The sequence below is a fragment of the Saccopteryx bilineata genome, chromosome 9 (genome assembly GCF_036850765.1).
Source record: "Saccopteryx bilineata isolate mSacBil1 chromosome 9, mSacBil1_pri_phased_curated, whole genome shotgun sequence".
Lineage (NCBI taxonomy): Eukaryota > Metazoa > Chordata > Mammalia > Chiroptera > Emballonuridae > Saccopteryx > Saccopteryx bilineata.
The window spans coordinates 33,657,153-33,799,753 of NC_089498.1; the positions used below are offsets into that span (position 1 = coordinate 33,657,153).

Consider the following 142,601-nt stretch of genomic DNA (forward strand, 5'->3'; position numbering starts at 1 on the left):
TTTTATGTGTCTGTGGAAGGTAGGAAATGGGACATCTAGGAAGGAGGAAGGGAACATTTGTAAAGCTTGCTGTTCGGTCTTAGTATGGCTATGAGGCTGGGCCTGGGTGTTGCCATGTTGGTACTCTGAGACCCGCCTCCTTGGTCACAGCTGATTGGTTCAGAAACAGGACACTGACTCAAGCTAGACCAATCCCTTCACTCCCCTAAGAAAACATACTCCTGAATCTTTTTGGTGTGAGAAGGTAATGTGGCAGACGCCTAGGAGCCTGGCTCAGGAATGTGAGACCCGTCAAATCCCAGCTCTGACTCTTGTCTCAAATGTGCGGTTCTAGGAAACTTCTTGAACCTCAGTGCTTCAGCTTCCTTTTTTGGAAGCCAGAATGACGAAAACAGCACTCTTCTGCATGGCTACTGTGGGATCACATGAAATCCCGGTGGTGAAGTGTTTTGCCTAAGGCCTGGCACACAGAAAATGCTGGGCAAACGTTAGTGGGCTCTGCTGGTTGAATGAACAGAGGTGATGGTCTTAAAACAGTGTGGAGTCCCCTCCTTACTGTGAATATTAGAGAGAGGACAACATGGGAGAAAGAGCCAGAGCGACAAGGTGGGGGTGGGGAGAGAAACCACTGGGTTCTTGACAACCTTCCAGGACTTGCTTCCAATTGATAAGGACTTGGCTGCCCTCCTTATGCTAAAGTTCAAGGAAATAACTTCACGGTCCCCAGTCATTAGCCGCCCCAACTCTGGCTCAGGCAAACAGAAATCAGTTTCTGTTAACTGCAACGAAAACCAAGCCAAAACAAAACACCAACCTAAACAACCCAAAAACACCTTCACGAGGACAGTTTGGCAACCACCTTTGAACTGGGTGCCAGGGTTTCTGCCCCAGACTTGGTGACCACGTAAAGAGACTCCCAGCAGGCCCAAGGCACATGGTGGGGCAGCCACCGAAGCTTCCAAGCAGCTGTCCTGCCCGTGACTGCCGGGGACGCACGTGCAACCTATGGGCTCCGCTCCACGTTCCACACTCAACCCTCCTGCTCCCACGGGCAGGCCCCTGGCCAGTTCCACGCTCAACCCGGGAACGCGTGGAACAGGTGCCGTGCCATGAGCGAGTCCCTGTGCATTGGGCGCTGCCCTGGCCAGGCCTGGGCTGGAGAACATGTGAGAGTGGGATAAACGGGGATGACGGTCACTTCATGAGTTATGTGCCAAGATGAGTGCTCCAGGTCTAACATCCTTCGTCTCCTCAACTCCGATATTGCAAGTTTCTGGCCCAAGTTCATATAGTAACTAGGTGGAAGAGTCAGAGCTTTTTATCTACAGAAAATCAACAAGGTTGAGTATTAACACTTTCAAATACAAACGAAGCATAGAAAGTGGTATAACCTTTTTGGACTCATTAGTCAGCTACCATTGTCTCATTTATACCCTCAACTTTTTGCAAGGGGAGAGGCTGGAGTATTTTACAATAAATCCCAGACATTACACATATCACCTGTAACTGCTTCAGAATGCATCTCTAATAGAGGAGGACTTACTGTGTGTTTTTATTTTAAACATAACCATAAGGTCAGTATAACAGGACCACCTGGATGAGAATAATCCCATTGGAACTGCCACACTGTGTGTCCTGGGAGGGAGCAGACAGCCAAGTCCTATTCTTCCATGGGGGGGCAAGTTCACTACAGCAGTGGTTCCCACAGTGGGGTCCCGGACCAGCAGCATCAGCATCACCACTAACTCATTTGAAATGCAGATTCTCAGGCCCACCCCAGCTCTACTGAGTCAGAAACGCTGGGTTTGGGCCCAGCAATCCGTGTTTTAACACACCCTCCTGGGGATTCTGATGCTAACTCGAGCTTGAGAACTACTGTTCTAGAGAAAGACAGCACAGGAGGTGATTCAGTTCTCACATTAAGTCAATTTACTTATGCAGATTCTGGCTCCTTCCCCAAAGGCTGCGAAGGGCTGGTCTTAAGTGGTACTGTAGTGTCTTCCGGCTGGAGGTGCCAAGTCTAGAGCCCCACGGTCAGTGGGTGGGAACTGGCTTCTTCTCTCACATCCTAGATGACCCTGAACCAAAGTCTCCTCACCCATGAAATGTGCACCTGCCTCCTAAGCTGGTCTTAAGGTGGAAAGTAGTTAAGGTATACAAAGTGAATAGAATACTTCCTGCTACGTAGCAAAGATTACGGAAGGACCAGCTGTTCTTACCAAAAACAGGGATGGCAGGGCCAAGGTAGGTAGTTTAACCCACTTGCCACCACAGCACACTTAGGAATAAGGTCCCAGGATGTCACCAGGGACCTGATTCTGAGGAGTGGGACTCTTGAGACAGAGTGGGAAGATTTGAGGACTGCTGAAAAGAATAAGGAGTCACCCCCCCCCCCAGACCATGTAAGGAGGTTGCAAAGCAGTGTGGCCTGGCAAGAGACGGTGTAGGAGGAGCCTGTGGTAGCCCAGGGCTCCCCAGTGTCCCAGGGAGAAGACTAGAGGGGCCTTCAGCGCTGCAGGAGCTGTGATGCCTCTGGGAGCCTCCCGAAAGTTCTCCCACTGGCGCTGGTCACTAGATGGCTGGGAGGGTAGGGCTGGGCTCTGAGCTAATTTGTCCCCGAGGCTTGGGAAACATGAGAAATCTAACCGAGCGATAGAAATCTTGTGTCACTGACCTCCATGCACATGAGAGAAGCCTCATAGGATTTACACCTTTGAGAGGATCGAGATGCCAGTCAAATAGCAGATCAGGCCAACAAGCTTTGAAATGGGACAACCAACCATCCACATGCAGACATTGTAGAGATTCATTATGTGAACTCACAATTTCATTTTTGAAATCTACTCTTACATTAGCTAGCCCTGACCCCCCCAATCCCGAAAGGGCCTAGATTCTAGGCCCTAGAAAAATAGCCTAACACACAGGTGTGGTCTTAAAATGCGATTTCTCTTCTTTAAAAAAATTTAAAAGCAATGTTTCTTAGAGAAATAGCTGACTCCAAGGTTGAAAATGTATAAGATGAGGCTGGGATATTTTGTTTTTTCCAAATGGCAAGGGCACTGTCAAAGAAGGACACCTAGGTTTATGCCCAAAGGACTCAGAGCCACAGGAGGAAACTCCCCTGGCCAAAAACATGACAGCAGAGCTTCAGTAAGGATAATAGTGTGACAAATTGAAACCCATCTATGTTTAAATGCATGAGTTTACAGAAATGTTTTTAAAAGTAGTGGCTCAGCCCTGGCTGGTTGGCTCAGTGGTAGAGTGTCGGCCCAGCGTGTGGAAGTCTCGGGTTCAATTCCCAGTCAGGGTACAGAGGAGAAGCGCCCATCTGCTTCTCCACCCTTCCCCCTCTCCTTCCTCTCTATCTCTCTCTTCCCTTCCCGCAGCCAAAGCTCCATTGGAATAAAGTTGGCCCCAGGCGCTGAGGACAGCTCCATGGCCTCCGCCTCAGATGCTAGAATGGCTCCAGTCACAATGGAGCGACACCCCAGATGGGCAGAGCATTGCCCCTTGGTGGGCATGCCGGGTGGATCCCAGTCGGGTGCATGCGCGAGTCTGACTGCCTCCCACTTCTAACTTCAGAAAAGTAAAAAAATAAAAATAAAATAAAATAAAATAAAAGTAGTGGCTCAGAGGATGAGAAGGAACCAGTTCATTATCTTGAAAAGGGGCAAAGGGAACGCTCCAGCAGCAAGTCCGTCTTTCCTGTACCAACTGGTAACAAATTGCAGATGAGGAAATGTATCTCTGTATGAAAGTATGCCGACTAATAAATTATAAGGGAATGGTAGAATTAGAAGACCACAGCTTTGCCAGCCCCCATGAATCAGTGTCTCTGGACACTAAGTATCAATGAGTACTAAGGTCACAAAAAGAAACCAGCAGTCATTAAAAGTCATCCAATGAAAGAACACAGAGGCAAGAAGATGGGGCCAGAGCCCATGCAGTCTCTGGTCCCACTACCAGTTTGCAGGAAGTTCCGAGGACAGAGGGACATGCAGAACTGCACCTGGAGGTCAGAGGGCCTGGGTTTTCCAACAGATAAACTGTAAGGGAGTGGTCAGCAGAATGATGGCCCAGAACTATTCCCATTCTCATCCCCAGAATCTGCAAATATGTGACCTGATGTGGCAAAAAGGGACTTTGTAGATATGACTGAGTTAAGGATCTTGAGATGGGGAGTTGAGCCTGGATTATCCAGGTGGGTCCAATGTTATCAGAAGATTTTGAAGAGGGAGAAAGAGTCATGACCTGAGGAATGCGGGTGGCTTCTAGAAGCTGGGGATGGATTCTCCCCTAGAGCCCCTAGAAGGAATAAAGCCTGCCAATCCCTGGACTCTCATCCAGTAAGACTGTCTCACGACCTGACCTTCAGAACTGTAGGAGAATCAACGTGTGTTGTTTAAAGCCAGTACATTTGCGATCACCTGTTAGAGCAGCCCTAGGGAAATAATACAGATGAGAAACTTGTAGCTCAGAGAAATTTAAAGAACATATCAAGTTAACAAAACAGGCATGACTCAACCAGAGTGGTATGGATGGAGGTGGTGAACAGAGAAATGTAAAACGCAGGAGAACGGGGACATTTGGAGGGAGGGTGAGTGGTGGAGCTCCAGGAGGTGACCAAGTCTTACTCTTTGTCCAAGCTGGTTTCAAGGGGTTCACACCTGATAATAATTCATTAACCTGTACCTTTGTTTTGTGTGGTTCTCTGAGATTGATTTATGTTATATTGAACAAGGAAAAGAAATGAACAATTGCAAGAACAGTCTCATGGTGTAGACAGAGTCTCATGCTCTGCCGCTGTAGAAGATGGAACATTTTTCTCCTAACCTTGCTGGGGTTTGTTTCACCAGCAGCACAGGAAATGGCAGAAAGAGAAAAGAAAATCAGGTCTGCAATTTCTAGCTTACATTATGCAAAAGAGTGCGGCAGAGTGGACTTATCAACAAATGGAACAGGGCGTGAAAGTTTTTTGCATGTGCAATAAAAACCTCGGTGTGTGGTAAATGGTCGGTGTCCCTGCCCCTGACCTCAGCATTCTCCTCTGCTGTGAAAAGCTGCTTCCTGACGACACCTGGTCCCCCCGCCAGAGCCTCTTTCCAGCTGCAGGAGCAAGCTCAGCCCAGACAGGGTAGACCATAAGCGGAAGTGCTGCAGAGCTAATGCCTCAAGAGCAGCCCTCATCCAGAGACAGGTGGAGGTTGGTGGGTCAATACCCCCTTCCCGGCTTCAGGTAGTCACCCATGAAAACCACTTGCATTCAAATCTTTTTCTCAAGATTTGCTTCTGGAGGACCCCAAAGCAAGACATTAAGAAAAAGTATAATAAGGTATATTAATTTAAACACCTGTTGCATACATAGGGTGCCTATGGTAGTTTACCGGGCAGCTTCCACCACCACCATCGCCCCATCCCTTGCTCCTCACACAATCTCTGGCACATAAAAGGTACTGGATAACTGTTGGATGGATAGGTAACTGGATGGGGACCAGTATCTCACCTCTCGTTAGGGAAGTTGAGAAGGACAGATCTCCCTCCCTTCCCTGGCTGAGTCTTGATGAACCTGATATCCTTTCACTAAATTCCCTTTTTGCTTAAAATAACTATAATATAACTACAGTCAGTGCCTGCTGCTCACAGCTGCCTGATTTCCAACTGATACAGGTGGAGCTTAGCATTAACTGAAGGGCTAAGCAGAGCACTGAGTGCTCTGATAGCTAGGACAAAAAGTTGGACACTGAGATTAAAAAAAAAAAAAAAAAAGCTTTCTTTTTTTATTTGTAAAAATTCATCAGATCCCATAATGCTGGGAATAAAGAATAAATAGCATCATGGTGTTTTATTTTATTTTGTTTTTTCATTAGAAGAAATGTATAGAACATTTAAAATGAGCAAAATAGAGACCAATACAATAATAATAATACATGGGATTTTCACAGGTGCAGTGATGTTGGGCATTAAGTTCAAAGTCATGAGCAAACGTTGAACTGGGTGCTTTAGCCTCACCTCATTTAAGCTCATTTCAGTCTCTCCTTAACAGCCCTGGTGGTGGGAACTCTTTTTCTTCTGTTCTCACTTGTAAGAAGTGGGGCTCAGAAAGTGGGTCGATTTGTGGAGGACTCTCAGAAGTCAGTGGTAGAGTGAGAACTGGCTCAGAATAGATTTTTGTCCCCTAAGTGTCTACTCCAACCCTTCTGTTGACTGGAATCTTTCCCAGTTTCCCTCCATGCTCTCTCCGCTGCCTGACTTGACCCAGGGACCCGTGGGAATGTGTGAGGTTCCACGCTCTTAGGTATGGGGCTCACATGGGGTTACCAAAGGCATCCTTCCCCCAGCAGGTCTCAGCAACAACAGCTCCCATAAGCAGTACTGCTGCTAGTCCATCTGACAGCTTTGTAGGGGTTCAGAAAGAGTGCCCAGCCTCTGCATGAGCATCTGCAGATGTGTGATTGGTGTCCCTGGACCTCTGCCTGACGTGCTCAAGCCTACCTTGAGCCCTGCCGTATTCTACACAGGGCTTACTCAGGGCTAGGTCGTCCTCGCATAACCTTCATGGCCACCGAAGGTGTGTGTAATTGTCCCCCTCTTAGAGATGAGAGGCCAGGCTGAAAAGGTGAGATACATGGTTCCAGGTCCCAAAGAAGTGGAGAAGCTGTCAAACTGCAGCCTGGGTGCTGGCCCCACATAAAGGTGTCCCATTGGAGGGCTGATGCACGGGCCACCTCTGTGGGTGTTACCTCCAGAGCGCGGACAACAGCGTGCTTGCTGTGATTACATGTCTTCCTTTCAGCCCCAACATCCAAAACCCTGAACCAAGGGCTTCAGATGTTGTGCAACTGCCCCTCCCCCAGATGGTGGTTTCCACCCCTCTCCCTGGCAGGCTGCTCTGTACTGTTTAGATGCAGATGATATCAGCTGCCCGCAGACTGACACGTGCGCTCCTTTGTGCCCTGACTGGGTCCTGCGTGCAGTGACGTTGTGACACACATCACATGAGTGCTCCTTCTCCACTGGACCCATAGCTCTTGCAGGGTGGGGACCACATGTTAGTCCTTTCCTTCTCAACATCTAGCATGGTGCAGGCACATAACAGGTCCTCAACACTAGATTATTGAATTGGGAGTGATTAAAGGGACGGGGCTGAGTCTGTCTTCCTAAATAGGCTGGGAGGTTCTGAGGAGGGGCCTGAGAATCCCCGTGGCCGTCACCGGCTCTGAGCCTGGCAGCAGGGGATGGTCGCAACAGGTGTGTGAGCGAATGAATGAGCCTCTCCGTGGAGGCAGTGCCCCATGATAGGTAAGCGGGCAGGTTCTGGAATCTGACTCCAGGGACACAACTTCTGGCTTTTCCTCTTCTCTTAGCTGTGTGGCTGTGGTCCAGTCACTCAGCCACTCTGTGCCTCCAATTCTGTCCCAGGTCTGGTTCCCCAGAAGCCAATCCTGAGATAAGACTCAAGGGCAAGTGATCTATCTGTTAAGAACGTCCCTTCAGCAGCAACTGGTAAGGAAGCGAAGGGAATAGGAGAGGTAAAGGAGTGGTTTCAGGCCAGGTGCCCCGGCCCGGCCTGGCCAGCCGGGAGCTCTGGAGGGTGAGCTTCACCTTAGTTGTCCTTCCTGGGGGAAAGGAGCTGGGCTTTTGCCTTGGGCTCACTAGTCATGGTCAAGGGAAGTCCTGGGGGTAAGAACATTTCCAGGCACTCTAGTCGTGGGCACTTCTGGGTCTGGCTTTCAAAGAGCCACATGTACTGGATTTAGAAGGGGGAGTTCCCCCAGGAAGGGTCCCAGGGGATCTGGGTGGAGGACTACATCTGCTCTATTCCCTCTTCTGTGAAACAGGTGCTGACAGCAAACATGACACGAGCTATGAAGCTTTGGTGAGAGCAGACATCCAAGCGCAGCGCCTGCTGCCGAGTCAACAATATTGTGTGCTAGCATTGTTATTACCAGCAGCAAGCAACCTCTCCCCTCTCCGCAGGCTCTCAACAAATATTTATTGAATGAATAAACCAGCTTTCCTGCTAGTTAGATTGGGTTCACAGTTGCCGCCCAAACTGGTTATCAGAAGTCTCTTTGTATCCAGGCTAATTGGCACAAATGGTAGAGAGCCAAAGCCGGGAGGAAGCTACCCCAGATGCAGCTGTAGCATGTAGTCTTGTCCCCTGAGAGCACGTGTCTTCCCCGAGGGGCCTTGTGTGCTTCAAGATAGCCATTGTCCCTGGTCTTGCGTCTCCTCAGTGTCGCTGTGGCTAATTCACTCAGTTGCCTCTGGCTATGGCTCTCCTATTTGCTTACCCATTTGGTACCTACCATGTGCCAGGCGCTCTTCTAGGTGTTGGGAAGGAAAGATACAGACAAATTCTCTACTTGATTTCATGAGGGTGACAGTTGAGTGTGTGTGTGGGGGGGTTGATGTTACCCATACACAAATCGATGATGTCAGTGAATAAAAGCTATGGAGGAAAATTAATCAGGATAGGGGAATGTAAGAGGACAGAGGGATACTATCTCTTTTATTTTTTAAACTTTTTATTTTGAAATAATTATAGATTCAGAGAAAGCAACAAAGATTGTACAGACTACCCTTCACTTGGGTTCTCCAGTGGTGGCATCTTGCATTACCACCGTGCCTTGTCAGAGCCAGGGAAATTGACAGGCTGCAAAGTGGGTGTGTGGTTTCTGTCATTTGATCACCTCCATCAGGATACAGAACTGTCCCATCGCCACAGAGATCTCTACCTTCGAAGTCACACCCGTCTCCTCCCCACACCATTCCTAACCCCTGCCAACCAAGAGTCTGCTCTCAAGCTCCATAATTGTGTCACGTCAGGAATGTTCAACAGTGGAATCATACAATATGTGACCTTTCAGCTTCACATATATTCTTCATCAGATTCTCAAAGTCTGTGTATAGCTGCACGCTCTCTCTCCCCACACCTCTCTTTTCTAACCCCCCAAAACTTTAGGGTGCATTTTCAGAAAGGACATTCCCTTACATAACTGGAGTATAATGATCAACATCAGAAAATTCACAGTAATACAGGGATGGGAAAAAGTAGGCTGACAGTTGCAAGGATGCAAAACACAGTTTATTTTTATGTTATTTTCCATAGGAACAACTGTACACCTACTTTTGCCCATTCCTGTATAATACTATCGTCTACAGACCTTACTCAAATTCTCCAATTGTCCCACAATGGTCTTTTATAGCGAAGATAAAGATAATGTTTTCTGGGTTCAGGATCACAAGTTGCATTTAATTGTTATAAATCTTTAGTCTCTTTTTATCTGGAATGTTCCATGGCCTTTCCTTGATTTTCCTAATGTTGACATTTTGGAAGAGCACATGCCATTTATTTTCTAGAATGCTTCTCAGGGTGGATATGGTGTTTCCTCACGAGATTTGTTAAGCACTTTGCCAGGAAAGCCCCAGAAGTGCTGTTGTGTTCCCCTTGGTACAGAGAGTCAGGAGCCACACACATGCCATTTGTCGCATCCCTGATCGTGTAACAGTCTTCTTGCTTAATGTGAGGTCTGCCGTGTTTCTCCATGGAAAGGGTCTGTTTTCCCTTTGTGATGAATAAGGATCTTGCGGGACATATTGTAAGACTCTGTTAATATTTGATTCTCATTAAACTTTTATCTGTTTTATAAAAAAAAAAAGTTGGCGCTCTCCCTGCAGGGGACACAACCATGCCTTTCCCGGCCCCTCTGCGGAACCCCAGGCGCATTAGTGGCACCCTCCTCTCTTTCCAGGTCCATGGCCCTTGCTTGCTTCTGTGACATCTTTCCTGATCCCACGCCCAACTGGCTAAGTTTTCCTACCTCTGTAACTTTCTAAATAAACATTCTCTTATGTAAAAAAAAAAAAAATTAACAGAATTTGAAGCAAAATTTACCTACAGAAAAGTACAGAGAGTACAAGTTCCACCCAAGGAGTTATTACAAAGTGAACATCCCGCAGCACAGCAGCTGAGCATGGTCAGTGTCAACGGAGGGTTTCCCTGGGGGAGGGGGGGACAGTAAGTCTAGGCCTGAAGGGATGAGGGTTGGGCCCTGTGAGTTGATGGGGGTGAACAGTCTGTTGAAGGGGCCTGTGTAGTTCAAAGGCCAGGAAGCTGGACCAAGCTGAGCTGTTTGACAAACAGCCTAGAGACTGGTGGGGGTGGAGCTTGGGCTGGAGAATGCGATTGACAGATGGGGCCAGATAACAAGGGACCTTGGAGGCCAATATGAGGAGTCTGATTTTACTACATGGGCTCCAGATCCCAGGTTGAGATCCTAGAAACAGAAGTAGGAGCAGGGGAAGTGAGACACAGAAAAGAAAGGGTGTGTTCTCCCAATAATTGCCCCTGGATCCTGATCCTTTGAAAGGGTCCTGGGACACAGCGTAGACCATGCCTCAGGCTATTAACTCCATATTTCTGGCCCAGGTGCCAAAAAAAAAAAAAAATCCTTCAAGCAAAAAGCCACAGTAAGCACCCTTCACTTCAAGTTGAGTGTGGACGGATATGTCCAATGGCATCTACTATGGGAAGCCATGGAGGGCTTTGAGCTTGCTCTATGTCACCTTTGCAGAGTCACTCAGACAGTCACACGGAGAATTGACAGCAAGGGGAGCTGGGGTGGGGGATCCGCCACCTCTCTGCTTCCTTGCTTGAAGGGATTCCAAGCCCCTTCTGAATTTCTCAGCCTCGGGAGTTGAGAGTGGGGCAGGCTTCACCAAACCCTAGAGAAGAAAGTCACACCCATTCCAGCAGCTTCCTCACAGAGGACTAACACCACCCCTCCAGGCCAACCGAACCGGGAGCCTTTGGGCTCCAGCTACTTTCAAAGGGAGTAACTAGGGACTTTGAACTCTTTTTAGGATATTAAAAAGCCAACAGAAATCATACATTTAACTTTGGATCAGGCTTCCTGGTTTAACTAAAATATTAATTCATTCATCCTCCATTCAACAAATATGTATTCAGCGCCTCCTTTTAAAATATATCTCTGTAGAGATCAAATTCACCATTCTGATTGTTTTTGCAGTGTGCAATTCAGTGGGTTTTACTATGTTCACGAGGTCCTGCAACCACCCCCTCTTAATCCAGGACATTGTCATCATTCCAAAGAACAACTCCAGACTTGCAATTTCCCCTCCCCCAGGTCCCGGCAACCACTCAGCTGCTCTCTGTCTTTCTGGATGTGTCTAGTCTGGACATTTCATATGAATGAGATAATAAAATATGTGGCCTTTTGTGGCTAGTATTTTAGCATGACGCTTTCAAGGTTCATCCATGTTGTAGCATGATCGGTACTCCACTTTTGATGGCTGAGTAATATTTCACCACATGGACAGACCGTGTCCCTGTTTACCTAGTCACCGCTGATAGACATTTGAGCTGTTTGCCTTCAGCACCTTTGTTCAAACTTGTGAATATAATAAAGTGCCACAGCTTTGTGGCAACCACAGGGGTGGTAGGTATCCCTTTGAGGGATGCCTCACTTGGTGCAGTGGTTGGGAGGGCCACAACCTGAAGGGTGAGCAGAAGTTATCAGGGAGAGAGTCTGGGTGAGGGGCCCTGGGGAACAATGCAGGCAGAAGGAACAGCCCAAGCAAAGGGGGAGGAGAGAGAGCTTGCACCTGGGGCCTTTGGGAAATGAAGGGTTTGGGGATGGCTAGAGCAAGGAGGGGCCAGGGCTCGTGGCTCTGCTGCGGCATGTAAGAGTCTGGACTTGAACTATTCTGTGTAACACAGTAATTAATGGTGGATACATGGCCTCAGGCATTTGTCAAAATCCACAGACTGTACAACACCAGGAGTAAATTCTCATGTAAATAATGGACTTTATATATGGAGATCTTCTCCTTCAGCCATACCACCACCTTCTAGAAGGTTCTATAACTTCCCCCCCACCCAAAGGAATTTCTTCCTTTTCTGAAACTTTTTGGTAAAATAGATTTATTGCTGTACCAGGGCCACACAATTGTTGGTAGCTAGTTCAAGTGTGATATGGAGAAGGATGTCCAGGCCTGTGCCAGCCAAAGGGGAAACATCACCCCTGAATAAATGATAATGTCTGCCATGGCTATAAGGTAAGGAAGTGGTTGCATCTGTGCAAGTTATTTACCTCTTGAAATTGAGCAAGTCCCAAAGCACATTCATTTGGCACCTGGTGTCATGTTCCACAGGGCTGTGCCTTTCTCTCCCGGTGGAATTAAGTCTCTTAGAAGCCCAGAAATGCCCACAGCTGTAGGAAGGGCTCAGCCAATGACTCCCCCTTATTTAGCACACGACTATGGCAGAAGTGACAAAGAGAGTATGACATGAAGAGTGCCTGGAACAGCAGTGTGTATGTGTGACCATAGTTTGGGTGCAAATGTGTGCATTATGCACATACGTGGTAGTTCTCACTATGGTGACACAAGCTAAGGGCCTTGGCTCTTTTCCTTCTCTTTGATTGTAACGCTGTCCCCCCAGATATCCACAAGGGTCAAGGGTCCTGCTTGCTTTTCCTCGTAGCATTGTTCTCTCATTAGTGTCCTGGGGCTGTAGCAATTGTGACCACATGGTGGCTGGCTAAAATCTATTCTCTCCCAGTTCTGGAGGCCAAAAGTATGTAACCAAGGTGTCAGCAGGGCCACACCCCTCTGAAGAGTCTAGGGCAGGATCCTTCCTTCTCTCTCCCAGCTCCTGGTGGTCTCAGCTGCTCTTTAGCTTGTATCCTCATCACTCCAATCTCAGCCTCTGTCATCAAGTGGCTTTCTCCCTGTGTCTGTTTGTGTCTCTTCTCCTGCCTCTTATTAGGACACCAGTCATTGGATTTAGGGCCCACCATGTTAATTTAGGATGATCATCTCAAGACCCTTAATTATATCTTCAAAGATTATTTTATTCAAATAAGGTTACCTTCCCAATTTCTTGGGATTAGGACATGTGCATATGCTTTCGGGGGGCCATCACTCAGTCCTGCCGGGCACTGCATTACACACTGACTTGTTTGCAGTCTGTGGCACCCACTAGAAGATAAGACACAGTGTGCAGAATGGAGTCTGTTGTGTTCAGGGGTCTATCTCAGTGCCACATAGCAGGTGCTTAAATATATTTGCTGAATGAATGTGAGTGGCTTACCTCCCTACACTGCAATTTTTCGTTTATAAAATGATTTTATTATTGCCTGTGTGCACAGCCATTTAAAAACAAACATAACTGAGGATCTATATAGAGCCATAACTTCATACTAAGTCCTAAAATTAAAAATACATACGTAGGCAAAATATGTCCTTTGTACCATACCCTTCTCAAAAGGACGCCTTCAAATGCCAACCTTGTTATTTGTGAGGTTTATTACCAAATAAATTTCAGGTACCTTGGGGTTGCATTGAGGCTTCCCATCAGGATGTATTGTTGAGAGATAATTTATGAGAAATGAAATGACACCACTTTCCTACAGAGAGTGAATGGGAGTTGAAGAGCATGACCTCATTGCTCAAGGTGCCCAGGGCAGATATTCTAGAAAGGCTGGATGCTTTCAGCTGAGTCCCGCCCTTGACTCTGTACTGGCCAAGGCATCAGGATCACTCAGTTGCAAACCTCAGAAAGTTTCTCAGCAACCTGTCTTATCTGAACTGGTTCTTTGAGCATAGATTCTAGAATTCAGCAGTTTGAAGGCAGGGGAAAAAAAAAAACTTGAAGAAAAAACATCTTGAAGTCAGTGGTGATGACCATGGGATTCAAACAAAGTGACAGCTAAGAAAGAATGTTGAGAACAACTGTAAATAGCAGGGTGTAATTATGGGGAAAAAGTAGAGAACACAGAAAAAATACTCAAAAAATAATCATTTGGATAGTCAGATTAAATTACTAAGAATAGAAAAAGAAACAAAAGTTAGAAAAAGAAAGAAGAAAATCACAAACAAAATTCCTTTGCATCTATATGAGGAAATCACACAAGATGCTATAAATATTTGCCTCTATTACTGACATACTTTCAGATAGTTCCCGGTAGCATTTTCAATGGGATATTTATTCAGAAATCAAGAAAAAGATGGCAGAAAATAGAATCAAATATCTCAAAAAGCGTAGAAATAAAATGTGAATGAGGATGAAAGAAGTCAGGTTAATGGTAACAGTTATAACAATATAGACACAATACATTTCCCTGTTATAAGCAAATGACCTCAAAAATGTTTTTCAAGCCCTGGCCGGTTGGCTCAGTGGTGGAGCGTCGGCCTGGTGTGCAGGGGTCCTGGGTTCAATTCCCGGCCAGGGCACACAGGAGAGGCGCCCACTGCTTCTCCACCCTTCCCCCTCTCCTTCCTCTCTGTCTCTCTCTTCCCCTCCCGCAGCCGAGGCTCCACTGGAGCGAGGATGGCCTGGGCGCTGGGGATGGCTCCTCGGCCTCTGCCCCAGGCACTGGAGTGGCTCTGGTCGTGACAGATCCATGCCCGGAGGGGCAGAGCATCGCCCCCTGGTGGGCGTGCCGGGTGGATCCCGGTCAGGCACATGCGGGAGTCTGTTTGACTGTCTCTCCCCATTTCCGGGTTCGGGAAGAATTTTTAAAAAAAAATTTAAAAAAATGTTTTTCAATGATCTTCTGTTTATGTCCAATAAATATTCTGTGTTACCATGCCAGACACTGAGTGGACACACAACTATAAAGAGTGGCTGCTCTGACAGAGCTCACAGTCTGGCGGAAAATGAAACAGAACAGACAGAAATAAGATCAATATAGATCACACAGATTTCAGCCATGGGGAAGAAAGAGTGATGATATTAACTCTACAAAATAATGCATTTTAATAAATTGCAGTTGGCATTAAACAGAGGAGTTATAATAGGTAAAGCATATGCACTAACCAACAAAGAAGCATAGTACAAAAAGCAAAAAATCAAACATACAAAGAAAAAAAGTGGACAGGAAAACAATTAGACTGGGAAGTGTTAAACTCTTCATTATATTCCTGTGTCAAATCAAGTAGTCAAAAATAAAGGTATAACTATATGCCACCAAATTCAACAATCTAGAAGAAATGGATAAATTCCTAGAACAATACAATCCTCCTAGACTGAGTCATGAAGAAGTAGAAAGCCTAAACAGACCCATACACAGGGAGGAAATAGAAACAACTATCAAAAACCTCCCCCAAAATAAAAGCCCAAGGCCAGACGGTTATATTAATGAATTCTACCAAACATCCAAAGAAGATTTGGTTTTTGTCCTTCTCAAAATCTTCCAAAAAATTGAAAAAGAAGCAATACTTCCAAACATAGTTTATGAAGCCAACATAACCCTCATACCAAAACGTGGCAAGGACAACACAAAAAAAGAAAACTACAGACCAGTATCTCTAATGAATACAGATGGAAAAATACTAACAAAATACTAACAAATCAAATACAACAACACATTAAAAAAAAAATACATAATGACCAAGTGGGATTCATCCCAGAAGCACAAGGATGGTTCAACATATGTAAAACAATTAACTTAATACACCATATCAACAAAACAAAGAACAAAAATCATATAATCCTATCAATAGATGCAGAAAAGGTATTTGATAAAATACAACACTGTTTTATGTAAGACACTTAACAAAATGGATATAGAAGGAAAATATCGCAACATAATAAAGGCCATTTATGATAAACCATCAGTTAACATCATACTAAATGATAAAAAACAGAAAACTTTTCCTCTAAGATCAGGAACCAGACAAGGCAGGCTGCCTACTCTCTCCACTTCTATTCAACATAGTGCTGGAAGTTCTAGCTAGAGCAATCAGACAAGAGAAAGAAACAAAAGGCATTCATATTGGGAAAGAAATAAAGGTTTCACTTTTTGCAGATGACATGATCCTGTATATAGAAAACCCCAAAGACTTCACAGAAAGGCTATTAGAAACAATAAACCGCCTGACCAGGTGGTGGTGCAGTGGATAGAGTGTCAGAACCTAGGACATGGAGGACCCAGGTTCAAGACCTCGAGGTCACTAGCTTGAGCGTGGGCTGATTGGGTTTGAGCAAGACTCACCAGCTTGAGCCCAAGGTCACTGGCTCGAGCAAGGGGTCATTCAATCTGCTGTAGCCCCCTCAGTCAAGGAACATATGAGAAATCAATCAATGAACAACTAAGGAACTGCAATGAAGAATTGATGTTTCTCATCTCTCCCTTCCTGTCTGTCTGTCCCTATCTGTCCCTCTCTCTGTCTCTGCCACAAAAAAAAAGAAACAATAAACCAATTCAGTAAGGTTGCAGGACACAAAATTAATATACAGAAGTCTATTCTTATATGACAACAACGAAACTTCGAAAAATGAACTAAAAAAAATATCCCTTTTACAGTTGCAACAAAAAGAATATACCTAGGAATAAAAATAACAGAGAATGTAAAGGACCTATATACTGAAAACTACAAAGCATTATTAAAGGAAATTGAAAAAGACACAATGAAATGGAAAAATATTTTTTATTCTTGGATAGGAAGAATAATTATAGTTAAAATGGCTATATTACCCAAAGTAATATACAAATTTAATGCAATTTCCGTCAAAATTCCAATGTCATTTTTTAAAGAAATAGAACAAAAATCATCAGGTTTATATGGAACCATAAAAAACTCTGAATAACCAAAGTAATCCTAAGGGGAAAAAAAAACAAAGCTGGAAGCATTACAATACTTAACTTCAAATTATACTACAGAGCCATGATAATCAAAACAGCCTGATATGGCAGAAAAATAGACACACATACCAATGGAACAGAATAGAGAGCCCAGAAATAAAACCACATATATATGATCAAACCATCTTTGATAAAGGAGCCAAAAACACACAATGAAGAAAAGAAAGCCTCTTCAGTAAATAGTGCTGGGAAAATTGGAAAGCCACATGCAAAAGAATGAAATGACTACAGTTTGTCTCCTTGCATAAAAATTAATTCAAAATGGATCGAAGACCTAAATATAAGATTAAAACAATAAATTACATAGAAGAAAACATAGGTACTAAACTCATGGACCTTGGCTGTAGCAAACAGGAGGAGAAGTGAGAGAATGGGGGAGGAGGAGGGACATAAAGAGAAATAAATATAAGGTGACTGGATGATTTGACTTTGGGTGATGGGTATACAACATAATCGACTGTCCAAATGATGTGAAGATGTTTTCTCTAAATCTATGTACTCTAGTTGACCAACGTCACCCTGTTAAATTTAATTGTCTAAATAAAAATAAGTAAATTTTAAAAATAAATAAAGGCATAAACAATATAACTAAAAAGAATGCATATCTACAGAACTAATTTTCAAAGATGAGTAGAGCTTACCAATACCCTTATTAGAATATATCAACTTTTCTAGTGCCATAAATATTTACAAAAATGCATAGAAACCAGACACAAAGTCCCAATAAATTAAGAAATTTTAGCAGCCTGGCCTGTGGTGGCGCAGTGGATATAAAGCATTGACCTGGAACACTGAGGTCCCAGCTTCAAAACCCTGGGCTTGCGGGCCAAGGCACATAGGATAAGCAAGCAGTGAACAACTGAAGTGAAGCAACTATGAGTTGATACTTCTTGCTCCCATCCCACCCCCTATCCATAAAATCAATAAGTAAAAATTTTTTTTAATTTAGTAGACATGTGTGAAGGCTACATTTTCTGATCACAATGCAACAAAAACAATAATTAAATATACTTAAGCCTAAAGGGACCCGTTCAGCTGCTTCCATTCACATAGCTTATCTCTTTAACTGCTTTCTCTGTGGTCTACCCCATTTTTTTCTTCATCCCAGCAGGTCCAGGTGTTTCACAATATCCACTACCCAGAGTTTTCTTCCTGAATATCCTGGGAGTTTGCAAACCACGAATTCCAGTCTTGACATGTCTGAATTGGAGCAGAGGCCACGGTGATCAATCCAAGGGGCTGGGCTTTAAGAAGAAAGGCGTTTGACCAACACATCACTCCCTGACAGTGTTTTACCACCTGAAGAAAGATACTTCATTGATATTCTTGGGAAAGCATGAAGTTTTATGCCAACAAGGCATTTTCACCCTAGATTCAACACTATCTTAACAATAACAGAATCCAATTGGAAAGAACCTGAGAAATAACTGAGCCAACTTCCCATGTATTCTTTTATATTAATAGTGGAATTTCCCCAGGAATTACTAATGTCAGCACTACTAGCTATTCTACCTATGCAAACATTAGCTCAGATCCATATACAACTGGACCGTGAGGTCGGTTCCGGGTATCTCCCCTTCACTCCTGCAGACCCATTCCCCACTCTCCTCCCTCTTCTTTGGATTTTTGGTCTGGGAGCCTGCATCCATGGCTTCCTTTCAGAGCTATTTTCCTCTAAGTCCTCAGCTCCACACAGCTACCTCCTCCAAGTAACTGCTTTCTCCTCTTGACTTGCAGGCCTTGGATGGTAGCATTTTTTCACTGTGGCTAATCTTGGGAAATTACCCAATCCCTCTGGTTTCTCTACACCCTGCTGACACCTTGTAAATAGCCTGTTTCTCAAATGCTCCCCGAATCACTCAGTTTGAGGGTATCATCTGCTTTCTCCTGGGATTGTGACCGGGTAATGTCATCCCTATTTCATGGATAAGTAAAGCAAGGTGGAGAGAAATGAAAAAAGTTGCCCAAGGTCACACATCTGCTTATTATTATTACTTTTTTATTCATTTTAGAGAGGAGAGGGAGAGACAGAGAGAGAGAGAGAGAGAGAGAGAGAGAGAGAAGAGAGACAGAGAGAGAGAAGGGGAGGAGGAGCTGGAAGCATCAATTCCCATATGTGCCTTGACCAGGCAAGCCCAGGATTTCGAACCGGAGACCTCAGCATTTCCAGGTCGACGCTTTATCCACTGTGCCACCACAGGTCAGGCCAAGGTCACACATCTGAAAGGAGCAGGCCTGAGATTCAAATCTGGACTGACTGCAGAGTTTTTCTTTTTCCATTCTGCTTGGGCCTTTATTGAAATTGGTGGGGCTGGACAGGACAGTCCTGGTAGACTCTTGTTTCTGTAAAGGGGAAGAGGCAAGGTAAACAAGAAGGGCCACCAGAACCTCCCATCAGGTTGAATGGGGCTGAGGTGGCCACTCCTTGCAGTTAAAGTATATGGCAAATATTTGCTCAAAAGGAGTAGCACTGTTTTTTAAATTTTTTTTAAATTTTATTTATTGATTTTAGAGAGAGAGATGAAGGGAAGGAGAGAGAGAGAGAGAGAGAAAAAGAGAGAAAGAGAGAGAAAGAGAAAGAAAGCAAAACATCTGTCTGGTCCTATATGTGCCCTAACCAGGGATTGACCCTTAACCTTTGTGTATGGGAATGACATTATAACCAATTGAGCTATCCGGCCAGGACAGGGCAGCACAATTTAATGGACAAAGTACACATGCCATGTCCGATAGTTTTTAAGTAACCCCACTTTATAGATGAAAAAACAGAGACATAGAAGAGTGGCAGTCTTCCACAAAGCCACCTCCCTACTAAGTGGTGCCTCTTGTCATGGTTTCTGGTCCCCTATGAAGCCAAGGCACTTACACTTTTCAATACATCCCCTTGGAGGCTGGGCACCGGCTACACTTAGACATTCACTCACATACTTTGGGAGACATTTGAGCCCAGCAACTTCCCTGTGATGATGATGATACCACCAAAATACCCCTTGCCCTGGTCCTGAGCCCTTCTTATGCAACACTATCCATTAAATCCTCTTCGTTTTACTATGATTAGTAACCTAGGGCTCTGAGGTCCCATGATTGGCAAGTGAAAATAAAGGGCTCAGAGATCACCCAAGACTACACAGAGCACAAAGGCTGTGGGGGGCCTCAAACTGGCCCCCCACTCCTGGGTTTCACTCCCAAGGCCCTCCCTGGCAGTGAGGTCAGGTCTTGGTCACATCTTGTCCTTCTTCCATTAAAAACTAGAAAGCCTCTGCTCAGAGATCCAGGTGGCTCTCTCAGGGGCCGCAACAGTGGTAGGAGTCTGATTCCGCTCCTGTCCACCATGCTCCCTGCGCCTTGAGGTTAACCCCTTGGCTCCTCGGGAGAATCACCTGCAAGTTTGTTAAAGCTCAGCTTTCTGCCAGCTCCAGTCCCAATAACTCAGGGCAGTGAAGGGAATTCGCATTTTATTTGACTTATTTTTAAGGCTTGATTTTAGAGACAGAGAAAGGGAGAGAAACAAACAGAGACATTGTTTTTTTGTTCCACTTATTTATACATTCATATATGATTGACTCTTTCCTGCATGTGCCCTGCAAGGGAGATCGAACCCGTAACCCCGGCGTGCCAGGACGATGTTCTAACCAACTGAGTACCCGGCCAGGGCCGAGAACCCACATTTTACACAAGCGTTTGCTTGTCCTCCTCCTCCCCAGCCCCGGCTCCAGGTGACTCTCACGATGTGGCAAATTCGAGGGGAAAAGTCCGAGTTCTGAGGCGCAGCTGAGACTCTCAGACCTCTTCAAGGTTTTGGTCGTCCGAGTCCCGGGCCAGCTCAAGGAGTGGGAGGGGCCAGGTGCGCCGGATGCTGGGTGCGCAGCCCCGCCCCGGGGCGGGGCCTCACCTGCGGCGGGCAGGTAGGCGGTGCCCTGGTAACTTGGTCCTGGCCCAGGAGACTTGGGCGCGCGCAGCTACCCGGGTCTCGCCAGGGATCGAGACGTGCAGCAGGGGCAGCCGGGAGGCTGGGCAAGGGGCCTCCGCCCGCTCACCATGGTTGAGACACGCTTCTCCAAGTTCTTGCAGAAACTCGGCTTCTCGGGCGCGGGCCATCAGTACGAGCCGTTAGAGCGGGGCGAGTTGGAAACCTTGGTGAGTCTGGCCGACCGGGCGCGGGGCGCGGGGACGCGGGGCAAAGGGCACAGGGCCGGACCCTCCACCCAACTGCACCCTATCCCAAGATCCCGTTGCTCACTGCACGCTGCGCTCCTCCAACTCACCTTCCTCCCCCTGGTTCTAGAGAGAAGCCGTCATCATAGCAACGCCAGCTTGTGTTTCTGCTCTCAGCTGGCGCTCAGACCACTTAACCCTCCTCCGCCAGCCCATTTTGCGGCAGCGAAACTGAGGGCGAGACACGTTAAATACGTTCCTCAAAGGGCACACAGCTAGCCAACGACCTTGCTAGGAACTTAACCTAGGTTTCTCCGACTCCGGAGAATTGAAATTCCCGGGTCTCCACACCTAGGTTGCTGTATGGATTTTCAAAAGCTACTTGAATTGTGCGGGGTGGAGGGGTGGAGGGGGTGGGAGCGAGCGGTTAAGAAAAAACAACAACAACAACAACAACAGCAAGAGCACGTGTTTTAGCAATAATAGCAAAAGGATGAAAATCAAGGGTAACAGTAGCCAGGCCTACCAGCTTCGCTTCCCATGTCTCCAGAGCCCTTTTTAAAAACTACTCAGATTTGTATGTTGACTTTGCAACCTTCAGGTGACCCGCTAGGATAAACCAATAGGGTTCTCAGGGAAGGGAGTGTTTCCAGTTGACAAACTATATGACAAAGCTGTCCTAATAAAGCCCTTCCACTTGGAGAAGCCAGAGGTGGTAGTGGAGACTGGTGACCCTACCACCTTCTTATCTTAGAAGAACTCACAGCATAGTACAAGAGCAGAGGGTGCTGAATTTCTGCAAAAGCAACTCTGGAACATTGCAGTTTCTTTCTTTTTAAACTTAATAGTCAGTCAAAAATAAAATTCTGAAATGGTCCCCTGGAGGTGCTCATGAGAATACAACCCTGCCTTTTGACTGGTGAAGGGAAACCTCAGAGTGAAATTTACTTTTTAATGAAAAAGATCAGCTGGAAAAGCTTTATTTAAAACATCTAACCCCCCCCACACACACACACACGCAAAGAATGACAATAGTCAAAACATTTTGGTTGTAGGATTCCCAAATAATTGTGCATTTTAAAAAATAGTATTTTATAAATGGGTATTAGAATGTAAATTCTGGCCCTAGGGTAGTAGACCACAGGGCTGTGTGACTAGCAGTTCTCAAACCTCTATATTTTTCTGAAGCGAAGTGTTTGTTGAACATAGATTGGACATAGAGTTCCGTTATTTTGCCAACATCCATTTCTCTACTTATATAAGACGTGCAATGCATTTGTTAAAGGAGTTTGAAGTTAGTTTGCCAACACGATTGCTTTTTCTATAGTCTTTTTCTATTATTTTCTTTACATTGTTTGATTTTTTGCATTAAGCTGGATATTTTTGCAAGCACCCCTGATGTGTAGTTGGTTATGATCAGATTTTATGAGATGTCCAGGCGTCCCAGGTATCATCCAGGTGTGCCAGGTGTGGGTATAAATGAACGTGAACAGAGATGTTGCACCAAAGCTTATAGGAGGGGCCCTCAAGGGTGGGACAGGTCTTCAACCTGTCTAGGTATGGAGGGGGCAGAGGCTCACCCACCTGGTTGTGGACCCGTGTTCTCAACTGCACCCTGGAGGGGTGTGTGATGACTTGGCAGTGTAGCGTGACGGGCATACTGGTGACCCAAGCAGCCAGCAGCAAAGGTAAGCTGAGAAACAAAGTATCCTGTCTCTACAGGTGGCCTTGTGCAAACCCAGGAAAATACAGTAAAGGTAAATGAGGAGTGAGATGAGGGAGGGAGGCTGGCCAGGTGAGTCGACCTGTTTACTGCCAGCTCAGCTCAGAGCCCAAACACCTCCTTTGCTCCCACACTTCCACCCTCCAATGTGAACTCATTCTCTCAAAAAAATTTGAAAAAGAAGCAAAGTTTGTTGCAGCAACTGTTTCTGCAATTGTCCTCACTCTTTTATGAGCACACGTTGTATGCGGCATCCCACGTGGTCCCTGAACCTTCCAACCACTTTGCCCTGACACCCCAGCATTAATAGTAGTTATTACTGAGAACTTGCTGTACCTTCTCTGGTTCTCTTCGGTTCGAGAGAAGTTTTATTGTAATTGTGAGGGATAAGAATGTCAAGGCTCACAGTGGGGCCTGGCGCTAAGGATACAGCTGTGTACAAAGTTCCTGGGGGGAGGCTGACAGTCACCAGAGAAACCAAGAGATGTTTAGGATCCAGCAGTCTCGGGTCTGATGGTGAATAAAGAGCAGAATGACTAGGCAAGGGACCGGTAGTTGAGATGGGGACTAGAGTTAGAAGCTTTGGAGGCTGGAACTAAGCACAGTTCTCATGGCTCTGAAGACACCTCATTCTGAGTTCATTTCCAGTGTAATAAAAAGAAAGGTGTAAGAGAAACCCCTTTAATTATTGGAAGAAGAGCTGCTCTCTGCTGACTTGATTGTTGGGTAAGAAGAACGTTGGACCAGAAATTCCTGCTTCCAGGATGACTCTGTGGAAGTTATCTTGAACCTTCAGGGCTCCCATCTCTTGACTGAGACTGCCATGGTTCCACCCTGCTCTAACTTCCTGGTTAGTGAACTGATTCATCTTCCTGGGGCTCTGCAGAGTGAAGACTGCCAGCAGACTCGTTTTATGGGAGGGAGAAGGATCGGCTCACAAGCTCACTCCTGGGGTTGTTTGCAGGTCTCCAGCCCTGGCTGTATGGTTCTCTGTACAGGGCTGCCTCCAGGATGCTTCCCCAAGGGGAGAGGGGGACAAGGGTGCAAATACGGGGAGGCAGGGATAATTGGAGGAAGTCTTAGAGGATGCCTACCACAGTGCTCAAATGAAATAGTTTCTTAAACAAGACCATTCACATAAAAACCAGAATGACACCTGGTATACAGTCTGCTCCAGAGTTAACTGTTTTTGTTAGTATTTTTATTAGTCTTGAGTTCTAGTCTTTATTTAGACTCGTTTTAATTTCATTGTGATCATGCTTGTGCTGAGAATGTATAATGACATGGACATGTCCAAAATGGCATTTTCCTATCTCAAGGATTTGCTAGTTTAGTTTAGGACAGCCAGCTATGTACTTACGCCCAAATGCCAGCAAGCAGCCCGTAGGCACCAGATTGAAGGCTGTCAGTGGATAACTGTGGAACTGGCTGGTTCATTTGAAGATAAGGTGAGCGTCGGGTATTGTGGAAAGATTATTTCTTCACTTAATATTGGTGACTATACTTGGTGCTCATCACCTGTGGCAAGCGGCTATGTACAAAGCCTGGATTCACCTAAAGTCCCACTAGCAATGTGACAGCACTTCTCAATGGTTTGATATCTTAGGGTTGACTCATTGCTGCCGCAGCCACTTGCTGCCGCAGCCACGTGCTGCATGATGCCTCCATTGTTTTTCTGTCTGAGCCACTGAGGAACTCTCACCCCTTCAGAGCTCCATGTGATTGTTGTCACCAATGCAATTGTGACTGCCCCTCCCTCTGTATGCCCCTCCAACAAATACCAGCATATTGACATCTGATCAACAGTTTTGCTTTCATTGAATTATGCTCATATTAGTTATTTTCTTTTTTATCTAATATCTTTGATGAACCAAGAACTATACATATTTTTTCTTCTTGTTCCTTTCTAAACTTGTCATAAATTTTTTCATAAACCACAGGAAAAATCTGCACAAGATAAAGTTCCCCCTCACCCCCCCCCACTTTGCTCCCACGTTTCTCCTTGGTGTGTGTGTTGAAGGGGGCAGGTATTGTTTGCATTTAATCAGTTTGCAGTAATCACATTATTGTTTGCTTGGGTGGTTCTGGCCGCTTTTTATGCAGTTCTAGAAAGGCTATAGTTAAAAGCACTAGAGTCTGTGATCCAGGCTACCTCGATGGAGTGAGACCTGGAGCAAAGTCCTCACTTTGCTGTGCCTCTGTTTCTCCTTCCGTACAGTGTGGTCATAACGGCACCCATGTCTGAGATCTGTCGTGGAGTGGAATGATCGCATAAAGTAGGGCAGCACCTGATCCCTAATTATTATTCACATCCAACTCTGTATATGTTCTTAAAAGCATACCTAGGGTCATTCTATGCACCTGCACCTTCCACATTCCTGCAGTAATACAGATCAGGAGCAGTTTTCTTTAATGGCTGTGTAGGCATTTTTATTTAACGCACCCCCTATTGATGGGAATTTAGATGGTTTCCTGTTTTAATGATTAGAACAATCTTCCAGTGAACATCTGTGGAGGCACCATGTTATTTTGAATCTGTACAAACATCCCTGCAGAAATCTGAGGCTTAGAGAGTGCATAAACTTTTCCAGGGTCACACTGCTCTCCCAGGAATTCAGACCCAGGGCTGCCAGAATTCTGTGCTGGAGTTTCCTCTACTCTGCGGGCCAGGTTTCTCGTCTGTGGAGTTGCTGTTTTCCCCATTGTAATTAATAAGTATTTTATGGAGAGATGTGTTGAGGCTGTCGGTGGCCTGTTTCTCAGACCATTTTCACTCTTTAGTGTTAGCATTCGTTGGAGACCTTTGCCCAGATCGATTACTCTCTTAATGTCTGCTAAATGGAGGTTTTCTAATTCTGTCACTCCTCCCTCGTTTATTACTTGGTGTACTGGTGTAAGGAAGAGCTGCCACTTTCTTTTTTTTTATTTGGTCAATTATTTATTCATTCATATATCATTGTGAAGTCATGGATTCATATTTTATTAATATGAAAATTATTCATATGAAAATTTGTTACTATATATATTTTTGAGGCTCAGGGATGTCCCAGATCTGGCCAACAGGAGCCCCTTCATGGTGCCATCTGTGAATTCTAGACATTTCTTTCATCATTCTTTGAGTACACTCCTACTTTCCAGCATAATAAGAAATTCCAGGCTCATTTGGTACCTTTCCTGCCCCACCATGGATCAACCATTTCTCCCAGGATTCTTCGCTCTTTTTACTGCAAGAATCGGATTGAGCACCAGATCTGCTGCTAGATGTGCTCATGCTGTTGGCTTCTGGGCCCTCTGGGGGGGGGGGGTGACACCATAGGTTACAATCCAATAAATTTTACAGGGTCAGTGCCAGCTGTTTGTCTATAGCTCCCTTCACCAGCAGTGAGAAGTACAGCTCCCATTATCCTCAGTATATTTACTTATTGCACAATTGCACTGTACATAATTAGTCTCCTCACCTTGCCGACCAACTGTGGCACCTGGTCGCACTGGCCATCACCTAGCTCGGCCATCTCCTTGGCCCCTGACTTCACTGACCACCTGTAACCAAGATATGTACTCTGATGTCTCATTTTGTCTTATTGTAGCTCTTTGCTGCTTGGGGTCAAGGAACCACTGTGGCACACACGCATGTACCACAAACAGTATTTAGATATGATTTCAAGGACTGGGAAACGCCGCTGAGACCCATCTTAGCCTGAGGCTGGAACTGAAGAAGCCCTGCCTCAGTTATCCTCCATATTGGTCTCCTTGGTCCCATTTCATAGAAGGGAAAACTGAGACTTGGAGAGGTCGGGGGATTTGTTGAGGGTTACACAGCTGGGAGCTAGAGGAAATAGAATTAGAGCCCAGATTAGTGAGACGTGGGCCTGGCGATGCTCCCACCCCCCAGTGAGCTGCATTTAGGGATTCCTCACTAACAGCAGGTGTTGGGCAGGCCCTCTTGACTTCGTTTGTGATGCTCTTGCCCCAGAGCCGGAGCCGAGCCTCCTGGTTTCTGTGCTCTGCAGAGTATGGCCGCCCTTGGCTCCTCTGGACACAGCCTTTGCCCACACTGTACCCTGCCTGGGGCTTTTCCTTGTTTCCACCTTCTGCTCACCTGCTCTGCCTTTCACTTTCTGAGCATCCCTTTTACCAGGAATCTCCTTCCCTCCTGCACCGGCTCTGCCCCATGGCTTGGTCAGAACTGGTTCTTTCCTCTTGGAATCATCAACTCTTACTGTGGTTCATGACTCAAAAAGTACTCCTATGTCTGATAGGAGTCATTATGATTGGTTAGCTGTTCTTGGACACCCCTTTATTGTCCATCTCCTTCCCTTGACTGTCCAACTTCTGAAAGACCTGGGGGCACCTGATGCCCCAGGCCTTACCCTCACTTTCCCTGCTTAGACTCCCATAGCATTCCTGGGGCCTCGGGCCCTCTCTGCCTCATGCTTGGCCTATTGGCCACAGGCTTCTCTGTCTCCCAACATGGCAGCCCTTTAAGAACAGAGCCCCACGGGTTTGCTCTTGGACTGCATCTCCCAGCCAGGTGTCCTCAGCTTAGCTCTGGCTGCGTATTACACTCACTTAGAGCTCTTAGGCATCCCGATGGTGAGGCCCCACTCCTCACTCAGGGATAGGCCGTGGCAGGAGTATTTTTACAAGATCCCAGTGGTTCTCCAACTTTGGAGTCCCTGCTATTCTCACCCCCACTTTCAGGAGGGGAAAACTGAGGCAGCGAAGGGGAGGTCTTGGACAAATACAGGGGGTCCTTGGGTTATGATACAGTTCTGTTCCTATGACAGTGACATCCGAATTTTGGTGTAAGTCAAAACACACCCTAGCCTCAATCACTTATCTATCCTGACACAGTTGTGAAATCATAATCTAGAACATAAAAACACAACTAAGCCACAGGAAAAGGAGAAGGACATAAATATACTGTACTATACGCTGTACTGTAGTAACAGAAAAATGAGTATAAAAAAATTCCTTACCTTTATTTCTGCGGTTGGCTTGCACACTGGAAGGGGCATTGCAAGGTGGGAGAGAGTGACTTACTAGGAGGAGGAAGCTGGAGATACTGGGTCAGGTGAATCAGGATTGCCTAAGGAACATGCAGGAGACGCTGGAGATGATTCTACGTGTACTACAGGTGTTTCATCTCGAGAAACAGCTGATGTAAAGGGAACAGGATCTGTTGCAGGCCTCTCTACCTTCTTCAAGAATTGTTCCAGGCTAGTCTGGAAGGTTGATGACGTCTTCTTTTCCAAAATCTTCCTATAGCATTGCAAGGCATCCATAAAAGCTCTGTAGACCTTTCTGAATCTGTCATCGCTGGGGTCCTCAGCCTGAAATTTTGCCAACCTGTCCTCTACCATAGAAAAACCTTCTGCCAAACCCTTGGTAGTAAATCTCTTGGGTTCTGGGGTTTCTACTCTCTCCCTCTTCAATCAGCTGTTTCTCCAGCTGAATGAGGTCCTCAGCAGACAGTTCCTCTCCATGTGATGCCAGTAGCTCTGTGACATCCATCATGATGGCTTTCCTCTTCTTCGAAGCACTACCATCTGAAGACTCTGACTTTCATTTAGGAGTCCTGATAAGGACTAAAAAGTCACTAAACAAGGCAACACAAATGGAACACTTGCACTTTTAACAGTCCAAAATGGTGTAGGTAAGTGTAATGGGGGAACGCCAACTCCCTCACTCATATGCTGTGTTGCTGCGTTTTCTTCCACTCAACCAAACTAGTTTGCCCACATAAGTACGACACTAATGGCATAAGCCGAAACACTCACGTCTCAATTTTAAGTTTTTATGGGAGTGAACGTTATAAACTTGAAACATTGTGTGTCAAGACTGTCGTAACCTGAAGACCCTCGGTATGTTGAAGAAATAAGTGTTTGTATCATTAAACACAGAAGCAATCATTGGGGTAAACTCAGCCAGTAGGTGAAGAACTGAACCTCTGAGCTGGATAGAAGGGCAGAGAAAGGCCAGTTCTGGCTCAGGGAGGTGGGTTCACCCCCAGGTGCCACCCACTCGCTTTCTCAGCCAGCTCACCTGTCAGCGGTGTCCTGTTTGCCCTGTGCACTTCCCCCAGGAAGCCTCCGCTAGATTAAATATCTGCACTGAGCTGTCTTTGTTCCACAAAAACACTCTAAGACACCCTCATTCCAGACTATTTTGGGGGGCTCAGGAAAGCCCCGCTCACCATTGCCAGTCCTGGGATCCAGTGTGGGCCTGTCTGCAGTGGGCAAACAACACTTTGGAAATCACAAAGCGGGCACAAAAGCTCACACACTGTACAATTCCATTTATATGAAGTATGCAGAGTAGGTATATCTGTAGAGACGGACAGCAGGTTGGTGGTTACCAGGAGTTGGGAGAGGGGGAGGGAATGGGGAGTGACTGATAGTGGGAATGGGGTCTCCTTTTGAGGTGATGGAAATATCTTAGAACTAGATAGAGGTGGTGGTTGGTCAACATTGGGGATGTGTTAGTCACTGAACTCTTTAAAACGGTTAATGTTATATTAAAAAAGGAGGCACAAAGGAGAAGGGAGAGGTGGCTCCCCCTGAATCATGTTTGATTGGAAGCAAGAATTAGGGGTGCCCCTGAGGGCACTTGGCCTCCATCAGGATAGGCCAGCCTCGTTACCAATGGAGCATGCTGTGAATTCAAGTCAGGCGGACATCTAATGAGTGTGTGTTCTTTTTCTTTTTTTTCTTTTTTTAGTGCGAGAGGAAGAGACAGACAGGCAAGCAGGAAGGGAGAGAGATGAGAAGCATCAACTCATAGTTGTGTCACTTTAGTTGTTCATTGATTGCTTCTCATATATGCCTTGACTGGGGGACTCCAGCTGAGCCTGTGATCCCTTGCCCAAGCCAGAGGCCTTTGACTTAAGCCAGTGGCCTTCTTGCTCAAGCCAGTGACCATGGGTCATATCTCTGGTACTACGCTGAAGCTGGTGAGCCTGCACTCAAGTGGGCAACCTCAAGGTTTTGAACCTGGGACCTCAGCGTCCCATGTCAACACTCTATCCACTGCACCACCCCTGGTCAGTCTTTTTTTTTTTTTTTTAATTTTTAAAATTTATGGATTGATTTTAGAGGGAGAGAGAAAAACATCACTTTGTTGTTCCAATTATTTATGCATTCATTGCTTGTTTTCTTGTGTGTGCTCATTCTGGGGCTGGAACTCTCAACGTTGGCGTATTGGGATGATGCTCTAGCCAACTGAGCTGCCTGGCCAGGGCCCAAAGTGTGTGTTCTTAAGCAAGCGAGAGGGCCACACGTGAGCATCCTGAGCAGAAGTCACCGACATGCAGGTAGGGGACAGAGACCACGTGCTCAGTCCCAGGTCCAAGGACTGCTGTGTGAGAATGACAACCTCGCAGTGACACAGAGTAAGCCTACGCCGGTGGTGTTTCAGGTCCCAGGCCACATCCCAGAAAGCTTGAAATGCAGGAAGGACCTGTGGGACCCCACAAAGTGGATTGAGAATCAGATGGGAGGTGAAAAATTGGAGACAACGAATGTAGACGACTTGTGTCTGAGCTTGATTGTGGCAAATGAGTGGAGTGAGTGTGGACATCTTCAACGTGAAGCCCAGACAGGAGGTTCTGTTTAAGGTGGAAATCCTAGAATAGTATCAAAATGCTCACGGGGAGAAAGTGGAAACAGAGGAAATGGAAGGCCGCAGGGGGGAGGTGGAGCTCTGAGACCTCCAGGTCATTCGAGGTTGTGGAGGGAGTTCCTATCTGTGTTCTGTAAATGGCTTAATTTTTAAAAAATCTATAGAGGTGAAATTCAGATAACATAAAATTAACCATTTTATTTTATTTAAATTTTTTTTGAACTGTTGATTGCATTGTATGCCTGTCACCCCAACTCAAATCATTTTCTATCACCGTATATTTGTTCCTCTTTAATCCTTTTCCTTCTCCTCCCCAGTAACCACTTCACTTTTATCTGTCAGTCTCAGTTTCATATCCCACCTATGTGTGAAATCATATAGTTCTTAGCTTTTTCTGACTTACTTATTTCACTCAGTATAATGTTCTCAAGGTCCATCCATGTGGTCATAAATGGCAGTATGTCATCATTTCTTATGGCTGAGTAGTATTCCATTGTATATATGTACCACATCTTCTGTATCCAATCTTCTATTGAGGTACACGTTGGTTGTTTCCATGTCTTGGTCACTGTGAACAGTGGTGCAGTGAACATGGAGGTGCATGTGTTTTCAAGTTTGGGGGGTAGACATCCAGTAGAGGGACTGCTGGGCCATATAGTAGTTCTAGTCTTAATATTTTGAGGAACCACCATAGTGTCTTTCATAATGGCTGTACCAGTTTATATTCCCACCAGCAGTGAATGAGGGTTCCTTTTTCTCCACAACCTCTACAGCACTTGTTATTACCTGTCTTGTTGATAACAGCCCATCTAACAGATGTGAGTAGTTTTGATTGACATTTCTCTGATAGCTAGTGAAAATGAGCATCTTTTCATATATCTAATTTGTTTGTATGTCTTCATGAGAGAAGTATCTGTTCAGGTCCTCTCCCCATTTTTTAAACTGAATTATTTGCTTGTTTGTTGTTGAGCTTTGTGAGTTCTTTATATATTTTCTATATTAATCCCTTGTCTGACCTCTTGCTTTTTGAATATCAACTCCAATTTGGTTGGCTGTGTTTTTGTTTTGTTGTTGGGTTTGTTGTGTGTGTGTGTGTGTGTGCGCGTGCGCGTGTGCGCGTGCACAGGCACACACACACACAGAAACTTTTTAGTTTAGTATAGTCCCATTTATTTATTTTTACCTTTACTTCCCTTGTCTTTGGGGTCAAATTCATAAAATGTTCTCTACAGCCAAGGTCTGTAAGTTTAGTATCTATTTTTCTCCTATGTAATTTATTGTTTCAGATCTTATATTTCAGTCTTTGATCTATTTTGAATTAATTTTTGTGCATGGGAACAAACTATAGCAAGTTTCATTCTTTTGCATGTGGCTTTCCAATTTTCCCAGCACCATTTATTGAAAAGGTTTTCTTTTTTCCATTGTGTGTTTTTGGCTCCTATGTCGAAGATGATTTGTCCTTACATCTGTGGTTTTATTTCTGGGCTCTTGATTCTGTTCCATTGGTCTATATGTCTGTTCTTCTGCCAATACCATGCTGTTTTGATTATCGTGGCTCTGTAGTATAATTTGAAGTCAGGTAGTGTGATACCTCCAGCTTCATTCTTTGTTTTCTCAAGATTGCTTTGGCTATTCGAGGTCTTTTATAGTTCCATACATATCTGGTAGGATTTTTGTTTGATTTCTTTAAAAATGACATTGGGTTTTTAATGGGGATTATATTAAATTTGTATAATTCTTTGGGTAATATGGCCATTTTAACTATGTTGATTCTTCTGATCCATGAACATGGAATATTTTCCCATTTTATTGTGTCTTTTTCAATTTATTTTAGTAATTCTTTGTAGTTTTCACATCTTTTGTTAAATTTATTCCTAGGTATTTTTTTTATTGTTGCAGTGATTATAAAAGAAATTTTTTTCAATTTAGTTTCTGAAGTTTCATTATTGGTGTATAGAAAAGCAATAAACTTTTTTTATCTTTTTTTTTTTTTTTTTTTGGTGAGAGAAGGGGAGACAGAGACAGACTCCCACATGTGCCTCAGCAAGGATCCACCTGGCAAGCCCATCAGGGGGCGATGCTCTACCCATCTGGGGCATTGTTCTGTTGCTCAGCAACAGAGCCATTTTTTTTAACACCTGAGGCAGAGGCCATGGATCCATCCTCAGCACCCGAGGCCAACTCACTCAAACAAATTAAGCCATGACTGCAGAAAGGAAAGAGAGGGGAAGGGTGGAGAAGCAATTGGTCACTTCTCTTGTATGCCCTGACCAGGAATCAAACCCAGAACATCCACATGCCAGGCTGATGCTCTACCCCTGAGCCAACTGCCCAGGGCCTGAAAGCAGTAGAATTTTGTATGTTGATTTTGTATCCTGCGACCTTACTGTTTTTATTTATTGTTTCTAATAGTTTTTTGGTGGAGTCTTTGGGTTTTTTATATACAGGATCATGTCATCTGCAAAAAAGTGATAATTTTACTTCTTCTTTCCCTATATGGATGCCTTTTATTTCTTTCTCTTGCCTAATTGCTATGGCTAAGATTTCCAGTACTATGTTGAATAAGAATGGGGAGAGTGAGCATCCCTGTCTTGTTCCTGATTTTAGAGGAAAAGCTTTCAGTTTTTCCCCATTTAGTATGATATTGGCTGATGGTTTGTCATATATGGCCTGTATTATGTTGAGGTGCTTTCCTTCTATACCCATTTATTGTGTGTTTGAGACATAAAGGGATGTTGTATCTTATTGAATGCCTTTCCTGCATCTATTGATAGGGTCATATGATTTTTGAACTTTGTTTTGTTGATGTGATGTATTACATTGATTGATTTGTATATGTTGAACCATCCTTGTGCTTCTGGAATGAATCCCACTTAATCACAATGTAGTATTTTGTTAAGTATTTTTGCATCTGTATTCATTAGAGATCTTGGTCTGTAGTTTTCTTTTTTTGTGTGTTGTCCTTGCCAGGCTTTGATGTCAGCTTTGTTGGTTATGTTAGTCTCATAAAATGTGCTAGAGAGTATTAACCTCTTCTTCAATTTTTTGGAAGACTTTGAGAAAGATAGGTACAAATCTTCTTTGAATGTTTAGTAGTTCATTAGTGTAGCCATCTGGTCCTGGACTTTTATTTTTGGGGAGATTTTTGATAGTTGTTTCTATTTCCTCCCTGTTTATGAATCTAATTAGGTTTTCTACAAAATTAAACATTTTAAAGCAAACAATTCAGTGGCATCTAGGATGTTCATAATGTTGTGTGACTACTGCTTCTAGTGGAACCCCCAATAGAGGGCTCAGATTCTGCCCCCTGATAGGGGTCTCCTCAGCCAATAGAGGGTTCCCGAACATTTTTGTCACCCCTAAAGGTAAACCTCACATTCATTAGCAGTCACTCCCCATTTCCCCTTCCTCAGGCACTAGGGGTTAGGACTGCAAGTTATGTTTTTTGAGGGGACACAGTCCAACTCATAACATAGCCTGCCTCAGCACTTCATTCCTTCTTGTGGCTGAGTAGTATCCTGCTGTACAGATAGAGCACATTTTATTTATCTATCGCTCATTGTTGAACGTTTGAGCTGTTGTGAATGGTGCTGCTATGGAAATCCACGGACATGTCTTAAATATTTGAGTCCTTATTCTCAGTTCTCTCGGTCACATAGCTGGCAGTGTGTATGTAGAGCTTCTACATTGGAGGCCAAGTGCCCTCCCACTTGGGGCTCAGAGTCAGCCACCTGAATGGATTCTCCTCAGCCAGACCCTCTGCATCCCTGCGGCCTGTCTCCTCCACGCCCCGCCCCCAGAGCCACACCCCCACTTTCACCACTTGGCTGACTCCCAGAGCAGACAAGCCTGCACCTTTCAGAGTTCCTGAGAAAGGGTGGGGAACTCCTGCTAGTCTTGACCAGCAAAGGCAGAGGAGTGGGTCCTTTGATATTTCTGTTATTGTTTTTCTGGATTTTTTTTAATAGTGGTAAAATGTATATAACATTTACCATCTTAACATATTTTAAGTGTACAGCTCAGCAGCGTTAAGTACAGCCACACTGTTGTGACACCATTGCCATTGTTCATATCCTGAACTTTTTCATTGTCCCTAACTGAAACTCTGTCCCCGTTAAACATTAACTCCCCCTCCCCCTCCCTGGCCCCTGGCAGCCACCATGCTACTTTCTGTGTCTGTGAGTTTGTTTATTCTAGATGCCTCATTTAAGTGAAATCATACAGGGTTTGTCCTTTTTTGTGACCAGCTTATTTCCCTTAGATCGCATCCGTGTTGTCGCATGGGTCAGAATTCCCTTCCCTTTTAAGGCTTAATAATATTTCAGTGTGTGGATAAACCACCTTCAAAAACAACTTATCTGTTGATGGACCTTTTTTCAAGAGTTAAAATATAGAGAAATTATTTGATATTAGTGTCAAATGCCAATCAAGGGGGATTTTTAAAAATATAATTCACAATTTTTCTACCTGAAGTTACTGCATTTGTTAAAAACACATGGATTCAAGTATTTATGCATCTTCTAGACCCCAGTGAATCCTTAACATCTTAGAGAAACTCAGGAAATACCAGTCCCCAGAACGACCAGGTCATAGAGAGAAGCTATCTCTACAGGGGTGACCACACCCCCTGGGTCCCTACTGGCCCCTTGTGGAATATTGCCTCAATGCACCTGCCACATGTGAGGTGCATTTACAGAGTTGGGTTCTTTTTTTTAAATTCTTTAGAACTACCCAGGCACACAGACTATATCATCCCTGCTTACAGGTTGATTAGTGACAGAGCAGGACTTGAACCCTGGTCTGTGCCATTCCAACCTCTGGGCTCCTTTTGTTGCACTTTGCTGCTTCCTGTTCTTGAGTTTCCTAAACATAGCTGAGCCACCCAAGCAATGTCACCATCACCATGTTTCCAACCAAGCACTGAAGGCCTGGTCCCCATCGCGGGTGCTGAGCTGTCATCTACTGGGAGCTCACAGTAGGTCTGGGCAGCATCGAGCCATTGCTATGCATGCATTTGCTTGATTCTACAAAAGTATGACCAGGTGGAGATGGACGTCATCCTCCCTATTTTACAGAGGAGGAAATTGCAGTTGGGTAAACTGAGGCAGTGACTGAGAGCATGTAGCTAGTCACCTGTCCAATGGAACTAACTGCGTGTGCATTTCCACTGGTGTCTGAGCTCTGAATAACAAATGCTCCAGTAGCAGCCCCTGGGTACCCAACACTGGTTCCTCTTCTGGAGTGGCTACATTGTGAGTGGGTAAAGGCATCTAGGTGGTAAATCACTTTCTGGTGATTGTGTGTAGGTGACATCAAAGAGGAGTCCAGGATGCTGAGAGAGTACAGCAGGTTGACTAACTGGTCAGGGAAAATGTCAAGACAGAATAGTCCACCTATCTTAAAAGCAGGGTTTCTCACCCTTCGTACTGCTGATATTTTATTCCAGATCATTCTTTGTTTGGGGCTGTCCTGTGCATTGTGGGGCACTTGCAGCTTATCTGTCCTCTACCCACCAGGTGTCAGTAACACCGAACATGTGTCCAGGCATTGCCAGAGTCTCATGGGGGGAAAGGGGACAAAATCACACTGGGACTCCTCAGGGCCACTAGAGAGGCCCATTCCTGGGGGACACAGGACTTCCCCAATGGGCAGCATTGTGTCTCATGGGCCTAAAAGGAAGCAGGCTTTTAGCTAGCTTTGCTGCTGCCCCGAGCAAGACCAGGATTCTGTAAAGGAGGCCAGAGAGGGTGGACATGACGTGGGGTCTGCTGAAGCCATATTGGAGACTGTTGGGTTTTCCTCCTGAGAGCAACTGGAATGTCTCAAAGTGTTTCAAGTATGGTGGTGTGGTGTGTGTGTGAGAGAGATAGAGAGACAGAGACAGAGAGAGAGAGGCAGGGGGAGGAAGAGAGAGAACTGGATTTACATTGTCCAGGGTCACTCAGGATACTCTGTGTAAAGTGAATCAGGTGCGGCCATGGTCAGAAAAAAATAACAAGACCAAGGCGGAACTAGCTCTTGAGAACAAAAGAAGCATTTGTGTCACGTTGTGAGGCACAATTTTTTTTAAAAGTCAGTCTTATACAGTGACCATAATGGTGACTTAAGGAAAGCTGTTGAATGAACTGTGTCATCACTGCTGTGTTTCCTGGCCACAGGCACAAGTGAGGAGTACGGCCCAGGAATGGACGTGCTTAGCAGAGCATTTCCAAGCAAGCCAGGTATTTGGGAGTTTGTGTGTGTACATGCGGGTGTGTGTGTGTGTCAGGTGGGAGGGGGACAGCTGGCAGGAAGGGAAAAGGGAATTTGCCACCTCAGTTCCAGCAGAAGGAAGAGGGAAGAGGCTAGCCAATACCTGTCTCCTCTTCCTCCTTCCCAGTATCCAACAACCTGGTGGAAAAGGAAAAGATGATTATCATGTCCTGAGTGTAGGAATACATAGAATAATATTGCCAAAACACTTACATTTTCCTGAATCCGAGGTCTCCTCTATGCCATGTCCTCCAGGCACATGCCCTCCCGGGGTTGCATATGACCTGCCAGACACCCAGATCTCCACTGGGTTCCCACTCCCTTTTTCTTAGAACAGGCTGTGATACCACCTGTCGCCATCAGGGGGCACTCTCTCCAGTACACGGCATGCTTGACTGATCACGTAACCCGTGGCCCTGCTCAGTCAGCTTTGCAAGTTCCTGTTCTGTTAAATAAAGTTTCTTTAAAAACAAGTGCATCAGTATTAGCCAACAACTGGAAACACCCAAATGTCTAGCAACAGTAGAACAGATAAATAAATTGTGATATACAGTAGCCCACCTTTATCAGCCGGGCATATATTCCAAGACCCCCGTGAATGCCTGAAACCCAGGATAAAACCGAACCCTATGCATGCTATGTTTTTTCCTGTGCATACTTACCTTTTCACTCAAAGAAAGCAGTTGGTGACTTTTATTTTTTGGTAATATCTTAATTGCCAGCATCACTATTATTGTGCTTTGGGGCTATTATTAAGTAAAATAAGGGTTACTTGAACATAAGTACTAGGATACAGTGGCAGCTGATCAGATAGCCAAGGCGTCTATGAGTGACTAACAGGTGGGGATTGTATACAGTGTGGACACCCTGGACAGAGGGATGATTCATGTCCTGGGTGCATGGGGTGGGTCAGCACAATATTGCATCATCCTACTCGGAATGGCAAGCAATTTAAAACTCATAAATTGTTTATTTCTTTACTTTTTTATTTAATATTTTCAAACCACAGTTGACTGTGGGTGACTGAAACCGTGGATAAACAAAACCATGGATGAGGGGGGGAAGGATTGCTATGCTTACTCAAAGGAACACTATGGCACCATAAAAATGAGCAAACCATGCTACATGCAACACCCTGCCTGACTCTGACTAACAATGAATGAAAGAAGCCAGATGTGAAAGAAACCTACATGCGAGTATTTGCATAAAGTTCACACCCTGGCGAAACTAATCTATTGTGACAGGGACCATGATGGCCAGGTGGTTAGGCAGCGTGCAGGAACTTCTGGGCGGGCCATGTCTTTTCTTGATTTGGAAGCTGGTTGTATGGATCAGTCTGTGAGAATTCGATTGGCACATATAAGATATGCACACTTTCTACGTGTATGTTATAGTTTAAAAAGACGCATCAGTACATAACTTCAACGTGTGTAACAGCGACCCTGCTTTTTTCACAGTTTGATGAAGAATGTGAGTTGAAAGCCATCGAAAAAGAGAAGAGTGTGGTGGCTCTGCCACCCAAGGAGGCGAGCAAATGTCACAGAGAGGATTTGGCCGAAGCATTTTATGTAAGAATTGAATTTGCATTTGATGCCAGTTGTGGGGAAGTTTTTCAGGTGAAGAAGAAAAGAACAAAGGGTCCTGAAAACTGCTTTAGAATTCTGTGCTCTAATAATTTCTATAATCATTGTTCAAAGAATACTATTGAAGCTGAACGGTTTGGATTTGCCATGTGGAATATTATTAATGTTGATGTCAACAGAGCTAACCATCATGAGGCCCTTGCCAGAGCACAGGTGCCCCCCAACACTCAATTACATGTCTCTCTATAACAGAGACACAGAGAAGCTATAACCCACCAGTCTACACAGTAGCACAGCCAGAGATGTCATCCGCGTGCTTTGACATCAAAGCTCAAACTCTTAACCACCCTCTATTCACACCCTTCATCTTTAATCATCCATGGTGTTGCCAATTACGGAAACCAAATTCTCACAAGTTTCTCAAGTGATCTAGAATGCCTGGCCAGTGTAAAACAAACAAACAAACAAACAAAAAAAAACACATAAAAAGCAAAAAAACCCACCCCCATTTCATGAAGGTCTCCTCTGAGGCTGAAGGATGCTGCTTGCTTTATGTTTTTAATTTTCTTTGCCTAGAAACTTGAGCAAACATAATGTGTGTTTGTGTGTATTCATAAACCACCACACTTGGGGAAACCCAATAAAAATCTACTAATAAAAGGGCACGTGCCACAATTTCAAGAAAGTTGGATGTCGGTCTTTCCTTGAGAATAATTCAGAAGTCTGTTTAAATTCAAATCCTGCTTGTTAGTGTTTCAAGAGGGGAAGAACGTATTTTTTCCTTGCCTAGACATTTTACTCTGCCTAGAAAATGAGCTTGATTTTCTGCCTCTATTGAAAGGAACCTAGAAATCAATTACGTTTTCTCTGTTGCCTCCACTGCCTGCTAGAACTGTCTTGTCAGCTTTGTAAAAACAGGGCTACCTTTGTTACAACCAGAACAACAAAGTTTCCCTACAAAATTATTAACTCAAATTGGCTATTTTAATGTTAGTTTGTGTAAAGAGCTTGAGGTTGTGTCTGGCACAGTGTGTGAACAATATAATAATTTTAGCTAGCACTGTTTCCAGGGACAGGCCTTTTTTCTGTTGCCTTTTTTTTTTTTTTTTTTTTTTTTTACATTTTATTGTTAACTGTGACAAAATGCACAACATAAAATTTACCACAATAAGTATTTGCAAATGTACATTTCAGTAGTGATGAATACATTCACACTGTTGTGCAACCAGTGTCCAAGACTCTTCGTTTCGCAGAACTCTCTACCCGCTGAACAATGACTCATTTCTGCTGTCTGCAAGTATCTCTTTGAGCGCCACTTCCAACTCTTTTGGTATCTCTCTACCCAGAGGTGGAACTGCTGGCTCATGTAACAGTTCTAGTTTAATACTTTTGGGGAACTTCATACTGTATTTTTTTTTATAGTCACTGTACCATTTTAATATTCCCAAGGTCTGTGTTTTTCAAGAAGGAAATGTGTTTCTGCATTTCCATGTGACAGCTACACTTTGTGAAATTTAGGCCCAGGATGGTTTTTTGTTTTGTTGTTTCTGCTGTAGTTGTAGGGCAGGAATGTGGTCTAATTGAAAAAGAATTAAGCCCTGGCCGGTTGGCTCAATGGTAGAGCATCGGCCTGGCGTGCAGAAGTCCCGGGTTCGATTCCCGGCCAGGGTACACAGGACAGGCGTCCATCTGCTTCTCCACCCCTCCCCCTCTCCTTCCTCTCTGTCTCTCTCTTCCCCTCCCTCCCGCAGCCAAGGCTCCATTGGAGCAAAGATGGCCCAAGCACTGGGGATGGCTCCTTGGCCTCTGCCCCAGGTGCTAGAGTGGCTCTGGTCGCAACAGAGCGACGCCCTGGAGGGGCAGAGCATCGCCCCCTGGTGGGCAGAGCGTCGCCCTCTGGTGGGCGTGCCAGGTGGATCCTGGTCGGGTGCATGCGGGAGTCTGTCTGACTGTCTCTCCCCGTTTCCAGCTTCAGAAAAATACAAAAAAAAAAAAGAAAAGAAAAAGAATTAGACTGTGGGCTTTCCTTCTCTCTCTGACCCTATGCGCTGTGGTCTCTGAACAAGTCCCCTCCTTTGCAGACAGCCCATTTTCTTCGTCCATCAGCGAATGGCTGGCTTCCAGGGTGGGGATTCCATGTCTAGGGCTCCTTGATATTCACTGGCCCACCAGTGAGCTTGTGCTTGACCGTCTCCCTCCAGGTGGACTTAGAGAAGGGGCTGTCGGAGTTCTCCGTGACACAGCGCAGGCTGGTACATGGCTGGAACGAGTTTGTTCCTGACAACTCGGAACCCGGGTGGAAGAAATATCTCGATCAGGTAGGATCGTGGGAGTCATTCCCTGCATGTGTGATCTGGGAGGGCAGGCAGTCTTTCATTCTTTAAATATTCACTGAGGGTGTTCTTGGACCAGTCCCAGGGCGTGGGGAAGCTGTCCTACAATGATTAAAAAGGCTCCCCTTCATTCAGGCTGCTCTTAGCCAGCAGGAGGGATGGCCATGAGTACACCACTATAGACCCAGGCAGCCATGATCAGGAATGGTACTTATTACATTCACAGAGGGTTTTCCACCTGCTGGGTACCATGCTAACTGCGTAAACAAATAAGTAAACCTTAACTTACTTTATCTTCTTCCTAATCCCTATTTTGAGATGAAGACAGTGAATATGAAGGAATTTAAATGTTTCTCCTGGCTGTGTAGGATTGCCCAATTTAGCAAACAAGAGACACAAAATGTCCTGTTAAATTTAGTTAGATTAAAAAAAAAAGCCAACTTTTAAGATAAGTAGGTCCCAAATGTTGCAGTGAACCTCCTTCTACAAGAAAAAAAAAATTCTGTTTATGTGAAATTAACATATAACTGGGGCCTTGTTGTTTATCTGGAAACTGGAGCCCAAAGTGACACAGCAGTAAGTGGCAATGCTGGGCAGTGAAGCCAGCCACCTGGCTCCAGGGCCCCTGCCCTTCTTAGCTGCTGCCATTGGTGCAGGCAGGGTACTGAGTGGAGGGCACACAAATCAAATGCCTGGAAGCCACTGGGAAGAGGAAAGAGAAATCTGAAGTAGACATGGCTGCCAGTTCCAGTCTAGAAGTTAACATTCCCATCACCCACCTAGCACCAGTTCAGAAAGCCCCAGTTAGCAGGCAGAATTTCCCAGATATCTGCAGGCATTTGGATTGCCTTGGTTTCTCCTTCCTGGGCGTCTACACCTCTTTTCCCATCCCTGATACCTCCCTCTCCAGTCTCTGGCCCCAACTACCCAGGCTTCAGATGCTTCCTATTGGCTCAGTGTTTAAATCTTTCTTGGTTGGTTGGTTCAGGGACCAATCACAGCACTCCTTGCAGCATCCTTACCCCCTCCTCCAGTCCCCGACTCTGCTCATTGGTTGGTTCTCAGTGTACTGGGGTTGTCATTCATTAGGTACGTTGGCACCAAAATAGTGTTCTGGGTGTTCAGGTGGCTCTGGCTAGCCCAGAAGCTTCCTGGAACCCCACTGTTGGAAGGAGACAGTGGAGGTTCCTGGAAGTTGGAGTTCAGAGAAGGAGGCTGACACACAGGCTATGGGACATTTTCCTCCTACAGCTGGGCCTCCTCAGCTCTGCCCTGCCTGCTTCTTCCACTGGGACCCAGTCCCCCAGCCCCCCAGCCATCCTCCCTCCTGCCTCTGCCCTGTCAACACCTCACACCAAGCAGTTCTGTCCGCCAGCCTCTAGCAGGATATTTCCAGAAATAAAATCTCTTCACTTTCTAAGAGTGGGGAGCACATTGATTCATCTTAACCTTGTCAGTTCAGGGGTCCATCTGTGGGAACCCCTTCAGGATTGGAAGGCAGCTCCGATGGCTGTGTTCCATACTCACCCTCTTGATGAATACAAGTCCGCCTGCATTCCTTTATTAATTCTTTGCATTCGCTGAGCACCTGCCACATGCCCGATATTGTTTCCCTTGTCACTCTCCTCCAGTAATTGGGAACTCATCAGTTCACAAGGCAGACTTATGTCTCCATCTTAGGAACCTCGCTGTTAGGAACTCTACCTGCCCTGCAGTCATGAGGCAAAGGGATATGAGAGTCAGGTTGTCAGGGTTCAAATCCCACTTTCCAGTCTTGTGACTTTGAGCAAGCTATTGAACTTCCTTGAGCCTCAATTTTCCCCATCTAGAAAATGGGACTAATAAACGCTGTTCTGAGTTTTACATAAGAAGAAAACAACACATATTAAATTGCTTAATAAAAGTGGCCCCACCCCACTCCTTTCTATACGTTGGCCCTGATGGGAGCATAGCAGTTAAGTGCACAGTGGTGGGAATCAGCTGACCTAAGTGAATCCTTGGGAAATTCGGTTTCTTTCAGAGCCTCAGGTTGCTCACTTATCAAGCAGGAATAACAGCGGGTACGTGTGCTCAATAAATGTTAGTTTTGTTTTTTGTTTTTTTTTTTGTATTTTTCTGAAGCTGGAAATGGGGAGAGACAGTCAGACAGACTCCCGCATGCGCCCGACCGGGATCCACCTGGCACGCCCACCAGGGGCGAAGCTCTGCCCACCAGGGGGCGATGCTCTGCCCCTCTGGGGCGTAGCTCTGCCACAACCAGAGCCACTCTAGCGCCTGTAGCAGAGGCCAAGGAGCCATCCCCAGCTCCCGGGCCATCTTTGCTCCAATGAAGCCTTGGCTGTGGGAGGGGAAGAGAGAGACAGAGAGGAAGGAGGGGGTGGGGGGTGGAGAAGCAAATGGGTGCTTCTCCTATGTGCCCTGGCTGGGAATCGAACCCAGGTCCCCCGCACGCCAGGCCGACCCTCTACCGCTGATGTTAGTGGTTTTTGTTGTTACTGTTTCTCCAGTGTATCACCAGTTCCGCTGCACATTAAGGTTTCAACAAACCCCCTTCTGCCTGTTTTCTTGGATGTGTGGGCTTAGAAGGGGGTCCACGAGCCAGGAAGAGTCTGATTATCCATGGCCAGGGCAGCACTAGTGGCACATGGTTTGTTCTTCCCATTGGGTCTGTCACCTGTTTGCTGTGTGACCCCCCCAGGAAGCCAATGTCAATAAAAATGCAGTCAGGGCATTTGAGGCAGAGAACCATTGGACGGTGGTGGTCTTTCTCCCCCAGCCCTTAGGTCACTGTAGTTGTCGGCTTGGGAGCCTGGCTGTGAGTATGGAACTGTGTCACACATACCGCTACACGGTAAGAAGCCACTGCTCCGTGTGAGACTAGAGAAGAATCCACCCACCCTGCTTTCATTTTCCAGTTTAAGAACCCCCTGATCCTGCTGCTTCTGGCCTCGGCCTTGGTGAGCATCCTGACGAAGAAGTATGAGGACGCCATCAGTATCGCCATGGTGAGTGCACCCCGCTGGGAGCAGCGCCAGGCTCCGACCACTGGCTGCCCAGGGGCTTGCTGAGTATCTGCTTGTTTATTATGCAAGAAAAAAGAGTTTGGCTGTAGAGAAAAAAGTAGAAAAAGCAGCAGAAAGAGAGGAAAGCAAACCCACACCCTTCTCTGCCTCCATATGGAGGTGTCCTGGTTTATTTGGCCATCGCTCTCTTGGTGGATAACAGGTGGCATCTGTTCTTTGCTGTTGGGAACACTGTTGGCAATGAATTCTTCTCTCTGACGACCTGGGATGGAATTGCTCAATCCTAGCTGTGCGCACCATACAAAGAGTAATTGTAATCCATTACCGAGTAAGAACCCCTGAGCTCAGGTGAAAAATCACTTAATAAAAAAAATCAATCATTTTAAAGTGAGGAATTCAATGGCATTAGTCCATTCACAATGTTGTACGAACACCACCTCTATCTAGTTCTAAAACATTTTCATTGCCCTAAAAGGAAACCCCCTAACATTAAACATTTGTTCCTCATTTCCCCCTCTTCTGCCCCTGACAACCACCAGTCTGCTTGCTGTCTCTGGATTTACCAGTTCTGGCTATTTTATATAAATGGAATCACACAATATGCGACCTTTTATGCCTGGCTTCTACCCGAACACCTTTTGTTGGATATCATTCCGGCTTCCTTCTATCTGTCAAGTACTCTTTTAAAATGCAAAAACAGACTCATTCCAGGCCCTGCCTGGTTAGCTCAGTCAGTCAAGAGCGTCTGGAAACAAAAAGGTTGCGGGTTCACTTCCTGTCAGGGCACATGAGAAGCAACCAATGAATGTACGACTGAGTGGAACAATAAATGAATGCTTTCTTCCCCCTCTCCTCTTTTTCCCCCTTCCTTTCTCTGTCTTTTATTTTACTTTTTTTAAAGCCTCAAGTGTTTATTTCTTAATTGATATAGTTCCATTTTCCATGATAAACATTCATACAAAACCACACGACCTTTTAGTCAACACAGATGAAGGCTGGACAATTGCTGCTCAGCCTTTTGGCTGAGATAAAGTGAAGGGTGGACAAAGTATAGTCACCAAAAACTCTCCAAGCTCAGAGCTCTGTATAAATTATTCATCCAGCATGTTTTTTTTGTTTGTTTTTTGGGTTTTTTTTTTTTTTTTTGTATTTTCCGAAGCTGGAAATGGGGAGGCGGTCAGACAGACTCCCACATGTGCCCGACCGGGATCCACCCGGCATGCCCACCGGGGGCGGTGCTCTGCCCATCTTGGGGCGTTGCTCTGCGCTCGGGCAAACTTTGCTCCAGTGGAGCCTCGGCTGTCGGCTGCGGGAGGGGAAGAGAGAGACAGAGAGGAAGGAGAGGGGGAGGGGTGGAGAAGCAGATGGGCGCTTCTCCTGTGTGCCCTGGCCGGGAATCGAACCTGGGACTCCTGCACGCCAGGCCGACGCTCTACCACTGAGCAAACTGGCCAGGGCCCTTTCTCTGTCTTTTAAAAACAAAGATTAAACCCTGCCCAGATAGCTCAGTTGGCTGAAGTGTCACCCTGAGCATGGAAGTTGCTGGTTTGATTCCCCAGTCAGGGCACATACAGGAGCAGCTCGATGTACCTGTCTGTCTCTTCCTGCCTCTCTCTCTCAAAAAACAAACAAACAAATAAACAAACATAAAACCAAAAAAAAACTAAAACGGAAACCCTCATTCCACACTATGAAATTTTCTGATTGATTGATTTGAGAGAGAGAGAGAAACATCAATCTTGTTGTTCTACCCATTTGTGGATTCATTAGTTGAATTCTGTATGTGCCCTGACTGGGGATCAAACCCTCAACATTGGTATATCGGGACAATGATCTAACCAACTGAGAACCCAGCCAGGGCACTGCTTCTGGTTAAAAGGCTGTGGTTAGATCCGCAATTTCTGATGTGGAATGATGTTTACAATAGTTGTTGAGTGAAAAGGCCGTTTATAAAAGAATATGTCTGTTCTATAGGATCCTGTGTTTTAAGTGTGTCTATGCAGAAAAGTCTATAGGGGGTATCTCAAAATGTGAACCTCTGGTGATAGGATTTGGCATGATTTTTCTGCCTTTTTTTTATTTGGCTTATCTCTTTTCTAAGTTCGTGCACACTACACTTACTTTGCAAGAAAAAAGGAAATATATCAAAAAAGACAATGAATGACCTCCCCTCATCTCCCATGGATGTATTCTCTTATTGAGCAGCTGGTGTTAACGTCCTTCTCATTTGCTTCCTAGGCCGTGCTGATCGTGGTCACTGTCGCCTTCATCCAGGTGTGTATTTGTTTATTTTCTGAGGTCCCGGGTTGGGGTGACCCGGGCATAATGGGATCTCAGTGGAATTTCCACCTTTGAATAGCATGTTTGATGTGCTTCTGCCAGGAGTACAGGTCAGAGAAATCTCTGGAAGAGCTGACCAAGCTGGTTCCCCCTGAATGTAACTGGTAAGTCAGAGACCTCCTGGGATTTTTTGGCTCATTGAAGGAGCCATTGGGCTGGTGAACTTGACAAAATTTGTATCCTTTGTGGTGTGATATAGGAGAACTATGTCTTACTGGGGTTCTGGTCTGGTCTCCCTCCTGCCAATGGATCACTTGTGTCCTTGGGGCTGTTGTTAGACTTCTCGGGGCCTCCGTTCTATCATTAGCATCAAATCAGGGTGCTTAGCCCCGGGGGCCACGAATGATGGAAATGGCTTTGGGAAAAGGGTTGTTGGTGAAACCTGTCATACACTGTGCAAACTTGTGTGCGTTTTTGCAAAGGACAATGTTCAGGGATTTCACATTGGATTCTCAAAGGATGGATTCAGAAGAAACTGAGATGTGGGTTTAACAGGCTGAGTCACCAGGGCACTGGTTGAAGGGTAGGATGATGTGAGGATGAACTAGGGGCATTTGCTCTGCAGGCTGTCAGCCTCTTTCCTGCCCAGGCATTTCCATTCTGCCTTTGTTATCCTACAACCCTTACTGAAGATGTTTAAAAAGGGAAAAGAAGGCCCTGGCCAGTTGGCTCAGCAGTGGAGTGTCAGTCTGGTGTGTGGAAGTCCCAGGTTCAATTCCCAGTCAGGGCACACAGGACAAGTGACCATCTACTTCTCTCCCCCTCTCCCTCCTCCTTCTCTCTCTTCCTCTCTTCTCCTTCAGCCATGATTCGAATGGTTCAAGCAGTTGGCCCCAGGCACTAAAATGGATGACTTCATGGCCTCGCCTCAGGCACTAAAAAATAGCTAGGTTGTAGAGCAATGGAGCAGCGGCCCCAGATGGACAGAACATCACGTGATAAGGGGCTTGCCGGTTATAGCTCAGTCAGGGTGCATGTAGGAGTCTTTCTCTCTGCCTTCCTGCCTCCCACTTAATAAAAAATAAATAAATAAATAAATAAAAATATTTAAAAAGGGAAAAGAAAAGATAAAAATATCTGTCAGCACCCCATGGGCATATCTGCTCTGTGCAATGCTGTGCAGTAGAATTTTTTGGAATGTTCTTTAATCTGAGCTGTCTAGTACAGCATCACTTGTCACATGTGGTTACTAAGGACTTTGTATGTGGCTGGGGCAACTGAGGAATCAAATCCTTTATTTCATTTCGCTTTAATTTTAAGGAGCCACATGTAGTTATTGGCCACTGTATTAGACAGCTCAGGCTAGGAGAATTTGCAGACTGCTGCCTTTTGCAGAGGAAGCCAGTAGACATGGAAAGGAACATGGTTTCAGCCTGAATTTTTCTTGATTTAATTTTTAGCATACTGTCAATCCATATATTTACTCTTCTTATAAAAATGAAATGATTTCAACCTGACTGGTGGTGGCGCAGTGGATACAATGTTGACCTGGAATGCTGAGGACCCAGGATTGGAACCCTGAGGTCACCAGCGTGAGCACAGGGTCACTGGCTTGAGTGTGGGATCATCAACATGACTCCATGGTCGCTGGCTGGAGCCCAAGGTCGCTTACTTACCCAGGGGTCAGCTGGAACCCCCCCCAACCAAGGCATATATAAGAAGAAATCAATGAACAACTGAAGTGCCACAACTACAAGTTGATGCTTCTCATCTTTCTCCCTTCCTGTCTGTCTGCCTGTCTCTCTCATGTGCACGCAAGCACCAAAAATTAAAAAAAAATATTTTAGAGAAGGCCAAAATTTTCTCCCTCATCCCTACTATGATAGGTTGGGATCATCTCAGGGTTACGTATCTTTCCCAAAAATTCATTGCTGCTCCAAAGAATGCAACTATAAGTATTGCATGACCTGAGTTTTTTTGGACAGACTTATACATATAGTAACTGTTCTCTGAAGGACAATTCTTGGGAAAGAACCTTAACATACATTTGGGTATATATGGCACCATTGAGCCACAGGGCTGGTGGATAGAAAGATCTAGTGAGATAGAGTCCCACCTCTCAAGGAATCAGCAGGCTTGTGTGCATGTGTGTGTAACAAGCAGAGAATAATGAATAAGAGTAGAGACAAAAAAGAGGATAATGTGGAGACATGAGAGAGGATGAGTCCATTCTCGAAGGGTCAGTAAAAATGTCAGCTTAATAATTGGATAAACAAGGCTGTCAGCAAACCAGGTGTGTAAGGTATGACATAATCACATGAGCAAAGGAAAGCATAAATGATTTATGTGGTTTGATGATCCAATCTTAAGTTTAAATATCAAGCGTTGGCCTTTTAGGTGAATAGATACATTATTGATGTCCTCAGAAGTTTCACTTCTAAAAGACATTTTTAGTTTCAAGAACAGTGGTGGCAGGCAGCCTGGTAGAGTTGAAAGAGCATTGCAGATGTCCAGCCTCACTCTCAGAGTCTCCATGACCTGTTCTGCAAATTAGGACAAACACTGCCAGGCAGACCCTTTCTGCATTTCCTCCATCCTATGTGTAGTCACTAAATATTTACTGGGCACCTACTGTGTGCTGGAAGAAATAGTGCTGGGGTTACATCAATGCAATAGATTTTGTAATGCAGCAGGTGCATTAAAGCCAAAAGGTCCCCCCAAAACCCAAAGCCGTACAAGAATCAAAACAAAAAATCCCCCACAAAGATGCAATAGTGATGGGTAGAGGCGTGGGGGCAACTTTAAATAGCTGCTGGTCAGGCCACCCTGATCTGACAGTTAAGGAAAAGCTAACATACATTTACTTTTTTATTTGCATTATAAAATTATACCCCTGAAACCTATATAATTTATTTATTTTATTTTATTATTATTTTCTTTCTTTTTTTCTGAAGTGAGAAGCAGGGAGGCAGAGAGACAGACTCCCACATGCGCCCAACTGGGATCCACCTGCCATGCCCACTAGGAGGCGATGCTCTACCCATCTGGGCCATTGCTCAGTTGCAACTGGACCCATTCTAGTGCCTGAGGCAGAGGCCGTAGAGCCATCCTCAGCGCCCGGGCCAACTTTGCTCCAATGGAGCCTTGGCTGTGGGAGGGGAAGAGAGAGAGAGAGAGAGAAAGGAGAGGGGGAAGGGTGGAGAAGCAGATGGGCACTTTTCCTATGTGCCCTGATGGGGAATCGAACCCTGGACATCCACACACTGGGTCGACACTCTACTACTGAGCCAACCTGCCAGGGCCTGAAATCTATATAATTTTATTAACCAATGTCACCCCAATAAATTCAATTAAAAATTTTTAAAAGATGTGTTTTTTATGGTATGGTACATATTTTTAAATATGGGACATATAATTCATACAGTTCTGCATTTTTGTTTTTCATTTAACATTATAGTATAAGTATTTGCTCTGAAACAAAATATTCTTTGAAAAATAATATCTACTAGCAGAATAAACTCATATCCTCTTTAACTATTCCAGGGGTCCCCAAACTATGGCCCATGGGCCGCATGTGGCCTCCTGTGGCCATTTATCCGGCCCCCGCCACACTTCCAGAAGGGGCATCTCTTTCATTGGTGGTCAGTGAGAGGAACATAGTTCCCATTGAAATACTGGTCAGTTTGTTGATTTAAATTTACTTGTTCTTTATTTTAAATACAGTGTGTCCGTAAAGTCATGGTGCACTTTTGACCGGTCACAGGAAAGCAACAAAAGACGATAGAAATGTGAAATCTGCACCAAATAAAAGGAAAATCCTCCCAGTTTCTGTAGGATGATGTGGCAGCTTGTGCGCATGCACAGATGATGACGTGACATCGTATATACAGCGAAGTAGCCCACAGCCATGCCAGTCGAGATGTGGATGGTACAGAGGAAAGTTCAGTGTGTTCTGTGGCTCGCTAAATTCGAATCCTTGACCAAAGTGCAATGTAAATATCGGCGCGTTTATAATGAAGTGCCACCACATAGGAATAACACTCGCTGGGATAAGCAGTTGAAGGAAACCAGCCGTTTGGTGGAGAAACCCCATTCTGGTAGGCCATCAGTCAGTGACGAGTCTGTAGAGGCTATATGGGATAGCTACCTAAGGAGCCCTAAAAAATCTGTGCGTGAGCCCACATCTAACTGCACTGAATAGGTCTGAAACTGGGAGAGTTTTTCTTTTATTTGGTGCAGATTTCACATTTCTATCGTCTTTTGTTGCTTTCCTGTGACCAGTCAAAAGTGCACCCTGAGTTTACGGACACACTGTATTGTATTTGTTCCTGTTTTGGTTTTTTACTTTAAAATAAGATATGTGCAGTGTGCATAGGGATTTGTTCATAGTTTTTTTTATAGTCCAGCCCTTCAACAGTCTGAGGGACAGTGATTTGGCCTCCTGTGTAAAAAGTTTGGGGACCCCTGAACTAATCCAAGTTAGGTTTCATTTCCGCCTTTCCCATATTAACTGCTGTGAATACTGTAGACACCACCAGGGGTCATTGCAGAGCCACTAGTATGCCATCATGCAAGAAAACTGGCTACACAAGAGTCCATCTCTGTTAACAAATCCTATGTGAGGACTATTCCACATAACTAGGGAAATTCCCTTCCAGAATGGGCTTAATTAATCAGAAATTATCCCATTCCTTCCAATTACTTTTGTGTGTATGTGTGTGCGTGACAGACAGACAGACAGACAGGAAGGGAGAGAGATGAGAAGCATCAACTCATAGTTGAGGCACCTTAGTTGTTTATTGATTGCTTTCTCATACGTGCCTTGACTCAGGGGGGCTCCAGCTGAGCCAGTGACCCCTTGTTCAAGCCAGCGACTGTTGGGCTTAAGCCAGCGACCTTTGAGCTCAAGCCAATGACCTTTGGGCTCAAGCCAGAAACCATGGGGTCATATCCATGATGCTACACTCCAGCAGTGAGCCTGCGCTCAAGCCAGATGATCCCACACTCAAGCCGGCAACATTGGGGTATCAAATCTGGATCCTCAGCATCCCAGTTCAGTATTCTATCCACTGCACCACAACCTATCAGGCAACCTCCCAATTAATTTATAGTCAGCATTTACAAAACAGCTATTTTGTAAACCGAGCTCTATCCATACAAGATATAGTATTAGACCTGTTCTTACCTGCTTGGTATGAGATCATTTGTGCATAAAATGCTTGGCCTATTTTATAAGTTTGTGTGAACGTCAAATAAAATATGAAAGTACCTCATAAAGTTATGCAGCAGCATTTCACCTTTTAAGTTGCCCTGTTTTAATGATGTGCTATTTGGATATCTGAATGAGTTGTCTCCTATAAAGACTAAAGAATCCCAGGTAGTAGTATCACAATTATGAGATGAGGTACAAGTGCATCTCATCATCACTTTGGCACGATCACGGATTATTTCATTGGTTTTCCTTCCCCTAGCCTTTACTCCCCCGTTGTTTAAGTCATCATGCAATTAGTAATCAGTTTTTTTTCTAGAAGCTGAAGTTATCATTTACAACTAATTTAGTTTTAGTTCTTTTCCATCCTCATTTACCTGAAGCTTCTTCTGGAAAATTACTCTAAGCTCAGGACTGGCCTACACAACTTGCAAGGAGCTGAACAGCAGGGGTCAAAGAGCCACTCCAGGCCTGACCTACTTGATGGGCTCCAGCCCAGGCAGTGAGTGGCACTCCTGGTCTCTCGAAACCCAGAGGTGACTCTTAGAAGCAAAAGGCACCAAGGGCCCTATTTCCCAGCCAGCCAGGCTTCTGACTCAGCCTTCACTCTGCCTTCTGTCCTAATGTCCTCTCCGCTGCCCGGTACTCCACCACCCAGCATCAGGGATGAAGAGGAGCTAGGGCTGGGCCTGCTGGGGACCAAGCGGCTTTCACAACCAGCTTGGTGTGGCCTTTTCTGAGCACAGCCTAATCTGCTGACAGGTCTATTCTGACAAATCCCAGTATACACGGGAGCCTGGGCAGAACAGGGCCTGGGAGTCTTTCATCAGTGGCATTTGATTTCCTGTTGGGCCGGAGCCTTAAGCTCCCTGGAAGAAGAGCACAGAAGCCACAGGAAGACACCAACGATGCGAGCACAGCCGCTTGCACTGCCCTGGACGGCTCCGGAAGAGAGCAGTCCACAGTCTTCCCCGAGGTTCTGCATCTTAGAATAGGGCCTAAAAGGGCACCAGGCGTGACCAGGCGGTGGTGCAGTGGATAGAGCATTGGACTGGGATGCGGAAGGACCCAGGTTCGAGACCCTGAGGACGCCAGCTTGAGCGCGGACTCATCTGGCTTGAGCAAAAAAAAAGCCCACCAGCTTGGACACAAGGTCTCTGGCTCGAGCAAGGAGTTACTCAGTCTGCTGAAGGCCCATGGTCAAGGCACATATGAGAAAGCAATCAATGAACAACTAAGGTGTTGCAATGCGCAACAAAAAACTAATGATTGATGCTTCTCATCTCTCCGTTCCTGTCTGTCTGTCCCTATCTATCCCTCTCTCTGACTCTCCCTCTGTCCCTGTAAAAGGGCACCAGGCGAACACTACTGCTCTTGATAGGTACAGTTCCTGGTACATAGGAGGTGTTTGATAAATATCAGTTGCATGAATGATGAATGACAGGTTTAGCCATTAGACCAGCATTCGAGGCCAGAGTGCCTGGGGAGACCTACATTTCTATAGTCAATCAAAAAACCAAACAATCCTGGGAGTGGAGTAGAGGAACTAAGCCTACAGACCTGAAATGAAGTCAAGAGGTTCCCAACAGCTGGACACAAACCCAGGAAAACTCAAGAGCCACACAACAGAAATGCAGCAACTCAGATGATCAACCACTATTATTATTTAAGAGCAGTTTCTAGTACCTGGGCCCTCACAGCACCTACCATCCCCAGAAGGGCCAACTTCCTGAGATCATAGTCTAACCAGCTGACCAGTCCCACTCGACGTCCAGGAGGGAGTGGGGGACTCATTCAGGAGGCTGACACCAGCAGAGAGAAGTACGGGGTTTCCTGTTTCCCTAAAGCTCATGTCTTATGCCCCTGACCTCATAAAAATGGGATGTCAACATGGGTGCTTTTGCTTTTTACCGTTTCAAATGCAGCATAAGAGAAGGAAAACTCCAGCATCTGCTTGCACGAGACCTGGTTCCCGGAGACATCGTGTCTCTCTCGATTGGAGACCGGATCCCTGCAGACATTCGTCTCACTGAGGTGAGGGGTCCTGGGCCTCAGCTTGTCGGAGGCAGGCATTCTCTCTCTCTCTCTCTCTCTCTCTCTCTCTCTCACACACACACACACACACACGCACACACCCACATGCAACAGACAAGTCAGGGAGTTAGCAAACAGCTAATTTTAAGCACAAAGGCCCTCAAATGGTATTTCATAAATTAATCCTTCCCATTTTAAGAATAAGCCTGTAACAAATTCTGGTTGTGGGCTCTAGTTTTCAGCAGACCACAGCAGCAAATTAAACCAGGGTGGGGCTGAGGAAGGAGGCAAGGGTTCCTTCTGGAAACAGCCACACTGATGTCAGAAAGAAGTGGTGGATTGTTTAGGAACGAGAGGGGAACCAGAACCAGTGAAGGCATAAAAAGTAGCAATGGCTTTTACCGCTGCTCCGTTTGGGAACATGGGTTGTGGGGCAAGCTGCTTCCCCAACCTCTGTGGGTGCCCACGTGCCAGGCTTCACAGAACAATGCCTGAGGCTCTCTGAGATGGTACTGGGTTCTCGAGAAAGGGTTGAAGTTCAGCGGGAACTGTCGATGGGAGTGATCTCTTTTATGATTCCTGCCAGAATGCTTAAGAATTGTTCAAAGCTTTTAGTGCTAAAGGATTAAGCAACAGGTTATCCTCCGATTTGTTTATTTTCTCAGGAATTGCAGGATTAATAGCATTCCGTGACACGGAGGCCTGGAGGGTGGGGGTGGAGAGAGGTGCAGAGGTCAAGTGCCAGCACCCGGGGCCCTGGTTTACAGCATTCTGGCCAGTCTTTGATGTCGGGCGGGGGCCAGAGGGCCACTGAGACTTTCGGAGCTCCAGGCAGGGCAGGGACCAGGAGGCTGGGGTGGGGGGGCTTTCTCTCTCAGGCTCATGCTGGTCCCCCATCCTGCACCAGGGTGAGTTCCTCGCCATCTGCCTCCCCATGACAGCATTCAGTGTACAGGTCTGGGGCACGTGGCTCCCATCCGAGAGTCCCCAGGGAAGGCTGGGAAGCCAGTCTGACACTGTTAGCTTCTCGATCAAGAGGGAACTCTGCTCCCCAGTGCAGAGATTCCAGAGGTACAGGGTCAGTCCTGATGCTGGGCAGCCACAGGGGCTGTGGAGAGGTGGCGCTATGAGAGGCAGTGCTCCTAAATGGTGCGTGCCCTGGAGCTGGGTTTTAGCCTGGTTTGAACCCGATGCCTATCATTCATAAGCTGTGTGACCTGTAGCAAGTTACCTAACCTCTCTGTGCCTCAGTGTCCTTATCTATAACATGAGGGGGGTTGATAATGCCCAAAAGGTGGTTGTAAGGATTAAATGGCTTCACAAATACAAAGTGCTCAGAATGGTGTCTGGCACCAGCGAGTGATGGGCATGTGTTGGAAGTCAGAGGGCCGTGGGTTTCTAATCCCCACCCAGCACCTCCTGGCGTGAGACTTTGAGCCTCAGTTTCCTCATCTCTCAAAGGGAATAATGCTCATCCGCCACCTGGCAGGGTTATCATGAGGATGACACGAGCCGAGACCTGCAGCAGGCTTGGCACTACGCTGATGTGGGTTAGCAGTCACCCGGTATTGCTACTGATTGCATTGTCTGTCATTACCGTTCTCTGCACCAGTTCTTTGAAACAATTTTTTTTTAAGCCTCAAATAACTTCTTTACAACCTAACTGGTTTTCTTCCTGCCCTGCTTATATAAATTAAATTGTACCTGCTTGTAGACACCACAGGAGTTTCATCCAAGCTGCCGGCTGCCGACACTCAGTACAGTTTTCCTTTTTGGTATTTTGCAACTCCGCTGAACAATCGTGAGCTTCGTTATTCCCAGTGGAACACTTTTACTGGCTCTTCAGCTCCGACATCCAGGAGGGCTTCTCTGCATTTGGAAGCCGCTTAGGGCCAGGAAGCAGCAGGTTCAAGAGAGTTCTTAAAATAAGTAACCCAAACACTAGTCCTTTTTGCATAATGTGTATGTGGAGCCGGAGGGGTAGGGGTGGTGGTGGTAGTGGTGGTGTCACAAGGACATTACATATTTTCTCCTCCCACAGTTAAAGGCCAAGGCCTCTGTGAAGGGCTGGCCTGCGCAGCCAGTAGAGCAGGACCGCTGCTCTTTCTTTTGTCCTATCATTTCTATATGAGAACGGAATTGGATGGAATCTGTCAGGACTCCAAGCAATGCTTTGTCTTGGAGGTAGGAGCACCTGCCAGTGTGAGGAGACAAGAAGAGCTTTGTCTTCCCCTGAGCAGGAAGTGACAGGGAGTTCCTGTGCCCCCTTGGAGCTCCTGATCCTTGTGTTCAGGCTGAGCTATCTCCTTGGTGGCCACTGGCATTGTATGATGCTCAACGACTATTTCTTGAGCACCTACTATGTGCCAGGAACTGGGCTGAGTGCTGAGGAGACAGTGGAGAAAATAGACCTGAGCCCCGTACTCTAGGTTTATAGTTCAGACTGACAGACAGACCACAGCTGCCCATGACACATGGGGGATCTTGAGGGAAAAGTACAGCAAATCTTGGATTTCCTGAGCAGGACAGACTTGCTTGGCCTAACACAATCACAGAGGTCTTCCCGGAAGTGGTGGCTTTTGAGCAACCTAGAGTGGACACAAATCAGCTGTTTTAGGCAGAGGAGGCCCGTGCCCCATGCCTAGCTCTGACCTAGAAGCCAGATGCATTGCTGCTTTTGGATGCCTCTATGGTGTGTCTCCATGTGGTGGGTCGCCACGCAGTAGGGCCGTTTCTGTCATTTGAAACTCACTCCCACCCTGGTGACTTAGCCATTCTCATTCCTGAGGTCTCAGCTCACTGTCCTCTCCCCACCCTGTGCCTGCCTTCCCTGGCCTCTCCCCGGGGGGCCTCCCCTGTGCCCTGCCTACCCGGGAATTCTCTTTCCCACTCCCCCTCCCCACTCCCATTTTTGCTTCTCTGGCTTGCTGTCTTAAGGGAAGTCACCATTGTCTCATCTCACTCTTCCTTTCCTCATTTTAAGAAAAAGACTTTCATTTTCAGGACAGTTTTAGATTTACAGAAAAAGTAGGGAGATAGTATAGAAGATCCCCATGTCCCACACCCAGTTCTATTGGCACATTTCTTCCAATTAATGAACCAATAATGATACATTAGTATTATCAATAATAATGCTTATTGTTAACCATGAACATGGTTATTTTATTAATAATGCATGTATTATTTAATATAATTTTATATTATGATATATTTTTTATATATAAATATAAAGTTCACACTTTTTTCAGATTTCTGCAGTTTTCCCTAATATCCTTTTTCTGTCCCAGGATCCCACATTACATTTACTCATCATGTCTCCCTCTCGTCACACAGTTTCTCCAACATTTCTTGTTTCTGATGACCTCGACAGTTTAGAGGTATGCTGTCAGGTGTTTTGCAGAAGGTGCCACAATTGTGATTTGTATGATTTGTTTTCATGATTAGTCAGGGGCTGTGGGTTTTGGGGAGGAAGACCACCGAGGTATAGCACCCTTCTCATCACGTTGTATCAAAGGTGCATGCTGTCACCAGGCCTTATCACTGCTGATGTTGACCCCGATCACCTGGCTGACTGATGTTTTGTATGTTTTTTCTGTGTTTCCAGTTAATAGCAGTTCTTTTCTGTGAAAGGTCCTCATGCTTTGGCAACTGGTGCTGTCATTCCAGCTGAGTCATCCCCCCCCCCTTTCATCCATTCAGCATAGACCTCATAGGGGCCCCTTCCTGGGCTTTGTGTTCACTGAGCCTCTTACTGTCCTGGAACCTACAGTGGCCCCCTGATCCACGTGCATCAAGACCAAACTCTGCCTCTGACCATTCACAACCTGGCCCCGCCCCCTGCCCTTTCCCCATCCTATACAGTGCTTACAAGAATGGAGAATGCACCAAGATCCATCTTTGATACATCCTAGCGTTTAGGCCGTGGGCAAATTTCTTAAGCTCTCAGAGCCTCAGTTTTCTCATCTGCAAAGTGGGAATCAGAGCAACCTTGTCCGTGGGATAATTGTGAATATTTCATGAGAGAATGCAAACACTAAGCAAATGTTAATTATTATTACATCATCATCAACAGTATTATTACATCTCTGAATGTTTACTATACTCTACTTTAGCACCATCCTATTTAGCACTGAATTACCCTCCATTTGTTTCACCTGCAAGGGTCTTTTTCTGCCGAGTTCTTGAAGCAGAATCTGACTTAAAATTCTCTGGGCATATAATAGGCATTCACTGAAGTCTTGTTGAATTGACCAATTAGGAAACTGGGCAAGCTAGCTGGTCATATTTTAATTAGTCTTTCTTTAATAGGGAAAAAAAAAACAAAATTAAGCTGAGTTTTGTTTTTGTGGTTCTTGGTGTGCGTGGAGGGCTGAGCTTTGGGACAAGAAATGACTCAGTTACCTTGCAGCCCAGTGTCGCCCAACTTTTGTTCCATAAGAATGGAAACCCCCAGTTGGAGAGTCACAACGCTCATTTACACACTGAAGGCTGAAGGCGCTGAGAAGTCTTTGTAAAGAAAACTGGGTGACAGGATTTAACCCCATGTTTCCCAAAAGAATTTTTACCCTGACCCCTTTCTCCACAGAGCACCAATTCCTGCGAATGAGGGTCCCCAAAATGCAATTGGGAAAATGACGCTCTAACTCCCCATTCATCCATTTTATAAATAGAAGAACTAAGTTTCCCAAATCATTGTCACAAGTGCAAGTATGCTTTTTTTAAAAAAGAAAAGAACGCCTGACCAGGCGGTGGCGCAGTGGATAGAGCATCGGACTAGGATGCGGAGGACCCAGGTTCGAGACCTCGAGGTCGCCAGCTTGAGTGCGGGTTCATCTGGTTTGAGCAAAGCTCACCAGCTTGGACCCAAAGTTGCTGGCTTGAGCAAGGGGTTACTTGGTCTGCTGAAGGCCTGTGGTCAAGGCACATATGAGAAAGCAATCAATGAACAACTAAGGTATGGAAACGAAAAACTGATGATTAATGCTTCTCATTTCCCTCCGTTCCTGTCTGTCCCTATCTATCCCTCTCTCTGACTCTCTCTGTCTCTGTAAAAAAATAATAATAATAAAAAAACTTTTTAGGCCCTGGCCGGTTGGCTCAGCGGTAGAGCGTTGACCTGGCATGCGGGGGACCCGGGTTCGATTCCCGGCCAGGGCACATAGGAGAAGCATCCATTTGCTTCTCCACCCCCCCCCCCTCCTCTCTGTCTCTCTCTTCCCCTCCCGCAGCCAAGGCTCCATTGGAGCAAAGATGGCCCGGGCGCTGGGGATGGCTCCTTGGCCTCTGCCCCAGGTGCTAGAGTGGCTCTGGTCGCGGCAGAGCGACGCCCCGGAGGGGCAGAGCATCGCCCCTGGTGGGCGTGCCGGGTGGATCCTGGTCAGGCGCATGCAGGAGTCTGTCTGACTGTCTCTCCCCGTTTCTGGCTTCAGAAAAATACAAAAAAAAAAAATTTTTTTTAAGAAAAAAGAAAAGAACTCGTAAGGAGTCACTAACCCTCCTGGGACCACTGGGAAACCAGAATGGAGCTATAGGGGGCTCTTAGACGTACAATCAACGTGTTCATTAGTCTTGTACAAGGTGTGTACTCGGCTGTGACCTGTTGGCCTCCTGCCAATCCCAAGTTGACTTTAATAAAATATAATCAGGATAAAATATGCATATTTTAAAAATGTTCTGTATGAAAGCTTCAGCTGTAAACCTTGGTGACCTCTGCCTGCTTCCACGTATCTTGTTAGTACCGGATGCTACCAGTTCTCTTCTTGTTCTTTCTGTCTGGCTCTTCCATCCACGAGACCTCCCCATTCCTCACTTGAATGTATTTCTTTGACTGTAGGCTTTTTTCCCCAATGCATCTGGTCTACCTTTCCATATTCAAATCACTTTATATATCTCATCCACATCCCTTTCTTCTCTGCTCTAGACTTTCCTTGGCTCATCATTACTAACAAGGCAATATCTACATTTATTTCTTAAGGCCAAAGGCAATTGGGTTCCAACCACACCTTTCACAAGGGGTCAGCTCCAGTCAGGCTGGTCTCCACATGTGTCTCTAGCTGGACCAAACTTCCTGCCTTTGCCTGTGACCTCTCCTCTTGGTTGAGTCCTGTCTTCCATTCTAGGCCCCCCGAGGGCAGGGGTAACTCTCCTTCCAACCGTGGCTTCAGCACCCTGGAAAGCGCCCACCTCTGCCCACTCCCAAGAACCGGTACCCCAAAGAGAGCGAACTGGTGCCAAGCTCAGCACTCCTAATTTCTGTTCTGTTAGTGCTGGTGGGTGCTGGGAGAAGAGGAGGCTTCTTTGTGTTCCCCACCTCTCAGTCGCTTTGATCAAGCGTGTTATGACCATGTTCTCCCGTTATCAATTGCCCAAATCACCTTCTTTTCGCTCCCTGGAGAACCTGCCCAACTCACTCATCAAATGCCTGCTCATCCTGCAAAGTCTGTCTCATGTCCCAGATCCTCAGGAACACTCCTTCCCTTCCAGCTCATCCTTCCAACACCAGCCACTCCACCCTCCCGTCTCCCACGCCCAAACCTCCTGCTGCAGACTAGATTGGTTAGAACATCAGATGGTTCTCATTACACCTCTCATCCTCAGCCAACAGAGGGATTCCCTTCCCACGGTTGACTTATTTTTACTACAGTGTTACTTAAATGGGGACAAACATAAAGTTAGGTACAAATTCCATGTACTTCAAACTTATACACAACTGTCAACCTAAACCAAATGTTCAAATCCAGTACAATTTATATATTATTGTCATTTCCCATTAGGCAGTTTTCTGGGGATGAAATCTCGGCTTGCCGTTGGGATGCGGTGCCGGGTTCTGCTGCCCAGGACCTCCGGGGTCAGCGGAGCCTGTGGTCCTGGGTGACTCGGCTCTCCCATGTTTTCTTTCATCATGGGTTAGGAGCTGCCCCAGGAGGTCATTAGACTTTCCCATGATGGCCTGGGGATTAAAAAGTACAAATGCAAACTCTAGCTCAGTTAGTAGTTGTGGTTGGCTGGTAATAGATTAAGATAAATATGTGTATTGGCTTCAACTGGCCAGGGATTCATTCCTCTCACATAATGAGAGTCCAGAAGTGGAGTGTCCAGGGCCAACATGGTGGCTCCACCGTGAAATGAGGGGCCTGGGCTTTCCCAGCCCCTGCTGTGCTTTCCCTGGGTGTGGTCATCCCCTTAATGCGTGCAAGATGGCTTCCAGAATTCCAGCCATGATAACGAGGTCAGGGCAAAAGGGGCCCGTCAGCTCAGCCACCTTTAAAGATCTTCCCCAGGACTATGGTGACTTCTTACGTCTTGTTGTCTCATTGTAGAGACACTGTGAGCTGCAAGGGAGGCTGGGAAATAGCATGATGTGGTGGTGCCCAACACCATGGGGGTTCTGTTAGGGAGAAACGGGGAGATGGGCATTACCTGGGCAAGTGGTAGCCCCTGCCGTCATGGGGACTGGGATCCCATGGCAGTGGGAATATTTTTAAAAGACTGTTACTGAGTTTTAAAAGTTTTAAATTACAGAGAACTCCCGGGCTCCTATTGGAGAAATGCTGATCTAATGTTTCTCTTACGAGTTTGCGGAAGGTGGCTTCCCTCTTTCACTTGATCACGCTCAAATAACAGAGTCCTGAGGGGTCGGGCCCACCCTAGACCCCTTATGTCCTCAACAGTACCTGTTATAGTTCTGGCCACAGGAGACTACCTCTTGAGTGATACCTACTGGGTCTGTGGTCAAGTAGAGTTAAGGTGCAGTTTTTGGAATCAGAGCCATGATTCAACCACTGCTTTGTCACTAAGTAGCTGTATAGAACCTTGAGCAAGTTATTTACTGTGCCTCAGTTTCCCCATATGTAAAATGGAGACGATAGCCTCTTCCATGGCCGGTGTGAGGATTAAGAGATAAGCTTTGTAAAATGCTCAGTGCAGGGCTTGGTACATAGTAGGTGTTATAGAAATGTTAGCACCTTCCTCCTTTTTTTCAATGTGTGTGTGTGTGTGTGTGCGCACGTCCATGTGTTGTTACTAATATAACCTTAGGCTGTCACTGAATAACCTAACTCAGTGATGCTCACACCACAGAGATTATATGGGCATCCTCCAAGGTATGTAGCATGTGGAATGTTTGGTGAAAGGCGCAGGTACTTTAAAATAAATAAACCATTGCCTAAGTTTTAAATATATATATATATATATATATATATATATATATATATATATATATTAAAATTTAAAGTAATGTAAAAGAACATACAAGATTTTTCATGGCTTTTAAGAGGGGCCACACATTAAAAGCTTTTCTAACTCTTGAAGCATCTGAGGTTGTGTTGATTTTTGTCCCTTGATTTCAAGGTGTTTGCTGTTAGCAGCTGACATTAAGGTGTTAGGTGTCATTCTGTGCTTTTAAAACCAGTTTACAGGGTGAGAGGGCAGATTGCCCTGTCATTTCCCTTTGCTGCCCTAGGTCACAGACCTCCTGGTAGACGAGTCCAGTTTCACGGGAGAAGCCGAACCATGCAGTAAGACGGACACCCCGTTGACAGGCGAGGGGGACCTCACCGCTCTGAGGAACATTGTCTTCATGGGGACCCTGGTTCAGTGTGGGAAGGGGCAGGTAAGCCCTGGGCTGCCCTGGAGGCCTTTGGCTTCTGTCATCAGCAGTCTTCCAACCTCAGACCTCACACTTCTCTCTCCTGAACACAGGGAGTCGTGATCGGAACAGGGGAGAGGTCTCAGTTTGGAGAAGTGTTTAAGATGATGCGGGCTGAAGAGGTAAGGGCAGGTGGGGGCTTTGGTTGTCTTGTAAGCTGGGGTTTGAGACTATTCTTGGTTAGTGGTACCAGCCCTGCCCACCCCTTAAAAATGGGGATCATGCAGTTCATGTGAGTATACTTTTTAAATGTTTATTTTAAGACATTTATTGGGATTTTTGTCAAGATATAACTTACAGACAGTAAGGAGCACATATATTAAGTATAGAGGTCAAGGAATTTTCATATATGTATGTCCCTGTGTAATTGTGACTCAGCTCAAGCCAGCCAGGCAGAAGCTGTGGGACACTGCTGGGATGTCATCTAACAAAGCCACTGCTCCCATTCTTTCAGACCCCTAAAACTCCCCTGCAAAAAAGCATGGACAATCTGGGGAAACAACTGACACTGTTCTCGTTCTGCATAATTGGTAAGTGTAGCAGTTTCCACACTCTTTCCTGGGGACTGGGGACAGCTGTCCTGCCTAGCCACAGCTGTTTCTCAAATATCTTGCTGCTTACCTGGGTGAAGATGGGGGTTTGGGATCAAAGACTATGACAGTGACAAAAGACTTCTGTATTAGTCAGACTCGAGGCTAACTGCTGTAAACAAGCAGCCCTTGCATTGTAATGCTTAACATGATCAAAGTTGACTTCTTGCTCACAACACAGTCCAAGGGTATGTGCTTAGTCTAGTGGCTTTCCTGGATAGCTCACCTCCAAATGCCAGCTCAGGGGACCAGGCCCCTACTGTAGTTTTGCTCTCCCTTTCTCTGGGTCCTTGGAGGCTGGTCATAATTCTACTTAGCGAGTAGCTGGGAAAAGAGAACACAGAGGCTTGTGTGGGAAATTTTTAAGGCTTGGACCAGCGAGTGAAGTCATCACTTTTGTCCGTTTCCAGTTGGTCGGAATGGAGTCACACAGCCTGCCTCTCTGCAGAGGAGACTGGAAAATGTAGTTTGGCAGTGTGCCTGGCCATATTTTTGTGCCACTAAGTAGGCTGTGCTGGGCTCATGCCTCGTGGCGTTGGCAACAACACCCCAGAGACAGCATGAGCATGGTGCTGCAGACCTAAATTCAGGCCTTCTCCTGAACATCACTGTGGAGCAGCCCTGGTCCCTCACCTGCTCCCTCCTGCTGTCTCCAGCTCCGGCTTTGAATCTGTCTCCTTTGTTCCCAGCTTCAGGACCAACCAGTTACTGAGTTAATGAGTTCATAAAGAAGCAAAGCAAAACCACTGTCGTTGGCCTGACCAGTGGTGGCGTAGAGGGTAGAACATCGACCTGGGACGCTGAGGTCCAGGTTCAAAAGATCGAGATTGCTGGCTTGAGTGTGGGCTCATCCAGCTTGAACATGGGGCCACCAGCTTGAGTGTGGGATCGCCAGCTTGAATGTAGGCCACCAGCTTGAGTGTGGGGTCACCAGCTTGCGCATGGGGTCATGGACATGGTTCTGTGGTCACTGACTTAGCCTAAAGGTTGCTGGCTTGAAGCCCAAGTTGCTGGTTTGAACAAGGGGTCACTGACTCGGCTGCAGCTCCCTGGTCAGGGCACATGTGAGAAGCAATTAGTAAACAACTAAAGTGCCACAATGAAGAATCGATGCTTCTCATCTCTCTCCCTTCCTGTCTCTCTCTCTCTCTCTCAATAAGTAAATAAATAAATAAACCACTGCCCATAGTACAAGCATTGCTAAGAAGAAGTATAGTGAGTTTGGCTAAAATTGGAGCCACCAGGAGTTTGTGGAAGAAACAGTTGTCCCTCCCAGCAGCAGTGCTGTGCCTCTGGTCACCAAGATGCATGAATTTGTTGAGTGTTTTATGACACACTAGATCCTATGATAAGTTCTGGGGCCACCAGGATGAGTAAAACACAGATTCTGCCCTTTGAAGGGTCACAGGCAAATAGGGGAGAGACACCTGAACAAATACAAAATGTGAAACTAGTAGTTAATCTGGTGTGGGAGAGTCGGGAGGAAGTGATATTAAACCGGTCTATGTGCCTGCTAACTCGAAGGAAATGACTTTGAAATGCCTTCGTGGGTTCAGATGTTGGAGGACGTGTTTGCATACACACACTCTCTTTTTTTGGTCTCTTCCCTAGGCGTCATCATCCTCACAGGCTGGCTGCAAGGGAAGCACCTCCTCAGCATGTTCACGATTGGAGTCAGGTAAAGGGCTCTGTGCCGTCCCTCCCTCAACAGAGCAGCACGACAAGGTGGGGAGAGTGGGGAGCAGGAACAGTGTGGGGAAGATGCACCCTGCTTACTGCACGTCCCAGTCTCGCAATCACGCGCTATTGGATGGGTCGGGGCGCCCAGGGAACGCTAGCAAAATGAATGAAAGCTTATGATTTGGAGTTCTCGTTCCTGTCACATTTTTGCCAGTGGGTTTGGATCTTTCTGGCTAATAGTGTGGACTCAAGAGCCAGCCTGACTAGGGTTAAATTCTGGCTTTACCACTTGCTAGCTCTGTGACCTTAGGCAAGCTTCTGCACTTTCTGTGTCTCAGTTTTTCCCTCTGTATAATGGGGTGATGAGGTGGCCCGGGGTCACGGTGAGTCTGAGATGAGAGCACGTGCAGGTGCCTGCGACCGTCTGGAGTGCACACTGTGGGTCTGACCCTGTTATTCCTGTGCAGCTCAGTCTATGCCTTTTATGGAGGAATCTATAGGAGAGGATAAAGGACATGTCGCTGAGGTCACACAGCTAACAGCAAGTAATGGCAGAGCTGGGAGTCCAGGGCCTTGAGTTTAAGGCCAAAGAACCTGCCTTTCCTCCACATGGAGATTCTAGCAAGTGACTGTCGCCCAGGGGACAATGCAGAGATGAGCAGGGAGCAGGCCCAGGGCACTGGCTGAAGTCGCCCCGGTGCTTCCATGGCTGCTGGCCAAGGCAAAGGAGGCCGAGTGCCAGGGATGGGCCCTAACTGGACCACCCAGCAGAAAGGCAGCTGGTGACCCTTCTGGGACGCAGAAAAGTGAACACATTTCTAGGCTCATATTAAGCCCCATGGTTTGCAGAGGGTGACCTCCATGCTGTTGGTATCTGCGAGATGCTTTAGGTGATACAAAGACCCTGTTTCCAAATAAGGTCACATCCATAGGTCCTGGGAGTTGGCACTTCAACATAGCTTTTTGGAGGACACAATTCACCCATAACACTGGGTGGAAGTTGCTGAGGTAGCTGGAGGAAAAACTCAGTGGAGGAATGAGTTCAAAGAAGTACAAACAGGGTGTGTGTGAAAGACCATCTATGTGGATGTTGAAGTTGCCAAGAATATGATGCAAATGGAGAGAGTGCTAAGAAAGTAAGTTCTAGAATCTTCAAGGGGTTAAAAGGGACAGAACTGGGGTCTGTTGATGATGCGACAAGGAGGGGAGAGTGCAAGTGAAACACGTGACCTCAGTTCATCGTTACAAAGCTCCATGGGGTAGGCTGGTCTCCGTTTCACAGATCAGGAAACAGGTTAAGGGTAGCACACTTGCCCATAGTTACAGAATCAGGTTGTGGAATGGACAGATTTCAAACCCAGGGCACTCTGAGCTGAAGCCAGGGTTCTTGTCAGCGCGCCTCACTGCCTACCCTTGGCAGCCACCAGCAAGTGGTTTGTTTATGTGCCCTACAGCTATGTGCTGGGCATTTGTTGACTATCTATTTGGATCACTGGGTGCTGCTGGAACAGGATCCTAGAGTTTGCTGGCTGGAGGGGGAAAGTAAATGTAAACAATTTAAGTAACTGTTAATAAAATAATTACAGCTTATTATCAGTTCTACAAAGGAAACAATTGCAGAGACAGAGATTAAAAGGGAGGTAGGAAGGGGCATGCCCTGAAAAGGTGGCTGGGGAAGGTTTCTCCCGAGGAGTTGAAGCTGGAAAGATGAGAAAGAGCTGCTAAGGCAAGAGGAGGAAGGGCATTCAGGCAGGGGGAACAGCATGAGCAAAGGCCTGGAGGTGGGAACCAGCACAGCGTGTCTGAGAGACAACAGGGGGAGACTGTGGCTGGGCTGGGTGAGCAGAATGAGATGGTGAGGTTGGCTAGCGGCCAGATCTTGGGGAAGCTGATGGGCCCCTTTCTCCCTCGATTTTAATTATTTTATCAGAATCCTCCTCAACCAGGCCAGGCCATCAGCACTATTCTTTGGCGCAGAGAGATGAAAAGCGTTGGCCATTCTTTTTGTATCGGCCGTTCTTATGTAGCCTGAAGATGACTGGAGGCGTGAAGCCCAGCTTGTTACGGAGGAGAGGGAGGAGAGAGCAGTGGGGAGTGGGCAGCTGGCCACACTGAGGGATGTGAGGTTTGTGGCGAGGGCACGGCGTGCTGGAAAAGTGGATCACTGCAGAGTGGGGTCTCAGACTTTAGCTTGAGAACCCCAGGCCACTGGGAGAGCTTGTGCAACACAGGCTACTGGTGCCCAGACTCAGTAGGTCTGGACGGGGCCTGAGATGCTGCATTTCTAACAAGTTCCCAGCAGGTGCTGATGCTACTGGTTCAGGAAGCGCCCTCCAAGCAGTGAGGCTGCAACTAGAAACTGTCCCAGGCAGGGTCCAGCAAGAAGAAGGACCAGGGAAGAAGTCTGAGCCCCTGAAAAGAGTGACTAAGCCCCCAAAGGGAGGGGCCGTGGTGGAGGGACAGAGAAGCCTGAGCACTCAGATGCCATGGCGCTCATGAACCTCCGCGAAATAATGGGGCCTTCCATTCCCATCTTATAAACCATGGAAAGTTCCACGAGCCAAAAGACAATTAAACATTTCCAGGTAAATAACAAAGAAGGCTTCCAAATCCACGCCTCCCCACCTCCCCAGGGTCTGTCCTGATTTCTTGCCTTAACATTCCCTTTCGTCTCATTCATTCTACTTGACCTGTGGTGAACGTGCGATGAAGAGAAAACTGTTGTTCATTTCACTGGTGACTTTGAAAGGAGGTTTTTTAGAGGAATCGAAGTCACTCAGAACTACCAAATTAGAATGTAGGCATGGCAGGATAGCCAGCAAGGAAGAGATTCTCCAAAATAAATAAAATGAGAGTCATTCTTTTAAACGCTTTCTCCTAATTCCCTCTGCCTTGAGTGACTCTAGGTCAGTGGTTGGCAAACTGCGGCTCGCGAGCCACCTGCTCGATCAGATTGAGGACGTTTTTAGCAAAGGCCAGCTTAGGAGTACCCTAATTAAATTAACAACAATGTACCTACCTATATAGTTTAAGTTTAAAAAATTTGGCTCTCAAAAGGAATTTCAATCGTCGTACTGTTGTTAACTGTTGTTATTTGGCTCTGTTGACTATGGAGTTGGCCGACCACTGCTCTCGGTGATCCATCGTGTACTTTGTTTTCCGGCTCCATTCTAATCGTTATCAGTTGGTAGATATGTGTTTTATTATTGTGACAGCTTCCTGGTACAGAATCACCCTTCCCACGCCATATAGGGGACAAGTCCCCCTCATGACCCTCACACATGTTTGCTTAGTTCGCCTTATCAGCTTGTTCCATAAGGCAAGGAAGCCTTCTTTGCCATCACCATAGAAACCGGGCACAGGCCCTTGACCAAATCCAGTCATCTTGGTTTATATAACTGAATGCTCCGTTGTCCCTGGGTAAAAGGCCACCATCAGGTACTGTTTCTTTGACTCTAAAATGTACATCCTTCTTCACATTTTAACTTCTCTGAGGTCAAACGTCTTGTAGGTGGTGTGATAAAGCACCATGTTGCTGATTTATTGGCAGTACCTTTTTCTCTCTTGGTGGTACACAAGATAATGGTCCCTTCACCAGCAGCGCTGCCTTAGATTGGATGAACTACATTAGCAGCCCATGGCTTTGGTTGAATGGGCCTCCCCAGCTAGGCTGTGTGATTACTAACCAGCCACGTAGAGCGCTCGCTGGGCCTGTGCAGTCTAGACACCTGCCATCTATTCACTTGTGTGTTTGTCCACTCAGCAAAAATTTACTGGAGGCCTGCAGGACTCTGCTGGAGGTCCTAGTGCAGCAGGCGACCCGTGGTGGGTGCGGCATGGCAGTGCTCACTGCATGACTCTGCACAAACACCGCCTCTCACACACTCATCTGCAGTCTCCTCCATTGGCCTGAGGTTAGCTGGTCATTAACCAGCCCTCTGCCAGGCCTGCTCAGAAATGTGCAATGGGGGAGCAGTCAGCCCCAATATTCTGAGCTGAATTAAGACAGAAAGAACCCTTTCTTAACAGCCTATCACATGTTGACATACTGCCCACAGGATGGGGATCCGTGTTCTCAATCCCAGTTCAGAGTCCCAAAGAAGAGAAGCTCATTGGTTCAGCTTGGATCACGTGGTCTCCTCTAATCCAGTCCACAGTGGCTATAGGAGAGTGAGGTCACATGAAGGAATGATAAGGAAGTGAGCAGATACCTCAGTTAAAATAGATCTGCTATAATAGGCAAACGCACAACTGTGTCACCTTGCCTCACTTGATTTTAATTTTCTGCCTGGCTTCCTTACCAGAAGTGTCTAAACCATTGGACCAATGAAAAGTAAACTTTAAGGGAGGACCCTCTGAACCAAAAAAATCCTACTTTCTTCTTATTGCCTGATTCTGGAAATTTCTTTCCTAGGGCCCAGAGACTTGGCTCTTTAATAAATAAGAGCAATTCAAATGCAAAAGCACGTAAAGAGGCAAAACAACTGATAGACTAGTTTACACTAAAGTGTGGATATCTGATAGATGAGGTCCCTTCCCAAAAAGAGGTTTGCGAGGTCAAGGGGAGCTCAGAGCAATGTATATTGAAGACAAAGGCAGGTGCATTATGGAATGGGAAACAGAAAGGGACTTTGGGGACACTAGAGACAAGCTTTAGCATGTAAAAGTATTGCCGTGCTCACTTCGGCAGCACATATACAAAAATTAGAATGATACAGAGAAGATTAGCATGGCCCCTGCGCACAACAGTGTTGCCAATCCCAGATAGATTCTATATCATTCTTTTTTTTTTTTTTTTTTTTTGTATTTTTCTGAAGCTGGAAACGGGGAGGCAGTCAGACAGACTCCCACATGCGCCCGACCAGGGTCCACCCGGCACGCCCACCAGGGGGCGATGCTCTGCCCATCCGGGGCGTTGCTCTGTCGCGACTAGAGCCACTCTTGAGCCTGGGGCAGAGGCCAGGGAGCCATCCCCAGCGCCGGGCCATCTTTGCTCCAATGGAGCCTTGGCTGCGGGAGGGGAAGAGAGAGACAGAGAGGAAGGAGAGGGGGAGGGGTGGAGAAGCAGATGGGTGCCTCTCCTGTGTGCCCTGGCCAGGAATCGAACCAGGGACTTCTGCACGCCAGGCCGACGCTCTACCACTGTGCCAACTGGCCAGGGCCTATATCATTCTTAAGTGCATGTTAAAGGTAACCTATTTGACCTTTTGATCCAGCCTGGCTGTGGCCGCCATTCCAGAGGGTCTGCCCATCGTTGTCATGGTTACACTGGTCCTGGGAGTGCTGCGGATGGCCAAGAAGCAGGTCATTGTGAAGAAGTTACCGATTGTGGAGACTTTAGGTGAGGGTCTCCAGCTAGCTGAATTCTTATAAATTAGATTAATGGATGTTTTGGTACCATGCTAATTCATCCTGGGAGCTGATGGTGATGACCACTTTTTCCTATAAACTCTTCTGTTTTCTTGTGCCAGGTTGCTGCAATGTCATCTGTTCTGATAAGACGGGGACTCTGACTGCCAATGAAATGACTGTCACCCAACTTGTTACATCTGATGGGCTCCATGCCGAGGTGAGTGCTGTGTGAATTTACAAGGTTCCAGACAAAGGTGTGCCTTGCTGGACCCTTTTCTTCCTACAGGAAGCACAGGGAGTCTTGTAGAAAACAGTAACAAGGGAACAAATATGGTTACGTTGTGCAAATTCCTTGTTACCAATAGCTGCAAGGAGTATGACTGTCTTAAGGTAACCATCTCTATTTTTTATATAATCACCTTATACATTTAAAAGTGAGAAAACAATTATAACATCCCATGGTAAACTCACCATGATTAGTCCATTTGTGGTTTGTAAGCTTTCTGAATGTGCAATTTTGTAGCTTGCTGCTTTTTTTCACAGTATGTTCCACACCAAGGGGTCGGCAATGACAGCCCCTGGGCCAATGCCTATTGTAAATAACATTTTGTTGGCATGCTGCCACACCTTTTTGTTTATATGTTGTTGATGGCTCCTTTTAAGCCACAACAACATAGTTGAGTCTTTGCAACAGAGATTTGCATGAGCTGCGAAGGGTAAAATATTTGCTATCTGGCTCTATAAGAAAAAGCTTGCCTACCTCTGTCTTAGAACAGAAGCACTCTTCTATGCTGTCATTTAGTTTTCTTAAGCAGAATATTTACTGGCTGCAGAATATCCCATTGAGCTAAATTATTGCCATTTACTGACACGTGGCAGTTTGTGAGGTATTCTGATTAATACACAATCCTGCAGGGAATGTGTTCAGGCTTGAAGCCTTGTTTGTGGCTAGGATTGTGTCCTCAGGTAACGGGGGGAATGTATTCTTGACACTTGATGACATCCTTCTCTCTCTTTGCCCTGCAGGTCAGCGGAGTTGGGTATAATGGCCAAGGGACAGTCTGTCTTTTACCATCAAAGGAAGTCATTAAGGAGTTTTCCAATGTCTCAGTGGGGAAATTGGTGGAGGTAAGAGTCAAAAGCTCCATTGGAGAAACATGCATTTAAAACGGGGCTGATAGGGATTCTCTCTGAAAAGAGAAACAGCTATTGGACCAGCTGGTTCTTGGCGACACCTGGGCCACACACCCCCCCAGGAGTCAGGTTGTCATGGTGGCCCCAGAAATGGAAACATCAGGGGAAGAGAAGAACTGGAGCCCCTGCTTCCCCTCGCTGCCTGCTGGGAAGGCTTTAGAAGAGCCTGGACAAAGAGGGTGCTCAGTGATTGGTGGACAATAAGCATGCGATAAATGCCGCCTGCTGTTACTGTCAATACTTACAGTGCTGGCTGCACCCATCCTCCCACAGGGCAGTGCCCTCTGTGAAGCCTGAGCTTGGCCGGCTCCCTTTATGACAGTTACTGTGCACCCACTCCTCCAGGTCCCACGTCCAGGGCCACTTAATTATCACAGCAACCTTGGGAGGCCCATCCTACACCTACATGTTGTGCAGATTAAGAAATGGGCTCTTGCCCTGGCCGGTTGGCTCAGCAGTAGAGTGTTGGCCTGGTGTGCAAGAGTCCCGGGTTCGATTCCCGGCCAGGGCACACAGGAGAAGTGCCCATCTGCTTCTCCACCCCTCCCCCTCTCCTTCTTCTCTGTCTCTCTCTTCCCCTCCCGCAGCCGAGGCTCCATTGGAGCAAAGATGGCCCGGGCGCTGGGGATGGCTCTGTGGCCTCTGCCTCAGGCGCTAGAGTGGCTCTGGATGCAAATAGAGCAACACCTCAGAGGGGCAGAGCATTGCCCCCTGGTGGGCATGCCGGGTGGATCCTGGTCGGGCACATGCGATAGTCTGTCTGACTGCCTGCCCGTTTCCAGCTTTGGAAAAATGAAAAAAAAAAAAAAAAAGAAACAGGCTCAGAGAGCTGATGTGCATGCCCAAGACCACTCGGCCAGGGAGGGAGGGAAGCCAGAGCTCTTTTGTGTGTTTCTTTTTTTTTAATTACTATTTTTAATTGTATATAAACTCAGATGCCTCAGAAGCCACCCTTTTAAAGTATACAGTGCAGTGGTGATTAGTATATTCACAAAGTTGCTCAGCCACCACCATTGTCTAATTCCAGACACCAGTCACCCCGTACAGAAACCCCATGCTCAATATTGGTCACTCACCATCACCCACGCTCATCACCACCAGCCTGCAGGCTTTCCCACTGCATTTCTTTACAAAGGCTTTAAGACCACCAGCATTGAGCAGAGTCAATAAATATTTGCTGTTTATTTTGAGAGCGGGGACTCTGATGTATTTCAAAGAATAAATCTTGTCTCTCATGCGTGTCCCAGCCAAGCTTCCGAATGGGTCAAGTGTTCAGTGTCTGACTTTCTCACACCTGAGTGAGCCCAGGTCCCCGGGGGGTGCCACCTCCGAATAGTAATTAGAGACATTTGGAAATTTCCCCCTTACAGGCCGGCTGTGTCGCCAACAACGCGATCATCAGAGAAAACACTGTGATGGGACAGCCCACGGAAGGTGCCTTAATCGCCCTGGCAATGAAGGTGGAAAATTTTTTATTTCCTTTTAATTCATTGAATTGGTTCCAGGGCTCAGTGGTTGGACGCTGAGCTCTGGGACTGGGCAGAAATGCTGCCCACTTGGTGCCCCAATGCCCGGCCCAGAGCGGCTGCTCACCAGTGTTGAAGGGGTGGGTGGTGGGTTGACGGCTGTGCTTTGTGCACAGGGGACAGATAACAGGAGAGGTCCGATCAGAGCCCTCTGTCCTGGTGTTTGTCCTGCGGGAATGGACCCTCTTGCTCCTTCCCAGCCACTCTGCTCCCGACCGCTGCCGCCTAAGCTATGACCCTTCCTTTCATGACTGGCTACCTCAGCGTTTCTCTTCGAGTTCACTGCCATTGCCACCTCTGTGGATGCCTCTGCCCACACAGGCACCCCGAACTGCCACACATTTGCTCTGTCCCTTGTTCATTTGCTCATCTGTCCTTCCCCTGGCACAGACCCGGGTCCCCTCCTCTCTGCCTCTCGCCCATGTCACAGCCCACAACAGCGTGTTCCAGGAGCCAGTACTGCGGGCAGATGAGTGGGGAGAAGGCTGCCCTTGCAGTACATCCCTGTAAAGGTAGACAAGGCGCTTTAAGACACTGCTACGCCATATTCTTTTCCTTACACTCACAGAAGAAAATTCCAGAATGTCCATAACACCAAATGGAACTTATTGCCCCCTGTAAAACAGTAGGGGCCAGCCCCACTCAACCAGTCCCACAGCCCTGCAGGGAAGGGACAGCTGGCTGGGCTGGCACAGCAGGAGGGAAACCCTGGGTAGAGTCCCTGTCCTGTTCCCTCGCCAACCACCCGTGCAGGGGCGAGGGGACAGGGGTCCCAGAACCCTCTTTCCTTTATGTGCTAGGGTTTTACTCTTTCATGGGTCCAAACTATTTGGGAGGCCAGGTTTGAGATTTTAGAATATACCTTTTTAAATAAATAATAGCGGACGTGTATTAAGTGTTTTCTGTGTGACAGGCATAGTGCTGGGCACTGCGTGTGTATTATCTCATTCATCCTCGAATGAACGAGAGTACTGCTGCCAGTGGTCCCAGGTGCTGCTTGGTTTGCAGACACATCACTCTCATCTCTGCCTCAGTCTGCACGTGGTGTCCTCCCTGCACCCACTTCACATAGTGTTGCCCTCATCTCTGCCTCAGTCTGCACGTGGTGTCCTCCCTGCACCTGCTTCACGTGGCGTCCTCATCTCTGCCTCAGTCTGTATGTGGTGTCCTCCCTGCACCCGCTTCACATGGCGTTGTCCTCATCTCTGCCTCAGTCTGCCAGTCTGCACGTGGTGTCCTCCCTGCACCCGCTTCACGTGGCGTCCTCATCTCTGCCTCAGTCTGTATGTGGTGTCCTCCCTGCACCCGCTTCACATGGCGTTGTCCTCATCTCTGCCTCAGTCTGCACGTGGTGTCCTCTCTGCACCCGCTTCACATGGCGTTACCCTCATCTCTGCCTCTGTCTGCACGTGGTGTCCTCCCTGCACCCGCTTCATGTGGCGTCCTCATCTCTGCCTCAGTCGTCACGTGGTGTCCTCCCTGCACCCGCTTCACATGGCGTTACCCTCATCTCTGCCTCAGTCTGCACGTGGTGTCCTCCCTGCACCCACTTCACGTGGCGTCCTCATCTCTGCCTCAGTCTGTATGTGGTGTCCTCCCTGCACCCGCTTCATATGGCGTTGTCCTCATCTCTGCCTCAGTCTGCACGTGGTGTCCTCCCTGCACCCGCTTCATGTGGCGTCCTCATCTCTGCCTCAGTCTGTATGTGGTGTCCTCCCTGCACCCGCTTCACATGGCGTCCTCATCTCTGCCTCAGTCTGTATGTGGTGTCCTCCCTGCACCCACTTCACGTGGCGTCCTCATCTCTGCCTCAGTCTGTATGTGGTGTCCTCCCTGCACCCACTTCACGTGGCGTCCTCATCTCTGCCTCAGTCTGTATGTGGTGTCCTCCCTGCACCCGCTTCACATGGCGTCCTCATCTCTGCCTCAGTCTGTATGTGGTGTCCTCCCTGCACCCACTTCACGTGGCGTCCTCATCTCTGCCTCAGTCTGTATGTGGTGTCCTCCCTGCACCCGCTTCACATGGCGTCCTCATCTCTGCCTCAGTCTGTATGTGGTGTCCTCCCTGCACCCGCTTCATGTGGCGTCCTCATCTCTGCCTCAGTCTGTATGTGGTGTCCTCCCTGCACCCACTTCACGTGGCGTCCTCATCTCTGCCTCAGTCTGTATGTGGTGTCCTCCCTGCACCCGCTTCATATGGCGTTGTCCTCATCTCTGCCTCAGTCTGCACGTGGTGTCCTCCCTGCACCCGCTTCATGTGGCGTCCTCATCTCTGCCTCAGTCTGTATGTGGTGTCCTCCCTGCACCCGCTTCACGTGGCGTCCTCATCTCTGCCTCAATCTGTATGTGGTGTCCTCCCTGCACCCGCTTCACATGGCGTTGTCCTCATCTCTGCCTCAGTCTGCACGTGGTGTCCTCTCTGCACCCGCTTCACATGGCGTTACCCTCATCTCTGCCTCTGTCTGCACGTGGTGTCCTCCCTGCACCCGCTTCATGTGGCGTCCTCATCTCTGCCTCTGTCTGCACGTGGTGTCCTCCCTGTACCCGCTTCACATGGCGTTGCCCTCATCTCTGCCTCTGTCTGCACGTGGTGTCCTCCCTGCACCCGCTTCACATGGCGTTGTCCTCATCTCTGCCTCAGTCTGCACGTGGTGTCCTCCCTGCACCCGCTTCATGTGGCGTCCTCATCTCTGCCTCAGTCTGCACGTGGTGTCCTCCCTGCACCCACTTCACATGGCGTTGTCCTCATCTCTGCCTCAGTCTGCACGTGGTGTCCTCCCTGCACCCGCTTCACATGGCGTTGTCCTCATCTCTGCCTCAGTCTGCACGTGGTGTCCTCCCTGCACCCACTTCACATGGCGTTGTCCTCATCTCTGCCTCAGTCTGCACGTGGTGTCCTCCCTGCACCCACTTCACATGGCGTTGTCCTCATCTCTGCCTCAGTCTGTATGTGGTGTCCTCCCTGCACCCGCTTCATATGGCGTTGCCCTCATCTCTGCCTCAGTCTGCCAGTCTGCACGTGGTGTCCTCCCTGCACCCGCTTCACATGGCGTTGCCCTCATCTCTGCCTCTGTCTGCACGTGGTGTCCTCCCTGCACCCACTTCACATGGCGTTGTCCTCATCTCTGCCTCAGTCTGCACGTGGTGTCCTCCCTGCACCCGCTTCACGTGGTGTCCTCATCTCTGCCTCAGTCTGCACGTGGTGTCCTCCCTGCACCCTATTCACATGGCGTTGTCCTCTTCTCCCCAGGACCCCAGACATGTGGGCTGAGGCCTGCCCTAAAGACCTCCTCTTACCCTGATTCCACCTCCAAAGACCCTAATTCCAAATAAGATCCTATTCACAGGTACTGGGGGTTAGGACTTCAGCACATCTTTTGGAGGGACATATTGCAGCCCATAATTCCCTCCTAAGGAGCCTTTGTAGGCATTTTTTTCTAATCACCCCTTCCATAGAATTCTGACACTGCAGATACATTGTATGTTTGTTTCTGTACTGTATGCAGATCTGTGCTTTATATATAAAGTACTGTTTTTGTTTGTTTTTCTTGCCTCCTCCAAGGACACATTTTTACCCCTTGTGGGGCAACGGGATGCACAGGTTAGGATTGGTGTTCAGTTGGGAAAACTGAGGCTCAGCTGTCAACTAACTGGCCCCCCAAACTGTCAAAGAGCCAACAAATGTCAGGCCTGGCAAGGACCCCAGGCTGTGACAAGAGGCCACCCTGCTAACCCAGGGGTTCCTTTTGGGGAAATTGCTACATCTTCAAGTCTGAAACATTTCTTCTGACAGAAACGCCACAGGCTTCTGTGTCTGGGCAGGTTTCAGCTGGAAGCTGTTTCAAAGACCATGTGGTTCTGCGCCTGGAACAAGAGGCTTTTTTTTTTCTGGTTGAGACATTTGACAGCAAATGAGGCCTTTCTTTGTGAGCTAAAGGCTTGGATTCAGCTGCCTGAGGTGGTGTGAATAATGAATCATTTAAGTCAGTGGTTCCCAAGCCCCGGGCCGCAGACCAGTACTGGTCAGTGGGCCATTTGGTACCGGTCCGCAGAGAAAGAATAAATAACTTACATTATTTCCGTTTTATTTATATTTAAGTCTGAACAATGTTTTATTTTTTAAAAATGACCAGATTCCCTCTGTTACATCCGTCTAAGACTCACTCTTGACGCTTGTCTTGGTCACATGATACATTTATCCGTCCCACCCTAAAGGACGGTCTGTGAAAATATTTTCTGACATTAAACCGGTCTGTGGCCCAAAAAAGGTTGGGGACCACTGATTTAAGTGACCTGAGCTTTGCAGCGATTGCTTTAGGGTGGCTCGCTGAAAGCGCCCATTTTATTATCCTAGATGGACCTAAGTGACGTTAAAGATTCATACGTGAGAAAAAAAGAGATCCCGTTCAGTTCAGAGCAGAAGTGGATGGCGGTCAAATGCAGCCCCAAGACCGAGGTGAGTTTGCCCCTCTGTCCTTTCCTCGTGTCCCTGCGCCGCCGAAGCGAGCGAAATGCAGGTGTCAGGGAGAAGAGCTTCAAGTTTCTGGCTACTTCCATGAGGTTCCAAATACAGGAAAATACAGTTGATGTCAATTCAGTCTTTGACAATCTTGGGTCCTCTTCTGAGATTTTTTTTTTTTTTTTTTTTTTTGTATTTTTCTGAAGCTGGAAACGGGGAGAGACAGTCAGACAGACTCCCGCATGCGCCCAACCGGGATCCACCCGGTACGCCCACCAGGGACGATGCTCTGCCCACCAGGGGGCGATGCTCTGCCCCTCCAGGGCATCGCTTTGCCGCGACCAGAGCCATTCTAGCGCCTGGGCCATCTTTGCTCCAATGGAGCCTTGGCTGCGGGAGGAGAAGAGAGAGACAGAGAGGAAGGAGGGGGGCGTGGAGAAGCAAATGGGCGCTTCTCCTATGTGCCCTGGCCGGGAATCGAACCCGGGTCCCCCGCACGCCAGGCCGATGCTCTACCACTGAGCCAACCGGCCAGGGCCTCTTCTGAGATTTTTATCTGAATTCCTGGTTCTCCAAGTGGGGTTCCTGGACCAGCACCTCAGCATCACCTGGGAAGTTGTTAGAAAGGCAGATTCTCAGGTTCCACCCCAGAACTCCTGAAATTCTGGGGGGGGGGACTCAGAAATCTGTGTTTTTGGGGGATTCTGATATACACTCGGGGCGAGACTCACTGGCCTGTCCCATAGCTGTTGAGTGCCCACTGCTGGAGCGCCTGTCTGCGTCCACTGCTAACATGGACCCCCTGCTAACTTGGGGTCCTCTCATCCCCATGTTAAGTGCTTTACACACACGAGTTCAGTTAACTGTCACAATGGGGGACCGAGTCTGCATTCCAGAATGGGCTCCGTGCTGTGAACAGCGAGCTCACACGTACACATGCTCATCAACACGGTTGTGTGCGCACGTTTTAAGTGACCAAAGACATATACACCAAACTAGTCATGGCTGTCAGCTGTTTTTCTTTTTCCTTTTTGATTTTTTAATTTTCTGTGGCTTTTCGGATTTTTACAAGGAAAAGTGCTTTTTCTTTAAAAAAAAAAAAAGGTTTTTTATTACCTTCCACCTTTTCTTCCAGCCTTTTTCTTCTCCCCTGCTCTCTCTGGAATCTATCGTGTCTCATCTGTGCCAGGATTACTCGTGTCATTCAGGGTGGGGGCAGCTCGGCCAGCTTGTTTCAGGTTTGGCCAGGAGTGGATGGGTGTGTAAACTCCGGTGCTTAAAAAGGACTATGGATTTTAAAAAACAATTTAGTACCTTCAAATTTTCCCTATGAGAAAATTATATTGTCACCAAGAAAAGTATTGAAATGTGACTTTTAAAATGGAGCCTCTTTATAATTTTGCCTCTCTTCTCTCCCTACCCATCCCCTTGACAGTCTGGAATAGAATGTTCCGAAATAGATATCTAGTGATCAGTCCCCCACCTAAGACATAACAGTGGCTGAAATATGACCAGTTAATGAAACAGGATGCTCTGAATGACATTAACAAGGTGACTGAATGCAGAGTGGGGGTCAGAGATCAGCCTCCCCCCCCCCCGTTTTATGGCAGTGTAGCATTCCATCGTGTGGATTTCCAATAACTCATCTGTCCTATGTTGGGGAAAGCTGACAGTTTTCTATAAATAACCCTGCCGCGAACATCTCTCTGTGGGTGAGGTGACAGTCACCAGGAACCAAAGCACCCAGTGCTAGATTTTTTTTTTCCTTTTGTCTTTTTCAAGGAGCATGAAGACATGTACTTCATGAAGGGGGCCTTTGAGGAGGTGATCCGTTACTGTACCATGTACAACCACGGGGGCATCCCCCTGCCACTGACACCCCAGCAGAGATCCTTCTGCCAGCAGGAAGAGAAGAAGATGGGGTCGCTTGGCCTGCGGGGTCAGTGCCTGTGACCCCAGCCTCCAGCTTTCAGTTTGCGTGTAATACTGACCGACTGCGTGCATGAAAGCAGGGTCCATAGTCAGGTGGTTGGTCAGAATGGTAGTCAGGCAGTGTGCCAAGAAATGTAAAGAAATTATGAGGTTAAGAGGGAGCCCCCCTCCCCCCACGACACCCATTGATCCAGATGTGGCTTGTGTGTGAGAGGAGGTGGAACCCTGCCTCCTGAGGGTTCTAAGACAGATGAATGGGATGCCCCCCAAATACTGATTTTCCCAAGTGGTCTTCCTGCTCATTGCTCACTGTCAGGAAAACCTAGAGCTCTTTTAAATCAAGGCAGACATTTCATTCCTTGGCCATTTCCAATTTCCTGTACCAGGGCCAATGCGTTCCCTGACGGGCCGAACATTTAAAACCGTGTTTCCCATCACATCATGTGTCAGACTGCCTGTTTTCAGAGAAAGTGTCTGAAGACAGTGTGGAACATTTGTATTCCCTCAGGGGACAATAAGAAGCATTGGGCTTGCCATATTGGTTTCAGTTGCCTTGGTTTTCCCCTTCAGGGAGCACAATTATACATTGCTAGCAGCTTGTGGGCAGGTGTGCAAGGTGAGGACATCACAGCTTTGGGAATAGTCCCTGCATCACGGGCACATGACAGCTGCATTAGGGAGGTGCAGCTGGAGGCTTCCAGACCACAGCCCTCCTCCGTGATCAGTAGGGTAACAAAATGAGGTCGGTCCTCATGCCACCCCCTCTGGGAGCACTCGTCCCCAGGAGCGGGGCCTGGCTTCTGTACCACCGAAACAGAGTCAAGGCCAGGACAAGCCAGCGGAGTCCTCTCACCCATATCCCCTCCCGCAGGATTTCCTTAACCTTTGGTGGCTGCTATCCCTGGTCTGCTGGAGCTGACAGGATGAGAACAGAGCAAATAAAAGACCAGGGGAGACCTGTCAGAAATGTCCCGTCAGAGGCCACCTCCCAGGCTTTCCCGTGGCCGCTCTTATTGGGGTGGATTTGGGTTTTATGAGAGGTCTTATTTTCTGCCAGGAAAGTTGTCTCTAGCCTCTCTTTGGGGTGAGACTCGCTGCCCTGCACAGGCCTGGCGGCCACTCCAAAGACCTTTGCCTCCGCTTTTGTAGTCCGGGAGCTCAGTGCCCACGCCCCTCACAGAACAAGGAGGAACTGCAGCATCGTGGGGACCAGGGCTGACTGGAGATCAAATCGGTCCCCTCGGCCATCAGTGACATTTCTATGGGTCTGGTCTCTCCGCAGTCCTGGCCCTGGCTTCTGGGCCTGAGCTGGGGCAGCTGACATTTCTGGGTCTTGTCGGAATCATCGACCCTCCGAGGGCTGGCGTGAAGGAAGCCGTGCAGGTTCTCTCCGAGTCCGGCGTGTCCGTGAAAATGATAACGGGGGATGCCCTGGAGACGGCCTTGGCAATCGGTAACGTGGAACGGGTGGAGGGTGAGGAAGAAAGGACCAGCAGTCCTTTACAATGGGGTCGCTACCATTGGTTAACCCTCGACAAACCTGGTCAGGAGCGCTCACCTGCTCGGTGCTTAGGAAAGATTCTGGGATTCGTGTACCAGCATTCCACCTTTAAAGGTGGTTGTCGCTAGAATGTGGGCCGATTCACCAAAAAGGGGAAAGACCTCATGTATAATGAGAACTTACTGTGTGACAGGGCTTTTCATCCATGATCTTAGTTCATCTTCGCAGCCAGTATTGTTCCAGTCCAGCTTCTGCCATCAGCTGTGTACCCTTGGCAAATCGTTGAACCACTCTGACCCTCAAGCTCTTCGTCAGCAGAGGGCTAGCTAGCAACCCTCTGCCCACTACTCTGCTTATTACTGATGCGAGGATTATCATGTCTTGGATCTCTTGCCCCTCTGTCTGGAGCCAGACAGAACCCTGTCCGGTTCCTGCATTATCATGTACCAGCTCTGTGACCTTGGGGAAGTTACTTCCCTCTGCCTCCTGATCTTTAACGTGGGGGATAAGGCCTTTGTTGTAGGTTAATTCTGTGGATGCAATTAGTTCACGTGACATAGCAGGTGCTCAGGGTAGCTATAGTTACATGTTACTCTGTGGCCAAGGCAGGGACTGATGTCAGGTCGGTGGAGTGAGGGTTGGGAAGAGGGACCCCAGCTGCAGGCCTGGGACAAACCCAGAATGGATTCTCCCAACCACGCAGGAAGGAACATCGGCCTGTGCAACGGGAAGCTGAGCACCATGTCCGGGGAAGAGGTGGACCGTATGGAGCAGGACCAGCTGGCTGACCACGTCGGGAAGGTAGGATCCTCCCGGGGGCTCGCTGGGAAGTTGTAGAGAGGAGTGTGTTTCCAACTTCCCATCTCTGACTCTGCTTTCATGCCTCTACATCCAGGTATCCATCTTCTTCAGGACCAGCCCAAAGCACAAACTGAAAATCATAAAGGTAAAGGGTGTGAGGGGACAGGTACTGCCTCCCTTGTCCCTCAGGGTACAGTCCGGGGCAGCGCGATGGCTCTGCTCTGCAGGGTGGTGCAGGGCCCAAGCTGGCGGGAGCCTTGGCCGTCCTCAAGCCGTGGCTTCCTTCTCTGGGTCCAGGGCAGCTGCATCAGCAGTCGCCCGTCGCCAGCCTGTGGAGCTCCCCATACACGGAGCTCGGGGAGCGGGAGTTGGGTGAGGCCAAGGGGAAAACAGAGAGACTAGCCTGTGAGCCATGTGCTCTTTGGCATAGTCTTGTTGACTGCAGGCCAGTGTTGTCTGTCAGGTGGCATAAGATGAATGATGTCAGCTAATTCACAAGGTTGGTGAGACGATTAAAGAAAGCCAGGCCTGTGAGTCTCTTGGCATAGTGCCCGGCACACAGCAGGTGCCAAATAAAAGAGTGGGTCTGATTTTTGGATTGTGCATCAAAAAATGGAAGTGCCAAAACGCAAGTCCACAGGTGTGCTTGGTTTCCCGCGTGTGTACTTTGAAAACTTGCTCTTCAACTCTGTTGGTGGTTGTGTTGTTTATGTTATTTTCAGGTCTTTTTATTCTGCAGAGTAAACCTCTATGCAAGTTATTCCTCAAAGAAAATGTAGGGCTCCACATAGTGTCAGGGGCTGAGTTGATTGTTATTTATTAACGGGGAGGGATACCACGTCTGAGCCTTTACTATTGCTAGGCACAGTCACATCCATGGTCTCAGCTTAGGCCTCACCGCAGCCCTGAGGAGGAGGGACTGTCGCTCTCATTTTGCAGATGAACAAACCAAGGTTGATAGGTTTGAGGCTGCCCAGTTCCTACAGTTAGAGTGAATGGAGCTGGGATGCAGACCCAGGCCAGCTGACTCCAGTGGCCCCCAGGGAGGGGTTTCTGCCATCCCATCAGCCACAGTGAGGGGCAGAGCATGGGAGAGGACGAGGGATCTGCATGCTCCGCTCCTCTCCTCTTTCCAAAGGCTTTGCAGGAGTCGGGGGCGATCGTGGCCATGACGGGGGACGGGGTGAACGATGCAGTAGCCCTGAAGTCGGCGGACATTGGGATCGCCATGGGGCAGACAGGGACAGATGTCAGCAAAGAGGCTGCCAACATGATCCTGGTGGATGACGACTTCTCAGCCATCATGTAAGTTACTCTTTAGGTGTTTTTTAGTGGCAAAAATTCGTGTGTTAACCAGCTGTCCCCTACGATCTGCTGTGCTGTAGCTGTCCCCAGGCTCGTACGCCACTTAAAGCAGGGGCACTGGGACCGCCCTGGGGTTCATGACAGGCAGCCCTCAGGGGAATGTGACAGGTGCAGCAGAACCCTCATTTGTGCACTGATGGAAAAACTCGGGTCACTTGTGCAAAAGAGGCACATGCTGGTGTGTGAGCTGCAGCACTGTGTATAAGGACATCCTGGGTCACCCTAAATGCCAACAGCAAGAGACCGGAATACTTTGTGGCCATTAGGAAACATTTTAAAGAACATTTTCATGACAGAGAAATGCTCACAACATAGTGTTAAATGAAAAACACCAACAATGAATGTATTCAGTTTGAGAAAAATTAGTATATTCAGTTTGAATCTAGTATTCTGTTTGCGTTGAAATGTACATTTCATGCACTGAAAAGAGATTGGACAGAAATGCCCAGGTCATTAACACCATTGTGTTCTAAATAAATGATAATAACTGGGGGTGAGAAAAATCTGAAAAACACTAAAGTTTGGTAATGACTGTCAACTTTACAAAAGGGGTCTTACCTTTACAAATGTATCCACCAGTGGAATTCTTAAAACAGTTCCTTTTAATAAGAACCTGTCGCTAATGCACAGCTCTATAGCTTTAGTTCTTTTGCAACGTTTTTTTAATTTAAAAAGTGGGAGGAGGAATTACTTTTCTACATTAGTGACTCAAGGAATTTCACAAAGAACCTTCTAAAAATACAATAGATGATGTTTTTTACCTCAGTTCTCTTTCTCCTTGCTGTGCCCTGGATTTAACTCTATTGGATTTCATTGGTTTTGCTGTCTCTCTTGTCAGTCGTGAATCACAGGCATGCATTTAGGTACCTCAGAAGCCCTGGGTGAGGGCTGAGGTCCCCGGGCTTGAATGACGGGAGTAACTTACAAACTTCAGACCGAAGTTTGATCATGGCTCAGGGACCTGTACCCACCTCCCCAGAGGTGATGCCACCACTTCAATCAAGCAGCTGACAGCTGGCTGAACCTTTCTGCCAAGCCCTCCTTGTGAATAAATGCTTTCTCCTCTCTTGCAGGAATGCGGTGGAGGAAGGCAAGGGGATTTTTCATAACATCAAAAACTTTGTCCGGTTTCAGCTGAGCACGTAAGTCGAGGCCAGCATCGCCCAGTGCCATCGGGTGCTGCGTCTGCATCTGACAAGCAGCTGCTGACGGTGCCGTTCTGCCGCTTGTGCCCGCAGGAGCATCTCGGCCCTGAGCCTCATCACCCTGTCCACCATGTGCAACCTGCCCAACCCCCTCAACGCCATGCAGATCCTGTGGATCAACATCATCATGGACGGGCCACCGGCACAGAGGTGAGGAGCGGGCTGGCTGGGACCCCCACACCGCTTCTGCCCCTCCTGACTGCCCAGGCACCCCGTGCTAGCAGTGGGCAACATGATGACCGGCCAGGAACCCCAGAAAACTTAAGTGTGGTGCACTTGGGGGAAGGACAGTGAAGGGGAATGCTCTGGGCTCAGGAGGAAGTGCCCAGGCAGACAGGGCGGGGGATAACGGAACTTTCTGCCCCTCCTGCCTAGAATGCTCTCCCTGGGCTAGCTGCATGGTCCAGTCCTCCCTGATTACTCTAACAGCAGCCTCCTCACTCCGCTTTATTTTTCCATGAATGGGAAAATATGTATTTCCTTGCTTACCTGATTATATATAACCCATCTCCCCTTTAGCACGTCAGCTTCTTGGAGGCAGGGCCTTTGTTTCATTCCCTGCAGTATCCCAGCTCCTACAGTGGTGCATGGCATATAGAAGCTCGGTAAATTGGTGGCTGTATGAAGGAGAAGGGGGAGGTAGGCTTGCTGAGGGATGCAGGAGGAAGAATGGGCTTTGGCGTCAGGAAGACCAAAGCGGACGAGGCACTTCACTGTGCTTGAGCACCTAGCGGGTGTTGTTTCAGACGTAGACCTCCATGTCCTTGCTGGAAGTCCACCATTTAATGTAATCATTGGCAGTGACAGCTGCTAATGGAAAGAGGGTTGTCCTTTGCTGTCCCCTCCCAGCCCAGAGTAAGGGCTCTTCCCGAGAACAGGATGGTGGCCTCACCCAGCAGCTCCCTCCTCGGTGCCCCCAGATCACCTACCACTGTTTGGGCACTGGCTGAAGGCGGGTGCCCCTTAGTCGGTGGGGATCCCTGCAGTGGACAGGGCCAAGGTTCTGTTTCTCCTGGTCAGCTGGGACAAGGCTGGGCCCGGCCTTGGGGCGGGTCCCCTTGTGGTGATGGAAATGAGGCATAGAAATGACTAGGCGTGGTTCCAAGATCAAGGTGTGTGGGGTGGGTGGGGGAGTGTCCAGATGGAGGTGCGCAGGCTGTGGGGGGCTTCCTGGAAGGAGCGAGGAGCTGGGCAGTTAGGGAGAGGCCAGAAGATGGGAATGGTACACTTCCAGCAAGGACATGGAGGTCTCCATGAGACTGAGGACACCCCTGGCTCATGCAGGACAACATGGAGGCCTTTGCCACTTCCCTGTCCTGGCTGTGCCTTTGATGGTGACTTAAGCATGTCTTTGCTCCATGTCATTTTTTTTTTCTTTGCTTAACCAATGCATGCCCTTTTGAAAACTGTTCTGTTTTGCTCCAAACAGCTTGGGGGTAGAGCCAGTGGACAAAGACACCCTCCGGCAGCCGCCGAGGAACGTCAAGGACACGATCCTCAGCAGAGCCCTCATCCTGAGGATCCTCCTGTCGGCCTCTGTCATCATCAGTGGGACCCTCTTCATCTTCTGGAAAGAGGTGAGCAAGTCCTCACTAGCTCAGCCCATGCAATGCCTGGGCAGTGGCTGACGGGGGGCCGGGTGTGTGGGAAGCAAGGTGGACAGTTCTTGCTCTGTGTGTGTGTGTGTGGGGGTGACTAGCATAATACAAGGCAGCATGGCGGGGACTAAGAGCTGACTTTGCAGAGGGGGGAAGAGGTGCAGTGATCTAGATGGAGATTAGGCAGGTGACCCGTCCAGACACTCAACCCCAATCACTCTGTGCAGGAAGGGGGATGGGACGCTGGCTTGCCAATGTTCTGCTCTGAAAGGAGCTTTGCTTTTCCCAGAATCTTCCTCTGCTGGGGAAGGGGGCAGCTGTGTCCTAGCCTGGTGGAGGGAGAGACACACACCTTCCTGCTGTAGCATGACCGTCCTCAGCAGCCTCAGTTCTCTGGAACCTTGGGAGAAATGCAGGTTCTCAGGCCCCACCCAGGACCTCCTGGGTTTCCCTGTTCCCAGAGAAGGCTCTGTGAACCTCTGCTCCAGCAGATAAGCTCAGGTGGGAATGGTGACCGCTCCCTGGGCCAGAGGAGTCATCAGCACCTCTCTCAGGAAGAGGGACGTTCCTGGAGAATGCCTAGAACCTTCTCACTTTGGGCTCCAGCCCCAGCCCTTCCATGTCAGCCAGAATGAGAGCTGAGACAGGTCCCAGCAGCAGTGCCAGAATCAGGGAGGGGTTTGTGGCTTTGTTCATTCAGCCTCATGGTGAGGGTCCTTCTGCATCCTTTGTAACTGTAGAGGTATTCCCTCCAGGGAGGCAATGTCACCTGCTGGAGGAAGGGTCATTCCATTTACTTCTGTGAGGTTTCCTCCCACGAGCATCAGGGGCAGCCGCAATTCCGGAGGGAAGGCTAACGGCCCCTCCCAGCCACTGACAGTGGGGTCAGGCACTGGGTCACACCAGTTGACTCAAGACTGAAGGAACGTTTTGATCAATTCCCAGTAAAATTAAAGGACTGTGTCCCAAACCTGAGTGGCGATGACAGGCGCTCCATGCCCCAGCTCTCGGTGAAGGATGGGTAGATAGATGGCAGGGGACCACATCACCTCAGCTTATGTACTTGTGTTCCAGATCCCCGAAGACAAGGCGAGCACCCCGCGCACCACGACAATGACCTTCACCTGCTTTGTGTTCTTTGACCTCTTCAATGCCCTGACCTGTCGCTCTCAGGTGAGTCCTGCTGCCCTAAGGGCCCTCTCAGCCTCCTTTCCTGTAGCACTGAATTGTGTTCTCTGTGAGAGACTGTGGTCCCTGATCGGTCACTCAGGGGCCCCCGGATAAGGGGTTATAACGTGCCCTTGTCCCGCAGACCAAGTTGATATTCGAGATCGGCTTCCTCCGGAACCACATGTTCCTCTACTCGGTGCTCGGGTCCATTCTGGGGCAGCTGGCCGTGATCTACATCCCACCCCTGCAGAAGGTCTTCCAGACGGAGAACCTAGGCGCTCTCGGTGAGTAGGAGGGGCCCCAAGGATGTAACCAGAGACCATGCCCATCACATACCTGGAGGGGGCGGGGCGTTCCATCCCCGAAGGACCTGATTGGTGCCTGCCCTGGGCAGGAGGGCCACGTGATGAGGACAAGTACAACCAGGGAGTCTTCAGAGAAAACCGGCCTCTGGCAGGAGGGGACTTGGCATCTCGGTCCCTGCCCCAAAACAAGGAGGCTCAGAGCACAGACAGCAGCTACAGGGACAGTCTGGACTTGGCCTGTGACAGGCTGTGCGCCCCAGCTGAGGAGTGAGTTTTACCCCATGAGCCGTGGGGGACTTTAACAGGGGCCAGTGCACTTGGACACCCACTTACCTGGAGAGAGGGAGTTGGCCATCCAGTAGTTCTTGTTGGAAGGGACACGATTTACTGGCTTGCTCTCTGGGGGCTGAGCAGACATTCCCTGCTGCAGAACCCCAGGGGCTCTCCTCCATCCTCAACTAGGCTTCCTAGGGAAGACCCTTATTCTTTGGAAGCTGCCCAGGGGGGCTTGGCCTCCATCGCCTGCAGCTGTGATGATCGTGAGCAGAAATGGGAGGGTTGGTTGGTTCTGAGGGGGAGGGAGCCACCTGGGAGATACAGTGACCACAGGGACTTGGAAGGAGCAGGAGCAGCTACCACGGCCTTCCCGCCTCCTCCCTTCTTTCTCACCCGAGCTTTCCATTGGCCAGCCCCAACCCAGGGCAGGTGAGGCAGCCCCCAGCGGAGCAGGGGGGTCTGAGGCAAGACTAGGGAACATTAGCGCTTTCTTCCCAAAACCAAATAAAGTAGTGTCCAGGTGGATCTCCTGTGACTGCCCTGTAGGCACAGGCAAAAGAACCCCCCAAATTTTAATGGATGTTTCCATCCACTGGGAATTAAGCCAGCTCACTGACTCTGAAAGAAACACGACTGTGCTTGGGCACTTGTCATGGATCACTGACAATGGTGAGCCAGGGATGGTTCCAAACACTAAGAGAGTACAGTCGGGGGGAGCCTTTAGGAAATGAACCCACTGGAATGAGTCAGGGTGGGCTGGGGCCAGAAGTGATGGTGAAGGGGAAGCTTCCTCAAGGAGCAGTGGGGGCCAGCATGACCTTGGCAGCATGCCGCTCCCGGCACATCGCCCCTTGCGATGTGGAACCACATGGAAAGCCATTGGTCCTTGTGGAGCTGGCTCCAGGGGACGGAAACAGTTGGTGCCCAGCTCCTGGCCCCCTTGCCTGTCTCTAACTAGGGGCGCAGCATAGGGACACCCCACAGCAAAGGTCCCTGAGAGCTACGGGCACCCGCAGCCACCTCCATGCGAGGCACTGCCCTGGCTCAGGGGCAAGTCCTGGGCAGAGCAGGGCAACACCCTGTGCTCCCTGACCCTTTTCTCACCTTTTCAGATTTGTTGCTTCTAACCGGATTGGCCTCATCCGTGTTCATTTTGTCAGAGCTCCTCAAACTATGTGAAAAGTTCTGCTCCAGAGCCAAGAAGGCCCAGATTCACCATGGAGATGTATAGTGGAACCCGGCCAGTGTAAAAGCCCTACATGACCGATATTTTTATATGATGCGGCCCCGCCCCCAGCCCCGCCTCTGAGGGGTGTTTTTAGGACACAGTGGCATTAGGTCACTCACCCAGTGCCTCCTGGGAGGCCGCAGGAAGTGCAGGCCCTGGCTTGCACCCACATTTCTCACCCTCCAGGCTCTGGACAGGCTGAGAGGAACCTGGACAGAAACACCTCGCTATTTATTAAATCCCAGTGATTTTTATAAACCATGTCTATGTACTCGTGCTGTAGTTCAATGCAGTGTAGCCCACTCGTGAAGAATGCATGGGTCCTGACCAGGCGGTGGAGCAGTGGATAGAGCTTTGGACTGGAACGCGGAGGACCCAGGTTTGAAACCCCAAGGTCACCGGCTTTGAGTGCTGGCTCATCCAGCTTGAGCAGAAGCTCACTGGCTTAAGCGTGGAATTATAAACATGACCCCATTGTTGCTGGCTTGAGCCAAAAGATCACTGGGCTTGAAGCCAAGGTCGCTGGCTTGAGCAAGGGGTCACTGGCTCTGCTGTACCCCCCCCCCATCAAGGCACATATAAGAAAGCTATCACTGAATAACTAAGGAGCTGAAATGAAGAATTGATGCTTCTCATCTCTCCCTTTCTGTCTGTCCCTCTCTCTGTCTCAGTCAAAAAAAAAAAAAAAAGAGAGAATGCATGGGTACCTAGCAGGATGAGAGGCGGGGGCTGGGGGCTGGGCCTGGGCTTCTGGTCATTTCTCTGCCCGTTTTTGGCCCAGGTGAGGCCCCACCTCCTCCTCCACAAAATGGGCACTATGGGTATTTCTGTTATGTGCTATGTGAGGAGGCTGGTTATTATTCTGATAAATTTAATTAGTATTTTTCCTACAAGTGGCCAGGTTGGAAACCCACAGCCTGTGCTCATTAGCACGTATGTGGGGAGAAGCAGTCACAGCCTGAATGGCCTCAGTGAATACCCGAGCGTTATTTTTTTAGGTGAGAGGAGGGGAGATAGATTCCCACATGCCCCCAACTGGGATCCACCCTGCAACCTCATCAGGGGCTGATGCTTGAGTACTGAGCTATTTTTAGGATATTTTGAGGATAACAGACCAACTGAGCTATCACTTATCCTCAGTGTCCAGGACCACGCTTGAACTATTCGAGCCACTAGCAGCAGAAGAGGGAAAGAAGCGGGAGAGGGAGGGTGAAAGAAGAAGGTGGTCGTTGCTTCTCCTGTGTGCCCTGACCGGGAATGAAACCTGGGATGTCCATATATATAAGGCCAACGCTCTATCCCCTGAGCCACCAGCGAGGGCAACTCTAGCTTTTTAAGATGAACAGTAAATAGCCTTTCCTTTCAGAACATGAAACTGCAATGTTCCCGCCTGTCTTACAATGAGCCTTATTACCCACTACCCCAAAGACTTCTCAGAATGTGTCTGCCCTTCTAGTTGAAAGATGACAGAGTAGAGAGGTCTCCGTCCCCTTTCTCTGTCTGCAGCCGGGCAAAAACCACCGCAGAGAACCAGAAATGAAACTCCATCTTTCATGAAATGAGGCCCCAACTATTCCCTGGCCCCCCAGGTATTAGCCAGGGTTTTTTAGAGAAACGGAACCAACAGGATGGAGAGGGAGAGATGTGATTTAAGGAACCGGCTCACGCGCTCTTTGGGGCTGGTGAGTCCGACATCTTGAGGACAGGCTGGAGACTCAGGAAAGGATGAATAGTGCAGCTCAAGTCCGAGGTAGAGCTCCCTCCTCCTCTGGGAGCTCAGTTTTTTCTCTCAAGCCTTCAACTAACTGGATGAGGTCCAACCACATTATGAAGGTATAATCTGATTTATTCAAGGTCTACTGATTTAAAGGTTAATCCCATCTAAAAAATATCTCGCAGAAACATCTAGACTGGTGATTGACCAAACAACTGGACACCGTTGCCTAGCTCAAGTTGACACATGAAAGTAGCCATCACACCGGGCCACACTAGCTGTCAGACTTCCTGGGATGGTGACACCTGGGCCAGATCAGGGTCAAGGTCAGCGTGAACCAACCCCTGCAGCTCCCAGACAGAGTTCAAATCCCTTCCCAGACTCTGGAAGAAGGTCACTATGGTCCTCTGCTGCCCCCTTACCCCCACCAAGAGAGACCAGAGCTAAGTGGGGACACACACACGCGTGCCATCCTTGCAAAAAGATGTGGGGGCTGGCTGCAGAAACCTTTGGGCCCGGTGATACCTGCCCAGCAGCTGCCAAACTGGCACCTGCTGAGAGGTAGGGCCAAATGATTTCTCACATACAGCCTGCCTGGGGATTTCACTCTGAGTCACAACACTTCCTGCTGCCCCATCCCTCTTCAGGACCCTTTATGCTTCCCCTTAAAAAAGAATATACTAAAGAAGCAGAGTCAGTTGATACTTGCAATAACAACGGCAAAAATCACTCTTAAGCCTTACTTACAGCATACAAAAAAACCCAAGGTAGACTGTAAATGGAAAACATAAAACAATAAGGCTTTTGGGGAAAAAAATAGAGGTAGGTAAAATTTTACTAAATAAAACACAAAACATGAGCCATAAAGAATATAGTTTGATTTGTATGTAGTAGAACCTAATGTAGGAAAAAATGAAAGGAAAACAAGAGACAAAACCCATAAAAGATTTCAAATATTTTAATCAATCCTTAATAGTTCATTTGAAGACAAATAAAATGGAAATTTTGGGGATATACAAATCCTCTAAATTGATCCCAGTAGAGATTTCAAACAACCCAGAAGATAAAAAATGGATAAGGTCATTCAGAGTCAGCCCCTTCTCACCCACCAATCAAAATGTGCCAGAAGAATTTTACCCAAACTTTAAGAAACACCTTTCACTTACATTTTTTTAGAACCTGGAAGAGGGAAAGCATCTAAATTATTTTTGTAAAGCCAGCACAACTTTAAAGCATGATTTATATAAAACTGGACCAAAATAAAAAGACCAACTCATTTACACTATTGCTACCAAAGCACCAAACACAGGCCACTGAACTAACACATTGGAAAAGTGACAGTTAAAATATAAAGCTAGCTCACCCTGGCCGGTTGGCTCAGCGGTAGAGCGTCGGCCTAGCGTGCGGAGGACCCGGGTTCGATTCCCGGCCAGGGCACACAGGAGAAGCGCCCATTTGCTTCTCCACCCCTCCGCCGCGCTTTCCTCTCTGTCTCTCTCTTCCCCTCCCGCAGCCAAGGCTCCACTGGAGCAAAGATGGCCCGGGCGCTGGGGATGGCTCCTTGGCCTCTGCCTCAGGCGCTAGAGTGGCTCTGGTCGCAACATGGTGATGCCCAGGATGGGCAGAGCATCGCCCCCTGGTGGGCAGAGCGTCGCCCCTGGTGGGCGTGCCAGGTGGATCCCGGTCGGGCGCATGCAGGAGTCTGTCTGACTATCTCTCCCTGTTTCCAGCTTCAGAAAAATGAAAAAATATAAAAAATAAAAAAATAAAGCTAGCTCAATATTTAGAACCCTATTTCTTATTAATAACTGAAAAATAAAATGGGTGCTAAAAAAAAGCTTTTTATGAAATTTAACATCTACTCTTGATAGAAACCTTTTAATAAACACCAATAGATACTTCCTTTACATGAAAATATTTATATGTATGAAATATCTCATAACAGCCAGCATCATTCTTAATGGTGAGACAGACTAGCTGCATTTCCATTGAAGTCAGAAACGAGAAGGATGTATCATTCCTTTTAACGTTCTCAAAATATGTGCTGATACAATCAATCAAGAGGAAGGAATAAAAGGTCTAGAAATTGGAAGAGTGGGGCAATTATCCCTACTTCCAGGCACGCAATCATAACACCTGCCATCACACACTGTATACCTTGAACTTTTACAATGTCCCCACATCAAGTATATCGCAACAAAGCTGGGAGGGGAAAAATAACAAAACAGAAAATTATACAAGCCAAAACATAACAGAAAGACATCTTTAAAGTGGTTGGATGAGCCTGACCTGTGGTGGCGCAGTGGTTAAAGCATCGACCTGGAAATGCTGAGGTTGCCAGTTCGAAACCCTGAGGTTGCCTGGCCAAGGCACATATGGAGTTGATGCTTCCTGTTCCTCCCCCCTTCTCTCTCTCTCTCTCTCTCCTTTCTAAAATGAATAAATAAAATTTTTTTTAAAACTCTTTAAAAAAAATAAAAAAGTGCTTGGATGAAAAAATATCTTTGAAAAAAACCAAAAACAATCCTTCAAAAATGAAGGCAAAATAAAGATTTTAGATAAAAAAAATCATAACACCTACAAACTCCCAGATTTCATAGACAATCAAGAACAATGAACACCCATGGTTCTCAATGTGAGGTCCCAGGAACAGAGACGGCAACATGACCTGGGGATTTTATTAGAAATGTGAATTCTTGGGTCCTTCCCTCCCAGACCCACGGAATCAAACGCTAAGAGTGGAACCCCACCACCTTCATGAAGAAGCCGAATGAGGGGTCCTCAAACTTTTTATAAAAACCGCCCACTTTTGCAGTACTGGTAGACCTGGTCCCTACCGCCCACTAGTGGGCGTTCCAGCTTTCATGATGGGCCAATTGCGGTGCTGTTTGGTTGTATGGTAGGGACCAGGTTGACCAGCACTGCAAAAGTGGGCGGTTTTTATAAAAAGTTTGACGGCCCAGAACCACTGGGTAAACGTCTTTAGCAAGGCAACTGGGTGCACAACTATGGAGGAAATTAAGAGCTTTTCTATGTTCAAACAATCATCTGAGGGTAAAAATAAAGTCCATTTATAATGCCGGCAATGACAACAAAGATTTATGTAGCAAACTTACGTACTCCTGTCCTTGGATAACAGGAATCACAAATGTCAGTTCTTCCTACATTAATCTGTATTTAATGTAATCTCGGAAATGCTATCAAACTGTTTAGAAGTCGTCAATATGCTCCCAAAGGTGACAGAAAATAAGCAGGCAAGCATACGAAGGAAAATTCAAAAAAACTAGTCATAGCAGAATAGCTCTTTTATCATAAAACTTAAGTAATTAAAAATATGAGACAAAAATCTTAAGTTCATTCATAAATTCAGATCATGAGAAAATAGCATTTTAAGTCAGTGGGAAAGTAATTTCATTATTTACTTTGGGATAAGATAGCAGTCTATTATTAAAATACATTTTGAATGGTTCAAATATGTAGGTGTAAAAATAGAAAGCACAGAATAGCAGAAAACGTGGATTTTTTTTTTAATCTCAAAGTCAGGAAAAACTTCAAATCTCAGAAGCTTTAGGAGAAAATGCTGGCAAATATGATGTATAAAATGCAAAGTTTATGTAAAGGAAAAACAAAGTTGAAAAAATATTTGCCATACGTCAAATGCTAATTTGCCTCATTTAAAAAACACTCTTGCAAATCAATTAGAAAAGATAGACACCCTAGAACACCAGATAAGGACATAATACAGATGGCTTTTGAAAAAGGCAGTTGTTCACTGTCCTGCATAAAAGAAACCAAAAATAAGTTGCAGTTTTCATGTATCAGGTAAACAGAAACTAAATATTAATATGGGGTTGGTAAAAATACCTTAAACAAGCACTCTCATAGGTTAAAAGTATAAATTGAGCTCAAAAGGTTAATTTGCCAATATCTAAATAAAAATTCACGTACCTCTTGATCCAACAATTCAACTTCTAAGAGGTTAGCCTCCAGACAAAAACCACATAGACACACAAAGGATGTTCACTGCAGCCACGGTTAGCTACAAGCCCTCCCATAGCCAAGGACGGCTGAATGCTAGGAGTGATGGTGCTCCGTACAATGGGACGTTATGTAGACAATGAAAACAAAGGGGGCAAGGGATGGGTAAGCATGGAGCGTCTCCACTCGATAAAAAGGGAGGGACATACCAGACTGTAAAACACAATTACGCTGAGTATGCAAGGAGTCAACTCTGGAAGAAGGCCTAAGTGGCTTTATCAGGAGGGCTTTTGCCTCTTAGGAAGGAATTGTGAGGAAGGTGACAGAAGGAAGACTTCCCTTTGAAGTTATATCCTTGTACTTTGACCTTTTTACCATGTACACACATGGGAATTTTTCAATTTCAAAAACATGGTGGGGAGAAAAAATAGTCTGCATTTTTTCACCTCTTCCTTCTAGCACCTTTTTGTTCACTGATCAATTTTCACTTATACGGAGACCACTGGTCCTTATAACCTGAGCTGTTATCCCCATTTCACAAAAAAACTCATCATTTGTTAGAATTAGCATCGCAGATTTCCTGGTCCCAGCACGAGCTTGTGCCTCAGGCCAGTAGCTGGGGCCATGGCTGACACTCTAGAGCAGTGGTTCTCAAAGTGTGCCCCAGGGTGCACTGGTGAGCCCTAGAAGATTTCCAGGTGTGCCCTATGGTATTCCAGAGAAATATGTGCCTGTTGGGGACCAAAATACCAACAGGGTTTTGGGGGGACAGAGGTGTGGGGAATTGGCTGTAAGCTGACAGTCTGCCCAACCCCCCACCTCACTTCCCTGATTAGGTTGCAAAAGGCTGTTAAACTGTGGCGCTGGATTGTTTACACTACCCCCCATGTTCCCCAGAAAGACTGGAGGCAAGTTTCTTCTATCCTTTGTTTGGTGTAAAGTTAAGATGCTATGTATGGTGGGGGTTTTCTGCACTCAACACAATGAAGAGTAAAAAGAGGAATTCTTCAATGTATTGACGAGGAAATGAGACTTTGCTTTTCAAATATATGCCCAAACATTGAAGAAATCGCTAGGACACATTGGGCTCATGTTTCGCATAAACACAAGAATGAAAACACTTAACGCATTCACACCAGGACCTGCCGAATTTACTAAATCTTACTAAGAATGTATCTATATAGGCTACTCCGGGACCTATCGCAGGGGGTTCTGGAACCTAACCCCCACGCTAGATGACGGACCATTGTAGTCGATCAGTAATTTGCAGATCAAGGAAGAGAAAGTTAAACCAGATACCAATGAGGACAGAGCTGCCCAGTCCTTACTCAACAAGCTGATCAGAATCAACCTGGTCGATTAACACAAACCAAGTGGAAGTCCTGCAGCGAGATCCAAAGTCCCCCCTCTACTCAGTGAAGTCCTTCGAAGAGCTTCGGCTAACTTTCAATAAAATATTGGCTGACAGGTGATTTCTGGATATCAGGAACATTTCTTATTAGGAAACCACAGCTTCTCCTGGGAGTCTATGCCATGGGCTTCCACCGGCCGTCCAAGATACAAGAGAACGCATTGCCTATGATGCTTGCTGAACCCCCACAGAACCTGATTGCCCAGTCTCAGTCTGGTACTGGTAAAGCAGCTGCCTTCGTCCTGGCCATGCTCAGCCGAGTGGAACCAGCAGAGAGATACCCCCAGTGCCTGTGCCTCTCCCCAACATATGAGTTGGCGCTTCAAACAGGAAAAGTGATTGAACAGATGGGCAAATTTCATCCAGAACTAAAGCTTGCTTATGCTGTTCGACGCAATAAATTGGACAGAGGTCAGAAGATCAGTGAGCACATTGTCACTGGCACCCCTGGGACTGTCTTAGACTGGTGTGCCAAGCTCAAGTTCATTGACCCCAAGAAGATCAAGGTGTTTGTTCTAGATGAGGCTGACGTGATGATAGCTACTCAGGGCCACCAAGATCAGAGCATCCACATCCAAAGGATGCTGCACAGGAACTGCCAGATGCTGCTTTTCTCTACCACCTTTGAAGACTCTGGATGGAAATTTGCCCAGAAAGTGGTCCCAGACCCAAACATGATCAAACTGAAACATGAGGAGGAGACATTGGACACCATCAAGCAGTATTACGTCCTGTGCAATAACAGAGACCAGAAGTTCCAGGCCTTGTGTAACCTCTATGGGGCCATCACCATTGCTCAAGCCATGATCTTCTGCCATACCTGCAAAACGGCCAGTTGGCCGGCAGCAGAACTCTCAAAAGAAGGCCACCAGGTGGCTCTGCTGAGTGGTGAGATGACGGTGGAACAGAGGGCTGCGGTGATTGAGCGCTTCTGAGAGGGCAAAGAGAAGGTTCTGGTGACCACCAACGTGTGTGCCCATGGTATCGATGTCAAACAGGTGTCTGTTGTCATCAACTTTGACCTTCCTGTGGACAAGGATGGGAACCCGGACAACGAGACCTACCTGCACCGGATCGGGCGCACTGGCCGCTTTGGCAAGAGGGGCCTGGCAGTGAACATGGTCGACAGCAAGCACAGCATGAACATCCTCAACAGAACCCAGGAGCATTTTAATAAGAAAAGAGAGAGACTGGACACGGAGGATTTGGACGAGATTGAGAAAATAGCTAACTGAGAAGCTCCACCCGTCAGTGGTGCCCACCCTTGGCACTCCCGTAAATGGGAGACTAGTACAGGCCTCAACAGTCACCACAAAGACGAAGGCACGAACGAATACAGAGAAACTACCTACCTCATTTTCAATTACGTTTGGCCTTGACAAAAATTGTGCAAATGATGGAGGGAGAAAAATTGTTTACACGACTTTTAAAGATTAGGCGTGAATACACAGAAATTTACCTTTTGGGAAAAAAAAAAAAGAATGTATCTATATATATAAAAAGATAACTTTTTTGTTGTTTTTTAACCCCTTTTTAATAAATTCTAAAAAGCATAACTCAAAAAATGTAACATAAAAGTGTTTTATAATGTCAGAATAAATTTAATTTTGTTGTATTTATTTCATTTACTTACCATAAAAGCATGCTTGAACTTTATATTTTTTCCTTAATATCTGAATTATTATAACATATTTCTCAGAAATTTGTATATAGTGCGCCTACAATTATTTGTAGGATTTTAAATGCACCCCGACTTCAAAAAGTTTGAGAACCACTGCCCTAGAGGTTTGTGTGCTCAAAACCACAAGAGGGCAGCGTCCTCCGGGTTACCAAGCACCTGGTCTGGGCTCCCTCCTTCCCGCCTGTAAGTGTGCAGTCTTCAGAAACAGCCCTATTTGTGGCCTGTACTCTCGTTAGAACGAGCACAAGGCAGAGCATGCAGACAGATAAAATCTAAGCCTCCCTGACAGCCACAGAGGCAGCAGTAAATGGTACTCAAGGTATGGACACCAATGGACCTTTTATTAGTGAGGTATTTAAATTGCACTTGATTTTTAAAAAAAGAAAACATTCCGCAACAAACTGAAGATTTAAGACCTAATTCTTTGCATTTACGGTAAGGATATCTCAGGATCCCAATATCCTATAACTGATACCCCATCAGTTTGGAAGTCACATGATATACCTGAGAAGCTATTAAAACTAGCTTTTTATAAGGAAAATCAATGATGACTGAATTTGTGTACCGTCTGAGTGTGCATTTTTCTTTTGAAGGCTAATTTGCAAGGCCTTCCACTCAGTCAAGGGCACTGCTAAGTGCAGAGTTGATGAGCTTCCTGGTAGAAAAGGCAGAACCTGCAAAATGCAAACAGCTCAGTTTGCTATGGCTTATAATCAGGGCAAATTCTATTAAGAAAATGTCAGTTCACAGCAAAAGACAAGAAAACAAGGTATTTGTCTGAGAGAAGCGACCACAGCTCCTTGAAGGAGGGAATTCATACAGTGTGATTACAGAGTATTTTCAGCTCTGCTTAGAAGCCCAGCCCACCTAAGTGGGCCACCTTAGCATTTCAGTATCTATCACAGGGGTTTGTGTAAAGCAAGCCCGAAATGACCAGCCCTCTCCTTTGGGAGCAGTACTGGGCAGGGATGTGATACTGACAGGTGCGTGTCAGGCCAGGAACCCAGGCCACTGCTGCCAAGCTAGTCAGTACTGATTTATGCCACAGGCCGTATTAGGGCCTCCAAATGTCCTCAATCTTAGATTAGTAACAGAAATACAACTTTGCTTTTCTGTCGCTCTCCTCGTTTTCCCATTTGCTCATGGCACATGGTACAGGGTCTCTTCAAAACAGCTGAGAAGGCAGATGTGGACCTTTATTATAAACACCTATTAAAGACCCATGCTGCTGTTACCTCCAAAATCTTCAGCTATTTGCCTCCATTAATACATCAAAAAGCATCGATATTCCCATCCAAAGGCCTCCGTCCTTAACCAATCGAAACGGAATGCCAAGGCTTTGAACTGGGACCGCCTGGGCAGAGGCCAAGTGACCCCCAGCAGAGGGAATTTCCTGAAGACAAGAACTCGGCCCTGGCCAGTTGGCTCAGTGGTAGAGCGTCAGCCTGGCGTGCAGAAGTCCCTGGTTCGATTCCCGACCAGGGCACACAAGAGAAGCGCCCATCTGCTTCTCCACCCCTCCCCCTCTCCTTCCTCTCTGTCTCTCTCTTCCCCTCCCGCAGCGAGGATCCATTGGAGCAAAGATGGCCCGGGCGCTGAGGATGGCTCCTTGGCCTCTGCCCCACGCGCTAGAGTGGCTCTGGTCACAACAGAGCAACGCCCCGGAGGGGCAGAGCATTGCCCCCTGGTGGGCGGAGCGTCGCCCCTGGTGGGCGCATGGGGGAGTCTGTCTGACTGTCTCTCCCCGTTTCCAGCTTCAGAAAAATACAAAAAATAAAAAAAACAAACAAACAAAAAAACAAAAACCTCACATGCCCATCAAATGTTGATTCCAACATAAGTCTTAAATGTCTCAGTGTCTTTGCATTTCTGCGATACAAGATTAGCAAAGTATGAGTTAAGTGGTTAACATGACACTCAGGATTTCCAGGAGATACACCCACTAATGAGTATATGACATCACAGGAATTTTACTCTATTCTGATTAAGCAGGTCCAGCACAACCCGGACAAGACCAATGCGGCTCTATGTTAAAGTTAAGCACGCACAGGACAGGGAGAGGTCTGCAGGCTGTGCGCTCTGTCCAGGGGGGAGGGGGGTCACGCTCCAGCTCCAGGAGGACCAGCTCCAGGACGACCTGCCCCGGGGTCCTTCTCACTCCTCCTCAGGGACTTCCCGGAGCCCTTCACTGTGGCGACTCCGCCCACTGATCTCCAGCAGGACCTGGGCCTCCGGGTCCACATCCAGAATGCTCTTGTTGCCGTTGGCCTTGGGAAAAAGAGAAGTGGGTGTGTTCATGACCACGCTGTGCAGCCCAGGACAGGCAGTGATGTTCTGCTGGTTTCAAGCTTATCAGAGTAGAACAATATCCCACTGTTGCCACAAGGAAATGTGGTGGTCTCTGCTTCCCTCGCTGATGTCCCCCTACCCTGGCAATGCCATTGGTGACAAGATGCAGGGGCCATCGCAATGACTCATCGCAACAATGACTCATCGCAAAACCACAGAACTAGGAGGCACCCTGACCCTCCTCATCTTGCAGATGGGGCCACCCAAGCACCCCAGTTCCCACCTCGGGCAGGCCCCACTTCCCGGGGAAGAGGGTCCATTCTGCAAGTCATCCACACACACCCACCACCCAACTCCCACCCCACAGACCCCGACAGGACTTTGCCGCACACCCACTGGCATTTCTCCAGCCAGCAACAGCTACTGGAAACAAATTTGTTATAAACTGTCTCTAGATGGCTTCCATCTAGTACAAGGGGTAAAGCGGAGCAACGCCCACACGCTCACCAGCCGCGACCCGGAGGCGTCTCCAACCGCCCACACCTCCAGCTTTTCAAACCGGAAGTCCTCCTTGGCTGACAGCTGAGGGCTGTTGTAGGTGGTACACGTGGGCTTGGCCTTGCTGTGTCCTTTCCCAAAGTCGGAATCGATCCACAGCCCAAAGTAATGATGCTGCCCTCCCATGCCCTGCGAAGGAAGGAAGGCCATCAGCGACTCCTCAGTTTGAATATCAGACACCAAGCCCACACCAGCCTTCGGTCCCAGTCTGCTGAGGGTAGGTGAGAAGTGAATGTAGTTTTCTTTTTTTTAACTCTGAAATATATAGATGGGTATAATTTAAACATCCATTTACATATCCCATTACAAGTTACTAGAATAATCACGGAGGTGTCCGGACTCCCACCCCATGGCTTTCTCATGGGGCTACCCTGGCTAACAGCAGGGACAGAAAGCACGTCCACCAGGGCCCAGAGGACTTGCCACCCCTGAGGTGTCGGGACTGGTTCTATCGGGGATGGACAGCCCTCAGGTGGGACATTCTGGCCTTTCCCCCGTCCTCACCAGTCCGTTGGGAATGGTCTGCTGCCCGCGACTCAGGTACATGTAGTGGTCATTGTAGCCTGTGCAGGTGTGCACGGCCATGCTGGGGGAGATGGAGAACAGGAAGCAGCTGTTGTCCCCTGAAAGTGACAAGAGCACAGAAGATTACAGATCTGAACTGGGCACAGAGAAAAGCAGAGGTTGCAAACAAGCTACCACTTAGAAGGCAGAACTGTGAGGACCATCGCATGGGTCTTCAGATGTGCCCTGAGCTCACACCCCCCCAGGGGCTCGGCCACCACAGACTGGTGGGCAGTTCCAGGCCCTCCAAAGACAGGCCTTATGGCTGCCCAGGGCCCCAGAGAATGAGCTGAGGGTTCGAGAGTGAAAGTAACAACTAAACAGAAAAGTGGCATCTCCTTGCTGGGGGCACTTCTGCTCATGCTAAGGAAGCAGAAATGGGAAGTCTGCCCGCTGTTCAGAAGCAGGCATCCAAGTCAGAAAAGGCGGGTGTCCTTTAACTCAGGGGCAAGGAGGCCAGCGGTCACTCCAGGTAGTAGCGTGGTGTTGGCAGAGTCTCCTCAGGTCTGCACTTGAGGCTGTAGGGCTGCCCGCAGCCTAACAGAGCACATCACCAGAGGCGAGACAAAACCTGCAGATACACAGCTGCCCGCCATGGCAGGAAGGGGACAGGCAGTGAAAGGTGACCGTCTAACTTCATCCAAGGGCACAAACGTGGGCATGCTGCCATTGAAGGATGGTACCAGTCAAACTGTGGACATGAACAGTGTCCTGTCTCAGCTCCCTTCCTTCCTTGGTTCATTCATTCCAGGGATCACATTCAGCACTGGAGAGAGTGATAGACACCACACCTCACCCTCAGGGAGCTGCAAGCTCAGGGGCAGCCAAACCAGAGATACCCCCCACCCCAGTTGTGAGAACTCAGCCCAAAGGCCTGCCCCTCCACAGGGACAGCGTGAAGAGCACCTGATGTCAAAACAAGCTGTACAAGCTAACACAAGATCCGCTTCATGGTACGTTGCGGTCAGGCAATTCATGAGGTGGGAAGGAAAGTTCCGGGAAGTAAGTGGGAGCACAGATGTGGAGGAAATGGAGGACGTGGAGGACATGGAGGGATGACACAGAGGGGGGTTCGAGCCCCGAGGGGCCTCACGGAGAGAGAAGGGCAGGACAGGCAGAGCTGGGCAGGCGGTGTTCTGGCCTCAATCCAGACGGACCCACAGGTCTGGTCAGGGTGGTTGGGAGCTTCAGGAGGCAGAGTTTTGGGAAGGACATCCTAGATGGAGATGGCTGGGGCGAGGGCCACTTCCTGAGGACACCCTCCACCCGCCACCCACAGGGACCAGACATGCGGGGAATAAGCACTGCAGGGTTTGTGAGCGCTGGGGCAAGGAGAAAAGGGACACGAGCCTGAAGCAGTCACCTGGAGCCAGATGACAGCAGACAAAGACTCGGGCTTGAATCTATGGCCTTGGGTGGCCCCAGCAAATTGGGGACAATTTTAGAAGTGATGAACTACCTGTTCCCACTCTGCCACCCCAGTGCTGGGTATAGCACCACTTTGCTTTATAATCTTCAGGCTGCCTTTTGACAAACATTTATGTGGTCCTGATGCTAAAGCAAGATGACAGGGCCACAAAGCAGAGGCCCCCTCATTTGCAATGGTCCTACCCCACTCCAGGCCACCAGGCGGCCTGCCCTCAGCAGGGAGGCCATGCATGAAGGCCTCTTCTGGAAACCAAGGCCCAGAGAAATCAGGCCCCTTGCCCAGGACCAGATTCATACTCATGAGGTTCTGTGCTCAGGCCAAAGCCACAGTCCCTTCAACTGCACCAGAGAAGACAGAGCAAAAGTGAAGCGACCCTGTGGGCTGTCACTTCAAGTCTCAGCCATAGAAGTGAAGGTTCCCAAGACAAATGGACCAGCACACGCTCTGAATTTGACGGGACTGTGATGCAAGGCTGCCCTCTGCTGGAAGTCCATCCTCATTTCAGAACAGAATGCACTCTGCAATTGCATTCTCCTGCTGTTCTTCAGGAAGAATACTTCTGCTTGTTAATGCATTAGAACCAGCAGTGCTAACTTGGAGTAATATTAAAGGATCTGGAAGAAGAAAATGTTTTATCTGCAATATTGATTCTCAGGTTTTTTTCCATGTCCTAAAGCACAGCCTCTAACCACACAGAGACAGAGCAACTCCTCATTCTGCACAGAGCCTAGAGACAGGGCAGAGGGGAGGATGAGCCACTCCCCGTGACTCTGTGACAGGGAAAGGTGGGTGGCAGAATGGGGCTGCTGCAGGCCTGAGACCGTAGTCCCCAGAGAGTCCCGCTTCCAAGGTTGGAGCTTGGCCAATGTCTGGGAACGTGGATTTCGGAAGGGTCCCCACCACTCCCAGACTGATCGGAGTGGCTCCCCGTGCCTACACTGTTTGTACAAACAGAGTGATTGGTGCTGAACCCCTTCTTTTCTCGTGGGAGTCGGGGATGTTGCTACATGCTGGGCAGAGGGTGCTCACGTAACCAGCCCCCAATAAAACCCTGGGCGATGATCCCCAAATGAGCTCCCTAGGTGCACAGCACTTCACACACGCTGTCACAGCTCGTTGCTGGAAGAGTTCAGCACGTCCTGTGTGACCGCACTAGGAGAGGACTCTGGGACCTGGCGCCTGGTTCCCTGGACTTCGCCCCACGCTTTTCCTGCACTGATCCTGTCTGCCTCCACTCAGGGTGGTAAATCATGGCTGTGAGCACAGCCATATACAGACTCCCTGGGTGCTGCTAGTGAATCAATGATGTGTGGGTGGTCTTGGGGACCCCTGACATAGTGGGAGGAGTTGGTAGCAGCATCTGGATTGAAGATCAGGAACATTCTAAAATAGATAATAAAATCCTAGAAATAACAAGATCTCTGGAATAGAGGTACCCAGCCTTCATCTCCTGATTCCTTCCACCCAGCCCAGGAAAAGGGCCACCCACTACTGCTAAAACCTTTCCAATAATGGCAACTCTGCACCTGGACATAGCGCCCCAGCCCACAGAAGCTCTGCCCAGCAAAAGAAGGACAGGAACAATTCCAGAGGCGTGCAGTATGACTGAGGATCACAGGGAGCACACGGCACTGGTGTGGTTAGGAAGGCTTCCTGAAGGAGGTGACCCTGGTCTGAGTCCCAACAAGAAGCTGGCTGTGCAAACAGGTGAAAGAGAGAGGAAGCAACATGTGCCAAGTCCTAAGATGAGAGGAAGCACAGTGTGTTCTGGAAACCGCAGGAAGATCAGTGGGACTGAACATGAATTGCAAGGGGACAGGAGTGGGTCGTGAGAGTGGAGATAAACTGTGTACCGTCCTGAAGGTGGTGGGGGTCTGTTAATGGGTTTCCAGGAGGAGTGAGACTAAAAGCAGAGAGCTGGTGAGAAGGCAGCTACACACGCTGCTGAGAGTGAGATGGAGAGAGGAGGCGGGAGGGCCGCAGGTGGAAGGGCTAGGAACTGATGGCCGTCTGGTTTGGATGCACAAGAGGCCTCTCTGCTCCGCCTTCCGCATCTCAGGTCCCTGGATCCTCCCTTCCACTGAGCCTGCCAGCCAGGCAAGCTTGCCCCCTTAGTGGGAGGTACCCTGCTCAGAATTCATTTAGTCCATGGGAGTGAGAGCTGGGATACATCTGGTCCCTCAGAATCATGAGGAAAGCCCTCCACTTCAATGCTGCTGGCCCCGAGGAGCCCTACTGAGAACACAGACTCAGGCAGCCAGCCAGGCATCAGGGGACATGCAGTGATAACAACCCCTAGAAGGAGTTTCATCCCTGAGTATGCCCAGCAGATGAATGCTTTCAAAAATGTTCCTTTAAAAATGTTTATCAGAGCATTTTTCTTTGTGGAAGGGGAAGAATTCACCTAGAGCCATTCATGTGCTGCCATCGAGATCCCTCAAAGAACTTCCAAACTCCAACAAAATCACAAAGCCAAAAGCCATGGCAGAAGCAGCGAAGCGGACACACAGGGGACACACAGGGAAAGGAAAGACAGTCCATGAGAGAAAATGTCCCATTTGAAAGAATCAGTATCTCCTGGTCCCTTATGACAGTGTTTTTCAACCACCAGTCCACAGACCAGTCCGCCAGAAATTTTGTGCCAATCCACGAGTTAACCACCCTGCTGGTGAATGAAGATTATAGAACCAATGATCTTAGTTGAATTTGCTTATGCTCAGGGTGATTTCTGCCTTAGTAGTCCCTGAAATAATTCCATTTTCACTGGTTCCCAAGTGTAAAAACGTTGAAACTCACTACCTTATGAGGCATCCGCAGCCCAGCTTCTCCCATGGCCTGGATAGACCTGGCACCATTTAATAAACCTAAAATTTTGAGGTGAGGATACCTGTTCTGCTTATCAGACCCCGTGCCAGAATCTGTGAAGCATTTACCCACCATAAAGCAGCAGCATGTCTGACTTTCCTCCCAAACACATCTAGACAAATACTTGGATAAGGAGATTAAGAAATGCTCACGTCCTTTTTAACACTCCCATCCTTTGCCGGTGCTCCAAAGGTCTGCACACCGCAGCCTTCTGACCAGAACTCCTAGCAAATACCATGCTAACACTGGGTTTTGGTGACCAAGTCTTACCTTGAAATTGGGGCTTGATTTCCCAGGAGCAGGAGGCAAAGCCACCGAACACATGGCCATCGTGGTCCTCGAGGAGCACCACGCAGGGCCCTCGGTGTGGGATGCGCCCACAGAGCTGGGCGAAGCTGTGCCCATGGAGCTTGGACGAGAAGAGCAGATGCCAGCGGTGTTGCTGCTCCTGGGGCAGGTGGGAGTTGACATAGATGACTGATAGGATATCCAGGATGCTCTCAAACTCCTGCCCCTGGTCAACTTGACGCTCAGGGACCAGAGTGGCTAGATTGAGGGATGAGTGCAGGAGAAAGCCTCTGTGGATGACCACACTCAGGAATGTGGACACGAGGTGGGCCCTGAACACCCAGTCCTCAATCACAGCTTGGTCACAGTCACCGTCCAGCTGATGTGGCTCCACCAGCTTCTTGCCATCTAGGGGAGGGGAAAACAGTATTAGCTGGTGATTACCTCTCCTTCTATCTGTGCATCTAGACCTGTGCTGTCCAACGTGGGAGTCATATGTGGCTTCTGAGCACTCAACCTGTGGCTTGTCTGAATGGAGATGCGCAATAAGTGTGAAATGCACTCCCAGTTTCAAAAATCGGTATGAAAAAATGAATGTAAACTACCTCAATCATTTTTGGATTGACTGATTGCCAATGTTGTTATCTTTTAGATGTATTATTAATGTCAATTTCACTTGTTTCTATTTATTATTTTAATATGGCCACTAGGATACTTAAAATTTCTTGTGTGTCTTTGTTTTGGTGTTTGAACTTTATCTGTTGGATGGGGCGATTCTAAACAATTCCACATCAACACTCATCTTTTTCTCCCCTCCAAGCTGCATTTCAGAGGCCCAGGAGAGACAGCCATACCCTCACTCCAGGGCCAGCCCCGAAACTCTCAGCAATTGTTCCTGGGAGCACTGCACCAGTCATTCTCCCAGGGCTTCTGTCCTAACAAAGTCATTTGTAAAGGATTTAGAAGTGCCTTGTTCTCCAGCCGAGGCAGGGCAGTGGTTGGTAATTTATTGGGCACCACTCTAGTTTATTGGAAGAGCAGGTTTCATTAACTACAAATGGTGCTTAGCTGACTCAAAGCAGCATCTTTGATCCCGTTTCCTAGCTCCTACCTACTAAGAATGAAGATGACATGGTGGTAATACCAGAAGACAAACTACTAGTACTTTACATATATTATGTTATTCTTTCTAAGTTCCAAATACCTCACTTAAATAAATTTTTGAAATATAACCTATTTTCAATCTTTACTAAAAAAAATCCAGCTTTATAATAAAACAGTAATGCTTTTTTTTATAGTGTGCTGACTTTTTGAATACATTTAAAAGGATAATAGTCCTTTCAATGCAGAGGAAAAAGGCAGACATTGCTCTAGCACAGAGTCAAAGCCAAGAGAACTATAAAGCACACTTGGGTGTTCACTGTGCAATAAAAACGGTAATACTTTTATAAAACAAGTTTACTTTGCACAGAGACTTTCCAACAGTATTTTTAAATCCCAAGTAAATTTAAACATATACTGTTTCTTATTTAATAACATAATTCACATTTTTCCCAAGTGTACATAAAACACTGTCCAGAATAAAATGTAATATCATAAAACATGATTCAATACATTTTAAGATCGAAATCATGTAACATATGTTCTTCAACTAAAAAAAAAAAATTAGGAATCAGTAACAGGAGGTAACTTAGGAAATACACAAACATGTAGAAATTAAATAACACACCTCTAAATGACCAGTAGGCTAGAGTAGAAATCATAAGGAAGTTAGAAACTGAGAATGAATGAAAACAAAAAACACAACATACCAAAACTTATGAGATGCAACTAAAGCAGTACTTAGAGGGAAATTTATAGTCATAACTGCCTATATTGATAAATAACAAGTAACCTAGTCTTCTAGTTTAAGAAATTAAAAAGACAACCAAACTAAACCTAAAAGAAGCAGAAGGAAGGAAAGAAGAGACTTGGGTAAAAATAAATGAAATAGAGACTAAACAAACAACAGAGAAAATCCACAAAACCAAAAGTTGGCTCTTTGAGAATATCAACACAAAATACAAACCTTTAGCTGGAGTGACCAAGAAAAAAGACTCAAACGACTACCATCAGAAATGTATATGGAGACATCACTACTGGCCTTACAGAATAAGGATTATAAGGAAATACTATGAACAGTTATATGCCGACCAATTAGACAATCTAAATACTCCTCCCAAGGTGGAATACTTACACTACTTTCTGATCTCAAAACTTTACTGCAAGGCTATAATAAATGAGACAGTGAAGTACTAGACTACGCCTCCAAGGTCTCCAGGTGTGAGCACACTTAGGGCACTTGCCTGCAAGCTTCATCTCAGAGAGCAGCTGAGCAGCCAGAATCTGTACCCTGGGCGGGGGACCTGGAGCTTTCTTCTGAGCCCAGCCTTTCAGCTCCTGTCTGTGGTTTAGCACATGCACTACAGAGCCAACAAGATCCTCTGTAAACTTAAAAGATTACAATTTTACCATTAATAACATTTCTATCATGACCAATGGCCTACACCATATCAACAGGCAAAGGGCATTTTATCTCTTTAATACCAACTACAGTGGCCACAATGTGAGGAAAGATAAGGTCACGTGGGTAGTTATTCATTTTTCTAATGACCCATAGCTGGTCTAACTTTGCCAAGGCCTTTGTCCAGTGGTGGGATTCAAATAATTTAACAACTGGTTCTCTGCCCTAATGACTGTTTTAAGTACCAAAAAACGCTATACCAAAAGGTAGTTTATTATTTTATGCTTTTAATACTTTAAGAATAAGAGTACACAAAACTAGATTATAAGAGTTTTAAAATATTAATGCAAAAATATTAAATAATACCTGACAAAAAAACAATAAAACTTTTATTTAAGATATTTCCAATGACAGCTTGTCAACCCCTGGTTGTTTGATACTTTTTCTCTTTACATTACGTTTGTTTACTGAAGTAAGAAATGTGAGGAAATTAAAATCTACTATTTCAACAAAGGTCTAATGAGTTTTATGAAATGAATAAATATTACAAGCATAGCTTCATCAAATTTTTTTCACCTATGGACAGAGTGAACATTACTACGGATGCTTAGAATACGCTGTTGTGCAGATGAACGTTAAAAAGAGTAAGGAATGTAAATTTGTGATTTCCACATTGGGCAGCTGCCCAGGTGCCCACCTTAGAAAGAATCCCGATTACAAGTGCAATTTTAACAACTGGTTCGCTGAAAGCAACAAAAAATTCGGTATTCGTTCTGCCGAACTGGTGCAAACCGGCTAAATCTCACCACTGGCTTTGTCCAGGAGTTCTGATCTCAACCAGTTATGTGATCTAGGGTTCCCCCATGGTGGACATCTTTATGATGCTTCCCCAGCAGTTTGATTGCCCTGAGCCCCCCACCTAACGACAGCAAGGCTACTTGGGGTGGTTGCAATGGTTCCTGTGGCGTCTCTACCTTTTGGACTTCTCTTGCTTTCACAGGACGATTTGTGGCAGAAATCATTTTCAAAATCATGAGACTCTTCTCCTTGGAGTTCCCTTTCAGCAGGTGGGACATTGACACTGTGAACTGCCCCCGGGAGATGCTCTCACTGGGCCCCTTCACCTGTCCCGTCAGGTCAACCCTACACATGCCATTATATAGTCTGGTAACCATATCTTGGGGAAGAGCTTCCCCAATGTGGCTCTGTTAAGGACAAGAAGGAGAAAAGGGTACAAGTTAAGTGAGGTAACAAGGGGACCTAGACCAACCACTGCCACACCACGATGCTCCCTTCTACCAGCATGTAATGTTCCCACGCATACCATCTCTCCCCCACCTAAGGGCATCGTATCACCCAAGGACCCACATACATAACGTGTCCTGGCTAGTGGCTCATCCTGGCCATCAGATTCTTCCACAATCTGTTCCCATCTCTCCAAGCTCTCCCATTTCCCTTGGTTGGCCATGTCATTCCTACATCTGGCCACCATCACCTCTTCACTCCACTCGATCATCTCCTCCATCCTACACTGACAGCTGCCATGTGCATGTCTGCATTTATTAACACATGGTGCATATGTCTATTTATATCTAATTTGGTCTCCTCTATATTAGGGACTTCCAAATATATTAGCTAGCTAACTTTCACTTCTTACCTAAGCTCTTTTTGCTCAACATGCATTTTTAATTAATTTTTAGTTAAATTTAAAATCTAGTTCTTAAGTAATGTCTTGACAATAACATTCTGTAAATATTGCTTTCCTTTGGACCAACATCAGGTCAGATTTGGTCCAGGAATTAAGAATAAATGGTGAGAGAAAGCAAATCATGAACTTCCACCACAGTAGGGTCTGAACAGTGGATTCTCCTGTAACAACTTCTACCTATACTGTGACATCGGTAATCTGCAGTTCTTGTAAAGCTGGTCCCTACTGACCACTCAGAAAGATTCTATCTATTTCTGTCAGTGTTTTTGAAGTTCTACTTGAAAAGCAATCTTGAATTCCCTCCCAAAGGAAACTTTATACAGTCACCAAGGTTTTCTGAGCAACTTTAGCCACATTTATCTTGATAAACGTTCGTGAACATTGCCAACCGCTCTGCAGTGAAGCTCTTGGTCTGTTGGCTCCAGTGTGGTGGGTGACCAGGCAGACGGGGGATGATTTTGCTCTAGTGGAGATACTCGTGTACATACATGTATGCACACACATGTGTGCACCTACAGATGCATGCATACAACACAGCTGTGACCCACATAACCTCCCTGGCAAGTTTCCTCATCTGTAAAGTGAGTATGTTGGGGATCCCCAATGCACCATCAGCTCCCATTCTGCGTGTTCTAGAAGAGGCGGCTGCTGGAACGCCCTTGCCCATTGCCTTCCCTGCCACGGCCCAGGGAGATGCGCTGATGTTGTCTCTTGGCCTGTGTCTTGCCTTAGTCTGAGCACTCAGACAGGCAGTTAAAAGCCCCATGGAATGCAGTAGAAAGATAAGGAAACAGGCAGTTTTAACTCCTTGTCTGGTGAACCCTGACTCTGAAACATCATTATTTTGTTTGGAGTACCATAAAATTCCTAGGACATCGAACACTTACAAATCCTAAAGGCAAAGGAACACTTGAAACTTTGTGGTTACTAGACCTACATATGAATCCCACTAAGGCGGTATGTTACCCAAAGGGAAGTCAGGGGACAATGGTCAAGATATGGGAAGCAGGGCAGGCCCCTTGTGCAACCTCAATTAGGAATGGGACATGAGCCCTGGCCAGTTAGCTCAGTCAGGAGCGTTGTCCCAAAACAACAAGGTTGCGGGTTTGACCTCCAGTCAGGGCCCACACGGGGAAACTACCAACAAATGCATGACTGAGTGGAACAGCAAAGGAATGTTTCTCTTCCTCACCCTCTCTTTCACTGCTTCTGTGAAAGAAGGAAGGGAGGGAGGGAGGGAAAGAAGGGATATGAAGGCAGAGCAGAGTAGCTGTGACAGAGACCACAGTGGCCAACAAAGCTAAATATGTACTATCTGACCCTTTACAGAAAACAAACATTTTAAAGTTTAGTCTTACAAAACTGGAGAGCCGATTTTGGCCCAGAAGCCATAGTTTACAGACTCTTACTCTGGACTAAACATTAACTGATGATGGTTACTCTTGCCTTTAGTGCCTTCAGAGAGAAGGACCGGGGCAAAGTGTTCGAGCCGCTTTTCTCCGAGGACAGAGCATCAAACAATCTGTCCACCTCAGCCTGCTCCTCGGGAAGGAACTGCGAACGAACGTTCTGGCCCGAGCAGCTTTCGCCGTTCCCCATCTTACTTATTTCTGAGCAGGATTCTCTGCAAAAGAAAAGATACCAAGTTAGACAGAAAAGTAAAAATGTCATAATCATAGACCCTGGCCAGGTGACTCAGTGATTAAAGTGTCATCCCAGCACACGGAGGTCACAGGTTGGATCCCCCAGTCAGGGCACATACAAGAAGCAATCAATGAGTGTACAACTAAATGGGAGAACTAAGTGAATGCTTCTCTCTCTCTCTCTCCCCCCCCCTCCCCACTCTTCCTCTCAAATCAATGGAAAAATATTGTAAAACATCATAATTGTAGCATGACCAGTGGTGGCAAAGTGGATAGAGCATCAACCTGTAATGCTGAGGTTCCAGGTTCTAAACTCTGAGGTCGTCGGCTTGAGTGAGGGCTCATCCAGTTTGAGCATGGGATCACAGACATGTTTCCAACGTTGCTGACTTGAAGCCCAAGGTCACTGGCTTAGCTTGAAGCACTCTCCCCCGCCCCCCGTCAAGGCACAAATGAGAAGCAATCAATGAACAACTAAAGAGACGCAACTATAAGTTGATACTTCTCATCTCTCCCCCTTTCTGTCTCTGTCTTTCTCTCACTATAAAGGTGATCAAATTAATAGATATTGACAGCTGCAAAATGCGGTCACATACTGCCGTTTCAATGTGGTAGAACTTAATAGTTAATACAAATAAGTATGAAAACGCAGTCCTGATTCCTGTGGCCTCTGAAAACATCACAATTGTCAAACAGTTTAGATTTCTCTATTTGAAAACATGATTCCCACATCATCCCGATGTGCAGAGGTTGCCAGTTCGATACCCAGTCAGGGCACATACAACAGATAGACGTTCCAGTTCCTTCTCCGTCTCTACCACTCCCTTCCTCTCCCTAAAATCAATAAAATAAACAATAAAAAAAAGAGAACACAATTCCCAAGTTAATGTAACTAAAAGGTAGAAAAATCAGTATTTGAATCTAAATTTTTTTTTTTAAACCTGAGTTGAAATAAATTTGTTGCCTGGATGATCACATGTATTTGAATAAAATCAACACCTTGAAAATATCATGGACAAAAGAGAACACGCCATTTGACAAGTGTGCCTTTGTGAGCCTGGCTCTGCCTCCACTTTAGGTAAGGTACTGAAAACTCTTGTGCCTCGATTTCTACTTTTCTAAAATGGGGATAATAACAGCCCTACCACAGAGATTACTGTCATAATTTACAAGTTATATTATCTAGCCAATGAGCTCAGGAATGTCTTCAGAGACTAGTACCCAAAGGCAGGTGACCTTTGGTGACCTTTGATGATCTCTGTTCATTGTCACAGACCTCATTACAGAAAGGGATCAAACACCAAGAGAGCCATGGATTATTATTTTTTTTTTTTTTTTAGAAAGAGAGGAAGGGGGAGAGAGAGAACCATCCATTTGTTATTCCACTTCTTTATGAACTCATTGGTTGATTCTTGTATGTGCCCTGGTGGGGGGTTGAACTCACAACCTTGGCGTATTAAGATGATACTCTAGTCTGAACAGGTGGTGGCGCAGTGGATAGAGCGTTGGACTGGGATGTGGAAAGACCCAGGTTCGAGACCCCGAGGTCACCAGCTTGAGCGTGGGCTCATCTGGCTTGAGGGAAAGCTCACCAGCTTGGACCCAGGGTCGCTGGCTCCAGCAAGGGGTTAGTCGGTCTGCTGAAGGCCTATAGTCAAGGCACATATGAGAAAGCAATCAATGAACAACTAAGAAGTCGCAACGCACAATGAAAAACTGATGATTGATGCTTCTCATCTGTCTCCATTCCTGTCTGTCTGTCCCTGTCTATCCTTCTGACTCTCTGGCTCTGTAAAAAAAAAAAAAAAAAAAAAAAAAAAGATGCTACTCTAACCCTCTGAGCTACCCGGCAAGGGCACACAGATCCATAGGTCAAACAGAAAAGCACAAATGAAAATAATAAATTCTCTTAAGAGGTTTAAGTGCTGGGACTTCTTAATTCTCATCCTAAAACTTAATTTGAAAACTCACAATGGTGAAATTGCTAGAGAGACAAGTACTCCATAAACTAAGTCAACACGAGAGTTAACAGCCTCCCACCAGGAGAGTGAGGGAGAGGGAGGCCATCTCAGAGGGCAGGAAGTGTGAATAACAGGCCCGTCAAGTCCTGGATGTTCAAAACCTCAAGGGGAAATGGGGTACAGTTAGGATCTTTTTATGAAGTGAGACTCACCTAACATAAAATGCACCCCTTTAAAGGATACAACTCAATGCATTTAGTACATTCCCAATATTGTGCAAACACCACCTCTACCTAATTCAAAAACATTTTCAACACACCCAAAAGCCACTAATGTGCTGTCTCTGTGGCATCTATCTGCCTACACTGGACTTTTCACATATATGGAGTTATATATATGTGTTCTTTTATGACTAGCTTCTTTTACTTAGCATGATGTTTTCAAGGCTCATCCATGTTATAGCATGTGGCAGCACTTCATCCCTTTTCATGGCTGAGTAATATTCTGCTGTGTGGAGATACCACATTTAGTTTATCCATTCACCTGCTGATGGGCATTTAAGCTGTTTCTACCTTTTGGGTATTGTATACACATATTCACAGCAGCACTATTCACAAGCATGGATTTGAGTCCCTGCTTTCAAATTTTGAGAGTATAGACTTTGGAGTAGAATTGCTGGATCCTATGCTAATCTCCTATTTAACTTTTTAAAGAACCACTGAACTGTTTCACATTTTCCATTCCCATCAGCAAAGCACAAGTGTTCCAATTTTGCTGTATCCTCTCCAACTTTCTTGTTATTTTTCCCATCTTTTTTGTAAATCACTTCCATCATGGCAGGGGCACCCCTCTGCCCTGAACAGGAAGGCCCCAGCAGAGGAGTCCTTGGAGAGAAACTGCAGTGCCCTCGCACTCATAGCGGGCTAGAAATGTGGGCTTATGCAACCCAGCTCACGGCTGTCACTCACAGGCCATCTGATCTAAATGCTTCCACTCCTCAGGTTTCTTAGCCGCATAAGAGCCAAGAAGGAAACCTCCCGCCCCGGGCTCAAGGTCCAGCCTGCATGAGGCTTTCCTTATCTCTAAGACACAGGGGGCAGCACCAGCTGGCTCCTGGTCAACTCCAGAGGCGCAGTCCAAGCAGCCACTCCAAGACAGAGCCGTCCTTTTCTGTCAATTCTTCCAAAAAGTCCCAAGAAACAACCTGATCATTTAGGACTAGATTAGATCAGCCATCATCACTTGGTTTTTAAATACCACTGATCCCAGCAGAGAGCAGGAAAGAACACACAGCCCAGGGAGAAGGAGGGCAAGCACATCATGGATTCTGCAGTTAATTTTCTACATGCTATGTACTGTACGCATTATGAACTGTCATAAGGCAACGCCCAGGGGAAATCACAATAGAAAATATGTCCATGCTCACTGGCTTTATAAAGAGAGGCAAGAACTCATATGGTCAAAGCTGCAATTCTGAGTTGCTCTAGCAAGGAAGTGTGTGAAGGGGCTTGGGGCTGCCTTCTTGAAAGGCTCAAAGAAGGGAGGGCTCAGTCTGGATTAGGTGCGAGTCTGTGACTGTGTCTTCCTAATTTTTAACAAAGATGCAGGGAGGACAGCAAGGGGCTCAAGTTATCATTAGGAAGGATACGGCATTGCTCGCGTTTACCAGGAAAGGGGGCTGGGAGTTGTTTGGGGGCTTGCACGGTGATCTTATCTGTCTGCACAGCACGGTTCCGCTTTGGCTCCTTTCGGTCACAGCTTTAGGGATATCGGATATCACTGGTAGATCGTAACAGCTTCAGTCAGAAGTATTCTTACATTCATACTCCCCTCCACACACACCACCACCAGGGAGATTCAGATCACACAACAGCTGTGTTAATTTCTCAGGTCTCCAGGAAATTTGTCACCCTGCATCCTATCTTGTTATTCTGCTGAAATTAGGAGAATGGTAAACGCTTAAAAATGTACCCTAGGGAATTCATTTCATTGTTAGATAGGGTCTTGATACCAAAGATTACACTCATGCACTTCCTCTAGGAAACTTTACGGTTTGTGACATAAGGAGGCTCATGACTTCCCTAAACACTGGAGAAGAGGAAGGTCTTCCCAACACCTGGGAGAGGAAGGTTTTGGGGACTTTAGCATAGCTTCACCAAAGCTGAATGCTCGCAGGCAGGCTCCTGAGGCCAGCCTCACAGATGTGTGTGGCCCACTCGGGGCACCAGACACCTTTCCCTCTGGGCAGTTCCCTTCTGCACCTGGCCTGGCTCAGAGGGCCCTCTCCACCCACCCTGCACTCCTCACCATCACGCACCTTCAGGTTCTAAGACTACCCGGCACTTGTGACTTTCCTAGAACTGACTGTTGCCTTAACTGAAACGGAGACAGGCCTACCCTTGCTCACTCCGCTTGCCCCCTCAGCTCCCAGCATCCAGGTCCAGGCCCAATTGGTTGGCTAGAATTTGAAAGTCACAAAAAGATTCTGCCCTATAGTCACCTGCCCAGCACCTAAGTCAACCTGGAGCATACAGACACAGGACGTGTGGTCCAATGTCTGTGTCATTCCTAGCTGGCCACTCTCCCACCACCTTGAGGGCTTCCATGTGCAAATCCCAGGAGGCGGGTCTGGCCTACGTCCTGAGAAGGCCCACGCATCCCACGTTCGGCTCCTATGGGACCCGCTCCAGGGGCCCAGTGCTGCTTGGACCAGTGCTGCTCTCTCTACCCTCCACAACAGGACAGCCCCAGGGAGCCTCGCCTCTACCCCACGGCCCACCAGGCCTCGGCCATGGCAGGGACTCAGTACACACAAGAAAGTGATTTGCCCTAGTGCGAAGCCCAGAAGCCACCAAGAAGAGCCCACAGCAAGGACAGGATCTTGAGAGGACACCTCTGGCTTTTCCTTAACAGATGAAGACACCTCAATGCTGCACCTCAGATCCCCAGAATCCTGAGAAAGCTTCCTCTCTGCTCAAAATCACGGATTTGCTCTACTAGGGGACACCAGCTTCTCATTCTCTGCCATAGTCACTGGGGCTAAGACATCAACAACATTTAAATGCCACTTCTCGGAAGTTCCCACATATTCTACGACTGAGGAATCAGTACCACTAAGGAGCCACAGGTCCCTCTTCCTGCAGGACACTTTCTGACATCGACACCCCATCTATTCCCTTACAAAATAGCCCAACGTGGCCCCCAAGAGAGAGCAGGTGACAGAGAAGCTTTGGGCAGGCCTGGGCCTTCAGGAACATCTGGTTTAACAGGGAGAGACAGACAAGTACTGCAGGATCTGTGGGAATCAGGGTGAGAAGAACACAGGAGTTAAGACATGTTGTGGCTGGGTCTTCCGGTGGTTTACCTGGAAAGTGGGGGCAGTGCACACAAAGGTGCCGGCTAAACACAAAGGTCACTGAGGTGGGGTCTGGTGTGGGGAAGGTTCCAGAAGGGGCTACAGAGCAAGGGAGGTCTTGTCTGCCCCTCACTTCCAGCCTACCCCACCTCTTCTTCTGTCCCACTGGAAATGGATTCCTCCACTGTTGTCTGAAAACAAGTCAGTATGGAACAGCCTGGCACCCAAACACGGAGAAAGGAGCAGGCTGGGCAAGCAGCCAAGGGAGGGCAGTAATGCACAGGAGAGGTGGGAACCATCAGCATGGGAGGTAGGGGGGGGGGGACACAGGGCAGCTCCAGAAGGAGACACCAGAAGGAGACCCAGAGGCCAGAGCAGCTTTTCTAGTAGGAGGGAGAAGTAGCCGTGTCCGGTAGGAACTTCAGGCCTATGAGAGGAGGCGCAGCCTCTAAAAACTTGCCCCTACCCTTGCCCCACCATTCTTAGTCTGCAGGGCACTGGGGAAGGGATGCATCTCAAAACTGCTCAGAAGACAGTTTTAAAGAGCATCTGCAAGGCCAGCTGAAGTAATGGCAACGGTACAAGGTTTGCCTGGTTCACCACCCTAGTCTTGATTGCTTGAACCATGCCAGAAATCTCTCTCATCAATTTTGGAAAGGACATGCAGGCTTTGGATGTATCCTTATATTGCCCTAAATGCAAGTTTCTGAGCTTTCTTTCAGTCCCCAGCAGTGGCTCTCTTATGGGACTATTCCAGGTGCACCTCCCCACGTAGGACAGACTTTTTCCTGGCAGGTTGTGCATACAACCACCCTCCGCTGGCCTGAGTCTTCTGTGGGTTACTTATATCAAGTTCTCTTTCAGAAGGACACACCGTAATGTTACTCTAAGATTGCTCACACCAGGCGGTCTCAACTGGGAGACAGTTTCGTGCTCCAGCGGACATTTGGCGATGATTTTGGTTGTCGCAGCTGCAGAAGGGGTTGCTGCTGGCATCTGGTGGGTAGCAACCAGGGGTGCTGCTAAATATCCTACAGTGCACAGGAGGCCTCCCCCACAAAAAATACTTGGCCCCAAATGTCAGTGGAGCACAGGGTGAGAAACCCTGGCTTCCACAGATGTGGGGCCATGGGGTAGAGTGGGAGAGTCCACACTGAACTCATTGAATCCTAGACACTTCTTAGTTTTATGTCTGGGGGCAAGTTACTGAGCCTTTTCGAACCTTAGTAAAATGGGGTAAGTGCCATCAACCATGTAATGAGGCAAAAAAGATTAAATGAGATAACATGGGGCAGTTAATTCTGCTTTCTGAAGCTAGAGACAGAAATGGATGAACCCACAACAGCAGAAGGTTGAGTTCTTGCCTTAGAACAAGAGAAACATCCTAGCTTGGAAGGAACAAACTCCCCTGGAGCTGGGGAGGGAACCACGAGCTCTTTTCTGCTGAATGGGCATGCTAGGATAGTTCAGTCAACAGCTTCTCAGAGTCTCTCCAACAGGCTCCTGTTTGGGGTGCTCTTGACCCTGGCCTGTCAACCTTTAACCCCAGTCTCCAAGGGGCCACTGTCCTGAGAGTGGTGACCTGGCCCTCAGTACCCCCTTTCTGGAAAGAGTGCAACTGTTTCATCTAGACAGAAGCATTTCAAGCTGTGTAGGTCCAGAACCGGCAGTCCTTCTGCAAAGGGTCAGTTTGAGCCTAAACCAGACTTCAGGCAGCAGAGTCCCTTGCCCTGAAGGCAACCTGTCCTACCCAAGGCTGGCTTCCTCCCTCCAGAGAACCCCACCAACTGATCTGTAGAGGTGTCAGCCTAGGAATGCTTTCGTTTCCTCTCCCCTCTGCCCTGAATTTAGTGTTCAGATTCCACTAACCTGGGGGAAAGCAAGTAGGTTGTGATCAGAATACAAGAAGGAAGGTCCCTCCTTCCACTCACCCCCCACATTCCACCATAACCCTCCACTCTTTCTCCTGCAGATGCTCCCCTGCTCCCCCACCGCCCCCCCCCCCACACGTCTACACCAGTTTTATTGCTCTCCCTTCCAGACAGCCGGACAGCTGGCCTCACCCCTGGGATGGCACCTGCTGAGACCCTCTTATACCAGCACTGGAAAGGCTGAAGTTGCGGGGTGACTTTGTGCTATGACTGACCCATGGATAGACCCTTCATCCTTTGAAGCTGTACCCCCCCCCATGCCCCTAACCTCTCCCCCCCCCCCCCACCTAGGGGCCGGAGGCATGTACAGCCAGGAAGGTGCAGGGCCCAGGCGACTTCGGGCACCTTCTCTCCCAAGACCAGGGCCATCTCCCCCGATCCCTACCCTGGCCTCCAGGCCACCGGCCTAAGGCCTCTGCTCAGCCCACCTCTGCCCTCCGTCATCACCAAACTGGACTCACCCCCACAGCTTCACCGAATTGGACTCGCCTTCCAGTCGGGCTGGCCAAGGATTTTCCTCTGGAGCGGCCAGCCCCGTCGGCAGGCGACAGTGCTGACGGACGTCTAGCTGCTGCAATCGCAGAAGTGGAAGCTGAGAGGGCCAGAAGTCAGCCAATGGCAATGCACTGCATAGAACGTGGGCTGGCCTTGTCGGGTGGGGGCGGGGCCATGCACTGGGCGGGGCAGGTGATGTAGGTGGGCCCAGCAGACTGCTGCAGACAGGAAGCTGCGGGTAGGAGGGAAGGGATTAATGCTGGTGCAGCTGGAGTAGGAACTGGGAGGGGCCCGGAGACAAGACAGTGAAAAATAGAAGCTGGTGATTCAGGGGAGAAGCCAGGGAGGCCACCCTGGGGAGGAATGAGGTGTCTGGGCTGGAGTAGAGAACAGAAGCTGGGCTGCGGGAGAAGCAGGGGTACGGCAGGGAAGGAGGTGTGGCTGGAAAGGGGTGTGGCTGGAAAGAGGTTGCTTCTGAAAGAGGGTGTGGCTAGGGGGTGTGTGGCTAGGAGGGGTGTGGCTAGGGGTGAGGATCTAGGTGGGAAACAGGCTGAGCATGGGGGTTGAAGATAAGGGGAGGAGATTGGGCCCAAATGGAGATGTAGCAAAAGAAAAGAGAGGCAAGTAACCCTCCACTGCTTCGGCCCTCATGGATTAAGACCTAGACAACTGTCTTCTGACACGCCTCACTCCTCACCACTAGTTCTAGGCCAGGAGTCCCCTCCCACCTCGAGGAAAGTACAGCCTACTAATCAGAGCTCGGGCTCCTACCGGCCCCCTGTGACATCTGCTTCGCAGCCCACCTTACCTCTCCCTGGTAACCAAGTCCTGCCTGCATTCTCTCCTATTAGTCCTTCCCAGTAGCCTTTAAATGTGCTTAGTCTCTCCAGTCTTGCTAAATAAACCTTCCCTGACCCCATGCCCTTCTCCAGCTAGTACCCACCCTGCCTCCCCTCCAAAATGCCTCAAGACTCTTGTCTCCATTTCTTCACCTTTCATTCAGTCCCCAAAATCATTGAAACCTGGCCCCAGGGGCCCTGCCACTAAATTCAACTAGCACTTTGAGCCCTGATATGCAGTGGCTCCCAGATGTCATTCCTGCCTCCCTATTAAATCCTCCTTCCCGGGACTCTTGTTGCTCGGTTCCTGGCTTTCCTCTCCCTCTCTCCATAAAGTTTTCACTTAGTCTCTCCTGGCTTCTTTCTTCATGCAGCTCCCTACAGCCACCTCCTCTTCTCACCCCGTGCATCCTCCCTGAGATAACATCCTTCCGCGTGACTTCAAGCACCACATCTCTGCTGTGCTGGCCCCCAAACCTGCATGTCCAGCTTATCTTACTGCCCACACTCTGACAGGTATGCCCAATTGTTTTATCAGACATCTCTACAAGGCTGCACGTCAAATGCAGCTTCTTTTCTCCAAAAATTGCTTCTTCTGTTCACCTCTGTCCTTAGTGCTGGTCACCCCCTTCCACACCTGAGTCAGAGACCTGGAACCAGATGTGTCCTCCTCTCTCTGTACCCATGTTCTGTTTCTTACTAACTCTGTTTCACCTCCAGGGTATTTACTGCATCTACCCACTTTCCCTATAGAGATCCAGGCTAGACCTAGACCAAAGTAACAGCCTCCTTCCTGGCTTCTGCCTCCTCCAACCCATCCCCACACCAAACATGCAGACTTGCTGCACCCCGGCCCCCTCAACTGAGAGAACATCACAGCATCCCTGGGCCATTCCTTAGGCTGAAATGACAGATGCAGACAAAACCAGCTGCAAAGTTCACAGGGATAGCACTTCTCAAGGACAACCAGCGGAAGCGGTAGTGTTGAAATAATAACTATTCTACTCAAAAACAACTTTGAACTGTAAAATGATAGATTAGCAGAAACGTCACTGTTTGAAATTCCAGGTATGAGTGAAACTTCTACCTTCCTCCTGGTATATGTAAGTCACATTGTCAGAAAAGAGACTGAGTTTCCAGCCCTGGCCAGATGGCTCTGCGGTAGAGTGGCTGCCCAGCGTGTGAAAGTCCCAGGTTCAATTCCCAGTCAGGGCACACAGGAGAAGCAATCATCTGCTTCTCCACCCCTCCCACCCTTTCCCTTCCCACAGCCATGGCTTGCTTGGAGCAAGTTGGCCCTGGGCACTGAGGATGGCTCCATGGCCTCACCTTAGGCACTAAAATAGCTCAGTGACTGAGCAATAGAGCAGCAAGCCCAGGTGGGCAGAGCATTGCCCAGTAGGGGGCTTGCCAGGTGGATTCTGGTCAGGTTGCATGTGAGAGTCTGTCTCTGCCTCCCCGCCTCTCACTTAGTAAAAAAATTAAATAAATAAAGAGCCTAGATTTCCAGCACATGTGCAGAGCACAACATCCTGGACACAACATTCCACAGCTATTCTGACTTGGGAATGGGAGCCAGGTCTACTTTGCAGCCCAGACCTGGTGCTGGCCCCTTCACATAGGGCCCTGCTTTGCACAGAGCCTATTGAAACACTGCTTAACATCATGGCACCCTTCCACAAAATTCTATGAAAGCTCTTTGCCGCCTGACCAGGCGGTGGTGCAATGGATAGAATGTTGGATAGGGATGTGGAGGACCCAGGCTCGAGACCCTGAGGTCACCAGCCTGAATGCGGGCTCATCTGGTTTGAGCAAAGTTCACCAGCTTGGACCCAAGGTCGCTGGCTTGAGCAAGGGGTTATTTGGTCTGCTGAAGGCCCAAGATCAAGGTACATATGAGAAAGCAATCAATGAACAACTAAGGTGTCGCAACAAAAAACTGGTGATTGATGCTTCTCATCTCTTTCTGTTCCTATCTGTCTGTCCCTATCTATCCCTCTCTCTGACTCTCTCTCTGTCTCTGTAAAAAAAAGAAGAAAAAAAAAAAAGAAAGCTCTTTGCCAGGTGAGCTGCCCAGGGTTCCTGGTACAAAAAGCTAACACCTAATTTGTCAGACTATGGGGTTGCTCCTGACGGTGGTAGGCTAGTGGGGCTAGGACAACAATAGGGTCCAAAAGGGCAAGGACAGGCTGTGCCTCCAGTTGGCAAATACACGTTGAGCTCCTACTGCAGGGGTCGGGAACCTATGGCTCGCGAGCCAGATGTGACTCTTTTGATGGCTGCATCTGGCTCGCAGACAAATCTTTAATAAAAAAATAATAACATTAAAAATATAAAACATTCTCGTGTATTACAATCCATTTCCTACCACTCATGTTCATGGTTATGGGTGGCTGGAGCCAATCACAGCTGTCCTCTGGGACAACACCAAATTTATATTGGATAATGTGTAAGGAACGTACACAGGTCGTTGTATGGCTCTCACAGAATTACATTTTAAAGTATGTGGCAGCCTGACCTGTGGTGGCGCAGTGGATGGAGTGTTGACCTGGAAGTGCTGAGGTTGCGGGTTCGAAGCCCTGGGCTTGCCTGGTCAGGGCACATGTGGGAGTTGATGCTTCCAGCTCCTCCCCACCTTCTCTCTCTGTCTCTCTCTCCCTCTCTGTCTCTCTCTCTCCATTTCTCACTCCTCTCTAAAATGAATAAAAAAAAAAAGATTAAAAAAAATAAATAAAAATAAAAAAATAAAGTATGTGGCATTCATGGCTCTCTCAGCCAAAAAGTTTCCCGACCCCTGTCCTACTGCATGCCAGATGCTGCAGACACAGCAGTGACTGGCAGAGCCCCTGTTCATACCAATCTCCAGACCTTGAATGAGCTGGCCAATGATGATTAAATTAAAGGGAGAGGATGGTTGGAGGGTAGCTGTGCGTGAGACGTTTGGAAAAGATAAAAGGAACAAAAAACAAGGACAGTGAGAGGCTGAGGGTGAAAGGCTGCCACAGGAAAATAGGAGGGATATGAAGAAATAAACAGGGATTTCCAGGATTAAGAACTCAAGAGGCCATCTGAACATCTCCTTGCCTGTGTCAAGGGTCTCCCGCCTTTCCAAGCTCTTTCTACCCACCTCCATCCCCACCCTGCTGCCAATCAGAGGCTTCTTGGCCATTTCCAAAGCTGGAAGTACCAGAAGAGAACCCCTTCCCACCTGCTCCTACCCCAGGACAGTGCCTGGCTGATGACAGTTTGTAAGGTATGGTCCCTCATGGAAAAAAATGTTCTGAGCACCAAGGCCAATGGCCAAGGGCAAGCAGCTTCATAAGGAAGTGTCCCAAAGCCCAGCCAACCCCACCCTCCGGTGACAGAAGTGAATAACCCCAGCTCTTCAGCTCAGCTTTTTCGAATTAGGTTTCTGTCACCTGCAACCAAGGTATCAGTATACTTGTGTGGATTTCACACACACAACCTTGTGTATACTTCCAGTAATACCTGAGACAGCTGCATTCTGATTTCCCGTTGGCCGAAGCACACCAAGGACAGGTGGGGAACAGCAGTCACCATCCAGGTGCAGGCTGGGGAAGGGAGGCGAGGAGAGGAAGTGCCCTGGTTTTACAATTAAAACACAATAGAGCCACCTGGCCAGGCGGTGGCGCAGTGGATAGAGCACCCGACTGGGATGCGGAAGACCCAGGTTCGAGACCCCGAGGTCGCCAGCTTGAGCGCAGGCTCATCTGGTTTGAACAAAACCTCACCAGCTTGAGCCCAAGGTTGCTGGCTCGAGCAAGGGGTTATTCGATCTGCTGAAGGCCCGCAGTCAAGGCACATATGAGAAAGCAATCAATGAACAACTAAGGTGTTGCAACCCGCAACAAAAAACTAATGATTGATGCTTCTCATCTCTCCATTTCTGTCTGTCTGTCCCTGTCTATCCCTCTCTCTGTAAAAATATAACAAACAAATAAAAACACCACAATAGAGCCAACTAAAAATCTATCTGCTTAGTATCACCAAGACCCGGCAATTCTGAGCATCAGTGATACTCTCTTTCCTAAAAAAGCCCTTTGATTAGCCCCACCCCTTACCTAGCGGGCATACGTTCCAAGCCCCCCAGTGGATGCCTGAAACCACATAGTACTGAACCCCATATATTATGTTTCTTCCTTTATATACATATATACCTATGATCAAGTTTAATTATAAGTTAGGCACAGTAATTGATTAACAATAATAACTAATAATAAAGTAGAACAGTTACAAGGATATACTGTAGTCAAAGTTATATGAATGTGGCATCATTAAGGAAAATAAGGGTGACTTGAACACAAGCACTGCGATACCACGACAGTCGATCTGATAACCCAGGAACTACGAAGGTGCAACGGGCGGGGAGTGTCTACAAAGTGAGGACTCTGATCAAAGGGTTGATTCGTATCCAGGGCAGGACCAAGCATGTCAGCACAGAATTTCCTCTACCACCCAGAATGGCAAGCAATTTAAAACATACAAATTGTTTATTTCTGGAACTTTCCATTTAATATTTTCAGAGTGGGGTTGACTGCAGGTAACTGAAACCTCAGAAGGCGACACCGTGGATGAAGGGGAGACAATTGTGCTGGTGTCAGCACTAAACCCGAGGCTGGCAGACTTTTCTCGTGAAAGGCCACAGAGTAGATATTCAGATTTTTCCAGCTCTGCAGTCTCTGTCACCACAACTCAGTCCCGCCATCACCACACACACTATATAAGCAACGAACGTGGCTCTACTCCACTATGACTTTATGGGCACCGAAATTTAAATTTCACATAATCCTCACACATTATGGAATATTATTTTAAAATTTTTTCCCCAACCATTTAAAATGTAAAAGTCCTTCTTAGCTCACTGCATATACAAAAACAGGCAGACGGTTGGATCTGACTTGTAAGGCATGGTTTGCTGACTTCTGTTCTTAACAGTTATTGCTCTAACTGCTGTGTTTTAACAATAATTATATAAGCTTCAAATTTGTACATTTTTATTATCTATTCTTTAAAAACTGGGTTATTATCGGCCTGACCTGTGGTGGCGCAGTGGATAAAGCATCGACCTGGAAATGCTGAGGTCGCCGGTTCGAAACCCTGGGCTTGCCTGGTCAAGGCACATATGGGAGTTGATGCTTCCAGCTCCTCCCCCTTTCTCTCTCTCTCTGTCTCTCTCCCTCTCTCTCTCTCCTCTCTAAAAATGAATAAATAAAATAAATTAAAAACAAAAACAAAAACTGGGTTATTATATTATTATACAGATCTCGGCCCCCGATATAGGAGCATTTATCACGAGAGTAAATTGGAAATACCCAGAACTTCCCGAGCTCAGTGTGCAGTGTGGGTCCTCAGCTCCTCCCACGGTACCCGTCCTGCATTCAGAGAACAGATTTGAAGTGAACACCGGAAGCGCAGTGATTGTAAAGACCGAGAAACAGACCTCAGGCTACTTCAATGCTGTCATTATCCCTTTTGGACTTTTCACGGTTCAACATTCTCAACTACAGAGCAATCTAAAGGCCTTTAGGATGCATCCCAAAGGCATGAACAGTTCTCCAGTTTCTGAAATGTACTATGGAATGAAATGTGTATGAGTCTCTGTCCCACATAGCCTTCCTTTTAAGGCTTTTTTTCGGTGTATAGCTGTTGCTTCACACAGAGAAATTTGGAGAGTCGAGTTAATACAACATGTTCATACATATGTAATTGACTAAATAAATAAATGTGAAAGAGGAGGCATATCTCCCTTTCAAAAGAACCCCAATAATTGTGTGGCTCCTCTGAGTGTAACTCCCTCTCTTCTGGCGTGGAGTGCGCAGTGACCGCCTTCCAAAGAGGACAGAATGCAAATGGGAGAGGGCATTAACTGGACAGTGGACAGACCTGACAAATGCTACCTCAGACAGGTGATCAAGGTCAACATCAGCAGTAATAAAGCATTTTGGCCATTTGGATGCTTGATATGATGAATTAGAAATGGCACTTTTCCTCTGAGGTCTCCCCAATACCCATAACCCTAGTCTAACCATGAGAAAAAACATCAGTCACATTCCCATTGAGGGGCACCCTACAAAATTTCTGACAGCACTCCTCAAAACTGTCCAGGTCATCAAAACAAAGAGAGTCAAAGTAACTGTCACAACCGAGAGAAGCCTGAGGAGACACAATGACTAAATGTGAAATGGGATCCTGGATGGGGTCCTGGAGCAGAAAAAGGATCACAGGTAACAAGGAAATCTGAATCAAGTATGGACTTCAGTTAATAACAATGTAGAACTAAGGATTCATTCATGGTAACAAATGTACCATCATTGTGTAAGCAGTTCATACTATGGGACCCTGGGAGTGGGGTTTATGGGAACTGTATACTATTTTAAATTTTATTTCTATAAATTAAACTTTTGTGAAAATAAAAGTTTAAAATGTGTTCTTCCAGATACAAACAAGTGGAAGCATATACCATGCTCATGGTTAGGAAGAATAAACATCGTTAAAATGTCTATATTACCCGCCTGACCTGTGGTGGCGCAGTGGATAAAGCGTTAACCTGGAAACACTGAGGTTGCCGGTTCAAAACCCTGGGCTTGCCTGGTCAAGGCGCATATGGGAGTTGATGCTTCCTGCTCCTCCCCCCTTCTCTCTCTCTCTCTCTCCTCTCTATAATGAATAAATAAAATCTAAAAAAAAAAAAATTAAAAAAAAAAATGTCTATATTACCCAAAGCAATCTATAAATTCAATGCAATACCAATTAAAATACCAATGACATACTTCAAAGATATAGAACACATATTCCAAAAATTTATATGGAACCAAAAGAGAACACGAATAGCCTCAGCAATCTTAAAAAAGAAGAATAAAGTGGGAGGTATCACACTTCCTGATATCAAGTTATACTACAAGGCCATTGTACTCAAAACAGCCTGGTACTGGCATAAGAACAGGCATATAGATCAATGGAACAGAACAGAGAACCCAGAAATAAACCCCTATGGACAACTGATATTTGACAAAGGAGGTAGGGAAATACAATGGAGTAAAGACAGCCTCTTTAACAAATGGTGTTGGGAAAATTGGACAGCTACCTGCAAAAAAAATGAAACTAGATCACCAGCTTACACCACTCACAAAAATAAACTCAAAATGGATAAAAGACTTAAATGTAGGCCGTGAAACCATAAGCATCTTAGAAGAAAACATAGGCAGTAAGCTCTCCGACATCTCTCGGAGCAATATATTTGCTGATTTATCTCCATGGGGAAGTGAAATAAAAGACAGGATAAACAAATGGGACTATATCAAACTAAAAAGCTTTTGCACAGCTAAAGACAACAAGAACAGAATAAAAAGACAAACTATACAATGGGAGAAAATATTTGACAATACGTCTGATAAGGGGTTAATAATCAAAATTTTTAAAGAACTCGTAAATCTCAACACCAGGAAGACAAACAATCCAATCCAAAAATGGGCAAAAGAGATGAATAGACACTTCTCCAAAGAGGACAAACAGATGGCCAACAGGCATATGAAAAAATGTTCAACATCACTAATCATTAAAGAAATGCAAATTAAAACCACAATGAGATATCACCTCACACCAGTCAGAATGGCGCTCATCAACAAAACAACACAGAATAAGTGCTGGCGAGGATATGGAGAAAAGGGAACCCTCCTGCACTGCTGGTGCGAATGCAGACTGGTGCAGCCTCTGTGGAAAACAGTATGGAGATTCCTCAAAAAACTGAAAATCGAACTGCCTTTTGACTCAGCTATCCCACTTTTAGGAATATACCCCAAGGACACCATAGAATGGCTCGAAAAGGAGAAATGCACCCCCATGTTTGTGGCAGCATTGTTCACAATAGCGAAGATCTGGAAACAACCCAAGTGTCCGTCAGAGGACGAGTGGATTAAAAAGCTTTGGTACATATATACTATGGAGTACTACTCAGCCATAAGAAATGATGACATCGGATCATTTACAATAACATGGATGGACCTTGATAACATTATACGGAGTGAAATAAGTAAATCAGAAAAAAAACTAAGAACTATATGAATCCATACATAGAAGGGACATAAAAATGAGACTCAGAGACATGAATAAGAATGTGATGGCAACAGGGGTGGGGGGTGGGGGGAGGGGGGAGGGGGTGAAGGAGAAAGGGGTTGGGGGAGGGGAGGGGCACAAAGAAAACCAGATAGAAGGTGACAGAAGACAATTTAACTTTGGGGGAGGGGTATACAGCACAATCAAATGTCAAAATAATCTATAGGTGTTTTCTCTCAATATATGTACCCTGATTTATCAATGTCACTGCATTAAATTTAATAAAAAAAAAATGTGTTCTTCCAGCAACTACTGGCAAAGATAGATCGATGTGTGGCTATATTGTTGAATGTGTGTATGCCAAAAATGTTAGTTTCAACAAAGTGATTGAAAAGCTGGCAGTTAAGGCTCTAAACAGAATCCAAAATATTATTTATTATTGCTAATGAATAATATTTCCTGGACCTCAGACCATTCATACACTCAGTGATTCACTAGAAGGATTTAGGGACTCGGTATATAGTTGACCTACTGGCTAATTTTATTACCATGAAAGCGTAAAATCAGCTGAGGAACAAGACACTGGTGGCATCTGGGGAAATCCATACCGGGCTTCCCCACACTCCTCTCCCCACGCAGGACCACACAGAGCATCCTCTCCTCCTGGCAATGAAAAATGCAAAACCACGCACACTGTTTCTGCCCTGAAAAGCCCATTAGAGACTCAGTGCCCAGGGTTTTCATTAGGGGCTGGTCACACAGGCACCCTCTGCCTGGCAGGTACCCAAATTCCAGACTCCCGGAAGGCAAGCACATGTTGTGTGTAAGCCATATTGTTTGTACAAACAGTCTAGGGACAGTGAACCACCCTTCTCAGTTAGGAAATGCAGGGAATAGTTCATGTGTCAAGTTCCCAGATGTCAGCCACAGGCCAGCTGTGTAAGCAGGCCTTTCTAAAGATAAGACTGTAGTCTCAAATTTGCCACATTAACTCTGCAACACAAATATATGAATATTAGAGTTTTATTCCCCTTTCTTAAAAAAAAAATACATGAGTGTAATTATAAATTATTAATCAATCATCTGTAATATTTTATTGTATAAGGTTTTCGCTGGAATGATTAAACATATAAAACTCAATAAAAGAACACTTTGGCCCTGGCCGATTGGCTCAGCGGTAGAGCGTTGGCCTGGCGTGCGGGGGGACCTGGGTTCGATTCCCGGCCAGGGCACACAGGAGAAGCGCCCATTTGCTTCTTCACCCCCCCCCTCCTTCCTCTCTGTCTCTCTCTTCCCCTCCGCAGTCAAGGCTCCATTGGAGCAAAGATGGCCTGGGCGCTGGGGATGGCTCCTTGGCCTCTGCCCCAGGCACTAGAGTGGCTCTGGTCGCATCAACCTAGAACTCTGAGGTCACTGGTTCGAAACCCTGGGCTTGCCTGGTCAAGGGCAAGGCATATATGGGAGTTGATGCTTCTTGCTCCTCCCCCTTTCTCCCTCCCTCTCTCCTAAAATGGATAAAGTCTTTAAAAAGTTTTTTAAAAACAGAACTTTTAGAAAAATTTTTAAAAAGAACTCTGCATTTTTTCCTGACCATTATAATTATTCATTTCATTTTATGATGATAACCGAAAATAATTTTGTTAAATAAAGTGGAGGGCATTATAAATGATCCATTTTGTGTGTCAAATGCACCAAGTACAACCCGGCCTATAGGCAGCAGGTAATTTAAGACTAATATCGCCACCGGTGTTAAGGTGGAGAGAGGTGCTATTGGACAGATCCTGCGGGGACACCGTCTGCGGCCACAGCAGAAAGAGTTGGCGATCCTGTCTACTCCCGGTCTTGAAAAGCATTCTCGGTTTTGTTTTAATTTGAAATTCTACACATGAAGTGAGACTTTGTTGTCATCGGATATCCATGCATTTCATTCATTCAACCAGTCACACTTCCCAGGCATTGGTGCTTTCTCCAGCTGTGCCTGGTGGCCAGCTCCTGGTCTGAGGTCAACTTTGGGTGATTTCTCTTCAGTGCCCAGAAGTCCTGACCACACTCACCGTCCTGTCCATGGTGGTCTCTGCCAGTGACACCCTGCCAGGTCTTCAGATCCAATTCTGACACCCCACTGATCTTGCCATCTCTTGTCCCCACACACTTTGTGTCCCCCAAACGCCCCTTCTGGAATAATGCAGGGAACCCCACAGTTTGAGCTACAGGGACCAGCTCTTGGGCAAGGCCCGTAGGATCTCCACTGCCAAGCAGGAAACCCCAGCAAACCCTCTCTCTGCCCGGAGCGCCCGCAGGCTAATCCTGGCTCTCCCAGCTACAACCCAGCAGCTGCAGGCTGTTACCTCCAGCACACTCGCCACGGGCTGCCACAGGAAAGCAGCCATGAGACGGCTTACCATCCACAGCACTCACTGTATTCCAGGCACTTGCTAGAGTCATGACATGATTGATTAGCTACATGGACACCCACAACAACTAGGTAAGAGGTAAGATTATCACCATCTCCCCACCCCCATTTTACAGATGAGGAGACTGAGGGCTGGAGGGGTTACTGGCCTGGCTGCAGTCAACCAGCTAGAACACAGCAGAGCCAGCGCTCGTGCCAAGGCCCTACAACCAGAGGGCCACTCAGTGACTGTTGATGAGAACACTCTCGGTTTGGGGGGCCCTCTCCCAGGCTGCCCATCTTCTCTTCTCCCACCCCACAGCTCACCGTGGACCCAGAAACACACAGCTTATCCCTTCTCTCAAGTTGTCCTCCAGGGCAAGGGCCCTGATCACCTGGTCCCATTCATTTTTCAGCTTTCTCTTGGGACCTTCACCCACTCACCATCTTCTCTAGTCCCACCAAGCAATTCTTTCACAGCTCCATGCCTTTGCACATGCTGTTCCCACTGCCTGGCATGCCGTTCCACTACCTGCCCTCCCATGAGCTCACATCTCTTCTCCAGGGAGGGTTAATCCCTTTAAGAAGGATGGTGTAAAAGGTTTAACGTTGTGGAAATGAGGGAGGATCTGGGGAAAGACTTGCTGTACGGCTTAGTCCATTTCCCCAGAAGCAATGAGTAGCACACCTCTCAACCCAGGGTAGTGGGGATGGGGGCAATAATAGCACCTCTGAGAGCTGCAGCCAACGTCCACGTACACATGCAGCAGCTGAGGTGTGGGGGCAGAAGAGTGGAGTCTGCTCCTGTCAAGGATCACCCAACTGCCACCCAGCCGCTGGTCAGAGATGTGGGACCTGTGACAGGATTCAGAATACCCGATGGGCACAGCAGCCTGGAGCCATGGTGAAGGGGATTCTCTCCAGGGCCCAGCAGTTGACAGGCCACAGGGTGTCGGCCAACCAGGGCAACCTGGGAACTGCAGCCCAGAGCACTGACACCTGCCCAGTTGGGGAGTATCTGGGGGGCAAGGAGGCCTCCCAAGTATGCACAGAAGTGGCCATAAGGTCAAAGTCATCTTGAAACTGGGCCAGGCCCAGAGGCCCGGAAGCCAGCTTGCCACCTGTGGAAGGCCAAATGACAGCACCTCAAGACATCTATGTCCTAATTCCCAGAACATGTGACTGTCACCTTAGATGGCAAAAGGGACTTTGCCAATGTAATTAAGTTAAGGACCTTGAGATGGGGGATGATCATAGATTATCTGAGTGGGCCTGGTGTCATCATAGGTCCTTGCCAGAGATAAAGCAGGAGGGTCAGAGGGTCAGAGGCAGAGAAGGAGAGGTGATGGTGGGAGGGGGACGGACGGGATGGGATGGGACACCAAGAGATTCTACACTACAGGCTCAAAGATGGAGGAAGGACTCCTCGAACTTGAAAAGGGAAGAGACTGTTCTAGAACCTTCAGAGGGGAGGCAGCCCTACCAACACCTTGGTTCTAGGCTTCGGAGCTCCAGAACACTAAGAGAATAAATTAATGCCTTAAGCCACTTACCACAAAATGCGTGGTAATTTCTAACAATGGCAATGGGAAATCAATAAAGCACCAAACATCAAGTAAAACCTTTCGCCCACCACCCCGCCTCCTTCCCCTCCTCCATAAACCTGGAAGGGTCAGAAACAGGGGTACCAGATGAAACAACAGAGACTCGGGACACCCCGTTAAATTTGAATTTCAGAAACAATGAATAATATTTTAGTATAAATAGCCCCAAAAGTTGCCTGGGGCATACTTATACTAAAAATATATATATTCATTGTCCATCTGAAATACAAATTTCGTTGAGCATCCTGGTTTTATCTGGCAACCTCAGCCAAAAACAGCAGCTGCAAAGGAAAAAAAGAAACAATGAAGAGAAAAAACCATACTCCCCATGCTGTCCACAGAAGGCTCCAGAGGGGAGGGGAGAAGAGTCCATATTAAATCAACGTCCCAGCCTTATTAGCCGGAACTGGGCATTTTTAATGAATGAATTGAGACACCTCCTCTCCTGACCCAATTTCCTGAGAATGGACATTAAAAATATGGGGAAGTTCTGGGATCTTTATCCAGGGAGGAGAGCGTGGCTGTATCCTCCCCCCACCCCCCCCAGCAAGTTCAAGGGGCTACAGGAAATAAAGCTGATGTCATGATCACAACCCTCAGGCTGTCAGTCTTGGATAAGTGACAGTGGGATGGATCAGTTCAGTCTCCAGCCCAAGGTAACGGTGCAGAAAAATGCCAGCTGTGATGAGGAGTTCTGTATTTATTTGCTTTACAACGACCGCCCAACTGGATTAGGAGCCACCTGCAGGGCAGGAAACAAGCCTTTTCCATTTCCCAAACCCAGAGTTTTTGCCTTTGAGTTTGTTTTGCAGACTCGTCACAGCTAATGTAGCTGTATCCCCACAAGGTGGCGCTCACGATCACCGTAAAATACTGTGCCTAGGGTCATCGTTTTCAAAATACAAATTTTTGAGTAGGTTTAGATTTACAAGATTGTTGAGAATATGATATAGAAGGTTCCTGTGTATCCCACCCCCAGTTTCCCCTACCATCTTATGCTCATATGGAAGTTACATTTTACACCATTAATGAGCCAATATTGACCCCGCCTTACGATTAGCTGTCATGTCGCCTTAGACATCACTGCGCTGTGACAGTTTCTCAAACTTTTCGTGCTTCTGATGGCCTTGACAGTTTGGAGGAGTGCTGGTCAGGTGTTTTGTGAGATGCCCCTCTATTGGGATTTGACTGATGTTTTTCTCTTGATTAGACTGAGGTCATGGGTTTGGCGGATGATGACCCCAGAGGGGGCACAGCCTTCTCACTACACTATATTAAGGGCACACGCCATCGCCATAACTTACTACTGTCGGTGTTAATTGATCTCTGGCTGAAGTGCTGTCTGGTTTCTCCCCTGTCCAGTCACTCTTTCTCCTTCCTTTTTCCACTGTGCTCTTTGGATCATGTTAAATTTTTTTTGAAAGTTTGTTCTCTCTTTTTTTTTTTTTTTTTTTTGTATTTTTCTGAAGCTGGAAACAGGGAGAGACAGTCAGACAGACTCCCGCATGCGCCCAACCGGGATCCACCCGACACGCCCACCAGGGGCGACGCTCTGCCCACCAGGGGGCGATGCTCTGCCCCTCCGGGGCGTCGCTCTGCCGCGACCAGAGCCACTCTAGCGTCTGGGGCAGAGGCCAAGGAGCCATCCCCAGCGCCCGGGCCATCTTTGCTCCAATGGAGCCTTGGCTGCAGGAGGGGAAGAGAGAGACAGAGAGGAAGGAGGGGGGTGGGGGTGGAGAAGCAAATGGGCGCTTCTCCTATGTGCCCTGGCCAGGAATCGAACCCGGGCCCCCGCACGCCAGGCAGACGCTCTACCGCTGAGCCAACCGGCCAGGGCCTGTTCTCTTTTTTAAAAACTATTGCCTACTCCCCCCGCCCCCCTCCGCCAGCCCATTCAGTTAGCAGAGTATAAAGGGCAGGGAGTTCTAGTCACATGATCTGAAAATGAAGTGGAGACTTGCAGTCCAACGGATTTGGAAGTTTGGAGCATAAGACAATTACTTGGGGTTCCTGCCTCTGCAATTATCCAAGTCAAACTTCCTCAGGGTCATCAAAGGGTCCTAGGAAGGAGAGTTCAGGGAGGACAGCCAGAGAAGAACAGTGTGAGGAGGGCAAAGGGAAGACATCACCCTGCCCTGTAGCCGCACCAGGATACAGTGTCCCTAAGGGCAGGGCACTACTGCATCTGTGTCCTGGTGCCTGGCTGGCAGGGGGTGCTCAAGAGAGGAATGAGTGAATGAATGAATGAATGAATGAAGGTTGTTCCTCCCTCCTTTAGGCCAGCCAACTTGTAGTCGTCAGCGAGTTCCCAAGTCAGTCATATTACTGCGTCTCTCAGCTGCTTAAAACCCTTCCAGTAACCTCCCACTGTCCCGGGTGGCCCCTCAGCTGCCCTCCCGTGCATCTCTCCGTGCACACATGGTGGTAAACTTCCAAAAACGCGATTCCCCAGTTTAGAGCCTTCGCATAGGCCCTTCCACTCCACCTGGAAAACTGTCCCCACTTTCTGCACTCACTTACCCTTCAAGCCTCAGATCAAATTCCACCTCCCAGAGACCTTTCTGCTCTCTCTTCTCCCCCCACCCCCCAACATCAGATGCTCAGACGAAGAAGTGGAGGCAGAGAGAGGTGAAGTCCTTTGAAGACAGAACAGGGTTCAAGGACAGTGAGGGGATAAAACCTAATCTGGTCAGGAGCCAGGAAGACCACAAGGTTGAGACCTGAGGTTCAGGAGAGGCGAGGGTGGGGGCAGGGGTAGTAGGTTTATTGCCTAATTAGTCCCCCTCCTCCACCCCCAAACTGCAGGTTAAATTTTGCAGTTGATTCCTGTGCCTGCCCCCTGCCACCCCGCAGGAACCCCGGGGGCAGACAGCCTCCTTCAGGGTATTTTGTGAGCACCTGCTCTGTGGTGAGAGTACATCCTGGTTTTGCAGTAAGTGTCGCTATGAGGTCAACCCACCGTTTCTCACTGTGTTAAAGCTCTGTGTTTCTGCTTTTGTGGTACACAGGTCTTTCTTCTTCTAAAACCATAAAAGGCGTCAAAATCTTCTAGCTGCTAAGCCCGCTGTGCACACACTCAGCCAGAAGCGCCTTTTCAGCTTAGCTGAGCGAGATCCTGCAGTGTGGTGGCTGGCTCACCTGTGTCACCCACTTGTCAAGGGATTGCCATATATGGTGAAAGGCAGCCGCCCTCTGCGAAGTGCAGCCCCAGGCTCACAAAAGAAGTCCTCACTTTCAAAATCGGCTTTGCAAGGATCTTAGCAGAAGGTCTGGCCGCCAAACCCACAGCCAGCTCGCTACCTTTCAGGAAGGGGCAGGGTAGCTACAGCACCAGGGGTAAGGTGCCAAAGATACATGGGGGATGTCATCCTACTTCCTGCCCAGCAGCTAAAACGAAGAGACACAGGAGGGAGTGTCGTTTGGGGAAGACCAGTAGACAGAGGCAATAGGTATTGTAATGTGAGGAGAACCAGAGGAAGCTGCCATCTTGGGTTCCAGCTAAGGCAGGACTTGCAAATGCTGGCTGCTAGTAAGTGTCCAGGGACAGTGGTGGGATTCAGCCGGTTTGCACCGGTTCGGCAGAAGGGGTACCCAATATATTTTTAGTTCCGCAAACCGGTTGTTAAAATGGCACTTGTAATCAGGGTTCTCTCTAAGGTAGGCACCTGTGCAGCTGCCCAATGTGGAAATCACACATTTACATTCCTTACTCTTTTTTAACATTCCTCTGTACAACAGTGTATTCTAAGCATCGGTAGTATTGTTCACTCCGTTCACAGGTGAAAAATTTTGCAAGTGAGAACATTAATCAAGAAGCAATATGAAAATAGCTTAAATAACAGTTTTATTGTTTTTTGTCAGGTATTATTTAACATTTTTTCATTAATATTTTAAAACTCTTATCATCTAGTTTTTTATACCTTATTGTTCTTATTTAAGTATTAAATGCATGAAATAATAAAGTACCTTTTGGTATATCTTTTTTTAACTTAAAACAGTCATTAGGGCAGAAAACTGGTTGTTAAATTATTTGAATCTCACCACTGCCTAGGGCACAGTAGTAGCTCATTTCACACCTCACAACAACTGGGTAGAATAGACCTGTTATTAGTCCCACTCAACAGATAAAGAAAACTGAGGCTCAACAGAGGCAGTAACCTAACTCAGGCAGGTGACTTATCTACCAGAGAGCCAGAGCAGGCTTCTAGGCATCCACCCCCAAGAACACTGTGCCGGAGGGGACAGATGAAGGCAACAGCTGTGCTGTACCCGGCAGCAGCCACCAGCCACATGTGGCTTCCAAGCACTTGCACTGAGATATGCACACTGGAGCTCAGAGACTTGGTTTTACTTTAAGTTAAAAAATTATAATTGTAAAATATTTCAAAAAGGTTAAAATTCATTTTGAAATAGTTCTTGGTCCACGAGAAGTTGCAAAGATAGCATGTGGAGGGCCCATGTACCTGCACACAGTTTTGCTCCATGGTGACATCTTACATAATTAGTATACGGTATCAACCTGGCCGGATGGCTCGGTTGGCTAGCATCATCCCAAAGCACAGAGTTTACCAATTCAATCCCTGGTCAGGAACAGATTGATGTTTCTGTTTCTCTTTCTCCCTCCCCCTTCCTTTCTCTCTCTCTAAAAGCAATAAATAGGCCCTGGCCGGTTGTCTCAGTGGTAGAGCGTTGGCCTGGCGTGCAGGAGTCCCGGGTTCAATTCCCGGCCAGGGCACACAGGAGAGGCGCCCATCTGCTTCTCCACCCCTCCCCCTCTCCTTCCTCTCTGTCTCTCTCTTCCCCTCCCGCAGCCAAGGCTTCATTGGAGCAAAGTTGGCCCGGGCGCTGAGGATGGCTCTGTGGCCTCTGCCTCAGGCACTAGAATGGCTCTGGTTGCAACAGAGCGATGCCCCAGATGGGCAGAGCACCGCCCCCTGGTGGGCGTGCCAGGTGGATCCCGGTCGGGTGCATGCGGGAGTCTGTCTGACTGCCTCCCCATTTCCAACTTCAGAAAAATACAGAAAATAAAAATAAATAAATAAAAGCAATAAATAAACATTTAAAAAATTATTGTAAGGTATCAAAACCAGGAACCTGCCTGACCAGGTGGTGGCGCAGTGGATAAAGCTTCAGACTGGGATGTGAGGACCCAGGTTCAAGACCCCAAGGTCTCCAGCTTGAGTGTGGGCTCATCGGGTTTGAGCAAGGCTCACCAGCTTGAGCCCAAGGCTTCTGGCTCAAGCAAGGGGTCACTTGGTCTGCTGTAGCCCCCCAGTCAAGGCACATATGAGAAATCAATCAATGAACAACTAAGGAGCCGCAACAAAGAACTGATGTTTCTCATCTCTCTCCCTTCCTGTCTGTCTGTCCCTATCTGTCCCTCTCTCTGACTCTATCTCTGCCACAAAAAACAAAAAACAAAACACAACAAAAAACCCCAGGAAACTGACTTATGTGCGTGTAGAATTCCATGTCTTTTTTGTCACACACATAGGGTTGTATAAATACCACTACAGTCAAGACAGAGTTATTCCCTTGCCACAGATCTTTCCCCTGCCACCGCTCCATAAGTTTAATAATTTTTTAAACTTTTATTTATTGTTTTAGAGAGAAAGGGGAGGGGGAGAGGGAGGATGAGAGAGAATGCACTTACTTTTGCATTCATTGTTGATTCTGATATGTGCCCTGACTGGGGATCGAACCCGTAACCTTACTGTATTGGGAGTATCCTCTAACAAACTAAGCTACCGAGCCAGAGTGTATCATTCCATAATTTTAATAGAAATGATATGTGGAAATAATATCTTGGCTATATTGGGTTAAATAAAATGTATCATTGAGATTATGTTGCTGTTTCTTTTCACTTTTAAAATATGGCTCCTAGAAAATTTAGAATCATGGATGAGCTTGCATCCTATTTCCAGCACTGTCTTAGAAGTTCAGACCCAGCTCAGCCATTAGGGACACATCACCTGACCCCGAGCCTGGCCCCTCTGGACCAGGCCAGGCCTTTAGGGTGAGTGCAATTGTTCATTCATTCAGTGAATTTACTGAGTACCTACCATGTGCTGGGTATTATGCTCATGGCTGGGGACAGAAAAACAAAGATTGCCAGTCAGAAACCTAAGTTGCCCTGAGCCCCCCCAGAGTGGGTAAACCGAGCAGGGGTTTCCCCGAATCCCATCCTCTTCCTGATACCTCCCAGAACACACTCAGAGGCAAACAAAAGTAATAGAGGTAGAGCCATAAAGATAAAGTGCTGGCACACAGAGGCACCTGTGCTCACAGCTATTGTTCCCAGGGGACAGCTCAGGAGTGGGCCGTGGAGCCGAAGCCCAGCGTGCCCTGTCTGTTCGTCCGTCTCTCCGTCCCTCCCAGAGCTACCTAGCCCCCACTACACTTTAGAGTCACCTGAAAAACTTTTCCTTTTTTTTTAAATATATATATTTTTAATTTATTGATTTTAGAGATAGGAGAGAGAAAGAGGGGGAGGAACGAGAAGCATCAACTCATAGTAGTTGCCTCTCTCATGTGCCTTGACCGGGCAAGTCCAGGGTTTTGAACCAGCGACCTCAGCATTCCAGGTCGATGCCCTATACCCTGCCCCAACACAGGTCAGGCAGAGCTTTTCTTTTCTTTCTTTTTTTTAAAAATTTTTTTATTTTTTTAATTAATTATTTTTATTTATTTTATTTTATTTTTTTACAGAGACAGAGAGAGAGTCAGAGTGAGGGATAGACAGGGACAGAAGGACAGGAACGGAGAGATGAGAAGCGTCAATCAGTTTTTTCATTGCGCATTGTGACACCTTAGTTGTTCATTGATTGCTTTCTCATACGTGCCTTGACTGCAGGCCTTCAGCAGACCGAGTAACCCCTTGCTGGAGCCAAGGACCTTGGGTCCAAGCTGGTGAATTTTTTGTGCTCAAACCAGATGAGCCCACGCTCAAGCTGGCGATCTCGGGGTCTCAAACCCGGGTCTTCCGCATCCCAGTCTGACGCTCTATCCACTGTGCCACCGCCTGGTCAGGTGCTTTGCTTTTCTTAATAAAAAATTTCAGCCCTGGCCGGTTGGCTCAGCGGTAGAGCGTCAGCCTAGCGTGCGGAGGACCCGGGTTCGATTCCCGGCCAGGGCACATAGGAGAAGCGCCCATTTGCTTCTCTACCCCTCCGCCGCGCTTTCCTCTCTGTCTCTCTCTTCCCCTCCCGCAGCCAAGGCTCCATTGGAGCAAAGATGGCCCGGGCGCTGGGGATGGCTCTGTGGCCTCTGCCCCAGGCGCTAGAGTGGCTCTGGTCGCAACATGGCGACGCCCAGGATGGGCAGAGCATCGTCCCCTGGTGGGCAGAGCATCGCCCCTGGTGGGCGTGCCGGGTGGATCCCGGTCGGGCGCATGCGGGAGTCTGTCTGACTGTCTCTCCCTGTTTCCAGCTTCAGAAAAATGAAAAAAAAAAAAAAAAAATTCTAACATGAGGAAAAGCACACTAACAAAACAAACCTCCTTTTGCCCAACATGTTGATTTAACAATCATTAACACTTAGTTTTTTTCGTGCTCACTGACCCCGGGAGCAAGGTTTTTTTTTTTTCCAAAAAATAAAATTAGCCTGACCAGGCGGTGGCGCAGTGGATAGAGTGTCGGACTGGGATGCAGAGAACTCGGGTTCAAGACCCCAAGGTCGCCAGCTTGAGCGCGGGCTCATCTGGTTTGAGGAAAAGCTCACCAGCTTGAACCTAAGGTTGCTGGCTCAAGCAAGGGGTTACTCGGTCTGCTGAAGGCCCGCGGTCAAGGCACATATGAGAAAGCAATCAATGAACAACTAAGGTGTTGCAACGCGCAATGAACAACTAATGATTGATGCTTCTCATCTCTCTCTGTTCCTGTCTGTCTGTCGTTGTCTATCCCTCTCTCTGACTCACTCTGTCTCTGTAAAAAAAAAAAAAAAAAAAAAAATTATGTTTGTTTGCTAATCAATTTATGGAAGCAAGAAGAACATATATTTGCCTTTTTTTTAATGTTGCCTTACACATGTACAATCGTACTCTGGATGGTCAGGAGGCACGAGGACGTACATGAAATGTTTGTACTACTCAAAGAGTTAACACTTCAACGTATTTCCCATTGTTTGTAGGAGTGTTTGAAAGAACACAATGGTCATCCTGACATTTTAGCCCTAATATGTCTGTCTGCATCTTGTTGTAAAACATGACACACTTTTACCCAACTACAATAGGTCACACCTATTTGATCACACCCAATAGAACTAATAGCTGCTTCCGATAATCGGACCCACAGTCTGGACTCCAGTTAGAAACGCAGGGCCGAGCCTTGCCCCAGACCGACTGAGTCAGACTCTGAGTCTTACCAAGGTCCCGTGTCATTCATGTGCACACTACAGTTTGAGAAGCAAAAGTTTATACACAATTTGGTATTTGTTGAATTGTGTGCCCTCCCCCCCCAAAAAAAAAAAAAAAATTCACAGGTTAAAATTCTATCTCCAGGACCTCAGAATGTAACCTCATTTGGAAATAGGGTCACTGCGGGTGTAATTAATAAGGCCACTGCAGGCCCTGGCCGGTTGGCTCAGCGGTAGAGCGTCGGCCTAGCGTGCAGAGGACCCGGGTTCGATTCCCGGCCAGGGCACATAGGAGAAGCGCCCATTTGCTTCTCCACCCCTCCGCCGCGCCTTCCTCTTTGTCTCTCTCTTCCCCTCTCACAGCCAAGGCTCCATTGGAGCAAAGATGGCCCGGGCGCTGGGGATGGCTCTGTGGCCTCTGCCCCAGGCGCTAGAGTGGCTCTGGTCGCAACATGGCGATGCCCAGGATGGGCAGAGCATCGCCCCCTGGTGGGCAGAGCATCGCCCCTGGTGGGCGTGCCGGGTGGATCCCGGTCGGGCGCATGCGGGAGTCTGTCTGACTGTCTCTCCTGTTTCCAGCTTCAGAAAAATGCAAAAAAAAAAAAAAAAAAAAAAGAAAAAAATAAGGCCACTGCAGGTGTAATTAATTCAGATGAGATCAGACCCAATGAGGTTGGCCCTAAATCCAAGATGACTTGTGTCCTTATTTTAAAAATATTGAACACAGACACGTGCAGAGAGAGGAAGGAAGAGACAGGAGAGGACTGGAGCAGACGCTTCCCTCAGTCTCTGGGAGGCCCCGACCCTGCTGAGAGAGCCACCTTGGACTCCTGGCCTCCAGAGTCGGGAGACAATATGTTTTTGTGTAAGCCGCACAGTTGGTGGTTACTTTGCAAAGGCACTCACAGGACACCCATGCGCGGTCTGTACTCAGAGTTCACCTGCAGTGTGTTTTAAATGACCCACAGCCGAGCCCACACTGAAACGGTCTGACTTAACTGGTTTGGGGTGGAGCTCAGGCGTGGGTGCTCTTAACGCTCCCTGGGAACCCCAGCTGCAGCCGGGCTGGACTCCTGCTCTGCTTCCCATTAACCATAACCTAGAAGGCCCATGAAGCCCCACCTGCTGTTTGTTGATGTGTGGGGAAGGGCTAGCAAGCTCCCTGGAGAAAGAAATACTCAGCGCCAGGGTTGGAACCCTCAAAGCTGTGTCCTCAGTGTGGGGTCCTGAACCAACCAGTCAGCATCCCCTGAGAGTGTGTGAGAACTGTAGGTCCTCATGCCCCAGGCGGGCCTCCTGCATCAGACAGGGATGGGACCCGGCAAGCTGCGTTTTAAGGAGATCTTCCTAGCAACTCAGCTACACCTCCAGTTTGAGAAGCAGAGCCTGGAAGGGATGTGGGCCCCAAGCTCTGCAAGCACCCTAACAACCTCCATTGAACCAGCACGGGGATCGGAAGAGTGACCAGCTCTCTCTGTGCTGAGGAACCAAGGAGCAAAATCCTGCCTCAACAGCCACAAGCCGGCGTTTCCTTCCTGAACCTCCTAATCAGCATCTCTACCTCACTCTGGTCCCAGACAATCACTTGGTTAATTAACTTGTTTGTCAAAACACGAACACAATAACAAGTTGAAACAGTCCAGGGAGGATGTCACAGAAATGAAATCTCCTTTCCAGCCTGGTTCCCAGAGGCAGCCACTGCCAGAAACTTCCTGTGGCTTTTCCCAGAGACCATATATGCACGCCTATCTCTAACCCACACACAAGCTGCACAACCCACTCCGGTTTCACACCTTGTCTTTCCCCTCCATTTACCAACATACTATGGAGCTCGCACGCCTCTCCCTTCAAGACAGGCCCCTGTCTGAGAACATATCACTGAGCCAGGCCCCGACGCCTGAGCATTCGGGTTGCTTCCCATCTTTCGCTTTGATTTGTGACGCTGCCTTGAACACCTTGTACGTCTACCTTCGCGCCAATAGCCGAAAGCTGAGGTTTCCAGATTTGTGGGTTTCACAAACTATACTTAAACCCTCAATGGGGCTGAAACAAGGCTGGCCTGCTTATTTTATCAAATAAGGACATTAAAAAAAAATTTTTTTTAAGGTAATGCATTTATCACCGTCTCTGTCTCATAAAGTAAAATAATTTTAACACATAAGTCTTAGAAAGACAGGGTTTTTAAAAGGCAAGAAATTGAATGCGTGGTTTTGTAGAACACCTGTGTTTCTGTCACTACAGACCTGCAGTGATGCCATCGTGGACTGGTTCTCAGCAGCCTTCTTCCAGGGAAGCAGGGAGCCAGGATCAAACACGCACGCACCTCACTCGCTCCAGTCGCACACCCACCCACGTCCCCCAGGGGATTATTTTATAGAGGCTCTACCAGATTTCCCCCATACTGTTTTTAATGAGGGGCCCTGTGGCCCCAGGTGTTCCTAATGTAGAACGAGCCTTCCGTCCTCGTGAGGTTGGGCCACTGAGTTGCTTGGGAAAAGATAATTCCAACCAGGTGCCTAATGAGATTAACGAGACCACTGGACAGCTGTTTCATTTTCAAAGACTTCATTAACTGGTGTTCGTGGACTCTTAGCTGTATTAAGTGCCAATTGCTCTGTAATTGGATTGCTCCGGTGGTCCCATTATCCAGGTGTCCAGGTGTTAAAATGGCTGGAAAACAGGATGGCGCCGGCCTGCGGCCTGGCCCTGCCCCACCTTCCGGAGGCGGCTGGTCTTTCATCTCTTACGTGTATGTGCAGAAGGCTCCTAATCCATGGCATGGATGCTGCCTCTGAGAGCAACAGTGTCATCACCTGGGAGCCGGGACCCGCATTTGCACCAAGAGATTCGAAGGCGTGTTACACTTGAGAAGCATTGACCTTAATTAAGTAGAGCTGTGTCAACTCAAAGAGTTGGGCAGGCAGACAGTGTGAACTGGGGGGCAGTGTGTTATCAGATAGCTGGCTGTGGGCCTGACTGTGCTGCATCTGTTTATAGGACATTAAGATGCTTTGTCTCTCTAGGCCTCAGTCTCCCCATCTGCAAAATGGGGGTAAGAATATAAGCCGCCTCCCAGGAGCTGTTCTGATGATTAAATATACTAATTAATGTAAGGCTTACTCTAACAGAGCAGGGCACGGAAGAGGTTCTTTAAGAAACATGGATTTTTTTTCCCCCTGCTCCAATAGGAAAGGGACTCAGACTCCCTCAGGGTCCACTGTCTTCCCAGCCCTGACCACCCTGGACACACAAAT

The 142,601-nt window shown here is 47.4% G+C and overlaps 2 protein-coding genes, 2 non-coding genes and 1 pseudogene across 11 annotated transcripts; 3 read left to right on the plus strand and 2 right to left on the minus strand.

Moving 5' to 3' along the window:
* The first annotated feature begins 20,609 nt into the window (after nt 1–20,609).
* Nucleotides 20,610–88,311, plus strand: ATP2C2 (ATPase secretory pathway Ca2+ transporting 2). Of its 6 annotated transcripts, none has more exons than XM_066243892.1 (29): nt 20,610–20,810; nt 36,330–36,392; nt 37,881–37,991; nt 40,208–40,324; nt 43,255–43,344; nt 45,601–45,636; nt 45,745–45,806; nt 52,777–52,885; nt 61,347–61,496; nt 61,586–61,654; nt 61,987–62,062; nt 63,734–63,800; nt 69,019–69,143; nt 69,274–69,371; nt 70,181–70,282; nt 71,719–71,808; nt 76,229–76,330; nt 78,119–78,272; nt 79,548–79,718; nt 80,470–80,567; nt 80,662–80,712; nt 81,706–81,872; nt 83,006–83,074; nt 83,171–83,287; nt 84,567–84,714; nt 85,810–85,908; nt 86,048–86,189; nt 86,300–86,477; nt 87,599–88,311. In XM_066243892.1, exons 1-29 carry the CDS (start codon nt 20,712–20,714, stop codon nt 87,663–87,665), a joined length of 3,027 nt encoding a protein of 1,008 aa, XP_066099989.1. In that variant the 5' UTR covers nt 20,610–20,711; the 3' UTR covers nt 87,666–88,311. The 6 variants fall into 6 exon arrangements, with proteins under 6 accessions (XP_066099989.1, XP_066099988.1, XP_066099990.1 ...); XM_066243891.1 differs by having other exon boundaries at nt 78,116–78,272; nt 87,599–88,309; XM_066243893.1 differs by lacking the exon at nt 36,330–36,392 and having other exon boundaries at nt 78,116–78,272; nt 87,599–88,307.
* On the plus strand, nt 68,477–68,583 carry LOC136313765 (U6 spliceosomal RNA). The gene has a single exon (XR_010727208.1). It is a non-coding gene; the product is annotated as a U6 spliceosomal RNA (small nuclear RNA).
* Nucleotides 88,312–94,939: 6,628 nt separating the features above from the next.
* LOC136313493 (ATP-dependent RNA helicase DDX19A pseudogene) lies at nt 94,940–98,305 on the plus strand (annotated as a pseudogene).
* Nucleotides 97,762–118,159, minus strand: MEAK7 (MTOR associated protein, eak-7 homolog). Of its 3 annotated transcripts, XM_066243899.1 has the most exons (9): nt 113,955–114,067; nt 111,938–111,985; nt 110,149–110,326; nt 107,969–108,199; nt 106,837–106,981; nt 104,474–104,899; nt 99,850–99,968; nt 99,295–99,474; nt 97,762–98,766 (listed from the first exon to the last, which is right to left on the minus strand). In XM_066243899.1, exons 3-9 carry the CDS (start codon nt 110,299–110,301, stop codon nt 98,653–98,655), a joined length of 1,368 nt encoding a protein of 455 aa, XP_066099996.1. In that variant the 5' UTR covers nt 110,302–110,326; nt 111,938–111,985; nt 113,955–114,067; the 3' UTR covers nt 97,762–98,652. The 3 variants fall into 3 exon arrangements, with proteins under 3 accessions (XP_066099996.1, XP_066099994.1, XP_066099997.1); XM_066243897.1 differs by lacking the exons at nt 111,938–111,985; nt 113,955–114,067 and adding an exon at nt 118,054–118,159; XM_066243900.1 differs by lacking the exons at nt 111,938–111,985; nt 113,955–114,067 and adding an exon at nt 118,054–118,139 and having other exon boundaries at nt 110,307–110,326.
* Nucleotides 105,787–105,919, minus strand: LOC136313806 (small nucleolar RNA SNORA22). The gene has a single exon (XR_010727236.1). It is a non-coding gene; the product is annotated as a small nucleolar RNA SNORA22 (small nucleolar RNA).
* Nucleotides 118,160–142,601: the final 24,442 nt, after the last annotated feature.

Bases quoted from the DNA above. Each gene is read 5' to 3' on its own strand.
- MEAK7 (XM_066243897.1), bottom strand. From the start codon at position 110,301: ATGGGGAACGGCGAAAGCTGCTCGGGCCAGAACGTTCGTTCGCAGTTC. The intron at 108,200-110,148 runs GCAAGAGTAACC...TGTCCTTAACAG, and splicing joins TCTCTCTGAAGGCACTAAAG to AGCCACATTGGGGAAGCTCT. The intron at 98,767-99,294 runs GTGAGCGTGTGG...CTTTTTCCCAAG, and splicing joins ACGCCTCCGGGTCGCGGCTG to GCCAACGGCAACAAGAGCAT.
- ATP2C2 (XM_066243891.1), top strand. From the start codon at position 20,712: ATGGTTGAGACACGCTTCTCCAAGTTCTTGCAGAAACTCGGCTTCTCG. The intron at 45,637-45,744 runs GTGTGTATTTGT...TGCTTCTGCCAG, and splicing joins TCACTGTCGCCTTCATCCAG to GAGTACAGGTCAGAGAAATC. The intron at 84,715-85,809 runs GTGAGCAAGTCC...CTTGTGTTCCAG, and splicing joins TCTTCATCTTCTGGAAAGAG to ATCCCCGAAGACAAGGCGAG.